The sequence below is a fragment of the Myotis daubentonii genome, chromosome 3 (genome assembly GCF_963259705.1).
Source record: "Myotis daubentonii chromosome 3, mMyoDau2.1, whole genome shotgun sequence".
Classification (NCBI taxonomy): Eukaryota; Metazoa; Chordata; class Mammalia; order Chiroptera; family Vespertilionidae; genus Myotis; species Myotis daubentonii.
In genome coordinates, this window is record NC_081842.1 from 218,166,132 (window position 1) to 218,300,078 (window position 133,947).

The window sequence follows — 133,947 nt, forward strand, 5'->3', positions numbered from 1 at the left end:
TCCGGCAAACACTTTCTCAGAGCAAAAGAGAAACAATGAGAGGGGCAAGAGTCAAGGACTTGCAGGTTTTCTTAAGAGCCTTGGGGTGTAATACAGTTACTATAGTCCGCAAAGAAATCATTCCTTCTTTCCACCCATCCACCCATGCATCCTTCCACCCATCCATCCATCCATTCATCCTTCCCTTTCAATCCATCATCATCCATCCATTCACCTTCAATCCATCATCATCCATCCATTCATGCATCCTTCACCTTCAATCCATCATCCATCCATCCATCCACCCATCCTTCCACTCATTCATTGTCTTTCCATTTCTTTGGTTCACAAAGAATATTTCCTCAAGGTTTTTGCATGCAGACTGGAGCGTCCCACAGCACCCTGGTCCTTGTAGGAGATTCACCAAATGTAGACACATCAACCTGCTATCTGTACTTTAGAATTCAAGCTTCAAATGGTTGTAGAGAGCAGTTTTAAACAGTGGTTTAAAAAAAATGCAAGACTAGACCCTGGAGTTTGAGAGAGAGAGAGAGAGAAAGAGAGAGAGAGAGAGAGAGGCTTTCTTTTTTTTTTTTTTCCATATCTCAACAATAAAAGAGTTGTTTGGAATAGTCCCCCATGTTCCTATTTGACCCAGTTCTTACAAGATTATCACTGTGTTTGGAACAGCCTGAGGGCAGGTCATGCAGCAAATGCTAAGATTTGCTCAGAAACCTCATCCTGTTTCCAGCAGCGGACCCTGAAGACCTCACTCTCACTGGGCTCTCTCCTGCCCCTCCACACACGACCTGCACCATAGCATTTCATTCCTTCAAATGAGACCATCCAACAGCGTCAACATGGCCTCCCACCTGACCTTGGCAAGGCAGCCACTGAGCAATTCTAGGTCACGGAGACATTGAGTAACACCCAGTCCCAGCTTTCCCCTAGGAATACAGCAATAACTTAAGCATATTAGGAAATGAGGTGTCAAATGTTGCTATGTGTCGATTTTTTAAATTCTGAGGCTAGACAACCAAGTTTTTATATATCTTTTAACAAAAAAAAATCAACATAGGCATATTTCAGGTTGCCTCTCTCTACATTCTGGCAGGTTTGATATCAAAATAAGCAGAGCGTGGTGACGCCCCATTCCATATGTCACCTCGGAGAAAGAGAGATCAATTTTAAGAGACCAGAATTATTAAAAGAAACCCCAGAACTACCCTTATTTTTGATGATGTACACCCTCTCCCAAAACTTGGCAAAATTAGCTGGCCTGAATATTTTTTTTTTTTACTACATTCATCTCTCTTCCTGCAATTTGGATCGACTTCAGGAACCTTTCAGAATTCATTTGATGAAATGCTGCTCTGTGTCATTATTGATTTTAGTTCCCGTGTAAAACAGGAAGTTTATGTCCACATTTCGGACATAAATACAGCCACGCTGTCTAAATGTTATACCTCCCTGTCACAGAGCGGCAGTGAAAACATAAACATACTTTTAATTGACCTTCAGGCACCTAAAGTAGATGGCACGCGTGGACTCGCCGGGATTGGAGTCTCCTCTCATCAGCAATGCAATATCCGCCGGCTAGGAACGCGCTCTCCGAGCCATTCCTCTTCATAAAAAAGCAGAGACATAAGAACCCTCCCTCGACAAGAGCCACCCCCGCCTCTTCACTCCGAGAAGCCTGGAGAGACGCTGAGCATAAGTAGCGTGTCCGCCCACACGAAGCGCATGCGGGCTGGTCTCCACCTGCCTAGAAATCCTCTCTTCTCTCCCGTTAACAATGCTTTTGACGAGTGAAGACCAAGCGAGTTCAGTCCGGCGGACAGCGCCAGGCTTTTTTTTCAAGGGCGGAGCGTTCAGGACCATGGACAGCGCGCCAGGTTGCAAGGGCCTTGGACAGAGCATTGGATTCCCCCAAGTTTCCTAGAAGAGAGTTTTAACTATTTCCCCCGCGCCCCCTCCCCCCAAAAAGAAGGGGAAGTTAAATCTAAATTACACACTTTTTCTTGCAATGCTTTAAACTAGAAGTCAACAACTGTCTTCTGAAAAGACCAGATGTAAACATGTTGGCTTTGCAGACCATACCGTCTTTGTCAAAACTACTCAACTCTGCCTTGGAGCCCAAAGCCGCTAAATTAATGGGTGTGGCTATGTCCCCCCCGCCTCCAAAAAAATGTAATTTACAAAAGGCAGATTTGGTCTGTGGGCTGTGGTTGCTAACACCTACTTTAAGTTAGAAGCAGTGCTGAGAAAGGGGTGAGGGGTGTCAAACAGTTGGAAATCTAGGGGTGTCTCTGGTTGTGTGGTCAGATCACAACTCCCCAGGAACTTCCCAGTAAGAAACCAGCTTTGTATGTCAATAAAGGGTGTGTTTTTTTAGTTCTCCTGCGATTTGAACTTCGTAAGCTTTGCTTTCCATCCTTGACAACTAGAAGAACTGAAAAGATAAAGAAGGTGCGAGATGCCAGTGAGCATCTCTCTCCCCCGTCTCCCCAGGCAGTCCTCCTGGGGCCACAGAGAGCTCCTGGAGGAATGGGAGCCAATCCCCAGGGACTGATCCCTCCCTGGCATCCTGGGGGGAAGCAGCTCTGACGCCCCCACTCTCCTCCCAATGGCCCAGGTCTCAACAGGGGGCTGGTAAGGGAAGCTGTTCTTTGGGAAATGCGACTGGGGGAAGACGGAAAGAGCGGGCAGGACTGAGCTGAAAGGCAGCGTTCGGAAGGCTCTGCTCAATTATAGATCTGAGTGCTTCTCTCCTCCTGAACACATTAGCTGCTAATTGGCTTCAGCAATTTAAAGAAAAAAGACTAGATTCAATTTCCACTCCCTTAAAATGCAATCTAGACAATTTATGAAAAGCAACCAAATATACTGCAGAGATGAATAGACCTTTTTTTTTTTTTTTTGGCCATAACCTTTCTTAAAAGCACTTGAAGAGGTAAAAATATTCTTAAATCAAAATGAATGCCACACTTAATAAAATGCAAGTTGGCATAATTAATCGAGCGGCTTCTTTATGAGAGAGGACAAATAAAGAGTTCTGTTTCCAGCGGTTAGGGCTCGTCCTAGATGAATCCATTTAGAACGGGCAATTATGAAATGAAGAGGATCTGGCTGCCAGAGACGTGCAGGCCCCACAGAAGCTCCTGCCACTCAGACAATGCACACGACCTTGGCAGGAAATGGCCCTGGGCGGGGAGCGAGGCCGAGAGCAAGGCCACGGAGGAGCAGGGAGAGGCGGGGAGCCAGTCACTGTGGTCCGGGAACTAAGTGCAGAGCTGAGGTGGAAGTTTCCAGAAGAGGGATAGAAGGCCTATAAACAGGAGAGACGGAGGCACTAAGGGAGGCGGTGAGGGGTGAGGAGCCACCCCCCCCCCAGGAATCCCCATGTAGATAGGATGTCACCTGTCAGGGACAATGAACATGCATGCACACAGCTCGATGGAGGCACACACAGAGCCAAGGAAACACAGGTAGACACACACCTCACACACACACACATACACACTCCCTGAAAAGCAATGGAAAAAAATATCCTCAGGTAACGAAAATAACAACAAAAAAACCAAATGCCCAACACCTCCCCCCGCAAGGCCTTCTTTCTCCATTTTCACAGCAGCTCTGTGAGGTAAGATGCTCAGACCCCCTTCCCTCCCCCCAACCTTAGGGGCTGGCCCAAGGCTCTGCGCAAGGAGCAGACCGTGTGTTCCACCATCTAAGCCACTCAAGAGAGATTGAGGGGCTATGAGCGCGCTTGGTAAACTCCCCAACATCATACAAAAGCCCTGCAGTTAGAAGCCCCTCATTCTGAATCTCAATGGTCAGCCTGAGAAGCAAGCAGTTTCTAGGGCAGCAAAATCTGAGGCCGGGATCCGAAATCGGTTGAAAGAACATGTGGGAACATTTAAATCATTCACGATGTGCTCCCCCACTCTCCCACGCCCCTGAGCCACGGGAAGCGCCGTCTGAATGTGCTATGAGCTCCGGGAAGAGAACCTCCAGCAGGAAACGGGCCCCCTGGTTGCTCTAAGCGCGGTTTGTATGGAAACCTGCTGCTCCACGAGGGAGAGAGCCCGAGATGCCCAGGGCACCTGGGGTCGGGGGCGCCGGGCCTCCTGCAGCGCAGGGTCGGGGTGAGGAGGGTGGCGAGGGGCTCACCACCAAGGCCCTGTTCCCTCGTGATGTCCCGAGGCCACATGTTAGGTCACGTGCTTCCTACTGGGGTCTCGTCCGCCTTAGTTTAAGCCAGCGGTTCTCAACCTTGGCTGCACATTAGAATCACCTGGGAATCTCGTTAAAATCCTGATTTCTGGGCCTCATCCTCCGGAAATTCTGTTTCTTTGTTACTAATGATGAGGCCCAGAAATCAGGATTTTAACGAGATTCCCAGGTGACTCTAATGTGCAGCCAAGGTTGAGAACCACTGGTTTAAGCCCTTGGTCCCTAGAGAGCTCAGCAGTTCTCCCTCATGAGGCCCCCTCCACTCACACGTGGCCTCTCTGAGCCTCCATGTATCCCTGGGCACTCGGGGCTGCGGGAGGATCTGACAGGACAGGTAGAGGGAACCCACCCCCGCCCCCACCATCATCCTTCAACTTTCCCACAGGCTGGCAGCGCCTCCCTTCACTTCTACACTCAGTCCCAGGCCTGCAGCTGCTTTTCTGTGATGGTGCCTCGATGGTCTTCCCTTGCTTCGCACACGCGCGCGCTCTCTCTCTCTCTCTCTCTCACCATAATGCCATGTAGCGCGCGCTCTCTCTCTCTCTCTCACCATAATGCCATGTACCCCATGCTCACATCTATACACACATTCTCGCACTCACTTATGCATGCTCTCACACACTTACACCCATACACACTCACAAACACACTCACATACATGCGCATGTACACTCTCACACAGTCACATACACAACTCACTCTTTCACATCCACATGCACACACTCACACACACTCACACACCCGTACACACTCCCACACTCTCATACCCATATGCACATTCTCTCACACTCACACACACATATATGCACACTCTCACACACACTCACACCCATACATATGCTCACATGCTCTCTCACACACACACCCATACACTCCCACACTCTCTAACCCATATGCACATTCTCTCACACTCACACACACATATATGCACACCCTCACACACACTCACACCATACACACGCTCTCACACACACATATGCACTCTCACACCCATGCGCACACTCTCTCACACTCACACGCCCACGTGCTCTCACGGCCATAACCACACTCACAGGTGCCGAGGCGCAAATGCCGTGTGGACGGGCCCCGCCCCCGGAACAAGCAGCACCGCAGGTCAGGGGCTCGCCCGCCCCTGCAACATGCCTGCAGGTGTTGCTGCCCGAAGAGGACTTGGAAAGGGGAGGCGTCCTTCCTCACTGCACAGCGTGTGCACGGAATTGCCTTCTCTGGAGAGAGGCGACCGCAGATCAACCAGGCGGCTCCGGCCCAGCGGGCACAGGGCCAGGTCTGAATCTGGAGCAGCACAGCCACAGCGTGTCCAGCCTGGGAAGGAAGCAAGGACCATCTTCCTGCCATGAACACCCACTGACTGCAGAAACCCTCACTGCGAGGGTCAGGGCCAGGCGCTCCGCCGCTGCCGCCGCCTCCCACGGGACCCCTGGACAACAGCCCACCGGCTGGGGGCTTGGGAACAGTGCCGCTGGCCACTTCCCAGCCATTAGCCACTTTCTGAAAAGCCAGACTCCCTTCTGGCGCTGCCGGTGCCTCTGGAATCTGCCAGGTAACCTCCCGGAGGCAGAGGGGGCAGGCATTGTCAGAGCCGACCCTCTAGACACCACCTACCTGCGTCTGTCTGCCCCGCCCAATGGCACTCGCTGTTCTTCCCTCCAGAATTCCTCCGAGACACGTCTGGATGGAAAGGATGGATATACCTGGCATGACGGCGAGGAGGCGGGCCGTCCATGGGACAGACGTGTGTCCACAGCCCAGCCCAGCTCTCTGTGCCTGTGTAGGCCTCGCGGGGTCCTCATGTCCTCACCTGCAGCGTGGAGGTGTGAGCACCGTCTCCTCAAGTCGCCCTGGAGATTAAATAAATTGATGTGAGTGTCTGATCTAGAAGGCGCCACAGAAGTAGAGAGACGTCGACGTGAGAACTAAGCATCCGTCAGCTGCCGCCCTGACCCGGAACCAAATGACGCCCCACCTACACCTGCCAGCATCCTAAAGGGAGAGGCGGCTCCGGGCCCCTCCCACTGGCACTTCTGGCGGAGCCTGGTCTGACCTCCCTGCGTAGGTCTGATGCCCGGGGGGTCCGCGGCCCGTGCTGTGCCTCCTCCCATTGAGATGGTCCCACAGACGCTCATTTCTCCCCATCACTGGAGAACAAGCACCGACCAGGCGGGTCCGGAGCCCGGCTGGGGCTCACTGCCACCATCACCCCGGGCCCAGCTGGGGCCCGGTGCATGGGGAGCTCAGCACACGTGCTGAGGGAGCGAGCGAGCCTGGGAGAACAGAGCCACCTGCTCCCATGTCCTAAAGGGAAAGTCCCGAATGGAAAGAAAGCGAGAAGGGGCAGATTTCATTGTGTGTGTGTGTGTGTGTGTGTGTGTGTGTGGTGGGGAGGGGAACTCTGGTAATGCCCCCAGGACACGAACTTAAAGCTGAGCTGAGGTCTGAAGAATAGATTCCCCAGCAAAATGGGGGAGGGAGCAGAGGGTCTCCAGGCAGAGGGAGCAGTGCATGCGGGGGGAAGGGGCTCTGTGGCCGCGCGGGGCAGAGGGCACAGCGTGCACAGAGGGAGGAGAGGGCAGTGGAGCCAGATGCGTCAGGAGGAGGGTCCGGGGGGCAACCTCACGGGCCTGGTCTACATTCCCTCAACACACACGCACCGCGCTGGGCCTTGCCGGTCATGCTGCAACCACTGGTCTTGACCCTGGAGAGTGGGGAGGCCCTGAGGAGCGTGAGCGGGGCTCAGGCCACCACCAGTAAGGGGTCACCCGCTGCCAGGGGCACTCGAGCGGGAGGAGAAAGCTGGGACGCTCTGCAGCCCAGAGTCAGCAGGAGAGGCTGCTGATTGGGTGCGTCCATTGACACGTCAGGACCGGGCAGCAGATGCCCTTTTCTCAGATTCACGCGTGCACTCATGCAACATGTTTGCTGAGCTTTCCTGTGTGCCCTGTACAAGCTGGGCAGCTGGGGCGGGGGGCGGGGGAGGGGGGGGAGAGAGAGAGAGAGAGAGAGAGAGAGAGAGAGAGAAGTATAAATTTGAGTGTCAGGCCTGAGCAGCTGGAAATACACAGGTACCTGGGATGGGAGGGGGGAGCGGGGAGCAGAGGGTCCCTGTGGGCAGTCAGGAGCCCCTCAGGAGGCTGAGTTCCGGGGGCCCTGCCATGCACACTGAGGCAGAGCCATAAACAACGGCGAGCACAGCTGCCTGCTGGCAGCCCGCGCTGGTTATGGGAGCTCTGAGCTCTGAAGGGCTCCACGGTAATGGAGCCACTGCACCAGCCGGTCCTGAAGGCAGGTCCAGTGCGAACAGGCTGGTGGCATTTAACATGGTTTTGCTTTGTTTGTTTCTTAACAGCCAGCAGCTTCTTGTCCAATGGGCTGCCTGCCAGGCCACAGCCGTCTTCTCCCTCCGTGAGAAACAGCACAGTTCTAGAAGCAAGGCCTGGGGAGGGAGAGGGTGCGACTGCCAGGGAGGTGGCTATATGTCCATGCTTACGTGTGTGCATGCATGTGTGTCCATGTGCATGTGTGTGCGTGCGGGGGGAGGTGTATACACGTCATGCCTCTGTGTGTGCGCACACGCGCACGTGTGCATGCATGTGTACACAGGACGACTGCATGTGCCCTCACTCACTGCCAAGAGCGACCCATGTGCCGTCTAATTGCAGGTTCTCTGCAGGGGGAAGAGCTGGCGGGTCCTCAGCTGCCCTCACTTGCTCTGCCCTGAAGAGGCCTCAGCGATATTCGCGGGCTCTGAGGGAGTCATGCCCCGCGAGCAGCGAACATTCAAGCTTCCCGGGGAGGATGTGAGTCGAGCCTCGCCTCGCCTGCCTCCCAGGGAAACGATGCAGAGGGGCCCTCCAGCAGCTTCACAGCTTTAACTGGAAAAGCTGATGCTTCTGACAAAACGCCTGATTTAAATGTTCTCACTGGAAGAGAAAACAGAAGGAAGGGCAGCCCAGGCTCTGTTGTTGGCAAAGCACGGCTGGTTCCAGGAGCAGCAGCCAGCCTTCTGCGCTCAGTCAGGGCTGGGGGTCCCGCAGCCTGGATGGGCCCTGGAGCCCGCTGTGCCCTTTTCGGAGGCACGTCCCAGAGCCCAGGAGCTGGAGCTGGGGCCGGGGGTGTTTGAGGGCAAGGCTGGACGGCGCCTTTGTAAAATGTCAAACGCTGACCCTGGGCTGACAGGAGCCAGCACCTCGCCAGGGGCTGTGGAAAGGGGGCCGCGTGGCTCGGCCTCCCTGACGGACAGGAGGGGCGACGGGAGGGATGGGGGTGAAGGGGTTAGGTCCCCTCCTCTAAAACACAATACAAACGGAGCCTCTTTAAAGATGGAAAAACTGCCTTGCACATCTTGTGCCTCAAGCCTTTGGGATGTTAAAATGGAGCAAAATAACCTCTGGACGGGGCTTAAGCTCGTGTCCCAGAGAACTGCGTGCAAAGAGGGCGACAACACAGACATTATGACCAAGGGGCTGATGGCTACAGGGCTGAGAGTTAAAACCTTGTCTACAACCAGCCTGGCTCAGTGGTTGTGCGCCGACCTGTGAACCAGGAGGTCAGGGTTGGATTCCCAGGGGCACAGGCCTGGGTCCTGGGCTCCATCCCCAGTGGGGGGCGTGCAGGAGGCGGCTGGTCCATGACTCTCATCATGGATGTTTCCCTCTCTCCCTCTCCCTTCCTCTGTGAAACCAACGAAATTGTATTGATTTTAAACACGCAGTTAGCATCGCTTGTCAGCTGACCTGCACGTGGAAACGCCTCCCCCGCCCCATAGATGCGATGGCCCCCCTCCCTCTCGCACAAGCGGAGCCGCACACCGAGTCCGCGTTCCCCAAATGCCATTCTTTGATCGCATATCAATGCTGGTTCTCCTTGGCTTTGAAAGGCCTTTTGTTTTTTAATATATTCTTATCGATTTCAGAGAGGAGGGGAGAGAGAAGCATCAGTGAGAACCGATTGGCTGCCTCCTGCACGCCCCCTGCTGAGGATGGAGCCCGCAGCCCCGGAACCTAAGCGAGACCTCCTGGCCCGCGGGCGGGGAGGCTGTTAGGTGGACACCGGGCGGGATGGGGGTCAGTGGCGGAGGGGCCGCTGCAGTCCTTCCCCCAAAGGCTAAGCAACGGGCGGCCGGCGGCTGCGTTCGCTCCGGCAACCACGCGGGTCCTGGGCCGGCCCCACCGACACCCCGCACGGCCCCCCAGCACCTCGCCCGCCTGCAGCGCGGGTGCAGCCCGGCCCAGGGCGCGGAGCCTCCGGCCACGTTCCACCCGCGGGAGGTGCGGGACCTCTGGGCCGCCGCCCCACCGACGGGAAGCGGCCTCGGCCGGACGGGCTGCGGCACAGCTCGCAGGAAGCGGCCCGAGGCCCCCGCGGCCACCCCCACGCCCCTCCCGACACGTGGCCCGGGGCCGCAGGGAGGCGCCCTCACCAGCAGGGCCGCGCCCCTCTTAGATGGCGGCGCACAGCAGCGACGGAAGTGCCGTCACAATCACGGCCGCCACCGCCAGCTCCGCGAGGCGCCAATTTTGTTGGGTCACGTGCCGGAGGGCCCCCGGCTGTGATTGGCCAGCCCTCTGGTGACGTCAGACGACGCCGCGCGGGCCGAGGGCTGGAGGGTGCCGCGGCGCTGGGAAGCGTTAGGCAGGAGCCAGGGACTTGGCGGTGCCGAGCGCCTCTCACACTCATGAGGAGCCGGAAGGTGAGGGGCCGCGGCCGGGCGGGAGCTGGGTCGGTGCGGCGGGGACCGAGGCGAGGGCGCCGGCCGCTGGTGGCCTGGAAGCTGAGGAGGGACGTCTCGGGCTCGGGGGGGCGGGGACCTCTACTTGGGCCTGGTCCTCCGTGAGCGCTCAGGCCACGTTCCCAGGTCAAGGAGGCTCCCAGGCCACGCCTCCTGGAGGGCTTCGCACGCCACGCCTCCTCGCAGACGTGAGGAAGGGAAGGGGCTCGCAGGCCACGCCTCCTGGAGGGCTTCGCACGCCACGCCTCCTCGCAGACGTGAGGAAGGGAAGGGGCTCGCAGGCCACGCCTCCTCTGGGAGGGGATTCTCAGGCCACGCCTCCGAAGGCCACGCCTCCCGGAAGGGGCCTTGCAGGCTACATCCCAGAATGGGGACCAGAGCTCCCTCTCCCAAACGGGTCTGAACCCCGGGCGTTTCCGGTGCTGCCACGCCAGGGGTTCGTGTTTTTCTGTTGCCACGACTCAAGCCTGGGTGACCTTCAGCTTGGCCCTAGTTATCCCCTGTGCAAAGTGGGGTGACGTGGAATCCACCCGGAGAGGGGTGAGGACTGAAGATGCCCGGTTCCTGGCACTTGGTGATGGGCGCAGTGTGTGAACTGAGGCAAGGGGCTGGGACACAAGTCACCTCTGACCCCGGGGGACCCGACTGGGGGGGCCTCCGGCGGAGGGGGCGCTGCACCTGGGCTCTCCGGGTTTGCCTCAACCGGGTTTGCTCAGGAGCGAATCCCAACTCCTTTTACCCCGAGCGCCTTCGAGCCTGAGGTCCCCCTGCAGGCGGCATGTGGTTGGGTCTTGCGGGCAGCGGTGGTGGGTCCCAGGCTGACCTGTCTGCTCCTGATTACGTTGTGCAGCAGCTCACATGTAACGTTACTGGTATAGTTGGGTGCACACACCTATGCCGTTTTCCTTTTGCTCCCGTTATGTGGTCTCTGTTTTGTTCTGTTCCTCATTTAAATGGGTTAAAGTGAATGCTTTTTATTAAAATTAAGAAAAATGTTTTTATTGATTTAAGAGAGAGGAAGGGAGAGAGAGAGAGAAACATCAATGATGAGAGAGAATCATGGATCAGCTGCCTCCTGCACGCCCGCCCCCACTGGGGATGGAGCCCGCAAACCCCCACGTGCCCTGACAGGAATGGAAGCGTGACTTCCTGGTTCGTAGGTTGATACTCAACCATGGAGCCGCACCGGCAGGGCAGAGTGGGTGTTTTTTAATATAACAGTAATGATTTTTCCCCCTGGTTTAAAAGTTTCTTTTCCAGTGGCCTCTGTAGGTTTAATGTGTCCTTCGTAACAGCAGAATCCACTTCAGATTTGTACCCGCTTCATTCCACACATGCAGAAATGCTAGGCCAGGATGGCTCTGTCTTCTCTACCCGCTTTCATGGTGTGCTGTTATGAATATTACATTTCTTGTTACAAGCGCAGTAGTGTGATGCCATGCCTGCTTTTCCATTGGTAGCCATTTTCTTAGCCCAGTACAGCCTTGCTCCCACTCACCTCCTTTATGCTGTTATTGCAAACTAGTGACCGGTGCACAAAATTCATGCACATTAATTAAAGGGAATTAATGTCCTGCCCGGTTTGGCTCAGTGGATAGAGCATTGGCCTGCGAACTGGGGGGTCCCAGGTTCGATTCCGGTCAAGGGCACATTGCCTGGCTTGTGGGCTCGATCCCCAATGGGGGACGTGCAGGAGGCAGCCAATCCATAATTCTCTCTCATCATGGATGTTTCTGTCTCCCTCTTCCTTCCTCTCTGAAATCAATAAAAATATAAAAATTAAAAAAGGAATTAGAGGAAATATTTTAATATTGCTATTTGCCCTTTCTCTAGAGTAGAAGTGTCAGAGATGAAAGAAAATTAGTAAAATGTATATGAAAACCTTCCTCCTGTCAGAGTCTGGGGCACACCATGGGAACCAGAGTCAAGTCCCCACCCACCCACGTGCTCCTTGAAATTGCTCGAGACCCAGCCAGCCCCACCCCCATTGGGCTAGATTCAGACCCGGCCAGCCCCACCCCGGTCAAGCCCTGCCTGGCAGGGGCCACGGCCTGAGGTCCCCCAGCCTGGTGCCGGGGCAGGGATGCGGCCGAGGTTCCCTGTCAAGCTCCACCAGGTCGGGGGGCACAGCCTCAGGTCCCTGCTGATTGCTCGTTAAGGCTCGTTACGGGATCCCTGCCTCTGCTGTGGGTGCAGCCATCTTGTTGTGGTGTAACGGTCAATTTGCATGCTCCCGCTTTATTAGCTAGAATGGCACGTTTCTGTATATGTTGTGTGCATGTTATTCTGTGTGACTGCTTTTTAAGTCGGGTAAGAGAAGGACTGCTGTTCACTTAGGACACAGGTGCACTCACGGGGGCTTTCTTTTCCCTTGATTTGGATTGCCATCCGGGATCGCTTCCTTTCCACCTGAAGCGAGTGTTTCCTGTACGGTGGGTGTGCTGGCGGCAAGTCCTCTCGGTGCTTGTTTATCTGACAGCGTCTATTTTGCCTTCATTTTTGAAGAAGAGCTTTGCTGGATTGTGGGATCTTGGCTGAGAACTGTGAGTACGTTTGAATGTACCCGCCGTGCTGTGGCCTCCAGGCCTCTGCTGGTGAGTCAGCAGCTGGTGCCCTCGTAAGCCCGGGTCATTTTCCTCTTGCTGCGTCAGATGTCTCCTTGTCTGTGGCTCTCGGCTTTCTCACGGTGATGTCTGTGGCTCTTTACCTCTGTCCTACTCGGAACTCGGTTCTTGGAGACGCCTGATGTGCAGGTGGCGATCTTCAGTCTTCTGGGGAGTTTCCAGCCATCCTTCCTCTGACTCGCCTCCTGCTCCTCTGTCCTGGTGGGACTCCCATGACACGTGTGCTGTGTGCCCAGCGTTCCTCTAAGATCCTGCATTCGTTTGTCTCTCAGGGCTGCACACCTATCAGGCAGTCGTCCCGTTTGCTTATTATTCTGCCAGTTCATCCCGCTGTTGAGCCCTCTAGTGAAGGTTTCATTTTAGTCATACTTTTCAACTACAGGACTTCCATGTGGTTCGTTTTTATAATTTCTGTCTTTTTATTGATATTTTGTATTTGATGAAACATTATCATCAGATCTTCCTTTACTTTTTAACTCACGGTCTCGTCTCTTTCTCACATGTTTATAACGGCTACTTTAAAGTCTTTTCTGGTAAATGCAAGACCTGGGCCCTCTCACAGGCAGTGCTGTCCGCTTTTATTCCAGGGCCCGGATCTGCTTTCTTGTTTCCCTACATGCCATACCTTTTGTTGAGACTGGATATGTTAGGTACCATCTTGTCGCTATTCGCGTGCTGATCGCCCAGCTTGCTGGTGCTGGTGTGCTGTTAGTTCAGTGACGTGGTGGGTTGTTCTGGGAGAGTCTGTTCCCTCCCACAGAGCAGCACTGGGTTACCCAGTCACCCCAGATGACTGCTTCTGGACTGCCTTCCTCTGACCACACCCAGCTGGTAAACCGGCTGATTGCTCAGTTGTTTTCAGCTGTGACCTGGGGCATAAATTGCTCCAAACACTAATCCAGTCACATTCTGGCTTCTCTGAGGGAATAGCTTCTAAGCAAGTGCCTGATTTTGTTCGGGTCCCAGGGGGCCCCCCTGCGAGGAGCTGCTCCAGGACCCCGGCTGCCACTGTGCGGCACTGAAGTCAGCTCCTCTGGGAAGAGATGAAGAGCTCTGCTTGGATGCTGCCTGTCCCCCAGGCCACATCTGAGCCAGGGCTCCATTTAGCCGGGACAGGGACAGGCCTCAGTGTGAGGCCCCTGCCCCAGGAGCTGAGGGCTCGGGGAGGGGCGTGGCAGCAGCCAGGGGAGCTGGGGCTCAGGGAGGGGCGTGGCAGCAGCCAGGGGAGCTGGGGCTCAGGGCGGGGCATGGCAGCAGCCAGGGGAGCTGGGGCTCGGGGCGGGGCGTGGCAGCAGCCAGGGGAGCTGGGGCTCAGGGAGGGGCGTGGCAGCAGCCAGGGGAGCTGGGGCTCGGGGAGGGGCGTGGCAGGAGCCTGGGCGGGATGGATGAGATGCTCCTGTGAGTTTCTAAGCCACCTTCTTCCTCTTTGATCTCTTTCCCTCTGTGTGGCCTTTCATCTGCCCTGTGGGTTCCCAGCCCCAGGGCGTGAGGTGAGGACAGCTTCAGGCCTGTCACCCGGTGTCCCTGGGGTGCTCCTTCTCTTTCTTACTCGCTCCCATCAGTTCCTGCGCGTCTGGGCCAGGAAAGGGGACTCACAGGAAGAGCTGCTGCACCTCCAGGGAAGCCAGCCGCCCGGTGAGCAGCGCTGTCCAAGGCGAGCTGCCTGCGGACCGGCGTGCGCGGTGGTGTGACGTCGGGGCAGCTGAGGCAGCACACACAGGACTCCCTGTGCCAAGGCCTACCCCCGCTCCTAATACCATTCTTCCAAGTTTTCATCTTAACTAACCGTCCTTGTCATTAGAAGGCGTCTTTAGCACCCAGAGTAAATAGGAGGCGACCCGTTTCTTACTGTTGGGGGGCTTGTTCGTGTTGCCTTTCACCCAGAACCGGCACACATGGAAGCTTCTGAGGAAGGCTGTGCTGCTTCAGGACAGTTACCTTACGAAGGGAGCTTCCTAGAGACAGGTGACAGGGCAAGTCGCCCCAAGCTCCCGAGACAGTGGGAGAGGAGGTCTGGCATCTTAAACCCAGAATTGTTTGGATTCCCATACTCAGGCCACCAGTGTCCTTCCACACGACGGAAAGTGGGGGGCCGTGTCCAGTGTCCTTCCACACGATGGGAAGTGGGGGGGGGGCTATGTCAAGTGTCCTTCCATAATCATGGAAAGTGGGGGACCATGTCCCGTGTCCTTCCATAACCATGGAAAGTGGGGGGCCGTGTCCGGTGTCCTCCCTGGTTAGGAAGCCCCTCCGCGCCCACATTTCAGGGCACGGCCTCTGACAGCCTTGCCTCCGTCCAGCTCACAGGGGCAGTGCGGTCTTCAGAGCGTCTGAGAGCCCGGAGTTGCTCAGCCAAGTTGACCTCTGCCCAGGAAGGCAGAACTGCCCCGTCCAGCAGGACAGCATGTCAGGTGAGCCTCCGCCAGGGAGACACAGGGGCCAGGGCTCGGGTGTCCGCTGTGTCTACACAGCGTGCGTTCTGCGGTGTGCTGACTGGGGACCGGAACAGGAGGTTGGGTGGTCCAGGGAGTGTCTGTCCGTTAGCAGGCCTGGCTCGGGTCCTGTCACCTTTGATGCGGCCTTTTTTTTTTTAATCCTCACCAAGGAGTGAGGATTTTTTCCCATTGATTTCAGAGAGAATGGAGGGGAGGGGAGAGAAACAGAAACAATGATGTGAGACACATTGGCCTGTTGCCTCCTGCACGCCCCCCCAGTGGGGTGGGAGCGGGGGTCGGACCTGCAACCCAGGTACTTGCTCTTGACCAGGAATCGAACTGGCGACTCCGGTGTGCAGGCCGAGGCTCTAACCACTGAGCACACCAGCCAGGGCTCAGTGCAGCCTTTGGAGTGATGGTGGCATAGCACCCTCCTGTCCACCCCTAAGGCTTCGAGAGAAAGGCAGCATGGGCTGGGGAGAGGACCCAGCGTGTCCGTGTTCCGTGCAGTGCGGCGGCACCGGCTGGGACTCGGTGCCCCGTGTGGCTCATGGAAGCCAGGCTGGAGCCACGTATGAGCTGCAGAGCACCTCCCCGTCCCTGCCCTCAGCTGCTCACACTCCAGCAGAAACGAACGGAAACTGGATTCTCTGGCTGCAAGTCTGTAGTCCGTCAGGGCGGGCGTCTGAACTTGCCTCGGCAGTGGGCAGCCTGGAGCACACGGCGTGCGGGAGCGGGTTGGGGTCTAGCTTCTTCCCGCTGTCCCTTAGGTGGCGGCAGTGACCTGGCCCCGGCCCGGCCGTAGCAGCGGGGCTTCAGCTCGTCCCGGTTGAGGTGTGAGGAAGGGGCCGCGGGGGTGGGACTGTTTTGTTTGCCGTCCGCTTCATAGTCCTAGACGGGCCTGCTTTCCCGGCATTTTTCTTCCTCAACAGACTTCCTCACACAAAGCCACGGACAGGCGAACTTCCAAGAAGTTCAAGTGTGACCGAGGTCAGCTTGTGAAGTCAGAATCACAGAAACCGGTCCCTAAGAGCGAGAGTGCGGCCCCGCCCCAAGCGCCGCCGGGGAGCCCTGGTGGACATGAGCCCCTGGCGCTGGAGGGAGACGGCCCGTCCCCCCCGGGAGAGGCAGCCAGCATCTCCGCGCCACGGGGGACCACAGGCCTTCCCTTCGGTCACGGCCGAGTGGTGAGTGACGCGTGCTCGGCCAGGACTGCGGACGGCCTGCCCCGCGCCCTCCCCGGCGGGGAGTCGGACAGCAGCTCCACCGCGGGGGGCAGCTCCGTGCTGCAGATGGACGGCAGCGCCTTCCTGGATGACGACAGCAACCAGCCCATGCCCGTGAGCCGGTTCTTCGGGAACGTGGAGCTCATGCAGGTGAGGGGTGCCGTCTCCCCTCCGGGGGGCTCCGGGGGCTGCGTGTGAGGACTGCTTCAGCGCAGTAGCAGGTGCACCGTCATCTTTCAGCCCAGATGATGGCAGCTCCTCACTGGGCACGCCCCCCCTGGCCCCCCCATGGGGAGCATGGCTGCTGGGCGGCGTCCCCGCAGGGCCTGCGCCGGGGGTGGGTCGGGCCATGTGCCCTGGGCTCGTTTCCTGCCTTTCCTCCCTGTGGGCCGAGTGGTCCCTCTGTCTGCAGGGGGGCTGCGCTGTGGCCCCCGCAGGCGCTGAGGCAGAGGGTGGGTGACTGACGAGGGCGTGTTCTCTCCCCCTAGGACCTCCCACCGGCATCTTCGTCTTGTCCTTCTGTGAGCAGACGGGAGTTCCGGAAGATGCATTTCAGAGCCAAAGATGACGACGACGAGGAGGACGCCGAAATGTAGGAATAAAGTACACGCGGTGACTGCCTTGCGTATCGATGCGGTTACAGCTGACAGGTTAAGGTTACGGGACTTAGGAAGCTGATCCTCGGGAGGATGTGTCCTTACGCCGACTTCCGGGGGCTCCGCTGGGAGCCGGCGTCCTGGCGGGAGGAAGCTGCTGCTGCTTGCACGAGGCGTCTGGTCTGCGTCCGTACCGACGTGAGGATGGTTTGAGGCGGCCGTGGGCCGGGGTGAGGAGAGGTTTGCAAAGGAAATGCTCCGTAAGTGTTAGCTGTGATGTGCCAGCCTCTCCCCTCACGGGCTGACCCTCCGCGGGCTGATTCGGGCGGTTCCGAGAACGCCTGTCTGTGTGTGAGGCTGAAGTTGACCATGGACTTTTTGCAGGAGTTATATGCAAAGAATAAAATATATTTTGAAAATATTTTAAAGAAGTCGGTGTCCCTGAAGCTGTGCACCTTTCTAAAGTGTTTGGGACAAAGCGGGTCCTGCCCTGCCTGGCCCTGAAGTCCAGGTCAGCGTCTTCACCCAGCCAACCCCCTAACCGGCCGCTGCGGCCTGAGGCTCCTGGGGCGGGGGGGCGGAGGGGGGGGTTAAGGCGGGTGAGCAGCACTTTCCTCACCTGTGGTGGGCACTCCTATCCTGTGGTTTATAAGAGCTTTATCCTGGGCTCTGCTCGCAGCTCTGCAGTTTCCTTACTGGTTGATGCCATGTTAACCAGCTGGCTTTGGGCCCCAAGGTTGGGGCCTCCGGGGAGAGGAGAGCCTGGAGGTTGATCTGTCTCCAGTGGCCAAGGACGTGGCCGGTCGGGACTGTGATGAAGCCACACTGAAACCGGAGGACCGCACAGCTCGCTGGTCTCTCGGAGACCTTCCTGCTGATGGGTGAATACGCGGAGAGCCTGGTGGGCCTGGGCCGGAAGCTCCGCCGGGTCCCGCCTACCTGGCCCTGTGCACCTCTTCCTGAGCTGTTGGCGTCTAACCTTTTACCTAAACCAGTAGTGTGTTCCTCTGCGCTCTCCGAGCTGGCCTCCGTGGTGGAGCAGTTACCAGGCACAGCTGCCCCCTGCCCCCCCCTCCTCAAAGACGACACCTCCTAGGCGCCTGGCCATGAGGAGCATCTTGTGATGCATTCTTGCCAGTGGAAGGAAAGGCTCTGAGACTGGTCTGCAGAGTGATACACAGTCACACACGGAGCCCGCTGCGGTAGGGACGCGGCCCTGTGTCCACAGCCAGGCGGGCGGCAGGGTCACCCATGCTGTGTCTCAGGAGAGCATCCGAACACCTCTTCTAAGACCGCCCGCCACCAAGAAGGCTCTCACACGGACATGCAGGAAACCCCCACTTCTGTGGCTGGAAATGGAACCGCCACCCCCAAAACCCGCCCTCACAGAGCAAGGACCTTGGCAGCCCCCCACCTTCCCTCCAGGCACAGGCCGGAGGGGACACAGGGCCCTGCCGCACTGCCTGACAGACAGGTGAGCTCCGTGAGATGAGATTGCTCGTCCCCCGCAGGCCTGGCTCAGGCCACGGCGCTCCCGCATTCCAGTAGGAGAACGGGACGATTTGGGTCAGGTTTTTGAAAGTCACTGACCCCATTTTTTATCCTCATTTCCATCATTGTCAGTGCAAACGTTTCTGACACATCTATTTGTGAAAAACCTTTACTGCTTTTCCTGGTTCTACAACGAATGTGAAAATTCAAATGTTACAAAAGGTAAAAAACTAAATTTTAAAAATTCTGAAATAAATGCTCATTTTAAAAACTTCAAGTACAAGCGTTCCTCGGTACCCGCGGGAGGCTGGTTCCAGAACCCCACCCCAACACCAAAAATCTGAGGATGCTCAGGCCCTGATATGGAACGAGGAAGAGCAGTGCATGCAGTCGGCTCTCTGCACCCGAGGATTCCAGCTGCGACACAAAGCCGGCGGACACGAGGGCCGACTCTCATAAAACACGGTTTAGAACACCAGTCCTTGTAACCGGCGCACCCACTGTCCCCAGGATCACTGCTGTCACAGACGAGCTGCCTCACACTAGCACGTGTGTGACACATACTCGTGGCCTTAGCATTAGGCCACTTGCCGGTGCATTTAACAGGCAGCTCCCGTGTCCAGTCACAAACACCCGTGCTGTGCACGGCGGGGCCTCACTACGTGTGTGAGGCTGAACCGTGAAATCAACACTGACCGCTTGGCCTAGCAGCCCGCAATCTCATGGCTGAGCGCGGGGCCACGATCGCCACGCCCCTCTGACGGCCGTGGGCGGCCTGCTTCCGGCCGGAACGGCACAGCAGCGAGCACCCTTGTGCTCCTTGTGGGGTGTGAGCAGTTCACCCCGAAAGGGTCACGATCCCAGCATTTGGAAGAGTCCAGAGGATGGAGCTTCGGTCTGGGGAGTGGAGACCCGGCAGAGCTGTCCCTCAGGCAAGGTTGGCGGCTTTGGCCATGACACTGTTCCCGTTGCAACTGTGCCACAAAGCAAGCAGAGTGGGTCAAGTCAGAGGACTCCGGTCCCTGACCCGCCGACCAGGCCCCAGGCCCCGGTGTCCGCAGCTCTCAGGCGCAGGAAACATGCCGAAATGCGCTGAGGCAGAAATCTAGGGAGATTCTGTAAGCGTGTTTTTCAGAAGCTATTGCAGTGGCAGAAAAATAGCACCAGTTAAAATCCCGCACGGCACCAGGACGCGGCCCGAGTCAGGGGCGCTTGCGCACAGCCCGCCTCCTCGTGGGCTTGGCCTGGCGCCTGTAGATCCTGTGCGGGTCACAGCTGAGCCTGTGGGTGGTCTTCTTGTGGCAGGCGATGTGCACCAACTTGAGGTTCTCGCAGGTGAAGAGCAGGCTGTAGAAGTACTCCCAGTCCACCTGCCTGCCGGCCTGCGCGCCGACCGCCTCCGCCAGCGCGGGGATCACCGTGCGCTTCTTCTCTATTCTGCAAGGGACGGGAGGGCGGTCACGCCCGCTGGCGCCCCCGAGGCACGGCCTGTCCACCACAGGCTCTGGCACCGCGGGCTCAGGCAGCTCAGGCGGAACAGCGCTTGGCCGCTTACAGGAGAAGGTGACTGGGAAATGACGATTTCAGAGGAAACCACACTCGGCCGCCTCCCAGGAGCAGCACCAGGGCGGGAGGCTCGGCGCTGTCGCGGGTTGAGCACTCAGGGATGTCCCTTCACTGACTGGACCCCGAGCCGCACTGAGCGTGGCCACAGCTGCGGGTCAGCTGCCTGGCAAGGCCTGATGATGGCAACTTTGCCTGTGTCCCTGGCTGGTGCCTATTTGTTTAAACACTGGGAAGCCCCCGACCCGTGGACTCACATGTGGTCCAGGTTCCAGGTGCTGAAGAGGACCCGGCTCTCCCGGCTGCCGTAGGGGTTGATGGAGTGTCTGGACGCACAGTCGGCCATGTCGAAAGGACCCTGCGCCGAGAGAGAGCAAGGTGAGCGCCACGGAGGGAACCGTTCCCTCTGGTCTCGGGTCAGGAGGCGCCAGCTCAGTCCCCGCCCAGCTCTGTCATCGGCACTTGAGGCCGGACCACACCTGACACCCCACAGACGTGAAGGCCAGGACGGTGGTGGGACGGAGTCCCCGCTGTCCTCCGAGGGGTGGCACCGGGGGAAGCTGTGCCCGGGGATCCCTCGGGTGGTGGGGAGGCTCCTGCAGGGTCTGCCTGTGCAGCTCAGAGTGCCGGCTCCGGCCGACGCCCCCGGCCGGGGACTCAGGCTTACCCAGCGCCCGAGACGTCACAGTGGCCACAGACCCTGACATCCCTGCGCTGTCACCGAGGAAGCTGCCCAGGGGGACACAACACTTGCTTCCCAGAGGCGCCTGATGTCCCTCCTCGGCCCAGCCCCCCCAAAGGAACGGTGTGCTCCCAGATGCTGGCGAGAGCTCTGCTCGGCAGCTGTGACAGCGGGGGGGCCCCGACCAGCAGGAGCGCCACCGGAACTTGTCAGATATGCAGGTTCTCAGGCCCGTGCGACTGGAGCAGGCGCTCTGGGTGGGCCCAGCAGCCTTTCAGCAGCTCGGGGTCCAAGGCCTGCTGGCCAGAGGCCCAGGGCGTTGTCCCGCCCACCTCCTTGGGAGGGCAGCTCAGCACTGGCCTGGTGGCCCTGGGGAAAGGACACCCACTCACCTGGCAGGAGAACCAGCCTTCGGGCGTGCAGAGCCGGCCGCCGGCCTTGGCGCCCCTGTCGAAGTAGCTGCCGTTGTACTGCGCGGCCCTGAGCTTCTGGGCCATGGCGGCCACGGCCCGCGCGTACTCCTCCCGAGCCTGTGCGCCCACCACGGACGTGTGCGAGCTCACCTGGAGGCGGCAAGGACGTGGCTGCTGGTGCGCGATGCCGAAGCCTGCAGTGGGAGCCCAGCCCAGCCCACAGCCCTCGGGGTTCAGACGGGCCCTCGCTGTCCAACCCGGGAAGTCTCCACAGACGGAGCTACATCTCAGGCAGCGGACACAAACTCGGGCTCCGGACACCCTGCCCCCCCCTGGGCTCCGCACTGGCCGCTGCTGCCCAGGAGGAGGCATAGGGGAAGAGGGCCGACGAGGAGCTACCATCAGGCTGCGTCCCCACCTGCCTGCCATACCGCCTGCTCAAGCGCAGGTGGAGACTGGCCCCAGGGGTGCTCCGGGCTGTGCCCAGCACCAGCGCCCCTTCCTGAGCTGCCCCAGGCAAAGGCAGCACCAGGCACTGCGGGGCTGGGGGTCCAGCGCTGACCCAGGAGCTCCAGGAAGCCCGAGCCGAGCGGCCTCACCTCCCACAGCGGAGCCCCGCGTCCCCCCGCCCTCTCCGTGCAGGGCCCACCTCTCTCAGGTAGGTCCGGATCCTGCTCGCACAGCTGAACCTCAGGTAGGCACACTTGTTCCTAAACCGGGACTCCAGACCTGCAGGGGGAGCCAGGCAAGGGCCTGCATTCATGCCGTCCTGGGCGGGGGTGGGGGTGTGGGGGGGAAGAGGAAAGTAGGGGACCCTGTAGTCCATGCCGTCCTGGGCGGGGGTGGGGGGATGGGGGGGAAGAGGAAGGTAGGGGACCCTGCATTCATGCCGTCCTGGGCGGGGGTGGGGGTGTGGGGGGGAAGAGGAAAGTAGGGGACCCTGCAGCCCATGCCGTCCTGGGCGGAGGGGGGCCGGGAGGTGGGGGTCAGGGCTTCGTCTGAGAAATGTCCTGCCGGGCGTGTGTGGGGGGTCTTTGTCCACGAAGGGATCTCAGCTGCCACCCCGGGCCAGGGCTCCTGCCTGGTGCCACCTTCTCAAGATGCTAGCATCTCAGGGTTGCTCAACAGGCTAGGCCAAGGGTGGGCAAACTTTTTGACTCGAGGGCCACAATGGGTTCTTAAACTGGACCGGAGGCCGGAACAAAAGCATGGATGGAGTGTTTGTGTGAACTAATACATGTTAACACGGCTGCTGGTGAAGGAGCGGAGGGGAGAGCAAGAGAACCTCCGCTCTTTCGGCTCCGCGGGCCGATAGAACAGCCGAACGGGCCGGGTCCGGCCGGCGGGCGTAGTTTGCCCACGGCGGGGCTAGTCCAAAGCCACCCAGGTGTCCGTCCATGGGCGGGTGAACGGATCAAGAACACGGGGTCCCCACACAGTGGGGTAGGTTTCACCCACTACGGCCAGGAGGGACCTCGTGGGCGGGGCTCAGGAAAGCAGCCAGTCGCAGAGGCAAGTAGTCTGACTGCACCTCAGTGAGGTCCCTGGAGGAGTCAGGGCCACAGAGACAGGAAGGAAGGGTGGGCGCCAGGGGCGGGGGAGCGGGTGGCGGTTAGTGGTTAGTGGGGACAGAGGTGCAGTGTGGGAAGATGGACAGTTCTGGAGCTGATGATGGGGAGGGCTGCACAGCAATGGGAATGTATGTAGTGGCCGAGCTGCGCCCTTACCATGGCTAGGATGGGGAGCTGCATGTCATATGTACTTCACCATCATCCCGGGCTGCCTGGGACCAGCCCACCATGATCAGGGAGGCTGCAAGCCCCTAGTTTGGGGAGCCCCTAGTTTGGGGAGCCCCTAGTTTGGGGAACTGAAGTAGAACCCGGCCCCTCCCAGGGTGTCCGGCTCTGGGGAACCCTCCCACGCCCAGCTCCCCAGGCCCCAACTCCCAGGCACCTTCGAACCAGGGCGGGTCCTCGGCCCTCGTCTCAGCCGCGATGTTCTCGCTGACCGTGTGCAGCAGGTCGGCCAGCAGCTTCTGCCGCAGCGGCGCCTGCTCGTCGGACAGCAGCTGCCGGGCGGCCTGGATGACCCCCACGTGCGGCCTGTGGAACACGCTGAGGAAGCGACTGATGTCACTCACGTCTGCCACCAGGAGGGGGACAAACAGAAGAGCCATCGGTCCTTGGGCACCGCCTTGGGCCGACACAGCGCTGACCGCCTCCCACGTGACGTTTGGAGTCGGGGCTTCACTCCTTTCCCGGCAGAATAACATCCCACCGTTGGAAGCAGTGAACACAGCTGTTTCCACCTTCGGGCCATCAGGCATAAAGCTGCTGTGCGCATCTGGGGATAACCCAGTGGCCCCCCGCCTTCCTTTGGCCACGCCCCATCTAAGCATCTCTAACATCCTGATGGCCACCCCTCCCCCCGTCCCCCCTCCCCCGCCCCCCGTGACATAGAATTCTTATTATACAAAAAGTGAACCCCTGCCCTGACCAGTTTGGCTCAGGGGATAGAGCGTCGGCCTGCAGACCGAAGGGTCCCAGGTTCGAGTCCGGTCAAGGGCATGTACCTCGGTTGTGGGCACATCCCCAGTGGGGAGTGTGCAGGAGGCAGCTGATGGATGTTTCTCATTGGTGTTTCTAACTCTCTGTCCCTCTCCCTTCCTCTCTGTAAAAAAAATCAATAAAGTATATATTTTTTTAAAAAGTGAACCCCTAGTCACGTGGAGGAAGCCTAAAAGGCCATGAACTTAGTCTAACCAAGCTTCCAAAGAACATGGCATCCATGAAAGAGAAAAATAAAAGAACAAAAGGACAGTTGAAGTCCTGAGAAAGAAATCACTCAGAATTTGTTTAAAAAATAATAATATGAAGCGATATGAAAAAGTAGCAAATAAAGTTTCAGAATATATACTAGAGAACTGAAATTTGTATGTCACAACATATATTTATATACTATATGAGGTGCCTAGAACCATAAGAAATGCAAAAAAATCACTGTTAATAACTCATTCTGGGACCCCCTGTGGGCGTATGACCCACGGTGGGAACCCCTGGCATAACCCTTTGTGTGGCCGATGCTTTCCGTTTTCTTGGATACGCACCTAGGGGAGCACTGCCAGGTCACCTGGGGGGCGTCTGTGGTTCCAGAAACCACCAGACTGGCCCACGCGGCTGCACCGTTTGACGTCCCACGGGCAGAGCGTGAGGGCCACTTCCTCCCCCTCCTCCCCAGTCCCTGTCCGCTAGCAGGCAAGGTGCAGTCTCATCCTGGGTTCAGTCTGCACGTCCCCGATGGCTAATGATCATGCATCTTGTCACCCGTGGACGGACTATTCGAACACCCTGCTTGGAGGAACACGCCCAGACTCTTCCCCTCAGCGCCCAGGGCCCGCCACGCTCCCCGCCACGATCCCTGCCACGATCCCCGCCACGATCCCCGCCACTCACAGCCCTGCCAGGCCTGGCCCTTGGTGAGCAGCACCAGCTCCGCGTTGTCGGGGACGCTCCAGAAGCCATCTGCAGTCAGCTCCGTGCCGTCCTCCCAGAGGCACAGGCGGGAGCCGGGCACGGGCACCTGGGAGGAGCGGAGCGGAGAGGAGAGGGGAGGGGAGGGCAGGACGCTCGCTTAGGGCCTCAGGCAGGCCCCCCTCCACACAGCAGCACGAGGGCTCCCCACAGCAGCCTCACGAGGAACAAGAACCACGCTCACCACGCTGCCTGCACGCCAGCGGGTGCACACCAGAGGCAGACACGTGTGTCTAGGGCAGGGGTGGACAAACTTTTTGACTCGAGGGCCACAATGGGTTCTTAAACTGGACCGGAGGGCCGGAACAAAAGCATGGATGGAGTGTTTGTGTGAACTAATATAAATTCAAAGTAAACATCATTACATAAAAGGGTACGGTCTTTGTGTTTTTTTTTTTAGTTTTATTCATTTCAAACAGGCCGTAGTTTGCCCAGGGCTGGTCTAGAGAATCAGCCTGTCGGAACCAGGGCACCTCCTGCAGGTGGTTCTAAGACAGAGTGGTCCCGGCTCTGCGGGAGGCACGACATGGACCTTTCCAGCTGCTGCTCAGAGCACTTACAAGCCAAACCCGTCCCCACACATGACACGTGACTGCTGCCCCAGAGCCAGCAAACGCACCCTCATCCGTGAGGGCACATGGCCCGACGGGCCAGGACCGCGGGCCTGGCGTGGGTCTGGTTTCCCGGGCGCCGATTGGTTAGGACAGGGGTCCTCAAACTTTTTAAACAGGGGCCAGTTCACTGTCCCTCAGACCGTTGGAGGGCCAGACTATAGTTTAAAAAAAAACTATGAACAAATTCCAATGCACACTGCACATATCTTATTTTGAAGTAAAAAAAAAAAACAAACAAAAAAAAAACGGGAACAAATACAGTATTTGTATTTGCATGTGGCCCGCGGGCCGTAGTTTGAGGACCCCCGGGTTCGGAGGACGTCTCGCTGAAAATGACGCCGGCCTCCGTCCAGAATGGCCGCCACCCTTGGGCCGTTCCCTGGCGGAGGTGGGCGCTCTGCTGCTCCACACTGGTCGGTTTTGTGAATTTTTAGGGCAACTCCTGTGTCACCCCCACCGCACGTGTACACACCCCAGCGCTGGTCCAGGCCCAGCCATGGAAACAACGTCAGCGAGAGCAAGAGCCACGGCCAATGAGCCACATTCATGCTGCAGGGCCGGAGGGCCTCCCAGCCCAAGCCCTTCATCCCACACGAGGGGAACCCGAGTCTCACGGAGGACAAATGGCTGCGTCCTAGCTCGTCGGGAGCTGGCAGGTGTGCCCTGGAAACGGTCCCCGAGTCTCAAGCCAGAGGTCAGGACCCTCACAGTCAGGGGAGGGAAGAGGCCCCCACCCCTCCACAGGCCTGCACTCTGCACCCTGAGGAGCTGGAGGAGGAAGTGCCTCTTCGGGTCTCAAGGGACCAATGGCAGGAAATGGCTTTTCCCTGGACCCTCCCCCTCTCCCCCTCACCCCGCCCCCCCCCCCACACACACACACACCCCTGACGCTGCACCTGATTCTCCCAAATCTCTCCCAAGCGGGTCAGTGCCTGAGCAGGGCAGAGGCTTCGCTAACGCTGGGTGCCAGATGGCACCTCTGGGCCGGGGGAAGTCTGAGGGCCCCCCAAAGTCCGAGAACCCCCAGAAATCTGCAGACTCCAATTCCACCCACTCTGCAGCACCCCGGCGCCCTTCCAGGCTCTGCCACCTGGCCCCTGCCCTGAAGTGGAGGCGTCAGCACAGAATCGCAGGGTTTTGTCGTGGCCCCCGAAGCAGTTCACGTGGGGAACCCAGACGGTGCCGCCCCCGGGGGTCCACCGAGGTCCTGTTTGGGGTCCCCGCCTCCCGGGGCATCTGTCACACGGGGTCCGCCGGGGTCACACGTGGCTCCGCCGGTGCTGATGGTGACAGATGACCGGCCAAACAGTCCCATCCCACCCAGAGCCTCCGGGCAAGCTCGCGGGGCCGTCCTCGCCCGCCCCGCGCCCCTGGAAGTGGAGGCTCCCGCCCCTTGCCCAGCGCACCTGGAAGTGGAGGCACCCCTTCTGCAGCACCTCCTGGCAGCTCCTCCCCGCTATCCCAAACTTCTGCGGGCTGTGCAAGGCCCGCAGCTTGAACGTCTTGAGCTTTCGGGGCACAGACATTTTCAGGGCCCCGGCCCCGCGGGCAGCACCTGCTTGGCCCGCTGCTCAGGGAGTCCTCACCCGGAGAGGAAGACAGCCGCGCGCCGCCCCTGGGAACTACACTTCCCAGAAGGCCCGGGAAAGGGGCGGTGCTATCCTTGTACGCATGCGCCATCCCCCGGAAACTCCGTTACCCAGAAGGCCTGGGAAGGCGTGCGCCAGTGCGGCGCCGCGGACTGGGTCGCGCAGGCGCGGAGGCCGGCCGGGCCGGGCCCGGTCTGGTTGTCATGAGAGCGGCGGCCCCGGCGCTGGTCGCCGCCTCTGCGACTCGGGGCGGTGGAGGCGGCGCTACCTGAGCCCCGCCGAAGGCGCGGAGGTCGTGTGGACGCCGAGGTCCGGCGGCCCTCCGTCCTGACAGGTGGGCGCTCGTTCCTGGCGGTTCGCGCTGGATGCCGCATCCCGGTGTCCCGACCTGTCTGTGCGGGGCGCCCGGCGACGGTGACTCGCTGCCCGCGCAGGTTCGGTTCGCGTCCTGGCCCCGACTTAGTTACTTGGGGTCCCCTCGCTTCCGAACCCCTTCGCTGTGCGACATGGAGGTTTCCTGGAGAATGGAAGCGAGCTCCCAGACATCTTGTAGCGAAGCGTCCGGAAGCCGCTAAAATGTTTTAATTTGCTGTGGAGACGCCAGTGCCCCTGGAAGGCGCGCCCTGAGCAGACTCCGGAAAGGGACCCGGCGTCACCTCTCCCCGCGGGACCGGCCTGTGTCGTGGGGGAGCCTGGGGGCGCCTGCAGGCGGCGCTGGCTGGGGGTGACCCCCGCCCTGCACGGGGCAGTCGGGGTCCCGGGGCCACTCTGAGCGCTCGGCGGTGCTCCCGGAATCATCGGTGGTTTTATGGAGCCTGTGCTCCCCGGATGAGCCCTCCTGCAGCCCAGCGCGGGTCGCGGCCTCCGGTTCTGACTCGGGAACCCCTCGGGGCCCTCCGTCCAAGTGGCCGGGCCAACCTCGTGTCCGCACCCAATGTGCCACCCCGGCCCTGCCCGGCCACACTTCCTGGGGATCAGAGTTGCATCCCTCAGCTCGGGACCCCCAGGTCCGGCCTCGTCTTTAGGAGCAGGACCTGCTGCTTCCTAGCCGGGTGTCTCCCTGTTCTCGGCTGAGTGCCATGGTGGATCTCGAATCCGTACAGATTTGAAGTCCTATTTGCCCGGTAGACCTCCCCCCCGCCCCCCCGCACTTGGCACTATGGTGGGCAAGGCCTTGAGGGCCCGTCCTTCAAACCTGCATGACAGCGGACACAGGGGCAGCTGTCCCCCCCAACTCCAGAGACAGGGAAACTGAGGCACGGCCAGGCCCAGGCCAGGGTCACCCAGCTGCGAGCCACGCAGGCAGGGTCGGTGCCCAGCTGTCGGTGGTCAGGTTCCAACACCCTCCGCTGCGGCGCTAAGACTGAGAAACGACCTGTGAAGCCCCCGGGGAGGATGTGGCCACGATACCATGTTGCCTGGATAAATCCTAACCGCAGGACTGGCGCTTAGGGACCAGGCAGGGGAAATGCCTGGGCACGGCAGGGGCACCCTCCCAGGGTGGCTGAGAAGGACTCCGTTTTGGCCACCCCCTTCCAGAGCCCTTCCACCTTGTACCCGGGGACCCCCTTTATAAACCGCCATGTGTTACGTGAGATATTGGGGTGTGGCTAAAGGAAGCGACTATTAAAGGTGCTTAAGGAGAAACAGGATTCTGTCCCAGCGGTGGAAACACTGTGAAGATGTTGAGAATTTCTTTGTGTGTGAGCGAGGCCTGAACTAGCAGCTCCAACGCGCTAACTTATCGCTGTTATAAATATGTTACTAAGTTCCCGTGTTTTAAAGGAGCTTTTCCTGCTCTTCCCAACAGCCCCAGCGCACAGGATGCCCCACAAGATCGGATTCGTCGTCGTCAGCTCATCTGGGCACGAGGACGGCTTCAGCGCCCGGGAACTAATGATCCACGCTCCCACCGTCCGCGGGTGGAGGTCGCCAAGGTGGGCTGGGCGAGGGGCCTCGGGTGGGGGCGGCGGGGGCTGGCAGGCAGGCAGGCGGGCTCCTTTCGTTCTCACGTGTCAGAACTCAGACGTCAGAGCCGCGGGCTGTCAGCTGCTGCTGCGCCCCCACCTGCCTGCTGTGGTGGTGCGTCTTCTTCCTGCGGCTTAGGTTTTTAAAGAGAACTTGTTGGGCCTTTTGCCTCGTAACATGACCCACGTCCACTTAAGAAATGTGCAAATACGAGAGAGGAGGAGGAAGACAGAGACCCCCGCCCAGATGTCGAAGCGCGAGCCCAGCCGTCCGCCCCGGCTCACGCGGCGTCTGTTCTGAGCTGCGGTTTGGGTTTGCAGGGCTCCTGGTTTCGCATCTGACCGCTCGGAGATCACACCGAGCTTTAGCCAGGAAGGCTCGGGGGGGTGTCCTTTACGCACGTGTTCGCTGCTGGAGTGATGATACTGGGTGCTCTGTTTCTGACACGGGGGGGCGGGGGGGTACTTGTTGAGAGCTGGGTCAGGCTGTCAGCATCGTCAGTGCCCTGGGGTGGCCTTCCCCCCAGCCCCGTCACCTCCTCAGTGCCCCTGCTCCTTGTCCCCGTCTGAGCAGAAGGTGCTGTTTGCTCCTGACTCACACACATGTAACACGGATCACAGTGCAAATCCCGTCACATGCCTGCGACTCCCTTGTGCTGCTGACAAGGTGAATATAGGTCCCACTTTAAATGAAAACATTTTTCCCCTTGGCGTTTTTTTGAGGGGACCCAATAAGTCAGTCTCCCGTCCCCGCCTGAGCTCTGGAGGAGCTGAGAAATGAACACGTCGTGCAGGGGGGACGAAATGGCTCCTTTATTGTGGGTAAGGCTGATACTGGGGAGCAGGGCTGTGTCTGCAGGCAAGTCAGCGGCGCAGGACCAGGCCCACCTCCCCGGTCAGCCGCGAGGGGAACAGGAGGGACGCCTCTGGCTGTGCCTTCCCCAGGCCCCAGTCACCCCAGTGCTGCTCTCCCTGGGCCCCCGTGTCCTGCAGAGGCACCCACCCCACCCTTCTCTCCCTTCCGCAGAGTCCTTGGTGCTCACGCACTTGCTCCCCTTTTGTGGGGACAAGTCTCCACATGGAAGTAGCTAACGCGGCCTTCTGGGCCCTGACGCGGGCGTGCGTTTGTCTCAGGCGTAGCCCAGGCTCGTCTTAGTGGTGAGGCTCAGCCTGCAGCACAGCGAGTAGACGTGGACCCTCCGCCGCCACACGGGCTCACACTGTGCTTGCTGGGGGCTCCTGCCTGCAGCACAGACTGGGGTGGGGCTCGGGTCCTACCCGGGCACGGGGAGCCCCTCTGACCGGCCACCGCCTCGGACCTTGAGTCTGAAAGCTTCAGGGCAGAGGCGGCTCTGAGGCGGGCAGCTCCCACCCGCGCTGAGCCTGGGGCCTGAAGGAACCTAAGCCGTCCGCCACCCGAGGCGGCTCCCTGTGCAGTGGGCTGGAGGCTCTGTTTGCCTCGTCGATGAACCCTGTAACCTGCGTTTGAACATCCTAGACTTTAAGGACTTTAACACTTGGTCAGTTGTCTGCATTCCCTCTAAGCCGCTGTGGAGGCTGCAGTGTGGGAGGTTCTCCCGCACGTTCTCACGTTCTCACCGCAGAGTGTGCGCTTCCTCCTGACTCGCACGGGGCGGGAGAGCGTCTGCGTCACAGCTGCTGGTTCCCGTGTTCCTGCCGCCGCCCTTCCCACGGCACCTCTCGACCTCTGCTTTGCAAAAACTCAGTGTCAGGAAATGCCAGGCGAGGTGCCCTGAACCAGAGCCCGTCTGATCCGGCCCCTGGTTGCCAACCACCCCCTTTCTCGTCTCACTACCCCGCTCGTCCCTTTATGTCCCTCAGAGTTCAACATACAGTCGTCCCCACTCGTCCAGGGTCTCAGTTCAACCACAGAATGAAAATATTTCATGGAAAATTCCAGAAATAAACAGGGCATACATTTGAAATTGCCTGCTGTTCTGAGACGCGTGATGCAATCCTGAGCTGTCCCAGGGACGTGAATCATGCCTTTGTCCAGCGTCCCGCACTGTGGACACTCCCCGCCCGCAGTCACGTATCTCAGAGCTTGTGTCCCAACCACCCTGGTTTCCCTTGGCAACGGACCCAGCGTGCAGGGGGGCTGCTGGCAGCTCAGAGGTGCCCAAGGGAAGCCGGAAGGTGCTTCCTGTGGGTGAGCGGGGCAAGGTCTCGCCTTCGTAGTAAGAAACCCTGTGCTGAGTCTTGGGGAGGTCCACGGTGAGGGCGACTCTCCCGCCCCCGGGACCTGAGGGGGGAAAGGGGTTCCTTCCTTTGCGTCTCGCCTCGGCCCGCGAGGGTTCCGGCCACGGAGCAGGACGAGTGCCTGTTAGGAGGGCAGCGGCGTGGGATTTGTGGGTGGAAGACAGAGCGGAAAGCGTGTTCCGACCCACAGGGAGGAGTTTCCCGGAAAGCGGAGCCTCTGTGGGGCCCTGGGCAGGAGCCCGAGACAGGACCACCCTCGTCACTGCATCACAGCGACCGTCAGAGCCGCTGAGCTAGTAGTGGTGGCCGTTCGCCTGGGCCTGGGCCCGCTGCCTGAGTGGCTGCCTCTCGCTGGGCAGGGGCGGGAGGACCGGCACCCGCAGGCGCAGCGCGTTCACACCCTTCACTGTCCTCCTCCTCTGTCCCCAGGGAGCCCGCCTCCAGCTGGCATCAGCCTGGTGTGGTGCCGGGCTTACCCAGCAGGGAGCCAGGCGGGGCCCCTGGAGGGGGGAGGCCTGCTCCCCGTGTCAGAAGCTCAGGATAGGCTGGGCCGCTGGGGGGTGCCGCTGCTGCCGCCGAGGTCATGGTCCCATGATGCCGCTCAGATGTCTGCTGGGAATGGCCGGTCACCAGCTGGATTATGGGGTGGGGCCCAGGGCGACGTTTAGTTGGGGGTCCTTGATCAGAGGTTTGTGAAGCCATGACTGACAGCTCACCCCCGTGGTGAGTGCGGAGAGGAGGCTGGGACCCAGCCCAGGGCACAGTCAAGGTCACGGGCCGGGAGGCCAATGGGCTGAGCAAGGTCTCACTCAGCACCATGGGGTCAGGGCCCTGCGTGTGGGGCACAGGGAGGGCCTCCTGCTCCTGCCTGACGCTGGCTCAGGGGCAGCTCAGAAATGCTGGCAACTGGAGGGGGCAGGGGCCACCGGAGGCTTTTCTTGACCTGGGGGTTTCGAGAGTCTGAGTCCTGATGGGAATGATGGAGGAGAGGCGGCAGGTCCGGCCGGGGCCCCTGGCTCGGGGCTGGGGGGGGGGGGGGGGGGCGGGTTCGGCGGGATTGCAGGGTTTGTGAAGAGCGGCTGCTGGGAGGAGAGGTGGGGGTGGCGGACAGGCCGGTGTGGCCAGTGGGCAGGGACGCCGAAGGCAGTGACTAGCAGCGTGTCCCCTGCTCCAGACGCCCTGTGTGCTGGCCCTGAGCCCAGTGTCGCCAGCTCAGCGCACATGGTTCCTCCGTCCGGGCCCTGCTGCGTGGCCGCATCACGGTCAGGGTCACGTCCCATGAGGCGGGGCTGGCGCTGCGGCTCTGGGGCTGAGTGTGAGTGTCACTTCCCAGAAAGACGCAGGTGGGCATGGGCGATGCAGGCGCCGCCTCCAGGCCGCTGCGCCTGCGCGGGGGCACACATTGAACAGGAAGGCTGCTGCCACGCATGGCAGGACGCCCTCTCGCCAGGGCTCCGACGTGTGTTGCCCACGGGGAGTCCGGAGGCTCCGGCCTGCCTGCCCGCACAGCCTCTTAGAGGCACGTGTTGATCTTGTGATAAACTTCCGTTTCACTTGGAGCCCTGTCCCCGCTGCTGTTCCCCAGGTGGCAGGCAGGTCAGAGCCAGCCCTCACTCCGAGCTGCAGTCCCACTGCGAGGAGCCGGGCGGGCAGGAGAGGTGTCCCCGTCCCCCGAGTCCCGTCACCGGGGACCTGGGAAGAGCGGCGCCGGGCGTCCTGCAGAACCAAAGCCCATCTGCTCTCAGGTGTTGCCAGTTCCCACAAGAGATCGTGGTGCAGATGGTGGAGCGATGCCGCATCCGGAAGCTGCAGCTGCTGGCCCACCAGTACATGATCCCCAGCAAGGTGGAGTTCTACGTCAGCCACTGCCTGCCCGAGTGCTTGCCCCCGTTCCAGGCGGAGCGCTTCCGCAGACTCGGGTGAGCAGGAGGGTGCAAGTGTGAGGGCCCCCTTCGGGACCCCTTCCTGAAAGCCCGAGGCTCTCCTGAGCGCCCCTCCTCTGGGTCCCGAGCCCCACACTCGGATCCGGGTCCCGGGCCCCACACTCGGATCCGGGTCCTGGGCCCCCCTGCCCCCGCCCCGGCTCTCTCCCTGGGTTTCCTACGAGGCCGCACTCGCCCAGCCGAGCCTGCTCTGTGCCCTCGCAGCTACGTCTCCCTCTGCGACAACGAGAAGACGGGCTGCAGAGCGCGGGAGCTGAAGTCGGTCTATGTGGACACCGAGGGGCAGTTTCTGAAACTCGTTTTTCACCAAAATCACGCCAACAAGTACAATGTCTACAATCAGGTGACACGCCTCCCCGTGCTGACCCCCAGCTCTGGCTGGGTCCTGTGTCCCATGCCTTTGCAAAGAGGCACTTTCAGTCTTCTGTGCGGTGGCATCTCTATGGGGAATGCTAAGCTCCCCTAGAGGGAGCCGCTGGCCCCACCACAGGCAGGAGCTGGACGGGGAGCTGGAGGGCTCCTCACCTTGTCCTTCCTCTACACGCCTCCCCACTTGTTTTCACCAGTGTCGTCCAGGTGGGCTCCTCCTCCAGCTGCAGTGATTCTCAGGAAGTGGGGGGGGGGGCGCCTCCCCTCCGGTGAGAGTCAGACGGAGGAGCCGTGGGGACCTTGGCGTTCGTTTTGTCTAATTTGCCAAGCACGTTGGGGTGACCCACATGAGCCTCGAGCAGAGGGTTCCCTGAGAGGCTGGGTTAAAACTGGGAGGCTTGCCCTGGCCAGTGTTGCTCAGTGGCTAGAGCGTCGGCCTGCGGACTGAAGGGTCCCGGGTTCGATTCTGGTCAGGGCACAGGCCCAGTTGTGGGCTCGATCCCAGTGGGGGGCGTGCAGGAGGCAGCCAATCCATGATTCTCTCTCATCATGGATGTTTCTGTCTGTCTCTCCCTCTCCCTTCCTCTCTGAAATCAATAAAGTCATATTTATTTTTTTAAAAAACTGGGAGGCTTTTAGCTATTATTGTTTTCATATCCTCTAAACATTAAAATAGCCACGTGGTTCAGCCTCAGAATATGAGCTTATGTGACTTACAGCAGTGCTCACTGGTAGCCTGCACATTAGCGCACCTTCCACATGTGGTTTCTGTTGCTCCCCCAGGTCGCCCTGGTTGCCATGAACGTCATCGGGGACCCCGTGGGCTGCAGCGATGAGAGCAACATTGTGAGTGTGGGAGCTTCATTTCTACAGAAGAGACTATTTCCAACAGGAGGGAAGGGTTATTGTCACAAAAGGCGTCATCGTAAAATCTGTGCAGAAGTGACGGGTGAATAACAGACTTTCTTTGTGGCGAGAACTGAGGCCGCCCCTCCGGGAGCCTGGCCCTGGCGCTTGCTGGCCTCTTTGCTGGCCTCCGGCCGCCCGTAGTTACGCTTCTGCGCTGCTCCTTTCTCCTCCGAGACGCTAACCAGCCTTCTCGCCCCCAGGCCTCGAGCGAGAAGCTGACTGACCACTACCTGGGGCAGCGCCCGGAGGACCCAGCCCTGGAAGGAACCTGCTCTGGGTAAGAGCCCCTCCCGCAGCCAGTGAGCGGGGCTCCAGGGCCGCCCCCCAGGTGAGCATCGCCTCCAGGGGGGCCGGCCCAGGCCTCCGGGTGCCCTGCGGCCACCCACGCCTCTGATGGGTGAAGGCCCGGTGTAGGCGTCTCCGGTGTTGCCCTTCAGAGGCGACCGTTTCTCGTTGGCTCAGAGATTTCTTACTAGAGGCTTCTAGTGCATTCGGGAAAAGGCCTGCCACCGCCTGGGGGTATTTATTGGCGCGGACACATGCACAGGCGAAACGGCCAGTTACCAGGCTTCCCGTCCGTCTGCGTTGAGACTGTTTTAAGGAAGTGAGAAGTAGGTGCCACGTCTGTGTCTATAAGTGCAGTGTTTCCAGGTCCTCTCCCCCTTCTTCGCAGTAACGGCTGGGCGTGCGCATTGTTTTGCTGCCTCTTGTTTGGAAGTAGGGCCTTGGTAGGTCAGAGTGGAGGGAGCTACGGACCCCGCTCCACACGTCCCTGCTCCCTCTGCTCCGGCCTCCGCACCCTCGGGCCTGCCTGCAGTTTACAGGCAGAGGGGCTGGTCCCAGACACGGAACCGAGGCCACCCGGCCCCTCCGGCATGCGGGTGTGGCAGGTTGGCGGCCGCGCAGCTGCAGGTGAGATTGGCCTTGGCCGCACGGAGTCAGGGCTGCGGCACAGCCACTGGGACCCGAGCCACCGCTGCGTTTGCACAGATAAGCGTCTGCGGCCGCTCAGGAGCCTGGGCCTCGCCCAGTGTGGGCGGTGAGCCTCGCTGTCTGCAGAGGCCGCCCTGCCCCACAGGCTGGCCTTTCTGACACCCCTCAGCCTGAGGCGAGCCAGGGCTGTGTGAGTGCTGAGGGCGCACGTCACTGACCACCGACGTGCGATCCGTGGCTGACCTCCAGGGGGTTTCTGGGAAAGTGGAGAGCACTCTGGGACAGGACGGCCCTGGAGCCCTGGGCGGATGTCACATGACCTCACTTTTTTCTTTGTTAGATTTTTATAATGAAACTAGAGGCCCGGTGCACAAAAATTTGTGCACTCGGGAGGGAGGGGGGGTCCCTCAGCCTGGCCTGTGCCCTCTAGCAGTCTGGGACCCCTCGGGAGATAACGACCTGCTGGCTTAGGCCTGCTCCCGGGTGGCAGAGGGCAGGCCCAATCCCTAGGTGCAGCCCCTGGTCGGGCTCAGAGCAGGGCCGATTGGGGAGTTGGGGCGCCATCCCCTGTCACACTCAAGGCAGGGTCGATGGGGAGGTTGTGGAGCAACCCCCTGTCATACACAGAGCAGGGCCAATGCGGGGGTTGGGGCGCTGCCCCCTGTCATACACAGAGCAGGGCCCATCAGGGGGGTTGGGGCTCTGTACCCTGTCACGCACAGAGCAGGGCCCATCAGGGGGTTGGGGTGCTGCCCTCTATCACCCACAGAGCAGGGCGGATCAGGGGGTTGGGGTGCCGCCACTCTCACACTCAGGGCAGGGCTGATGGGGAGGTTATGGCTCTACCCCGTCACACACAGAGCAGGGCCGGGGGCGGGGGGGTTGGGGCGCCGCACCCTGTCACACACAGAGCAGGGCCCGTGGGCCGGGGGGAGCTCCCCCCTATCAGGCACAGAGCAGGGTGGATAGGGAGGTTGTGGCCCCGCCCCCTGTCACACACAGAGCCGCAGGGCGATCAGGGGGTTTGGGTGCTGCCCCCTGTCACACTCAAGGCAGGGTCGATGGGGAGGTTGAGGCACCACCCCCTGTCACGCACAGAGCAGGGCCAATCAGGAGGTTGGGGCGCTGCCCTCTGTCACGCACAGAGCAGGGCCAATCAGGGGGTTGGGGTGCCTTCCCCTGTCAGGAACAGAGCAGGGCCGATAGGGAGGTTGTGGCCCCGCCCCCTGTCACACACAGAGCCGCAGGGTGATCAGGGGGTTTGGGTGCTGCCCCCTGTCACGCTGATCCCGGTGCCAGGAGGCCTCGTGGCTCCGCTGATCCCGGTGCTGGGAGGCATATTACCCTTTTACTATATAGGATAGAGGCCTGGTGCATGGGTGGGGCCGGCTGGTTTGCCCTGAAGGGTGTCCTGGATCAGGGTGGGGGTCCCCACTGGGGTGCCTGGCCAGTCTGGGTGAGGGGCTGAGGGCTGTTTTCAGGCTGGGGGTGACTGAAGCTCCCAACCGCTCCTTTTTTCCTTTTTTTTTTTTTTTTTTTTATTCTGGTCGGCTTTAGCTTGAGGCTTGGCTCCAGCTCTTCGGCCTCCGGCTGAAAGTAGGTTTCTGGCCTTTGCTTACAATGTTGCCAATCTGCTGGCTGAAGTTGGGCGTATTTGTTACAATGTTTCTTAAACTGCCAGCTCAGAGGCAGCCGCAGGCGGGGAACGTTGGTTTCCTCTGTCACTGAGGCAACCAAGCCTCATGTTAGTTTCAAGCTGCCTGGCTTCCGGCCGCCATCTTGGCTGTCAGTTAATTTGCATAACTCGCTGATTAGCCAATGAAAAGGGTATCGGTCGTACGCCAATTACCATGTTTCTCTTTTATTAGATAGGATGAGGTCTTTGTTTCATCTCTGGGACTTCAAGGCCGAGTGACTTAGACTTAGCGTGGAACCTGCCTTTTGGTGAAAGTAGTTACGTGGCTTTGTGGACACAGTAGAAGGTGGCCCAGTGGATCATCACTGGGCACACTGACCGTGTTCAGGGCTGCCAGGGCCTAGAATGGGGGGCTTGGTCCTTCGGAAGTTGACGTCTCCTGTGTCCTCTTTGAACTCATTACTATACAATTTTCCAACCGGTTTATTTGAGGACAAATACCACTTTAATTAAAACGTGCCTATATGTGAAGTCAAAGCTGACAGTGGCGTTTCCTGTCGCTGGTGTCCTCCGTTATGGTTCTGCTGCGATCCTAGACGGGCATTGTCAGTGTCAGCGTCGGTGTTGACGTCAGCGTTAGACCTGCCTGCGGGGAAACAGAGAGTAGAGCGGATGCCGGGTCAGGCGCGGGCTGTGCGGCTGAGATGCGTGTCCCCCGAAGGGTTTCTCATCTGCAGGCGGGAGGGCTGATGGCAGCATTGGACCCTGTGAGGTGAAAGCGCCGTAGAAGCAGCTGCCCGGCCGTCATGTTCACCAGTCACGGCGCTGGGCGCTGGTGTGAAGCGGGCACCTGGCTGCCTGGCCTATCAGGTCGGCTCAGTGAAGGGCCTGGTCAGCATTGGTCTGGGGTTGGGTTCTGCCCCACATCGCTGTCCGCGTGCCTAGAGAGAGCCTGGATGGCCAGCACGAGGGGGTGGGGCGCGGGGACGAGGACGCCGAGTGCGTGTACTTGGACACGGGCCGGAGTGTGAGCTGCGCAGCCGGCCCACTGCAGCTGTGCTCCCGAAGCCGCACTGAGTCCTCGGGCAGCGCCTCCAGGAACTGGGCTGGGACGTTCTCCCGGCTGCCTCCGCGCTGAGCCGGGCCCTCCGCGCGCCTCCCACAGAGGAACCTGACGCTGAAGTGTCCTCTTCTCTCCTTCAGGAAGTCTGACCACATCTCCCCACTGGACGACTTAGCCTTCGATATGTACCAGGACCCGGAAGTCGCGCAGATTATCCGCAAGTTAGACGAGAGGAAGCGCGAAGCCGTGCAGCAGGAGCGCTACGACTACGCCAAGAAGCTGAAGCAGGCGATCGCGGACTTGCAGAAGGTACTGCTCCAGAGGGACGTCCCCTGTGCGCCTGGGGCTCGCACTAAATATGCCGTCCAGCTGTGGGCGGTGCCTGGCCTGCAGGAGTGGGTGTGGGCTCAACGATCCGGGCAGAATAGAAGCGTGGCCGACGAGCGCCTGGACAAACCTGTCATGAGCCCCTGCATCCCTCTCCAGACGTCACCCCAGACGCCGGGTAGGGACACATCGCAGACGTGTTAGACATCCCAAAACTCTCGGGGATTCTCAGGCGCTGCTGTGGCCACAGGCAGCACTCGCTTTTCAGGGTGTGGCCGTACGGCCGTGCCTCCCGCTGGTCCAGGGACCCCTGGAACCCTGGTCAGCGCCTCCGTCGAGTGGGCATGACTAACTGCTGTCTGCCGGGCGGGCGGAGCGCGGAGACAGCGGGTGTTGTGTGCAGGTCGGGGAGCGGCTGGGGCGCTACGAGGTGGAGAAGCGCTGCGCCGTGGAGAAGGAGGACTACGACCTGGCCAAGCACAAGAAGCGGCAGATGGACCAGTACCGTGCCCAGGTGTACGCGCAGCTGGAGCTGCACAGCCTGGTGGACATGGAGCCGGTAGGTGCGGCTTGGCCTAGGGCAGTGATGGCGAACCTGTGACACGGTGTCAGAGGTGACACGCGAACTCATTTTTTTCGTTTATTTTTCTTTGTTAAATGGCATTTAAATATATAAAATAAATATCAAAAATAAAAGTCTTTGTTTTACTATGGTTGCAAATATCAAAAAATTTCTCTATGTGACACGGCACCAGAGTTAAGTTAGGGTTTTTCAAAATGCTGACACGCCGAGCTCAAAAGGTTCGCCATCACTGACTTAGGGCGAGGGCTGGGTGCCCGTGAGGGTCTGCGTGCTGTCTGCATCGCCAGCGTCTGTTCTGTGAAGCCTGGCAGACCGGCCGCGCTCAGGAGCATCAGCACCCGTGTGCCCACCACTTGGCTGCTGCCTCGCCCGGCTCTGGCAGGCCTCACAGGAGAGCAGGAAGGGGCGGAGCTGGGGGGGCACTTGCTCCCCAGTGTTCCTCGGTGGTGAGAAGAAGTTGCCCGCTCCCGGGAGCCGTGGGAAAGAAACCCCAGGGGCCTCCGCTGCTGAGAACACCTCCATGGAGGCGCTGCCCCATCCTCAGACCCACTCGGGCAGGAGTGCGCCCGCCGCAGATGAGGAGACGGAGGCTGAGTGCAGACAGGAGACCCCGCCTGGGTCCAGATCCCGCTGTGCCGCTCTAGTTGTGTGATCAGACTAACCCTGCTCCACCTGTGCCTCGGTTTCCCCGTCACATTTGCCAGGGGGCAGTGGAGGGCACTGAATGAGCTCATCTGTCTGAAGCACTGACCACCCCACCCAGTGCCTCACACTTGTTAGGATGACGGGGGGTAGTGAGCGGTGCCCGGCTGGCGGTGTCCTCGGGGCCACCGGGTGCCCGTGTGCCTCTCCGCTGGCACAACCATGAGGTGTGCCCCCACGCTAGCGACTCACCCACGCGCTCGTGATGACACGGATCCCCTGTGTGGCCCACACAGTGACCTGCGGGCAGTGAGGGCGGCGATGGCTCTGCCTCCTGGGCTGGTGCTCTGGGGAAGGTGCGGGCCTGGGGTGGTGGCCTGGGGATCACGCGTCCCTTCTCCTAGGTGCCGAGGCCGTTGGATTTACCGCTCCAGCCCCTCGTTCACTCCAGCAGTTCTTGCCACCTGCCGCCAGCACTGCCACCACCTCAGGACGACAGTGTGACGGAAAACCAGCGTGCAGAGCCCGTCCCTCTGGAGCAGCCCTCGTCCCACTCCCTGGACGTTTCTCTTCAGCGCTCTCCCTCGGACCAGCCGCTGTCCCCCTCGCACCCTTCCCACAAGGCCCACGTAGGTGCCTCAGTTCCGTGGCGTGATGTGCACTCAGCAGGCGGGCCAGGCGTCGGCATGGGTGCGGGTGGGGGGGGGCCTGTCCCGGTGCAGGGCCTCATCACTCACCTGGAAGTCAGTGTCACGTGGACTTGTCTGCATGTCTGTCTCCCGGGAGGTGTCAGCTGGGGGGCGGGCCTCCTGCCCACTGCTCCACGGGGGCAGCAGCCCAGGGCCCAGGCCGGCTCAGGAGAGCCCACGCCTGCGAGGAGGCGGGTGGCGACGTGGAGGCTGCTGGACAGTGAGCCCATGAGCTCAGGCAGGACACTTCTAAGCCGTGACTAGGGAGACTGGCCTGCTTGCCCGGTGAGCCGACCCGCTGGAGGTAAAGGGTAGGAGGCAGCTCGGCATCGCTTATTAGGCTGCGATGGGGTCGGGGAGTAGGAACCCTGAGTGCATTTGGTCAGTTGCTCCTGCTGTCGGATAACCTGTTCTGATGACACTGGGATTTAGCACGTACCCTCATCCAGACTGGGAAGGCCACGGCACTGAGCCTGCCGTGTAGACGGGTGGCGGGCGGGTCCGCACGGGAGCTCTGCAGCCCCCTCCTCCCCTGCAGCCCGAGGACCTGCCCTATGACGAGCGCCCCCTGCCCGCTGTCCACAAGCAGCCCGGCGCGGCCGTGGAGCCGGAGAAGCGGGACCTGGACGCCAGCGAGGCTCCCCGAGCGGGTGCTGTGGGCGAGCCCGAGCCCCTAACAGAGAAGGCCCTGCGGGAAGCCAGCTCTGCCATCGAAGTGCTGGGGGAAGCCCTGGTAAGAGGATGCCGCAATGTGTGCGTGTGCACGTGCACCACTGTATGTGTGTGTGTACCCATGTGTGTGTATGTGTGCGTGCACCCCTGTGTGTGCGTGCACCCCTGTGTGTGCATGTGCCCCTGTGCATGTGTGTGCGCGCGCGCATGCACGCCTGTGTGTGTGTGTTTGTGTGTGTGTGTGTGTGTTTATATGCGCGCGCCCACGTGTGCCCACGTGGCAACCCCGTGAGTGACATCCACAGTGTCCTGTCCTCTCGGCCCTGCTCAGCAGCGCAGCCTGCTGCCTGTGGCTTGTTATGGCCTCAGTCCATGCAGACTTGGTCTCGCTCCTCCTGCTGCCTTCCCTTCCCCAGCATGACAATCTTTCTCCAAGAACCCGACCTTCTCATGCCGCGTACCCGGAGGGCGGCTTGGCTTTGTCGTTGCCTCCGGCGATGCTTCAGGCTCATTGGCTGGGGGAGCCCCTTGCTGGTCTTTGGTCCAGGGTCTCCGTAGAGCCTCCTCCAACACCATGTTTCAGAGGAACCATTGTTTTCCCAGCAGTCCCCTCGCTGTCCAGCTCCCGCACCCGCGCCGAGTCCCTGGGGTCCGAGGCTGTGGACGGGCTCAGCTCGTCTCTGATGGCACGTCTGTGCCCTCGGGGATCTGCCTGAATTCGTCCCCTGTGGGAAGGAAGGAGGGAGGGAGAGAAGAGGGGGACGGGGAGGGGGAGGGGCGAGTCTTGTGCTGATTACTCAGCGTACAAAACAGGGAAACGGAAGCGAGGGTTTCAGATCTCCCGAGTGAGGACTCGCTTAACGCTGTGTCCTGGAGCTCAGAGCTGGCCGGAAAACCAGCTCCCCTGTGCCACCAGCCAATCCCGGGAGCGACAGCAGCGGGACAGGCAGCGCGTGTCCTCGCACAGGGAGCCCAGCACTCATGTCCCCAGTTCCCAGCCCGCAGCACTCGCCGCGGTTCAGTGCAGTCAGTTTTTCCTACAGAAAAGCGGGTCTCTGAACGCACAGTGCGTGCTCACTCTATAGGGGCCTGGTTGTAGCAAAGGTGTCGTTCTCATTTGAAACAAAGGCGCGGGTGGCACAGTGCTGGCGGTGGTGTCGCCAACACCCAGGGAGTGAGCAGGGCTCCCGCCCGCAGGTGGCTCAGGCCTATTCCAAGACATGGTCGTTCCGGGAAGACGCACTGCTCACCCTGTACCAGCAGCTGGTGGACACGCCGGTCGGAACCCCGAAGGAGGACCTGAAGGGCTTGCTGCGCGCGGCCGTCTTTCTCATCCGCAGGTCCATCCGGGACATCGTGACCCCGGTGAGTCCCCCGGCCCTCAGGGCCAGTGTCTGCCACGATGCCTGCCGGCCGCGCCCAGGAGGGAGAGCAGACAGGAAGTCCCTGTCGTGGCCAGCTCCCTCTGCAGGGCCAGCACCGAGGCGCTAGGAGTGTCCATGCGCCAGGCACCTGTCCCTCGGTCATTCGCGCGGGTCTGATCAGCCTCCCCTGTGCTCTTCAGAGCCGGTCATAGAGGCCTGGGCTCCGGACTCAGGGGCATCCAGGCCCGGTTCACCATTCAGGAACCTGGGCTGGGCGTTGCTGTTGAGCTGACGGACTGTGCAAGGCCTCCGGTGAGCGCCCTGGTGCGCCGCCGTCTGCGGGAGCTTCCCCAGCTCAGCGGGGCTCTGTGACCCGGGCACGGGGGCACCAGGAAGTGAGAGCGAGGGTCTCCGCCCGCGATGACCTATTTAGACAGTTGTTCTCAGGTGCCTGTCCCAGCCCTGCAGACGGCGTGGCATGGCATGGGCTCCTGTTTATCCCTGAGAGGAAGGCTCGTGTTCCCTCGCAGCGGAATTCCATCAGCACAGCTAGTCCGTCTCCTCCCCTCCCCCAGGTCTTCCAGGCTTCGCTGAAGGTGCTGAAGGTGCTCCTCACCCAGTACATCCCCAAGCACAAGCTGAGCAAGCTCGAGGCGACCCACTGTGTGGAGAGGACCGTCCCCGTGCTGCTCGCCAGGACCGGAGACTCCTCTGCTCGCCTGCGGGCCATGGCCTCCAACTTCATCCAGGTACGCGTGCGCAGGTGCGCTGGGGGGCACAGCCCTGCGGGCCATGGCCTCCAACTTCATCCAGGTACACGTGCGCAGGTGCGCTGCGGGGGCACAGCCCTGCGGGCCATGGCCTCCAGCTTCATCCAGGTACGCGTGCGCAGCCCTGTGGGGCCGGACGTGGTTCAGACGTGGCAGGTCCCCTCTGCTCGGAGCACCTGCCTCATTTTAGGGCCCCGCCTGGACTTCCCTGGGCTCTGAAAGGGCCGTTTTGTCTTTGACGTGAACGTTGAGGGAAAGGGACACTGCTTTCTAGTGTTTCTCTAAGTCAACACACACTGTTGACTTTTAAAATAAAAACATGTGACAAACTGAATCAGAATAGGAAACACGGGAAAAACGATAGCCTGTCCCTGTCTTGATGTAAACATTTCCCTCTGGACGAGCGTGCGGCCTCCAGGCCAGGCGAGGGGAGCGCTGAGCTGGCGGGAGCTGTGCCGGTTTGGGAGTGCGGCCGCCCTGGGAGGCAGCTGTGTCTTTAACTCAGCGGCACCTCAGCTCGCCTGGGTTCTGGAGCGAAGGCCTGCGTGTGCCTTCAGAAACCCTGGGCGTCTCTTAAACGTGTATCCGCACGTGTGAGCCGCACGCCTTTCTCGGGTCGGGATCCAAAGCTTCCAGATCTCTCCCCGGGACCACTCTCCCCTCTGAGGAGTCAGCTTCGTGACTCAGTAAACCTACAGTTTCAGTAAATGAGGAAGCAGTCCTGCCGCACAGGTGAGAGCAGTCACCCCCGGTCGTGTAGTCCAGTCGTGCGGTGCCTCCTGCGGACACAGCGGAGCTGGGGAGGGGCCCCTGGGGAGACGTGTTGAGGGCGGACACGTCCACTCTGGAAGGTTGAGCCCTTTGACTCCAAGTGTCGGGGTGCAGACACCTCTGCTGAGGCCGCTGGGGCCCGGGCACGGGGCTGGCTCTGCTCCGCACGCGGCCAGGGCGGCCCTGAGCTCCCAGCCCGAGGCGTCTGCTTGTCGCTGAGGCTGCTGGGGGCCGGGCACGGGGCTGGCTTGTCGCTGAGTCGCTGGCGGGCTCAGCATGAGGGAGCTGTGTGGAGAGAGGGTGTTTGGGGCTGGGCCCTGCAGGCGCCTAAACGCAGACTGCTCTCCGTGTGGCCTCTTACAAGCTCAGTATTTCCCCTTTTCTCCTCTGATCTGGGTAACTCAGTGACAGGCGTGTCTCCTCCTCTAATCTTGGTAAATGTGTGGCGGAGCTTGCATTTCCCATCTTAGCCATCAACAGCCCCTCGGCTACAGGCCGTGGTTACACGCGGGTCGACCTTTAATAAATGCTGAAATGACCCACGAAGCAGAGCTGATTGCTTTCAGGATGTGAGAGACTAGAAACCCCTTTCCTTCCTTGGGAAATTCTGGGGAGAAGCCCTGGGTCTTGGATCCGTTTTCCCTGATGCTCTCACTAAGCTCCAGGCGACCGTGGCTTCATTTCTTCCCCTTTGGGTTTTGCTCTAGTTTCTGGGTTATTGTGTCTTACACAGAAGGGTGAGCTTAGGGACCGGCGATCTCACACCCATGTGTCACTGCCCGGTTACTGTGAGGTCCTATCAGATGGGGCTAAGTTGCTGCCAGCGTTTTCAGGACCGATGGAGGGATGGGTAACTGTGGCTCTTCCAGGAGATGGCCCTGTGTAAGGAAGTGAAGTCCCTACAGATGGTCCCGTCCTACTTGGTGCAGCCCCTGAAGGCCAACGCGTCGGCGCACCTGGCCCTGAGCCAGGTGGCCCTCCTGTCCCGGCTGCTGAGAGACCTGGGCACTGACAGCACGGGCTTCACCGTGGAGAACGTGATGACGGTAAGCGTGGGAGCGTCCGTCGGAGAGGGGATCCATGCCTGGCGACACGTCTGGGACAGATCGCCGTAACGCAGCTAAATGGGTTGTGACAAATGACAGGCACGAGTGTTCAAAGCATGGCTTCAGAATGACACACTCGGGGATGTGCACGGCGAGGTGAAGGCGCAGGCAGGCCCTCCCAGAGAGCCCGCCTCCGGGGAGGCCGCCGAGCCGGTCGCCAGGAAGGCCAGCGCTTTATTGCTAAGAGCAGAAACTGTAACCCTGGCTAACCCAGGTGGCGAGGCCTGGAGCTAATCCTACCTCCTCTCCTCTGCCTAACGGTGTGTGATGCGCAAGGTCACACGTAGGGGAGGATGCACCGAAAAGCGATTATGGACACAGGGCGTGGATGAGAGCAAAACCAGCTCTGCGTCCCTCCCAGAGGGCGCTGTCCTCACCGCGGGGCCCTAAGGGCCCTTCGTTCCCTCTGCTCTCGGGGTGACGCCGGCCCTGCCTCTCCGTTCAGTTCGCAGTGCGCGCCCTGCAGCACCGGGTGTTGCAGGTACGGGAGATGGCGGTCTGCGTGATCCTGGACCTGTACCGGCAGCGCCGCTCCGCCGTGCTCGAGTACCTGCCCCCCGACGACAGCACCTCGCGCAAGAACATCCTCTTCAAGACCATCTTCGAGGGGTTTGCCGAAATCGACGGCAGGCCCACGGATGCCGAGATCAGGGTAGGGGACTGGGAGTGCGGCCGGGTCCTGCGGAGGAGGTCAGGCAGGGCAGCGCGCCGAGGGGTGCAGGAGCCCGCCCCAGGCCTCGTGCTCCCTGTGCCTGCCAGGCCTTCCCGCCGGGAGAGGCGGTGGCGCGAGCACCTGCGTCTGGGCCACCAGAGAAGCTCTTACGTCACCGGGAGCTGACCTTTGTCGCTCCCCATGTGACCAGTCGTAGCGACTGTTACAGCGCATGAGAAACACCGACACCTGTGACTTGTCTCCCAATTCAAAGACGACTCTAAAAAGCTGTTCTGACGGGAAAATCATTTCCTACCAGGCACAGAAAAGAGCAGCCACAGAAGAAGCAGAGAAACAGAAGAAAGAAGAAATTAAAGCTCTACAGGGGCAGCTGGCAGCCCTGAAGGAAATGCAGGCCGGGGCCCAGGTGGGCGGGTGCTGGCGACGGGTGAGCGACGAGGGGGGGGGGGGGCGGGGGAGGGGGGCCGGTGGCCTTGACAAAGGTGGGTTTCCCTGGAGTCCTGGGCAGGCCCTGGAGGGAGGCCCGGGGAGGAGACCGCAGGGCTTGAGCCGTGGAGCCTTTTTCCCAGAGCAGTGCCCTGTGCGCCGGACGGACGTGGCTGCCGTGACGGGGGGGGGGGGGGGGTGTCAGTGCGGTGTTGGCAGGAACGAGAGCAAAACTTAGGAACAGTTTCAGGATCGAGACGCATCTGCATAGACTCGCTCTGAGCACTGGCCTGTCCTCTGCTTCTGTTTTAGGAAAAAGGAAGCGAGGCTGCCAAGGCGAAGAGTCCAGGTAGGTGAGTGCGCGGCCTGAAGCCGTGGGGAACCTCTGCTCACCGCAGGCGGCGCTCAGACACGGCGGGTTGTGAAGATCCCCTATTAACTGGTGTTTTTAAATACATTTCACATCAAACATCACCAACTTTAAAAAACCGGCTGCTAAAACTTTGAAAATAGTTTCCACAAAAAGTGAGTTAAATTTCTTCCTCTTTAAATTCTCAGACCCTGACAGACAGAGCGCGGCCCCTCGCAGTCCCCCCGAAGCCGCCGAGAATCCGGGCCTGGACAAGTGCGTACAGCTGCCCTCGCCCCGTGGGGAGTGATGGGGGACTCACCATGTACACGCTGCCCAGGGTTCTGTAGACCAGCCGCTCCTCTCAGTCCCTTAAAGCTGGGACCTGCCCCCCACAGTCAGCCTGGACCCTGAGCCAGGCAGGCGGCTGCCCCTGCGCCCAGCAGACGGCCCGTTGGTCACGAGTGCTGGTGCTGGCGCCGGCTCAGTGTCAGAGCCGCAGAGGCTCCCGGCGGTGCAGCGGGTCTGCAGAGCCAGGCACGTCTCTGCCTCTGCTGTGACTCAGGATCCTTCCTGCTGGAAGGGGTCCTGGGGAAGCTGACACTCCGACTCCGTGGAGCCCCTTCAGGGCAGTTTCATAGAGAAGCCCCCAGTGCCCCACCCCTCGCTGGAGGCCCGCTGCCGCCGGAGGCGCAGACAGCCCCCGAGGCCGACGGCCAGCAAGGCGCAGACAGCCCCCGAGGCCGACGGCCAGCGAGGCGCAGACAGCCCCGAGGCGGACGGCCAGCGAGGCCGACCGAGCCTCACGCCCGCCTCCCGTTGCAGCCTGTGCATCTTCTGCGGGGAGCGGAGCGCGGCCTTCACGGAGGAGGGCCTGGACCTGCACTACTGGAAGCACTGCCTCATGCTGACCCGCTGCGGCTACTGTAGACAGGTCAGGCCGGCGGCCGCGCTCCCTCCACCCTGAGCGGCCGCCTGGGTGCCAAGGCGCGTGGCCGTGCCCTTAAGACTGGGACTGAGCAGGATGTGGGTCTTTAGCCAAGGAGCTAAGTGACGAGCTCGGGGGGTGGGTCCCAGAGGTAACAGTACGTGCCAGCCCTCACCTCGGGCGCGGGGGAACTCTGAGGACCAGGCACGGGCGTGAGTGCGGGGGTGCCGGCGGCCGGGGCAGGACCTGCATTTCGGCTGCAGGTGGTGGAGATCGCCAGCCTGACGGACCACCTGCTGACGGAGTGCGACAAGAGGGACGGGTTCGGGAGGTGCTGCCGCTGCAGCGAGGCTGTCCCCAAGGAGGAGCTGCCCAGGCACGTCGCATCCAAGGACTGCCACCGTGAGTGCCCTCGGGCCCCGGTCCCAGCCGCCGGGCTGGCCCAGCCACAGGTCCACGGGCAACCCCTGGCTCCCCGCCTCACCCGCCACCCACAGGACAACTGAGTCTTGTCTCACTGACACCATTTCAGCTGCCAAACCAGAGAAGCTGGCCAACCGGTGCCCTCTGTGCCACGAGAACTTCGCCCCTGGAGAGGAGGTGAGGCTCGCCGGGGCCAGCGCAGGGGGCTGAGCAGTTTAGTGCCTGTTTAGTGCTGTCCGTGTCCCTCACTGTGAGGAGGCTCAGCCCCGGGGACAGGCGCACCGAGGGAGCCCGTTCCCGTCTGCGCCCTACATGTGGGCCCTACCTGGAGGCGTGGCCACCCTCGCTCACATTCTGGTCCCTTTGATTCATGAAAGTGGGCCAGCTGGTCGGGTTTGGAGAGTCTGCTTCCTGTCCAACGCCAGGCGCTCATCCCTCCCCGCGTGAGCCACGCTGCACAGGTGGCGTGGGCTCAGGCCTTCCCTCCTCGCCCCGAGCCCTGCAGACATGGCTGCAGCCTCCGTGGTCCTAGCCCAGCCGTGGGCAAACTACGGCCCGCGGGCTGGATCCAGCCCGTTTGAAATGAATAAAACTAAAAAAAAAAAAAAACCAAAACCATACCCTTTTATGTAATGACTAGGGGCCCGGTGCACGAAATTCGTGCACTGGGTGTGTGTGTGGGGGGGGGGGAGTGTCCCTCAGCCCAGCCTGCCCCCTCTCACATACTGGGAGCCCTCAGGCGTTGACCCCCATCACCCTCCAATCGCAGGATCGGCCCCTTGCCCAGGCCTGACGCCTCTGGCCTAGGCGTCCGGCCCGGGCAGCGGGGACCTGCAGCTGCAGCGGCCCCGCGATCGTGGGCTTCGCTTTAGGCCCAGGCAAGGGACCCCTAGCTCCCGGGACTGCCAGCTTCGACCGTGCCCAGCTCCCATCGCTGGCTCCACCCCTACTTCCTGCTATCACTGGCCAGGGCGGCAAAGGCACCTGATTCTCCGATCATGGCTGGGGGGCAGGGCAAAGGCGGCCCCAGGGCCGCCTTTGCCCTGCCCCCCAGCTCTTAGCTCCCCCCTGGGTTTCTGATCACTGTCAGTGGCAGGGGGCTTCTTCCTGCTTTCCCTTTCGCCTCCCTGCATTGTGCCTACATATGCAAATTAACCGCCATCTTGTTGGCAGTTAACTGCCAATCTTAGTTGGCAGTTAATTTGCATATAGCCCTGATTAGCCAATGAAAAGGGTAGCTCGTATGCCAATTACCATTTTTCTCTTTTATTAGTGTTGATGTTTACTTTGAATTTATATTAGTTCACACAAACACTCCATCCATGCTTTTGTTCCGGCCCTCCGGTCCAATTTAAGAACCCATTGTGGCCCTCGAGTCAAAAAGTTTGCCCACCCCTGTCCTAGACTCTCGTCCCACGGCTGTGAGCTGACGGCCTCTCACGGCACACGCTCCGAGGCCATGGCTTTCTCCACGCCCGTCCGTGCTGCACCCGTGACCTCACTGCACAGCTTCCAGGCCCTTAGCACCTCATAGTCGCTGTGGCTCAGGAGCTGATATGGGGCCCGCCGGCCCTCTCTTGGGGCCCCACAGGTGGTGGCGGGTATTGGGGGCCATGTTCCCACCAGAGGGCTCCACAGGGAAGATCCTCTTCGAGCTCCCTCCAGGGCGGGCAGGGCTGCTTGCTGGTCATCAGAGGATGGATCCCCTTTCCTGCCAGCTCTCAGCCAGGGGCTGCGCTGCGCTCATGCTCTCAGCTCCCAGCCCCTGGCCCCACCGTGCCCTCCCTGAACTGTGACCCTTCCGCACACCCTCCCGTGACGGTCTCACTGTGCGCTGCCCGGGGAGGGCCGTGGGAGGTGGGCTGCGTCTTATGATCGGCTGAGCCCTGAGGGACCGGCCACAGAGCACCCTGAGGCCACAGACACCAACTCCGCGCGCCGCCTCTGGCTGCGTCTTTCATGACAGGCGCGTGGGCTGGGACAGCAGCGGAGGCCCCGCCCCCTGGTTACACCCGCAGCCTCTCGTTTCAGGCGTGGAAAGTCCACCTGATGGGCCCCGTGGGCTGCACGATGAACCTGCGCAGGACGTGCCTGCTGCTCAAGGCTCCAGCTCCACTGCAGGGTGAGGATGGGCCGGGTCGCGTCCTCCACGGCCACTCAGCCCGACGGCTTCCCGCCAGGCGCCAGTTCCTTAAGCAGTGGCTTGGTCAGACCCGCATGCTTTTCATTAGGAAACTGTTCTGGCCGGGAGGCGCAGGTGCACCCCTACGTCAGGGTGAGGAGAGGCGAGGCCCTGAGCGAGAGGATGGGCGTAGCGGCATGTGCGCGTCTGTGCCAGGCGCTGTGCTGGGCGGCACACCCTGGTCCCATACCGTCACAGGACGCGGGGGGCGGGGACCAAGGTCACTCCAGGGAGGAAGCACCAGTCACGTGACTGCTCATTCTGTTCTGGAGCTGAACTGGTGAGGCCAAAAGCAGGCAGATGGCTCGGTCTCTCCTCTGAGCTCAGGGTCCTTCCTCTCCTGCCGTCCCGGTGCGTCTGCAGCGGCCACCTGAGGTCACCGCCAGGTGACTGCTGTCCTCTGCTGACCCCCCACGGTCAGGCCAGCTCCTGTGGACAGGTGCCCAGGTCCCAGCCCTCCTGCTGTGCTCCCCGTGTCTGCTGACGCCGCCTCCATACCGTCAGGTGCTGTGCGCTCCCCTCGTGTGTCAGTTTCTTCCTGACACGGTGCCTGTGCTTTATGTTCCGTGTTCACCGCAGGCAAAGGCCCAGACACGGCCAAGCCAGGGACCTCGGGGCTGAAGGCTGGAAGCAAGATCCCCACCCCAAAGGGGGGCCTGAGCAGGTGCTCTGGCAGGACCTACAGGAAGCGATGACCCGACGGGACCAAGCCCCTTGGTGTGAGCGGACCGAGCCAGTTCCTGATCGTGCACACGTCTCCTAACAGCCATCTGCGGCCGGCGGCCATGCTCCGCCCGCTGTCCTCACGCATGTGTGGGGTTGGCCGAGGCGGCGGCCCCGACGACCGGCACTCCCTCCCGTGTCCAGCTGGCAGGTCTGACTTTCTCAGGCCGGGAGCCATACACGTAGCCGTGCTATTGGAAGAGACCCCGAAACCAGTGCCGAGGAAGCGCCTGGAAGCAGGTGCCGGGTCGGGCCAGCGTGTCGAGGGCGTCCCGCAGGCACAGAACCCTCTTCCTTCGCAGTAACCTCGCTTGTGGTCTGTCTCGGCCACAGAGCTGTGGTCACTGCAGGTCACAGGAGAGCGGGGTGGCTCGAGCTCCCCCGTGCCTTCTCCCGCGCCTTCGCCATAGGCAGCAGCTGCAGAGCCTGTGTTTTCCTCTGTGACAGAATAAAGGTTAATTAAAGGCAATGGCGGTCACCAAGAACTGGTCCCTCCCCGTCCCCATCCCTCTCAAAGCCAGGCTGGAATTGGAGCTGAAGGCACTTTTCTCAAACACTCCAGATACTTAAACCCAAAACATCACTCACAGTGACACAACCAAACCTCCAAACCCAGTCTCCTCCCAGCTCCTGCCCAACCCCAAACCCACCAGTGGTTCTGCCTGCCTCATCTGCAGGGCACCCGGGAGAAGCCAGTGTCTGAGACCTGCTAGGCCACGCCCAGGTCTTCCCGTCCAGGTGGTGCCCCACAGCACCCCAGCGGCTGCCCCCTCCGTCCCCTCCTGTGGCCAGGGGCCCGACGCCCACTGCCGAGCGTACAGCAGGCTGTCAGAATGCCGCCGGAAGGGATGACATTTGTACCACACAGCTAGTGTATTGCTGTTTCTAGTTCCCAGCCTGGGGAACAAGAACACGTCAACTAATAGCTATTTGAGCGGTATACTCCCCGGCCACGTTAGCCACCACCGGTTCGCACTAATCTATCACCATTTTTGGTAAATTAACACCGTCTCGTATGGTTGACTGGAAATGCTGAGTGAGACTGACCAACGGAATTACCTTTAAAAAAATACTAAAATGTGGGGAGACGAGGTAAAATGCTCCTCGACCAAGCGGAGTACAGCTGCCGAGATGATCACTCAACAATCCTTTTCGGCTTCCAAAGATGTTGGCTGCTTTCTAATCCATTTTTGAAATACAGATAAAACATTTTTTTAAACAGAACAATAATGAGAAAAGTTAACTAAGCAATTATTTTCTCTCCAAAACTTTTAAGAAATAGGTATACTGTTTTCTATATATTATAACCTAAAAATATTTGTAAAAATGTTTAGTTTTTGATGATTGACAAAATTAGGTGCATTTAAAACAGGTTAGTCTTGCCGTGACCGGTGTGGCTCAGTTGGTTGGGCGTTGTCCCATTTACCAAAAAGTTTACTAGTTCAATTCCCCGTAAGGGCACATGCCCAGGCTGCTGGCTCCATCCCCAGTAGAGGGCGTGCAGAAGGCACCCGATAGATGTTCTGCTCTCACATAGATGTTTCTCTCTGTCCTTCTCTCTCTAAAAATCAATAAAAATGTTTTTAAAATAAAAATATTAAAAGGTGCCGAAACCGGTTTGGCTCAGTGGATAGAGCGTCGGCCTGCGGACTGAAAGGTCCCAGGTTCGATTCCGGTCAAGGGCATGTACCGGGCATATCCCCAGTAGGAGATGTGCAGGAAGCAGCTGATCGATGTTTCTCTCTCATCGATGTTTCTAACTATCTCTCTCTCTTCCTCTCTGTAAAAAATCAATAAAATATATTTTTAAAAAAATATATTAAAAGGTTGGTCTTGCTGGTTACAGAAGCTTCATGCATTTGTGGTGAAATGATCCGTGGCAGTGGTTCGTGGCCATGAAAGCTTTACCGCGTTATGTACTATTGAACCAAGAATCAGGGTAAAAATGTAAAAGTAACTGTGTGCTCTGTCAGCCTCACGTAAGCATCTGAATTTGGAACAGTAATAGTTGAATTTATGAGTATGTTGTGGGTATTTAACAGTATTTGTTATTTTCATATCTCAGAATAGCATATCTAATTTAAAAGAATTATATGTATAAATTGGCATTAGAATACAAATGTAAATGCTTTTAATGAAAATTTACAATTTTTTAATGTTTAGCATAGTTTTCTATTTATCTTTATTTCAGGTATCATAATTATAAAATATCTGAGTAATATATTTTTGTTGCTATTCAGGACTTAGTTAATTCACCCCAATAATATTCATATAATAAAAAGGTCACTGAACATTTCACTTTTATTTCGATAGTTTAAAAGCAATTTGTAGGTTCTATTTCCATCTGTAAACACGGGATAAGGCCGGGCAGGCACCTCAGAGGGCAGCCGGGGGCTGACCAGGGCTCTGAATGATAAGTTGCCAGGAGAGAGTTTGGCCCTAAAATAAGTTATCTGTCAAAATGGATTTACTGCTGAAGAAGCGAAGATGTTAAACTGCAGATGAATTAGGAGTTACTGGCCACGTCTACCCTGTGGAGTAGAACCAGGGTGTCCAGGGATGCGCGGCCGGCCGGTTTCCCTCTAGTCACCTGTTTCCCTCCAGCCAGTGAGCCCTTAGCTTTTCAAATAGGAAACATGGCAGCGCTTCTCCGTCAGTGTGTGGAGCGGGTTTAAGCTTCCATCAGCGTCGCTAAGTTTATAATTGTCTCTATTTTAACTTATGTACAGCTTTTTCCTTTACACAAATGGGTACCAACTTGAAATTTGGGGCATCGCAGCTGAAAACGGCAAAGATGACTTCCAATGTCTTATCCTACTTCGGGGGGAGGTGTGCTGCAATGGCCTCCCGGGAGGACTGGGGACGGTGGACCCAGGAGGGAGGGCGTGATGGAAGGAAACACGCCTGTCTCCAATGACGTTATGGCCTTGGTGCCCTCAGAGCAGTGACGTCATAGCCTTGGTGCCCTCCGAGCAGTGACGCCATAGCCTTGGTGCCCGCAGAGCACCGCGCACCCCTCGCGGCTCGTGGGGACGCGGGTGCCACCCACCGCATGGTGCCCACGGCGACTGCTGCTGGTGTTTGCTGTACTTCCGTCGCCTTTTTGGAGTGTGCGCCTGGCACCCGCTTTTAAAGCTTCTGTAAACAGCAGCCGTTCTACCCTGGCAGTGGCCTCATCCATGTCCTGTGGACCGCGCTGGAGGGAAGCGCGACAGGACCCCCCAAATTTGCCGGGTTGTGTACGGGTTCTTCTGACCCGTGGGCTCTGGGAAACCCGCCGATGCTGGGGGGCGCCTTCTCGGCACCCCGCTGCCCCCACATTCCCCCCAAAGGAGCCACTGCCACCAGCCCCTCCCAGTGTCGGGGCCAGGAGGGGGCGCTCTGGTCGGGAGGGGACTCGGGGTGACAGCACACCCGACAGACTGTCGCCCCTTCGCTCAAGGACAGGGGCGCCACCCGGCCGTCCTCCCGCCCGCCCCCGACCGCGGCGAAGCCCGGATTCTAAGTCTCCTCGGGCCACTCCTTCTCCGCGGGCATCGCCGATGGGCTGGTCACTCCGCCTCTGTCACAGGGTCCCAGGCGGCGGGGCGGTCCCTGCTGCTCCCCAGTCTCTGCGAGGGCGACTCCGCGGTGCGGACCCCGCCAGGCGGGCGAGGGGGGCCAGGCGGGCGAGGGGGGCCAGGCGGCCCTCGGCCCGGAGCCGGACTCTCCGAGCAGAGGCGCGGCCGGAACCTCGGGCGCCCAGGTGGTCCAGGCGCCGGAGGGCTGACCGCGTGGCTCTTTCCGGTCCGCGCCGGAAGTGACGCCGCGCGCCCCGGAAGCGCCCCGCGGGCTGCGGGAGCGGCAGCGCGATGGCGGCGGCGGCGGTGTCCGAGGCTTGGCCCGAGCTGGAGCTGGCGGAGCGGCAGCGGCGGCGGGAGCTGCTGCTGACGGGGCCGGCGCTGGAGGAGCGGGTGCGGGCGGCGGGCGGGCGGCTGCCGCCGCGGCTCTTCTCGCTCTCGCTGCTGCACTACCTGGAGGTGAGCGGCTGCGGCAGCCTGCGCGAGCCGGGCCCGGGCCTGGCGCGGGGCCTCCCGCAGCTGCAGAGCCTCGTGCTCCGGCGCAACGCGCTGGGCCCCGGCCTCAGCCCCGAGCTCGGCCCGCTGCCCGCGCTGCGCGTGCTTGATCTGTCGGGCAACGCGCTGGAGGCGCTGCCGCCGGGCCAGGGCCTGGGCCCCGCCGAGCCGCCAGGCCTCCCGCAGCTGCAGACCCTCAACCTCAGCGGCAACCGGCTGCGCGAGCTGCCCGCCGACCTGGCGCGCTGCGCCCCGCGCCTGCAGACCCTCAACCTCACCGGCAACTGCCTGCACTCCTTCCCCGCCGAGCTCTTCCGCCCCGGCGCGCTGCCCCTGCTCAGCGAGCTGGCGGCCGCCGACAACTGCCTGCGGGAGCTCAGCCCCGACATCGCCCACCTGGCCTCGCTCAAGGTCAGCAGGGCGACCCGGCGGGCGGGCGGGCGGGCTGGGCCCGGGCCTGGGAAGCAATCCGTCCCCCGCACCCCCAAGTAACCCCAGCCTCGGCTTCTTCCACTCCCCTCCCCAGAGCGGGGAGAGCCCAGGAGGTGGCCCAGACCCTGCCCCGCACTCCAGGCCTGGGGCGGGACGCTGAGAGGCGGCGCCGTTGACCGCTTTCCCTCTGGGGCGCCGGGCTCTGCCATCCCCGAGCCTCTGACCCACCAGCTTGGCTGCCCCCGGAGAGACCTGAGATTGTGGCGCGGGCTTCTCTGCCCTGGCACGGGCCCCACTGCCAGGGCCGCAGCAGGCCAAGGAGGGGTGGCACCCTCATGGCTCTGCCTGCCTGCGCTCCTGTGACTCCTACCCGGACTCGAGGTGCTGCCCACCTGGGACTGATGGAGGGAGGGGCGGGCAGAGGACCAGCCGCACGTTCCGTAGCCAGGACCACTCATCCAGGGTCCGCCTTCCTGCCGGGAGCCCTGTCGCTCTGTCACCCAGTGCGACTCACGTGTGGGGCTCCCCACCGCAGGTTTCAGAGAGAAGTCAAGCTCCGAAGTGAAACCCTTTGTCCGGTGATAAGAGAAATGGACGTTAAAAGAAAAACCTGCCTCCGTTTTTTGTTTTTTTCCTGAGCTGCTGCCGGAGGTGGGGCTCACTTGGTGGGGCCCAGGTGCCCTCAGTCGTCTGTTGCAACCAAGACCGGTCCTTGCACCCCTCCAGGGGGGGCTCTCGGTCGCACCCCAGGAGCTCAGGGTTCTTTCGGAACAGCAGGTCCCGAGCGGGAACAGGGCGCCGCCTGGGCTCAGAGACTGGCCCCAGCTCTGCCCGTGGGGGTTGTTACCAGCGAGCGGGGAGCAGCTTGAGTCCCCTCCCCGCCTCCCGCCCGTCCCCTACCCTCCCCTCCGTGTGTCAGGTCCAGGCTGTTGCTGGGGCCACTCCCACATGGTCATCCCCCTTTGAGGGAATATGGGTTTCACATCCTCTGGTTCGGGCGCAGCTTCCCCTGGGAGAACTTTGCTCAGCCTCCTGCCCCAGCGCGTTTGCGGGTCCTGAGGGTGCCTCCATTCTGCCCTGCTCTACAGGGCCCCTCCCTCACCCCCCTCCCCTGCCGGCTCTTCATGCTGGAGGCAGACACGTCCCAGCCACCCAGCCAGCGTGTTTTGGTGCCGGGATGAGGGTGACGCAGGTGCAGCTGGCCAGCTACTGCCCTTTGTACAGCACAGGGACTCAGAGCCACCCTGACCTGACTCATCAGCCCTGCCCTGCTCTCCAGGCTTCCGGGATGCTGGTCTAGGTGGCCGGGCTGGCTCCGGACAGCCACTGTCACCATCGCTGGGAGTCGGGGTTCCTGGCTCGGTGCAGGCCCTGCCTCTCGATGGGAGGAGCTGCCGGGTCACCTGGGGCCAGAGACTGCCTTGCCCCTCCCAGTCCAGTCCAGCCTGAGGGGAGAAAGGCCTGGCGTCTAGGTGGGGACAGCCTGTGGCGGGGTGACCAGCAGAGGCCCCTCCGCTGCTCGGACCGTGGGAACTGAAGACCCGTCTGGCTTCCTGAGCCCCTTTTCTTTGTTTGATTCCTGTTTTGAGGGCAGGATCGGCCCCTGCTCTACGGGCACACAGCGGCCCTGCAGTGTCGGCCCTGCTCCCCGTGGGCCCGCAGATGTGAGTGCGTCCTGCACTGCGTGTCAGTGTGGGGAGAGATCTGTTAGCGCCATTGTGCGGGCACCTGTTGTCCCCTGAGGCACCACGGGTCACAGCTAGATTGCGCCTTCCCCTGCCCCTTGCTGCCTTGTCCCCTGACCTAACCGTCCCCCTGAAACGTTGCTGTAGCTGTGACCCGAGGAGCCCGAGGGTCAGGGCAGGTGTTTCATGGAGACCCCTGGCCGCGTCGCCGGCGCGTGGGGTGCTCCGTGCCTGATGCGCGCTCTGCCCTGCAGACGCTGGACCTCGCCAACAACCAGCTGAGTGAGGTCCCCGCGGAGCTGGCCGACTGCCCCAAGCTCAGGGAGCTCAACCTCCACGGGAACCAGCTGAAGGACAGGCGCCTGGAGAAGATGCTGGGCAGCTGCCAGACCAAGTCCATCCTGGAGTACCTGCGGGCGGGGGGCCGCGGCAGGGCCAAGGGCAGGGCCGACCCCGAGAAGGAAGAGAGCCGGCGCCAGAGGAGGGAGCGGAGGAAGAGGGAGGGCGAGGAGGAGGAGGTGGCCGAGGCCAGCCGGCTGCTGCTCCGCGTGCTGCACGTCTCAGAGAACCCGGCCCCGCTGACCATCACGGCCGGCCCCGAGGTCAAGGGCGTGCGGCCGTTCCTCGTGGGGGCTGTCGTGAGGGGCATGGACCTGCAGACGGGCAACGCACTCAAGCGCTTCCTCACCTCTCAGGTGGGTGCCGGCGGCCAGCGGGTGGGTGGGGTGAGGAGACACCACCTCTGAGTGCCTCCGTTTCCTCTCCTGGGAAACGGGAACGCAGCGGCCCTGCTCTGGATATTGGTGAGCAGCATGTGGGCCGTGGGCAGCGGAGTGTGCTGGGCACGTCGAGGGCGCCTCTCGCACACAGAACCAGTGTGCCTGGCGGAGCCGGTGGGGGCTCCTGCTCCTCGCCCACAGCTCACAGTGAGCCGCCGCCGGCGGCCTTGTCGCCCTGGGCCTGAGTGTTCCTCCAGTTCCCGAGTTGCTGGAGTTTCTGGTTCCGCAATGAATCACACTCAGTGCCACATAAGATGGTGTCGGAGTCAGCAGCTCTCACCAGCACATTCCCACGTGAGTCGTGCTGTTTGTTTAGGTTTTAGCGAGACAGACGTCCCGATGGGTTGTCTCCGTGCCCGCGCCCCTCTTTTAAAATAGCAGGCGCGTCTCTGACGTGAGGAGGCCCTGCGGTGGCCCGGGGACAGGCGGCTTCCGGAGGCTCCCGCGGGTCAGGAGTCCTGCCCTGGGAGGGGCAGAGGCAGGGCCAGGCGGCCCGCGCGGAGCTCGCGTTCGGGGGAACGCCGTGGGGCCATGTTTGAGTCGTGCTGCTGTGAGCGCAGCCAGGAGTGTGGTTCCCGTGGCCTCTCGGACGGACGCCTCCCACGTTGTGCCCTGGCGTCAGGGACGAGGAAAGCCCTGGTGACTGGTGACGGGCAGAAGCTGTTTGCCGGGGGCGGTTTCACCGGATGCTACTGGCCGGAGGGGGCAGTGCCGAGCGGGTGGGCGGCTCCCGCCCGCGCACGCCTGGCTCTGAGCGCTGGCGATCTCGCGTTGCAGACGAAGCTGCACGAGGACCTCTGCGAGAAGCGGACGGCGGCCACCGTCGCGACCCACGACCTCCGTGCCGTCCGCGGGCCGCTGCTGTACACCGCCCGCCCGCCGCAGGACCTCAAGGTGACCGCCCCTCCGGGCTGCGCGGGGTGGCTCTGGTGCCGGAGCGTCTGCAGGTAGCCGGCAGCTCCTCGCCCTCCGGCTCCCGGGGCAGCAGGGGCCTGTTCACGCCGCGGCGCAGGCTCAGGAGTGGGACCGGTAAAGGGGTTCCTTCACTTGCTCACTCGCTTTAAACCGGAAACTCCTGCTTTGCATCCCAACGGCAAAGCCCCAGTGGGGCCTGACCTTGGCCGGCTGTCCCGGCAGGTCCGGCCATGCTGTTGGCCTCTGCACGGGCGTGAGGCCCCGGGTGGGGCGGGTCCCGTGCCTGCCCAACGGGCGCTGCTGGCCGGCCCTTGGCCTTACAGGATCTGTAGTCTTGGAGACGCGGCTGTGTGTTGGGTTTGAGGTTTAGCTCAGTTTAAGCACTGGGGTGTTGGGGTGTTGGGGTGTTGGGGCTCCTAGGTGACCTCTGAAGCACATGTGAGCACGCGTGATGCAGGGGCAGAATGGCAGCCGTGGGGCAGCCATGGGGCAGCCGAGGAGGGGGCGGGGGCGGGGCTGCTGGAGTGAGTGGCCGAGAGTGTCTCCACATGAGCTGACCTGAGGTTTCACCCCAAAGATCGTCCCCCTGGGGCGCAAGGAGATCAAGGCCAAGGACCTGGTGCGGCAGCTGCAGGCGGAGGCGGAGGAGCACCGGAAGCAGAGGAAGAGGCAGACCGTCTCGGGCCTGCACAGGTGGCCCCTGGTCCCGGCCCGTCCTCGATCTTGTCCACCGCCAGTTAGGAAGCGCCTGACCTTGCCAGGGACTGAGGCCTCTCCCGGAAGTCCATCCCTCTCCTGCCAGGGCCTCGCTGCGGGTGGGGTGAAAGGCGGTGCCTGAGACCGTGTGGCGTGGACGCCACTTCCCAGGGAGCCTGTGTTGCCTCAGGAGGGCGGCTCTTGGCACCAAGGACGCAGGTGGTGGGGGAACCGAGTCACCCACAGCCCGAGGGAGACAAACCCCCACACGCCCAGCATTTTCCCGGGTCTCACAGCTGGGAGTGACCGCGGGCCTTGGCCCTGCCTCCTCAGCCCAGACGCCGTCCCCGCAAACACGGTTTCGGGACACTCTGTGCCTTGAGCTGTGGGACGTGCCTAGGTCTTTCTTGGGGTCAAGGGCTTTGATTTGCCCGGTTTAACCTCCGGGCGCTGTGGCAGCTTCACTGTTAACGGCTTCTCTGCACAGGTACCTCCACCTGCTGGACGGGAAGGAGCAGTACCCCTGCCTCCTGGACGCCGACGGCGACGTCATTTCCTTCCCGCCGATAACCAACAGCGAGAAGACCAAGGTGGGCTGAGAGTAGGCGTCCCTGCGTCTTCCATGCGACGTCAGGCGCGCACGGCCCGGCCTGGGCCACACCACGTCAGGGTGCGCGCAGCCCGCGGTCCGTGTCCGTTGGCTTGAGTGGCACGTGTGTGAGGTTTCCCCAGATTCGGTGTTGCAGTTGCTGGTGTCGCTGTTGGTAACTTGACTCTTTTCTGACATGTTCCTGGTTTCTCTTTAAGATTAAGAAAACAACTTGCGATTTGTTTTTGGAAGTGACAAGTGCGACAAGTCTGCAGGTCTGCAAAGACATCATGGACGCCCTCGTTCTGGTGAGTAGCCCCGCCTCCAGGCGACGGGCAGAGGACCGCGTGGGTCTCCGGGCACCTCCCAGGGCTGCCTCTGATCTCTGGGTCATTTGCAGAAAATGGCAGAAATCAACAAATACACCGTAGAAAACAAGGAGGAGGGCTCTGTCTCAGACACTGAAGCGGACGCCACTTCCGGACGCCTCTCGGAGCCTGGAAGGCACCCCAGCCCTGACCGAGATGGGAGCGCCCCCCTGGTGGTGGAGCAGGTGCGGGTGGTGGACGAGGAGGGGCACCTGAAGGTGGTGTACCCATCCAAGACGGACCTGGACATCGCCGCTGCCCACGTGACGGTCATCCGCTGAGACGCCGCCAGCGCCTCTAGCCACCTGGACAGCTCTGCCCCCGTGGGGCTCACGCGTGGGGGCACTGAGTTACTGGCTGCCCTGCCCCCTGGGCGGTTTTGAAGCTGTCTGCAGTCTTTGTCCAGTTTGCAGACGTGCCACGCTGTCACGTGCTTACACTCTCCTGCCTCCAGCTTTCACTAAGGCTTTGGATGACGTTGCTCAGCGCACTGCACTGTGAGAACGCGCTGGGGTCATGTGGGCACAGCCAGCTGCTCCCGGGAGACTCCGTGGACATGGCGTTCCGTCCCAGCCGGAGCCTGCGCCGCGAGCATCGCCTCTTCCACCGCTGCTGGTGCACTGAGCACGCGCAGCCTCGTCCTCAGCCTGCGGGGGACGCGTTGCTGGTGGACGCTTAGGGGTGGCGATTCAGAGGGGCACCTGCCGGGGGGAGGAGTCAGCGGGACTTAGAGCCGCTGGTGAGTGAGCCTGTGGTGACGAGCAGATGGCAGACCCCAGTCCCAGGGGGACGTGCAGGTGGGTGGGGCTGTAGGTGTTTCTGGTGTTAAACGTCTCGGCAGGAAGCCTGTGTCTGCGTGTGTTGTGTGAGCACACGCATGTGCCCTCCCAGGGCCACGTGCTTGGGTCCGGGAGCGGCCGCAGGGCCGCGGGGCCGACTGCGCCGTCAGGCTCTGGCTGGAGCGGGGAGGGCCTCCTCCGCTTCCGTGTTTCGTGGCCGTTGATTCCACGGCCCCAAGCTGCAGAGGCCCATGTCCGTCTGGGGGAGGGCGCTTAGCCATCGGAACCCGACGCACGGGGCCTGGGAGCTCAGCTAGCCTGCTCTGCGGGACGTGGTGGGTGGCTGAGACCCCGACCTGGCTCTGACCATCAGGCCTTCCCACCGTTGTCCCTGGGCTGACGTGGGTGAGCCGCCAAAGGCACTCCTTGCTGCCCTGCTCCCCCCACCCCACCCTCGAGCCTCCTGTGCAGTGTCTGCTGGTGCCTGGCTCACACATGGCCTCGGGCAGTCAGCGCTGACACTGGCAGGCGTGGGGTCTGCGGGTCACAGTGGAGCAGGGAGAGGGGCCACAGCCCAGCTGTCCTCCAGGCCCCTGGCTCGGTGCACCTGGTGCCACTCTCCCCATCCTGCATCTACAGCGACCTTAGTGGGAGCGCCTGCTCTTCCCGGCCGCTCTCAGTGGGGTTGGCAGGTCTGCAAAACAGACCCCAGACCCCAGGCCGCTCGGCCCACCTGCAGCCCTGCCTCCCGGGCCACTCGGCCCACTCTCCTGTGCCTGTTGTCGGGAGGCTGGGCACCAACTCGGCAGGGGCCCTAAGGACTGTGCCCTGTATGTTGGCCCTGGGGGATCAGTCTCAGAGGCCTCATGCCCCCGGGGCAGGGACACTGGCTCCTGAGACCCGTGGGGTGCGTGCACGTGCGCAGCTCGAGCAGGCATCGTGTTGGCCTGACATCTGGTCAGCCCAGGAGGAGGCTGGAGGAGGTCCTCCGTGTCCAGGCAGTGCTGGCTCCCAGCAGTGCCCTCAGCGTGGGTCACCTGCCACCTGCTCGCCCCTCCCTGCCCTGGATACCTGCCCAGGACTGTCGGCCTTGCCCCAGGCCACTCATACCTGTCCATCAGCAAGGCCGGAGCCTGCAGTGCACCTGGGAAGTCGGGGAGGAGTGGGCAAGGGCTACCAGGACCCCTTCTGTCCTCACCCTCTGCCACTCCCGGTTCCCCCAGGGCAGACTGGCCCCACGGAGGCCCATGCCCCTGCCCACCTCCCCGCAGCCCCCACCCCACGGCCTTTCCTGGATCGGCGCCAGAGGGTGAGGCTGGGAGAGGTGCGCCAGCTGCACCCCCTCCCTCCCCTGATGGGGCCAGAAGGGTGCGGAGGCCGAGACCAGAGCTGACAGGACCCTCCCTGAGGTCCCTCCAGCAGGCCCACAGGACCCGGTCCCTGCCCACCTTGGGGTCAGAGCCGGACACCACCTGGATACAGACTCCTGACGTCCCCCCAACCAGCCACCGGTGCCCCTGTAGGCAGCTTGGCCTGACAAGGGGGACTTAACACGGGGCCGCGAGGACAGTGGCTCCTCATCTCCCACCCTCGTCCTGAGATGCCGGCCCTGGGACAGGAGCAGGTCTGGCCGCACCCCGGCCCTCAGGCCCAGCCAGGAGGGCACGTCCCAAGGCCCCCTCACAGCTGTCCAGGCACCAGTCACATCTGGCCCGGGGAACATGGCCACCGGCATCTTTCATTCAACAGACATTTAATTTAATGACTAATACACTCTTTCCCAGCGGAAGGAAAGAAGCGGGCAGACCAGGGGTGAGAGTGGAGGCCGCTCCCTGCTCTGCCTGGGGAGTGTCTTCCAGGAACAGGTCTCGGCCCCTGGGAGGGCGGGCAGAGGCGCGCTTGGGGGCCTCTGTATGGGCGGGGGGGGGGGGGGTCTGTATAGGGATGCGTGTATCTGGGGGGAGTCTATACAGATGCGTGTATGTGGGGGGTCTGTATAGGGATGCGTGTATCTGGGGGGAGTCTATACAGATGCGTGTATGTGGGGGTCTGTATAGGGGTGCATGTATGTAGGGGCCAGTATATAGATGCATGTCTGTGGGGAGAGTCTATAGGATGTGTGTTGGGGGAATCTATATAGGGATGCGTGTATATGGGGGAATCTGTACAGATGCATGTGTGTGGGTCCGTATACAGACGCATGTGTATAGGAGGGTCTATAGGGGGATGCGTGTTTATGGGGGGAGTCCATACAGATGCATGTTTGTGGGAGGGTCTGTATACAGATGGCATGTACATGGGAGGGCCTATGGGGGGGTGTATAAGGGGGGAGCCTGTACAGATGCCTGTATGGGGGAGTCTGTATAGGATATGTGTTGGGGGGTCTGCATGAAGGCCCCCGGCCTGTGCCCGTGGCCATGGCCGTGGCCCCGGCGGCACTATTTGCACTTGTGGACTAGGTAGCCGGCCACGTAGCCCAAGATGAAGATGACCCAGAAGAGGGCCACTCCTCCCAGCATCCTCATGGTGACCCCCAGCCGGCCCGAGCACAGCTTCCGGGAGAGCCTAGGGTGAGAGGGCAGCAGTGAGCCCTGGGGCGGGGAGTAGGGGGGAGCCCCAGGGCAGGTGGGCCCCAAAGGAAGTGGGGGTGCTGGGGCGCTCTGCTGATGTGGGCAACAGGAGGGAGCCCGCGGGGAAGGAGCAGAGGCGGAGGGCCCAGGTTTGCTCAGAGGCCAGGGGAGGGGGGCACCCGGGGTGTGGAGCAGAGGCTGCCCCCACTCACCTCTCGCAGCAGGGGGCCTCTTCCGGGCTGGACGCAGCCCCCACACTGACCTCATCCCACCTGCTGTACTGCACACAGGGGTCCTGGGGCTCCATGCTGGGTGGGGAGCTGACGTGGCTGGGGGCGTGGCAGCCTCGCCGGGCTCACTGTAGGGCAGGACCCTGCGGACAGTGAGGGGAGGGGTGCTTTCAGGGGGAGTCTCCCTGGGCGCGGGAGGAGGGGGAGAGATACTAAGGTGGGTGGCGGCTACCCACACCTCCCATCCGCCTTACGAGGTGACCAGGGCCAGAGTGCTACGCCACTGGCCCAGTCACGTGGGAGGGGCAAAGTGGACATTCCTGCCCCGGAGGCTGCAAGTCCAGAACGCTGTGCTCAGGAATGCGCGCATCCACCCAGCACTGGGCCTCCCGCGCCCGGGCCAGGGCCGATGACCACTTCCTGCTGCCCTTCCCTGACAGATAAGGCCTGGCCAGCCGTCTCTGGAGGTCGGGAAGGGAAGGGAGGGGGCTGTGGCTGGCGAGCTCAGCCTGTGGGGGGTGGGGGCGCCCGGGCGGGCCCCACAGCAGCTACGCCCTGGCCTGTAGCTCCCTAGTCCCTCCCCCAGCACTGCCTGCGGGAGAAGCCAGGGCTTGGGGGCGCCTGGGCCTGCTGGGGAGGCTGCAGCAGCTGGCCCCTCACTTCTAGGGCCTGAGACTTGGCTCAGCCCCCACCAGCCTGGGAGACGCTGACTGGGTCCCAGCTAGTCTTGGACACAGAGGGCGCCCTGGCCCGTGTGCTCAGTGGTTTGAGCACAGGCCCCAGGACTGAAGGGTCATGGTTTCGAATGGGACCTGGTCAGGGTACGTGTGGGAGGCAACCAGTCAACGTGTCTCATCCATTTTTCCCTCTCTCCCTCCCCCTCCCTCCCTTCCACTCTTTCTGAAAAAACAAGGAAAAACCTATCCTCAGGTGAGGATTAAAAAAAGCACACAAAAAAAAAAAAGCACAGAGGGCCCTTTGCTGGGAGAAGCCAGCCCCAGGCGGTTAACCCCTGGCTCGCTGGTGTTCACCCTCTCTAGGGCCCAGGCCGTGGGAGGAAGGGAGGCCTGAGGGAGGGCTTCACACCGCACTCCCTCCTGTGGGCAGAACCCTCATCTTCCCTCAGCACTGTGCCCGCTGCCGCCCAGTGACACCGGGCTGAGGCCAGCTTGATCCCATCCCCATCCCCTGCCGTCCTCGGTCACCAGGGGTGGGCCGGGCGCTCTCCTGGGCCAGGGGAGGGGGGAGCAGGGGGGAGCTTCTGCTTTCCTGAAAGGCAGCCACCTCCTTCCTGCTGCCCTGATGTGAGGGCCGGAGCGCTGGCAGCCGCCTTGTGACCTGGATGCCACACCAACCCAGGCGGCACTGCCCCGAAGCCACACCCACTGCCCACTGGGGGCTTCTGATGCCAGGAGAGTCGCCCCAACCTCGCGCGGCCGGGCCAGGGGGTTCTTGTCACTCAGCAGGACGCGTCCCAAACAGGCGCCGTGGCTCAGCCATCCGGCTGGACAAAGCTCCAGGAGCGGGTGAGGGGCTCAGAGCCGGACCGCGCCTGCTCGGAATCGGCTGTCCAGCCCACACACCGGGCACACCGCGTCCCAGAGGCCTGGGGCCGTGCCACCTGGCGGCGACATGCCAAGCCCTGGGAGCCCGGGTACCAACCACCAGCTCCTGGGAGCCTGAGGCAGCTCCACGCACCTTAGCCCCCTTCACCCCGAAGCACCTCTGGGCAGCCCACAACTTACAAGGGGTGTCCTGGCCAGGGGGACCGACTGCAGCCCGCGGTCCAGGGAGATGGGCGGAACCTGCGGCGGAGCTCAACCTTAAATAGGAAAGAGAAGGTGACGGGCGGCCCTGGGCCTCCCCGCGGCTCCCCATGGGTCAGGCCAGAACCCGTGGACCGGGACAGCGCATGGCCCCGACCCCCACCGCGCAGACCCGGTCTCAGGCCACCCGTTCGCAGGCCGGGGAGGCCGCGGCCTCAGAGGGCCGGGGGCTGCCGCCGCCGAGGCCCCCAACACCCGCCCCCCCCACACACACACACACATACACACACACATACACACAGCCCCGGACGCACGAGGAGGCGGCACACGACCTCGCATCACCTGGCGCGGACTGTCCAAGCGGCCAGAGGGCGCGGAGCTGGGGGGCGGGGCTGGGGCGCGGGGCCGGGGCCGGGGCCGGGGCGGGAGTGGGGAGCGGACCGGGGAGGTCCGAGCCCGGAGGGACCTGGAGGCGGGACCGAGCCCGAGGGCGGGGCAGGGGCGGGGCCGGCGGGGGGCGGCCCCCAGGCCGGGGCTGCTGGGGTGACGGGCCTCCGGGACTGGGGCGGCTGGGCGCGTCTCCCCAGGACCCCGACCCCGCGGGAGCGGGGAGACTCGGGGAGCCGAACTCAGAGCGGGGCCCCCGGGGCGCCTGGGTTTGAACCCAAAGGCGCGGCGCTGGGCTGGGTCTCCCCGCGGCCGGCGCGGTTGCGGTCGGTCGTCCGGGCTGCGGGCTGCAGGGACCAGAGGCCGGGGAGCCGGACCTCAGCGCGGGTGCAGGGCCGGGCGGGCGGGCGCGGAGCAGAGCGGCGCCCCAGCGCCTCCCGCGTCCGCACGTGCTCAGGCGCCTGGACTTGGGAGCCTCTGGGAGGAGCCTGCCGCCTCCTGGAGCTCCCGCCCCGTCAAACCCGGGGACCGTGTGCGCGTTCATCTGAGCCCCACTGACCGAGCAGCAGCGTCTCACCGGGTGGCAGTTCTCTCGGGAGAGCGCAGTCGTGCCCCTTATTTCCCTCATTACAATCAAGGGGGGCTGCATGGAACCCCCGGGGGTGGGTCAGGGGGCGGGGCCTCTGGGATCGGATGAAAGGAAGATGACTGACACATGCACCTTCCGCACGAGTGGGTCTGGGTGAGGCCGGCAATTAACGCAGCAGCGAGAGGGTTCCGGGTCTGGCCCGGTGCGTGGGTTGGCCCTGGGGTCTGGAAAATGAGGAGTTACCTTGACATTTCGAAGGCACGTTATCTGAGATGCAAAAGGCAATGAACTGGCCGGTGAAGGTCAAGATTGACCTTTGCAGGGGGATTCTAGCCTGGGACTGGACGACCGGCCATGAACAGCTTTCAGTTACCAAGTTTCCATTCCACACCCTCCCATGGGGTGTCTTTCCGTGCGTTTGTAAGGCCGCCACGCAGGCCTCCCCCGAGCTTGTGGGGTTTCGTTGTGGCCCCTTTTCGCCCACGGTGGCAACAGAGTACCCACGCCCGGCCACCTTCCTCCAAGGAGTCGCCCTTGCAAGACAATGGCCCCAGGCAGGGAGCCCCTGGGGCTGGGGCAGGGGAGGGAAGTGTGGTGGGCAGAGCAAGGGCGAAGGTCAGAAGGTCACCAGTCCAGAAGGTCACCAGATGGAAAGCTCCCTGTGGTAGCCCGTAGGGCGGGACCTCACCCCCAGGGGACCTCTCCTCCCCTAGCATCTCCCTGGGCCTGAGGGTGGGACCCCCTGACCTGTCTCCCTACAGATGACATGGTGGACGGAAGGGGCCACGTGCTGACCTGACAGCTCAGGGAAGGCCTGCGTGGCGGCCCTGCAAACTCAGACCTACGTGACCACAGAGGATGGTCTGACATTAAACTTAAACTAAAGCAGTGATGGTGGGTGTTAGGTCGAAAGGGGGTCCAGGAGCTGATGCACGCCTCCGCCAGGCAGATGGTGACGCAGATACGGGGCCCTTCCTAGGATCCGTAACAGGCCAGGGCACCAGGTAGATGGTGACGCAAATACCGGTCCCGCCCTGGAATTCCTAACAGGTCAGCTACCAGACAGATGAGGACACCTGGAAAAGCCGTGACGACCCCCGTGGCGGGAACTCCCACAGCTCATGCTCCCCGCCCTCACTGAACAGCTGTATAAAAAAAGCGCCCCCCTCCCTGTTGGCGTGGATCCACGTGCCCTGTCTTTGGGGTTCGTGGGTCGCAGAATAAAACCTCTCCTTCCTTCCTTTTCTGATCAACTCTCTTTATTTCCTACGCCGCCTCCTGAGCCACCTAACCTAACAGTGGGCAGTTATGTCCTAGGCCAGTATCTTCACTGACAAGGTCAAGCTTGGCCTTCACTGAGCCTGTCTGTCCTTTTGCATCTGTGATAACACACCCTTGAAATGTCTGGGTCACTTGTAACTTCCCTTTTTCTGGAGCCCCTGGGGCACAACCAGATGTGCAGGGTGCCAGGACAGAGACCACAAATCCCTTCACTATCATGTTAATTGTTCCTGCACCCACCTAAGCATGTGTCCATCATTTTACTTTGTATCCGATCCCAGGGGTTTCCCCACTTGGCTTTCTCCCGCCCCTCTAGTCTATCACCAATGGATTTCATGTAACCCACCTGTGTCCCTCCTTTGACTGCAATGTATAAATACAGATGTAACCCGCCATTCTCCGGAGCATTATCTCAATCCCTTGAGGTTCTGCCTCCCGGCTTGTCGACAGTTTGGCTCAAATAAACTCACAACAATTCTTTACAGGTTTCCATGGTTTTATGTTAACAACATCTAGGCCGCAGTTGTATTTCAGCTCCAGGCCCAGAAAAGCAGTAAAACCAGACCAGCGACCGGACTGGCGACCCGGCAGGTACGGCACCAGGTGTCTGACCTACCTGAGTTCTGGCTGAGAAAAGAATTCAGAGCCGAGACTCAAGCTGGAAGGGTTCCTGGGTGAGCAGAGAGAAAGGACCCTGAAGAGAGATTTTGGGGTGTGGGCAGGGCTCCCTAACCCCTCCGAGGGGTGACTGCTTTCTCCTGCAGACTGACCCATGGGTCTGCCGGGCCCTCCCCTCCAGCCCCGGTTCTGGAAGGGTGGGGTGTGCACAGGACACCCCGAGGCGGGGAGGAGAGGTCAGAAGCACCCCACCTGCGTGCCCGGGTGGAGGGTCTCAGGGGCCCGGTCCTGATGAGCAGTGTCTCCAGGACTTGCTCTCCCCGCTCCCTTTCTTGGCCAGTGGTCCGCCCGTCCGCCCTGGCGACCTTCCAACTGGCCCCTTGTCCTGGCTCTGCTCCCGTCGGCCTCACTGCGACCCCAAGTGGAGCCCGAGACCCTGGGAGGCTGCGAATGTCCCCCAGGACCTCCCCCAGGACCCCCCCTAACGCTAAACCCTCAGGAGGACCCCCTCCCCCCAGCCGTTCCCTCTCCCTCAGCTTCCGCTTCCCAAGCCCAGACCCCTTCCTTCGCCTCCATAACCTGTTTCCTGAGCCCGTTTCTCCTGTGGTTTCCCAAGGGGATGTTCCCCTACGGTTTGCGTCTGGGCTAATTCTGCCCCAGCCAGAACCCGAGAACCGGGGTTGCCGAACCCAGGTCCGGGCAGACCCCTCGGGTCAGACACCCGGTGCCGTTCCCACGCCCACACCAGAAGGGGCCCTGCGGGGTCCGAGCTGCATGGGCCGGTGGCTCCGAAAGCTGGGCCACGGGGGCCCTGCTCGGTGCGGGTGTCTCCGGGGCGGTGCCGGCGGCGGTGCGGACTCCCGGAGAGTGGGCTTTGGACTGGGGGGTGTCGCCGTAGCCCAAGCCCCGGTGTGAGTGCCCAGGAGAGGAAGGGGAGCCCGTGGCCAACAACAGAGTTTAATTCTGAATCGGAGCCGAAGCGGGGGGCCCAGGCGGCTCTGGGGGGGCCGCCCGGCTACTTGGAGACCACCTTCTTGGACTTGCTGGACGACGAGAACACCTCCGCCATCAGCAGCGGCGGCACCTTGACGCCTTTGTGCTTCAGCTGGTTGTAGTAGTCCATCCGCTCCGAGATGATCCGCTGGGGAAGGGACGCACCGCTGCCCGGGCTGCTCCCCGCCCCCCCCCCCCACCCCGCGGCCTCCGAGGGGGGCAGCTCTGGGGGCAGCATCAGTCTATTCGGGGGAAACCCTCCTGGCTGACCGGGAGGAGAAGCCACCACGGGCTCCGCGGCCCTGGAGCTGGTGACGCAGGGACCGCCCTGGGGCCTCGGGTCCGTCCCCCACGGAGGCGGCCCCACCCCCTCCCAAGGCCTCCTCTGGCCCAGGGACCAAGGAAAGGCTTCCCGGCTCCTGGGTGGTGCTGATGACCCTTCCCATCGCCCCCCCTTTCCCCTCCCACCCGCTCCCTCGCCCTTTCTTCTCCTCCCTCCCTCCTCCCTCCCTCCCATCCATCCCCCTCTCATTCTCTTCCATTTTTCCGCCCTCCCCCTTTCTTTTTCTCCCTCCCCCCCTCCTCTATTCATCCTCTCCCCTCCCCACCCCCCTTCCCTTAGTCCAAACAGTACCCAGGCCCCAGAGGCCTCTGCCCAGGCCCCACACAGGGTCTCCCTCTCCCCTGAGGCCTGTTGCCACCTGACAGGAGCACCATTGACCAGCGTCCCCTCACCCCCCCCAATCGGACGGGAGGAGCCAGGTCTCCGGGAACTGGGGGTGCTAGAAGGCCAAGGCCGACGGCACCTGCTCAGCCCACCCTGCACCTGAGGTAGGCGCTCCCTCCCGGGGCCGGTGACCAGCCCTCAGCTCCTCCGCACAGGCAGGCAGGGGTGACTCCCTGAGGCCCAGCCCGCCTCCGAGTCCTGGGGTGGGGGTAGATGAGGGGTAGCCTGGCCCAAGCCATGGAAGGGGGTCCCGGTCAGGGCCTTGGCTCGGCAGATGGAGACCCCACTGAGATGCTAAGAAGCGTCCGGAGGAGGCTGAGCTGGGCATGGCCTGGCGGCTCCTGCTTCCAGAACCCTCCAGGCCCCGCGCCTGCCCTGCCCGATGCCCGGAGGGCTTGCTGCCCATTCAATGCTGAGAGCAGCCCAGCCTCAGGCTCAGGACACCAGCAACCCCTGGAGACCTGGTCCCTTCTGCCTGGACAGTCCCCGTCCCAGAACAGAGACCCTGCGGGACCAGCAGGGCCACCAGCGCCCGTCCCGGCCTCTCCCTCCGCCCGGCTGCAGCGGAGCTGTCCTACCTGCAAGGCCTCCAGGATGTCGTTGTCAGAGATCTCGGAGGCGAAGGACCTGATCCCGGGGGTGCTGAAGGCGGCCTGGATGACCTTGTTCCTCAGTCTTTCCAGCTGCGAGCGAGCGAGCGAGCGAAGGGACAGTCGCCGCTGGCCTGGGGGGCGGAGGGGCCCACCCACCGCCGGGACCCCTCCTTCCCAGCTTAGGAGCCGGAAACTGAGGCTGGAGGGACAGCGTCTACCTGCGAGCTAGACAGGCCGGGGTGGCCTCACGCAAGGACCCTCTACCTCACCAGCTTTTGGTTTGTTTGTTTGATTGTTTGTTTGTTTGTTTGTTAATCCTCACCTGAGGATGTTTTCCCCGTTGATTTATAGAGAGAGTGGAAGTGATTTTCAGAGAGGGTGGACGAGAGAGACAGTGATGTGAGATACTGACTGGTGGCCTCCTGCACGTGCCCAGACCAGGCAGGGCTGAGGACTGAACCTGCAATCCAGGTACGTGCCCTTGACTGGGAATCAAACTCCCAACCCTTTGGATGTGCAGACTGACGCTCTAACCACTGAGCAACCAGCCAGGGCCTCGCCAACTTTTTTCTTTTAAAGGGACCCCTTTTTTTAAAAAAAATATTTTTTTATTGACTTCAGAGAGGAAGGGAGAGAGAGAAACATCAATGATGAGAGAGAATCATGGATTGCTGCCTCCTGCACGCCCCCCACTAGGGTTCGAGCCTGCAACTCGGGCCTGTGACCTGAACAGGATCGAACCGAGGACCTTTCAGTTTGCAGGCCGACTGAGCCAAACTGGCCAGGACCTCATCAACTTTTTTAATTAAACAAGGAAAACTTGCACATGATTAAAAATTAAAATCAGCCCGGCCAGCGTGGCTCAGTGGTGAGTGTCGACCTATGAACCAGGAGGTCATGGTTCGATTCCTGGTCAGGGCACATGCCTGGTTGCAGGCTCAATCCCCAGTGGGGGGCATGCAGGAGGCAGCTGATCAATAATTCTCTCTCATTGTTGATGTTTCTGTCTCTCTCTCCCTCTCCCTTCCTCTCTGAAATCAGTAAAACTATATATTTATAAATAATAAAATGCTAATATGCAAATTGACCGAATGGCAGAACTACTGGTCCCATGATGCGCACTGACCACCGGGGGCAGGCGCTCAATGCAGGAGCTGCCCCGTGGCGGTCAGTGTGCTCCCACAGGGGGAGCGTGGCTCAGCCAGAAGCCCCAGCATCACTAAGGATGTCTGACTGATGGCAGGGGGTGGGCCTAAGCCGTCAGTCAGACACCCCCCGAGGGCTCCCCGACTGCGAGAGGGCTCAGGCCGAGCTGAGGGACACCCCCCCCCCAGTGCACAAATTTCGTGCACCAGACCTCTAGTATATTTATAAATAAATAAAAAATCATAAAACTGAGAAGGACCCCAAGCCACCTCCTTCCCCAGAGGAGCTCCCTTCTGACCCAGGAGACTCCCTGACCCCTGACCCTCCTGCGAACTCCACCCTCTCACTGTGGACATCACAAACCCCTGGGGTCCCCACCGTGGATGAGGTGGGCGGGGGCCCTGGAGCTCGGGGCCCTGCTGCTGGCGGGGGCGAGAGCGGGGCGTACCCTGGACTGCGCGCTCTCCAGCGCCACCCGGACCTGCTGCTCCGCCTGCTGCGCCGCCTCGATCTTGCTCTGCGCCTGCTCCTGCAGCTGCTTCCGCCGCTCCAGGTGGTCCTGGCACTGGCCCACCTGGGCCTGCAGCTGGCCCGCCTTGGCCTCGGCCTCCGCGATGGCATGCTCCCGCGTGGCGAGCTCCTGCTCCAGCTCCCACACTTGCTGGGGGCGGGGCCGGGGGCGGAGGAGTAGCCCACACGTCCCCACCCCGCCTCCCCCAAAGACAAATGGGGACCCAGGGATGGCGCGGGGCCTCTGTGTGCCCCTGCGCCCTGAGTGTGTGGAGTGGGGTGCTGCCTCCCCCGGGGGGGTCCCCCCGGCGGTCACCTGTCGCAGGAGGAGGTTGTCCTTCTCGATGAGCCCCATCACCTCTTTCTGCTTCTTCTCTTCCCGGAGGTTGGAGAACTGCAAGGCAGAGCGGGTGGCTCAGGGGGCTCCGGGAGGAGGTGGTGGATGGAACCCCACTTCTGGCTTCTCCCTCCCTGAGCCTCAGGAAGGTGAGAGCAGGAGGGTTTCTGATGAGGAAGGAGAGGAGGAGGAGGAGGAGGGGGGGGGGAGGAGGAGGAGGAGGAGGAGGAGGAAGAAGAGGAGAGGACTACAACACGAGGGTGTTGGAAAGCGAACCCCAAAACACGGAACCCTAAGACCACGGCAGGGAGAGCCGAGCACAAGCCCGTTCGCCCTCCCAAGCCCCTAAAAGTCTCAGGAAGTGGGGGAGCCGGTTCCTTTGGAGCTTGGAGGGAGGAAGTTCAGAAACACCCCCAGCTGTGAGCTGCCCGGTGCCTGCCCCTTCCCCACCCAGCGGGAGCCCAGATGTGTGGGTCCAGCGGGGGTCTGGCCTGGGAGATGCGGGGCTCGGTTAGGGGCAGAGACCCCAGACTCCAGATGGGGGTGGGGGTGCTGACAGTGGAGCCACACCCTCCTCCTCACTGGGCTCCCGCGAGGCCTTCCCGTCCCAGGCAAGAAGCCCCCAATATCCTGTGTCCAGGGACATCTGACCCGCCCCAGGGAAGGCCCTTCCCAAACCGGCCCCGGAGCCAACGGAACTGCTGATGGGAGAATAAGAGATTCCAGACAGGCCCCTCCCCGATCCCCCGCACCCCCATCTTTTCTCAAAGGACTGCAGGGCCCTGGCGGGTGTGGCTCAGCGGATAGAGCATCGGCCTGCGGACTGAAGGGCCCTGGGTTTGATTCCGGTCAAGGGCACAAGCCTGGGGCTGGGGGCTCGATCCCAGCGTGGGGCGTGCGGGAGGCAGCCGATCCATGATTCTCTCTCATCATGGATGTTTCTCTCTCTCCCTCCCTCTGCCTTCCTCTCTGAAATTGGTAAAATGTATATTTTTTAAAATGACAGCAGGATGTGCCCCAGAGGAAAGAGGGGGAAGTGAGGATGCAGCCGCAGTAACACGTTTTATGAGTCATGATGATACCGGTTCGCCAACGCGGTTCCATTTCGTTGTGCCACCAGTAACTGCCCACAGGTGTCAGCGCCGAGTCAACTCTGACTGACGGCGAGGCACCGGGAGGGCGGGGAGGCCGGGGGGAGGCCGGGGTGCTGCTGAGAGGTGGGCCCTGGGCCCTGGGTGTGCAGCCACCTCACCTGGGACGCGGGGAGGGTCCCTAAGAAACCGGCGGTGACGGTGGTCGCCTCGGGGGAGAGCAGTGGCGGGGGGGGCCGGGACACTCCTGCTTCCGTCAGGAGACTGGGGACTCGGGTGCTCTAAGCGACGCGGGTGAAAAACTACAAAACTCAACTCAAAGCGCTGAGCAAGGAGGCGACCTCGCTGAGCGCGGCGGGGCTCCCCCGGGACTCGGCCTGCAGGTGCTTGCGGAACGGCTGGGGGCCAAGAGGCCAGGAGAAGGGTGGCTGCTGGGGCCGGAGGGCGGCAGGGCAGGCAGGGGCCTGCTGGGCGCTCCCCACCGCCTCTACCCGCCCTGGGGCCCGGGAGAGTCCCATGGGCCCCCTAAGTTCCGTGTCTCCCCGGGAGCGGCTGCCCCCGGGCTGTGCGGCGGCCGGCGGGAGGACAGGACGCACCTTGTCGGTCATGGCCTGCAGCTGACGCTTCCGCTCCCGCAGCTCCTTCTGCAGCAGCTCGTGCTCCATGCTGACCTTCTGCAGCTGCGACTCCAGCCGGTCCACTTGCCGTTGCAGAGAGATGCAGGCTCCTGTGGGGGGGGGGGGGCGGGCGGGCGCCGGGGTCACGGGGCCAGTGGGGGGCCTGACCCTGATCCGGCGTCCAACTCCCCACCCCACCCGCCCCTCCCCGCGGGGCTCCCGGCTCAGGGTCTGCCTGCGGGCGGGGGGTGGGGGCAGGACACCCCGCCTCGGCCCACCTGTGGCCAGGTTGTATCTGGTCCTGGCGACCCCGAGCTCCAGCTGGAACTCCTGGATCACCTGCTCGTACTCCTCCAGCTGCGCTATCAGCTCCTCCTCGAAGGCGTCGTCCGCGCAGCTGAACCTCTTCAGGCCGCCGCCCTCCTGGGCCCGCTGCGCCTCCCGCTCCTCGTCCAGCTCCAGCACCTGCGGCTCCTCCTCCTCGCCCTCCTCACCCTCAGCCTCCTTCCTGCCCACAGCGCCCTGGTCCGCCCTCTGGGCTTCCCCCTCCAGGCCCGCCTCTTCCTCCTCGCCTCCAGACTCCAGGCCCCCGGCCCTGTCCGCCAGGACGAACTCCTCCTGCATCTGGGGACAGAGGGGCCACTAGGCAGGGCCGTGGGGGAGGCCCTGGCCTCACCGCCTGGGGGGACGGCAAGGGACCCGCACCCCGGGCGGGGGCTGGAGTTGCTCTTCCAGGTGGGAGCCGCCCGCCACCCTCACCTGCTCCCTTACAGGGTGACTGAGGGCTGCACGGGGGTGGGGGGGGTGGGGGGGGCAGGGGGGGCTGCAGGTGGGACCCCGCCACTCTGGAGGTGAGGCCGGGGTCACGCCCGCACCTGCCGCCAGCTCTGCAGCTCGTCCTCCCTGCAGAACTCCTGCAGGATGCTGAGCCTGCCCAGGGGCCGCGAGCCGGACTCCGGGAGCCACTCCTGCAGGACACGCCACGGGCCTCAGGGCCGCGCACGCCCCTCCGCTCCCAGGTGATGCACCCACAACCCGCCCTCCCGGAGGCGGCCGCAGCCCCTGCGTGTCGGAGGAGGGGCCGCGCCAGCAGGTGGCTTCGGGGAGCAGCTGGAGGATGGAGGTGCAGCCTTGGACATCTCCCCTGCAGCTCTCCACTGGCACCCCCTACCAGCCCCGGGAGGCGGGGCCACGCTGCCAGGCCTCCCCGGACTCCTGCGGCCCCTCCCGGCCGCCCCACCATTGGCATCTGGGCAGTTTTCTCTGGGGACATTCGTGGGATTTGGCGATGGTCTGAACACCCCCTTCCCCACTCTTGTGTGCCCCGGCGTCCAGTGGGGCTGCAGCCTCGGGCATGAGATAAATGAGGTCTTAGAAAGGGGGGGCTGCTTACCCGGCCCCCCCCGGACCTGCCCTGGTCAGTCCTCCGCCCGACCTGGGAGGCAGCACCCCCAAGCCCACTGGACAGGCAGGACACTGGTGTTCCCTGTCCCACAGTCAGGACAGGTCAGGGCAACCCCAGTCACGCGGCCTCAGGGCACGGCCAGGCCAGTCTGGGGGCCCCGCCTGCAGGGCGCCCTCCCTCCTGATGAGAGGAGCCGGCCCTCACCCCACGGGGACGGCCCTGCGTCCAGCGAGCACCGCGGCCTGTCCCTGGAGAGACGGGCGGCCGAGCGCAGGGCCCTGTGCAGCGCGTGGCTCTTCCTCCGCATGGTGTTCCCATCGCCTCTCCTCAGATTCTGGCTCAAACCCTGAGCCCCAGCCTGAGTGCCCCCAGGACCGGGCCACCGTCCAGGACAAGCAGGATGGGCAGGGCGAGGGTCCTGAGGGTCCCGGGAGGTTTGGACGCTGTGGCAGCCCCGGCCCCGCTCACCTGGCACACGGACGGCCCCGGCCCCCGGCCCCGCTCACCTGGCACACGGACGGCCCCGGCCCCGCTCACCTGGCACACGGACAGCCCCGGCCCCCGGCCCCGCTCACCTGGCACACGGACAGCTCCCGGCCTCTGCTCTTGAGGAGGTACTTCAGCTGCTTCTTCAGCGCCTCCCGCTCCCCCTGCAGCGCCAGGATCTCCTCGTCCCTCCGCTGCACCTCCCCCTTCAGCTTGGCGAGGCGCTGCACCTCCTCCACCAGCGTGGACAGGCAGTGGTCCTGGGCAGAGAACGGCAGCCCTGAGTGCCCACCAATCACACGCTTTTTAAAAAATTAAATATATTTTTATTGATTTCAGAGAGGAAGGGAGAGGGGGAGAGAGAGAGAGAAACATCAATGATGAGAGAGAATCATTGATCGACTGCCTCCTGCACGTCGCCTACTGGGGATTGAGCCTGCAATCTGGGCTGGTGCCCTGACCAGGCTCGAATCCAGGACCCTTCAGTCCACAGGCCGATGCTCTATCCACTGAGCCACACCAGCCAGGGCCACAACCACACTCTTCCTCACCCCTTCCAGCCATCAGCAGGACAGCAGCTCCGGGCCCAGGTAGAGCCGGCCTGCTGTTCTGGGACCCCAAGACCCTGAGCCCAGGACGTGTGCCTTTTACTGCAGCCCGGTCCTGCCCACAGGCTTTCCCGGGGAGTCATCCTGGCTCCTGGCCAGCTGCCCACTGTGACTGCGGACACGTCCTCCGTGCAGCCCACACTCGACCAGAAACTCTCTCCACAGGCCACCCCTAGGGCTCCTCCGCCCCTCAACTTCCCGTCTCTACACCCCAATGCCCTAGATTCTTCAGCATTGGAGACGCAATACAGATGGGGTGTTTGGGACACACAGGAACAGAAAGAACTGGTCCCCAGCAGATATGAGTGTGGGGCCACCACAGCAGCGTTAGCATAAAAGCAGGGCCGACACCGGCATAGGTCACTCCGACTGCTCTGGCGACAGCAATGGCGATGGCTCGGGGCGATTTCCTGACCTGATTGTCTTTACGTTGTTTCCTAAACTTCACTGAGCTTTACTGACCTTCCATTCTCTCTGTTCTGCCTGCATGCGTTGCTAAAGAGCAAGTGTGTAACCAAACTGAATAAAAGCAGGCAGGACCCGGACTTGTGGGCTCCTCTTCTTGCAAGAGGCTCCACCTGGCCTCCCGTGCCTTAAAAATTCATATTTCTTGTGTAGTCTCTTCATTGTGCGTCGGCCCTCCTGCAGGTCATCCTGAAACCCGCCACGCAGGTCGCAGCGTATGAATTTAGAGACACTAGAGAGAACTCTTCCAGACAGAATTCTGGAAGGAAAGGGAACTAGAAAATCCTCCAATGTTTGGAAACAAGGTGGCAGGCTTCCACACAACCCACGAGTCAAAGAGAAAGTCACAGAGGAAGCTAGAAAATATCTTAAACTGAACAATAATGAACACTTGGACATATTGAGACTTGTGGGGTGCAGCTAAAGCTGTAATTAAGGACAAATGTATAGCCTTAAAATACATCTATTAGAGAAAATAGTGGAAGACAATTAGGTACTAAGTATCCATCTCTAGAATTTGAAAAAGAACTGCAAATTAAAGAATGAAGAGGGAAAGGAAGAGTGTAGATCAAGTACAAGAAGGAATGATATAACGAGGGAGAGGGAGGAGAGGATGAAGCAAACATGGCAGCAGTTTAACACTTGGAGAATCTGAAGGGCATGTGGGAATTATTGGTCCTATTAGGTTAGAGGGGCAAGAAGTCATACAGAAATCATGTCTTCATCCTGGCCCTGGTTGAGAAGTCTAAAAGGCTAATTCCAATGTAACCCTGATATTTGAGGTGGGGGGGGGGCAAGCCATCTGAATCTGTGCCAGCAAGTCCAGTGTACACTCTTGATAACCTATAATTAAGTCACTGCCTCTTTCCCAGAAACTGGTCTTGCAAGACCTGTTACCTAAATACAGAGGCCATAAACTATGAACCGGGCACAGCCCCAGAGGGGGTGTTATTAGCGCTGGTGCCAGGCCAGACCATTAGATATGGTCTCAAGACCCCCAACACCTAGGCCCTTCTTTGCAAAGCCCGCGAAAGGACCGGAGGCATAATCCATATGTGGGGGACAAAGACACCAGAAAGATATAAAGGAGAAGCTCCCTGCATGTTTCTTTGCTCAGACTCGGGAAACGATTCCTCTGAGTCTGCTGGCATAGTAAACTGTGTAACTCCATTTCTCTAAAGCGTGGCTTGGGTTTTCTCCGGTCTTCTACAACAGGGTGACTTAGACACACACGTGTGTCCCACATCAGACACGGATACAGGAAGGAGGTGCTCCTTCCACTGGGGCCGCTGAGTTTGCACACACGCGTGGATTGCTGCACGTGGCTCTCTTGCCTCCAGAAGAGGCAGACTCACCTGTGACAGCTCAGAGGAAGGCAGAGATGAGAGGAGGAGACCCCAAGAAGTCCGATGGAGCTCCTAGAGATAGCCAAGCCTGCAGCCCTTCCAGGGCCAGCTCACATGCATGTGCTGGTCATTTCCTTCCCCAGTTGGAATGAATAGCCACACTGACAAGAACATCCTTTCACTGCATCTGTGCGACTCTATCTAATTATATCCTCGGGCTACTTCCCCGGAGTGGGATGGCTTGGTCAAGGGGTAGCAACACTTCCTAAGTGGTGAAAGCTCTCCTGAAATGTAGAGGCAGAATTTAGGGAATCCATGTAAAGTGAGTCCTCCTGGGCCCTCGCTAACAGACCCGGTCAGGCCCCCCCGTGGACCCGCCCACTACCCAACACTTCCTGTTGCTCGCGGCCATGACCATCATCAACGCGTCACCACCTTAAAGAACCAAACAGAAGCGGATTCTAAGAAAAGACGGTCACACTTCTAACAGGACCGACGGAGAGGCGGAGAGAGCGGGCCTGGGTCCGCGGTGTCAGTACCGACAGAGGCCGCTCCCCCGCAATCTCCCGCCTGCGTGGGGAGGAAAGCGAGAGACTATGACGCAGGAGTCAGGTGAATAAATTTGAAAATTGCCAGGAAAGGGGCACATTCCTAGAAAACCATAGCTCACCCAACCTGAAGCCAGGGGAAAAGGAAATCTGAACATCCTAAGAGGAATTGAATTCGTTGTTTTAACACACGCTTTATTTATTGATTTTAGAGAGAGAAGGAGGGAGAGGGAGGGAGAGAAACATCGATGATGAGAGAGAATCGTGTATCAGCTGCCGCGTGCATGCCCCCTACTGGGGATCAAACCTGTGGCCTCTTGGTTCATGGGTCGACACTCAACCACTGAGCCACACTGGCCGGACTGACACCCACCCTGTCAGATCTCCACACAGACGTTCTCAGTGACGAACTCCAGAATTTCTCAGAGAAAGGACTCCAGTCTTACGCAAGCTCTTTCAGAGAACGGGAAAAGGAAAGAGGAGAGCGCACCCCGCCTCTGATTATGAGATCGGATGAACTCTGCCACCAAATTCAAGCAAAGGAATTACGAGACCAACAAGGCCCGGGGCTTGGGAAATAACGGAAATAACAACTCCGCCAGGAGCTGGGCTCAGGCCGACGCTGCGCCCCCAGCGGTTTCTGAGCGCATCTTCTCCCGAGAGGAAGGACTGGGCCAAGGTTGTGCCGCCCGGTGAGGGGCACGCTGTGTGTTGGCACGCTGCCTGCACGTTGGTGAGGGCGAGGCTCTGAGCCACCCTCTGGGCTGCGGATGCAGGGAGCCTCTGAATCCCAGATGCCAAAGAAGGGGCCTGGGGGTAGGCGGGACCACGTCTGGGGACCTGCGCGCACGCAGCTGACAGATTCTAGAAGGGAGCCTGGGGCGCGGGCGGAGCAGCCTCCAGCAGGAGCTGAGCTGTCCTGCGGAGCCACAGGTGACAGGGGCACGGAGCTGGGCGGCACCCAGGCCCGCTGCTCGCGGGCGGTACCTTCTCGTGGATGACTGAGATGTACCAGGGCACCCGCTTCCTCAGGTGGCTCTGGTCCAGCACCGGGCTGCTGCCGGCCGGGCTCAGCTGCTGGGACTCGCTCTTCCGAAGGTACTCCAGCTCCCCCGCGCTCTGGCTAACGGGCAGCAGGGGCCCTGCGGGGAGGCGGGCGTTGGGCTCTTCCCGGGCGGTGCGACCTTTCACGACCCCTGAGAAACCCTTCCTGGCCCAGATGGGCTCCCCAGGCCTCCAGGGCCCGGGCTGCTGTCCCCGCCCCAACCCCACACCCCGCCCCAGCCGTGTGTCACTGAGGAAGTGGGGGGAGGCACAGAGCAGCCTGCAGACTCCTGGGCCCCTACACAGGGGATGGCCGGCAGGTGGTGGCGGGGGAACGGGAAGGGTGTTCCCTGGCACGAGAGCAGGTGGCGCTGGGGAGCAGGGGCCCAGCAGGTGCAGGCAGAGGCCCTGGGGCTGGGGGCCCAAGGGGAGGACCCCTGTGACCAGGAGGCGCTGCCCTCACCGTCCGCCTCCTTGTCCAAGTCCTGCTGGCTGGAGACTGAGTCCTTGGTCGGCTTCCAGGCCTTGGAGCCCAGGCAGCTCTCCACGGGCAAGGTCATGGTGGAGGTCATCCCTGCAGGGTGAGAGCGCGCTGACGGCTTCCCCAGGCCCTGGGGGGGGGGGGGGCCTTTTATGCCCTTTCTTTTCTTGTTAATCCTCACCCGAGGGTATTTTTCCATTTATTTTACAGAGAGTGGAAGAGAGAGGGAAAGACAGAGAGAAACATCGATGTGAGAGAAACACGTCGATGGGTTGCCTCCTGCACGCGCCCCTGACCAGGGTCTGGGCCATGGAGGAGCCTGCAACCAAGGTACGTGCCCTTGACGGGAATCAAACCCAGGACCCTTCGGTCCGCAGACCGATGCTCTATCCACTGAGCCACACTGGCCAGGGCCTTATGCCACTTCTCTCTCTCTCTCTCTCTTTTCATGCTTTTAAAATTAATTACAGAGAGAAAGGGAGAGGGAGAGAGAGAGAAACATCAATGATGAGAGGAATCGTGGATTGGCTGCCTCCTGCACACCCCACACTGAGGATGGAGCCCACAACCCGGGCCTGTGCCCTGACCGGGAATGGAACCGTGACCTCCTGGTTCATAGGTCGATGCTCGGCCCCTGAGCCCCGCCGGCCGGGCTCTATGCCATTTCTCTATAAACCTCAGCTGCGAAGAAAGACGACTTATCTCTGTGGCCGCAGGGGCTGAACCCCGGGGATCAATTCAAACGCGATGGCGGCTGCTCCCACCACAGCGCGTCCCCCACAGCGCGCTGGGCACAAGGGAATGTCCGCAAACCGGCGCCCCCCTCCCGGGAGGACAGACAGGTCCGAGTGCCCTTCTGCAGAAACGGCTCCCCGCAAGGTCCCGCCGAAACCTGCCCCCCTCCCGCCTGAGCCTGCTTCATCTGAGCCTTTGGGGCCCTAATTGACAGGCCCTGTGAGCACACACCCCCCTCCACTCCCCACCCGCCCCCAGGACCCGGCCCCTCATGCTCTCCGAGGCCCTGGCCCTGAGGCGGCACCTAGAGCCGGGACGGCGGGTGGGGTCCTGGCTGAGACCCACCATCGCCACGGGGCATGGGGAAGGGGAGCCACCGGGCCCCGCAGGTCGGGGTGGAGCCTGCTGCACCGAGGCCTGCAGTGCCCACCGCGCACTCAGCAGCCTCTGAGCCTCAGTCACAGGGTGGAAGCGGCGGGGCCCCGGCGCCTCACCCGCCATCGGCAGCCGCGGTCTCGGCCCACAGGCTTGGTCCTCAGCACGTCTTCAGCCTCATGGGCTCTTTCCAGAAGCGTCCCTCCCGAATCTCCCACTCCCTCCCCCTGAATGCCCCGCACTCTGGCCTGTGCCCCTGGCTGCCAGGAAGGCCGGCCAGGCAGGGAGGGCGGCGTTTCCGGGCCCGGCGGGCTCTCACCGGAGCGGGACGTGGAGGTGGCCCGCGTGCAGAACTGCGGGCAGCCGGGCCGCTGGAGGAACATGCTGCGTAGCTCCTGCATTTCCAACAGGAAGGTGCTGTCCCTGGGGCTGGCGTCCGGCAGGCACTCGCTCTGGGGGAGCGGGGACAGGGAGACAGTCACGGAGAGAAAGGCCGGGTGGCCGGGGCCTGGTCCCGCCCGGCCCCCGGCAGCGGTCTGTCCCCTCCCCGCCAGCCACTCGCTTGCCGACAGCCACGCGGGCCACCTGCTCCAGTGACTGCGGGGCCGAGCCCAGGTGCCGGCCGTCTGTGTAGTGAGCCCCGGGGTGGGGGCCGCTCCAGTCGCTCTCGGCACATGGCGGCCGCCTGAACCCCGCGTGGCCCTTCCCAAGTTCTCTTCTCCCCTTTTGCTCCTTCCCAAGACCCACCCCCCTGCTCCTAGCAAAGGCTGGGGCCCACGCCGCCTCCATCAAAACCTACTTAGAGCCCAGCCGGCGGGGCTCAGTGGCTGAGCGTCCACCTAGAAACCAGGAGGTCATGGTTCAATTTCCGGTCAGGGCACATGCTCCGGTTGTGGGCTCGGTCCCCAGTGTGGGGCGTGCGGGAGGCAGTCAATCCATGATTCTCTCTCATCATTGATGTTTCTCTCTCTCTCTTTCTCCCTCTCCCTTCCTCTCTGACATCGATAAACATCCTATATAATAAAAGCCTAGGTGGCATCGCGTGACGCACTCACGTGATGTCATCACAAGATGACCGCAGCGACGTTGTCACAAGATGGCCAGCAGGGGAGGGCAGTTGGGGGCCATCAGGCCGGTAGGGGAGGGAAGTTGGGGGCCATCAGGCTGGCAGGGGAGCAGTTAGGGGGCAATCAGGCAGGCAGGCAGGTGAGCGGTTAGGAGCCAGCAGTCCCAGATTGTGAGAGGGATATCCGACCGCCGGTTTAGGCCCGATGGGATTGGACCTAAACCAGCAGTCGGACATTCCCCAAGGGGTCCCTGATTGGAGAGGGTGCAGGCTGGGCTGAGGGACACCCCCCCCCCCGTGCACGAATTTTGTGCACTGGGCCTCTAGTATATTTATAGAAACACACAGCTCTTTGGAGAGCTGGGGTGGCCGCACGGCCTGTGGGCGGAGTGGCGGCCCCGGGCGCCTACCTTCCTCCTGCAGTAGAGGTTGATGCCCTGAGCCGACTTGCTGAGGGACTGCTGCTTGGCGTGCAGCTTCCACGCTGGGGGCTGGCAGGCGTGGCCGGCCAGGCTGCGGAGCACCGTCAGGCCCTTCTCTATCGGGCTGAGCAGCAGGTTCTGTCTCTGAGGCCTCCTGGGTCCCATGGGCCACATCTGGGGGAGGGCCGAGGGCCGAGCCGCATCGTCTGCTGTCTGACAGAGCAGCGCGGGGGTGCCCCTCGTCCGAGACAGGGCGGCGAGGCGGGCGCGGACCCGGAGACCTAACTAACGCGAGGCCACTTCCAAAGCTCCACGTCCTGTGGGATCCTGGGAGCAGAGTGTGGCATCACAGATGTCTCCATGGAAACAGCAGTCATTGTCTTGATGTCCCGAGCCCCTTGGGAGCTTTCTGTCGGGCGGGGACGTGAAGTCGCTCCGCTGGGCCTCAGGGTGCTCAGAGCGGCGAGAAGGGCCCCAGGCATCGGCGGCCATTCTCCTGCTTTTGTTTGTTTTTTTTAAAAAAATGTGTTTTTATTGATTTCAGAGAGGAAGGGAGAGGGAGAGAGAGAAACATCAATGATGAGAGAGAACCATCCATCGGCCGCCTCCTGCACACCCCCTGCTGGGGATGGAGCCCACAACCCGGGCCTGTGCCCTGACCGGGAATCGAACTGTGACCTCCTGGTTCCTAGGTCGATGCTCAACCCCTGAGCCACGTCGGCCGGCCGGGCTCCTGGGGTTTTTATTTTTGTCTGTTTGTTTTCCCATCGTCAATAATTCACCTTATTTGCCAAGGCCGGTTTGGCTCAGTGGATAGAGCGTCGGCCTGCGGACTGAAAGGTCCCAGGTTCGATTCCGGTCAAGGGCATGTACCTGGGTTGTGGGCACATCCCCAGTAGGGGGTGTGCAGGAGGCAGCTGATCGATGTTTCTCTCTCATCGATGTTTCTAACTCTCTATCTCTCTCCCTTCCTCTCTGTAAAAAATCAATAAAATATATTAAAAAAAAAAATTCACCTTATTTAAACCTGACACTGGCTCAGGGGCTCTGACATGGAGACGGACGCCCTGGGTTCAAATCCACAGTTTGGAGCATTTCTTAACCCGAATGTCGTTCTTTTTAAAAAATGGACGCGGACCCCCGGTTGGCGGCTGCGGCCTAGGGAAACGCTCGCTGCGGTTTTCTTAAAGCCTCGCTATCCGGCTGCTTTTTGGTTGTTGATAAGCCTCACGCAGGGGTATGTTTCCATTGATTTTTAGGGAGAGTGGGAGGGAGAGGGAGAGAGAGACACACCGATTCATCGCCTCCTGCACGCACCCCAACCAGGGCCGGGGATGAGCCTGTGACCGAGGTCCGTGCCCTTGACCGGAATCACACCCAGGACCCTTCAGTCCCGGGGCCGACGCGCTATTCACTGCGTCACCCTGGCTTGGGCCACTGTCCCGGACACGTGGACGCACAGGCCTTGGGCTCACAGAGGACTTTAGGAAGTGGCCTTGGCCCGGCTGGTGTGGCTCGGTGGATAGAGCATCGGCCCATGGACTGAAGGGTCCTGGGTTCAGTTGTGGTCAAGGGCACATGCCTAGGTTGCGAGCTCCACCCCCAGTGGGGGGCGTGCGGCTGATCAGGGATTCTTGTCATGGATGTTTCTATTCCTCTCCCTCTCCCTTCCTCTCTGAAATCAATAAAAACATTAAGAAAAAAGAAGAAGTGGCCTTGTTGAGTCTCTGCATCAGGCTGAAGTTTCTTTATGGCCATTTCATGGTTTTAAAGCTGCAGTTTTAAAAAAACAAAAACAAAAGGAGCAACAGGCATAAACGGCCCCATGGCGTGTGATTATATTTACGGAAAATGTCCAGAACAGGCAAATCTGCAGTGGCAGGTGCTCATGGGGGTGAGGGGGGGCTGGGAGATGGAGGGTGGAGGGTGCTCATGGGGGTGAGGGGGCTGGGAGATGGAGGGTGGAGGGTGCTCATGGGGGTGAGGGGGCTGGGAGATGGAGGGTGGAGGGTGCTCATGGGGGTGAGGGGGCTGGGAGATGGAGGGTGGAGGGTGCTCATGGGGGTGAGGGGGCTGGGAGATGGAGGGTGGAGGGTGCTCATGGGGGTGAGGGGGCTGGGAGATGGAGGGTGGAGGGTGCTCATGGGGGTGAGGGGGCTGGAAGATGGAGGGTGGAGGGTGCTCATGGGGGTGAGGGGGCTGGGAGATGGAGGGTGGAGGGTGCTCATGGGGGTGAGGGGGCTGGGAGATGGAGGGTGGGAGGGTGCTCATGGGGGTGAGGGGGCTGGGAGATGGAGGGTGGAGGGTGCTCATGGGGGTGGGGGGGCTGGGAGATGGAGGGTGGAGGGTGCTCATGGGGGTGAGGGGGCTGGGAGATGGAGGGTGGAGGGTGCTCATGGGGGTGAGGGGGCTGGGAGATGGAGGGTGGCGGGTGCTCATGGGGGTGAGGGGGCTGGGAGATGGAGGGTGGAGGGTGCTCATGGGGGTGAGGGGGCTGGGAGATGGAGGGTGGAGGGTGCTCATGGGGGTGAGGGGGCTGGGAGATGGAGGGTGGGGGGTGCTCATGGGGGTGAGGGGGCTGGGAGATGGAGGGTGGAGGGTGCTCATGGGGGTGAGGGGGCTGGGAGATGGAGGGTGGGGGGTGCTCATGGGGGTGAGGGGGCTGGGAGATGGAGGGTGGGAGGGTGCTCATGGGGGTGAGGGGGCTGGGAGATGGAGGGTGGAGGGTGCTCATGGGGGTGAGGGGGCTGGGAGATGGAGGGTGGAGGGTGCTCATGGGGGTGAGGGGGCTGGGAGATGGAGGGTGGGAGGGTGCTCATGGGGGTGAGGGGGCTGGGAGATGGAGGGTGGAGGGTGCTCATGGGGGTGGGGGGGCTGGGAGATGGAGGGTGGAGGGTGCTCATGGGGGTGAGGGGGCTGGGAGATGGAGGGTGGAGGGTGCTCATGGGGGTGAGGGGGCTGGGAGATGGAGTGTGGCGGGTGCTCATGGGGGTGAGGGGGCTGGGAGATGGAGGGTGGAGGGTGCTCATGGGGGTGAGGGGGCTGTGAGATGGAGGGTGGAGGGTGCTCATGGGGGTGAGGGGGCTGGGAGATGGAGGGTGGGGGGTGCTCATGGGGGTGAGGGGGCTGGGAGATGGAGGGTGGAGGGTGCTCATGGGGGTGAGGGGGCTGGGAGATGGAGGGTGGGGGGTGCTCATGGGGGTGAGGGGGCTGGGAGATGGAGGGTGGAGGGTGCTCATGGGGGTGAGGGGGCTGGGAGATGGAGGGTGGGGGGTGCTCATGGGGGTGGGGGGGCTGGGAGATGGAGGGTGGAGGGTGCTCATGGGGGCGGGGGGGGCTGGGAGATGGAGGGTGGAGGGTGCTCATGGGGGTGAGGGGGCTGGGAGATGGAGGGTGGAGGGTGCTCATGGGGGCGGGGTAGGGGCTGGGAGATGGAGGGTGGAGGGTGCTCATGGGGGTGAGGGGGCTGGGAGATGGAGGGTGGAGGGTGCTCATGGGGGTGAGGGGGCTGGGAGATGGAGGGTGGGGGGTGCTCATGGGGGTGGGGGGGCTGGGAGATGGAGGGTGGAGGGTGCTCATGGGGGCGGGGGGGGCTGGGAGATGGAGGGTGGAGGGTGCTCATGGGGGTGAGGGGGCTGGGAGATGGAGGGTGGAGGGTGCTCATGGGGGCGGGGTAGGGGCTGGGAGATGGAGGGTGGAGGGTGCTCATGGGGGTGAGGGGGCTGGGAGATGGAGGGTGGAGGGTGCTCATGGGGGTGGGGTAGGGGCTGGAAGATGGAGGGTGGGAGGGGTGCTCATGGGGGTGAGGGGGCTGGGAGATGGAGGGTGGAGGGTGCTCATGGGGGTGAGGGGGCTGGGAGATGGAGGGTGGAGGGTGCTCATGGGGGTGAGGGGGCTGGGAGATGGAGGGTGGGAGGGGTGCTCATGGGGGCGGGGTAGGGGCTGGGAGATGGAGGGTGGAGGGTGCTCATGGGGGTGAGGGGGCTGGGAGATGGAGGGTGGGAGGGGTGCTCATGGGGGTGAGGGGGCTGGAAGATGGAGGGTGGAGGGTGCTCATGGGGGTGAGGGGGCTGGGAGATGGAGGGTGGGAGGGGTGCTCATGGGGGCGGGGTAGGGGCTGGGAGATGGAGGGTGGAGGGTGCTCATGGGGGTGAGGGGGCTGGGAGATGGAGGGTGGGAGGGGTGCTCATGGGGGTGAGGGGGCTGGAAGATGGAGGGTGGAGGGTGCTCATGGGGGTGAGGGGGCTGGGAGATGGAGGGTGGAGGGGTGCTCATGGGGGTGAGGGGGCTGGGAGATGGAGGGTGGAGGGTGCTCATGGGGGTGAGGGGGCTGGGAGATGGAGGGTGGGAGGGGTGCTCATGGGGGTGAGGGGGCTGGGAGATGGAGGGTGGGAGGGGTGCTCATGGGGGTGAGGGGGCTGGGAGATGGAGGGTGGAGGGTGCTCATGGGGGTGAGGGGGCTGGGAGATGGAGGGTGGGAGGGGTGCTCATGGGGGTGAGGGGGCTGGGAGATGGAGGGTGGAGGGTGCTCATGGGGGCGGGGTAGGGGCTGGGAGATGGAGGGTGGAGGGTGCTCATGGGGGCGGGGTGGGGGCTGGGAGATGGAGGGTGGAGGGTGCTCATGGGGGCGGGGTGGGGGCTGGGAGATGGAGGGTGGAGGGTGCTCATGGGGGCGGGGTGGGGGCTGGGAGATGGAGGGTGGAGGGTGCTCATGGGGGTGAGGGGGCTGGGAGATGGAGGGTGGAGGGTGCTCATGGGGGCGGGGTAGGGGCTGGGAGATGGAGGGTGGAGGGTGCTCATGGGGGCGGGGTGGGGGCTGGGAGATGGAGGGTGGAGGGTGCTCATGGGGGTGAGGGGGCTGGGAGATGGAGGGTGGAGGGTGCTCATGGGGGCGGGGTAGGGGCTGGGAGATGGAGGGTGGAGGGTGCTCATGGGGGCGGGGTAGGGGCTGGGAGATGGAGGGTGGAGGGTGCTCATGGGGGTGGGGGGGCTGGGAGATGGAGGGTGGGAGGGTGCTCATGGGGGCGGGGTTGGGGGGCTGGGAGATGGAGGGTGGAGGGGTGCTCATGGGGGTGGGGTAGGGGCTGGGAGATGGAGGGTGGAGGGTGCTCATGGGGGCGGGGGGGGACTGGGAGATGGAGGGTGGAGGGTGCTCATGGGGGTGAGGGGGCTGGGAGATGGAGGGTGGAGGGTGCTCATGGGGGCGGGGTAGGGGCTGGGAGATGGAGGGTGGAGGGTGCTCATGGGGGCGGGGTAGGGGCTGGGAGATGGAGGGTGGAGGGGTGCTCATGGGGGTGGGGTAGGGGCTGGGAGATAGAGGGTGGGAGGGGTGCTCATGGGGGTGAGGGGGCTGGGAGATGGAGGGTGGAGGGGTGCTCATGGGCGGGTCCCTTTGGGGGGACCAGATAGTGGTGACTGCTGCCTGTGGGTCCATTGCTACCTGCCACTGATGCCACACTCTAAAATGGTGACTTTTATCTTAATAAAGAAGCTATAGTTGTCAAAAGTATTCCATCCACCTACCATGTTATACATTTTGCTTTTAACAGAATTTCAAAGAAGAGAAGAGAAGCGGCCCTTTGTGCGTTCCCCTTCGTTGAGCTTCTACTGGAGGCCTGGTGCACGAAGCTGTGCACGGGTGGGGCGGATCAGCGATCAGAGGCTGGCCAGGGGGAGGGGACACGGGAGGTTGGCGAGCAGGCCCCGCTCCTGATCAGGGTGTGGGGGGCCAATCAGGGTGGGGCGGGTTCGGAGGAGTGGCCCTGGGTGGTTGGTGTGCTGGCCCCGCCCTGTGGTCAAACTCAGGTGGAACTCCCAGTCGAGGGGACAATTTGCATATTACCCTTCTATTATATAGGAGGATATGTATATGTTTAAATTGATTTCAAAGAGGAAGAGAGAGGGAGAGATAGAAGCATCCATGATGAGAGAGAATCATGGACCGGCTGCCTCCTGCACACCCCACACTGGGGATCGAGCCTGCAACCCTCGCACGTGACCGGGGATCGAACCGTGACCTCCTGGTTCCTACTGGGCCACACCGGCCGGCCCACTGAGCACTTCCGTGGGCAGGTGGTGGCTCCTGCTCTGGGGTGTCCTCCCGGACACGTGCTGAGTTGCCTGCACTCGTGAAGGATGTTTGAGTGAAACTGACCAGAAAACATGCAAATTCACACACCGTGTTCTTCCTGATCTATGCGAGCCCGCATCAAGCTCCCTTTCCCCTGACGGACGGACGGACAGACAGACACGTGTGTCCCCAGGCCGCTCAGCACTCCCGCTGGGATGCGGGGAGAATTCGTGGCCGCCTTCCCGAGATCGTGCGACACACCGGACTCGGGCACCGGCTGCTTGGCGAGGCAGCGCTCCAGGTGGAAGTGCGAGCGTGTTGGGGGGACCGGAAAGGCGGGCGGGGACCTCTCAGCCACGTGCACCGCAGCAGGACTCGCCCCGGTGGGAGCGGCCGTGCAGGTGGACAGACGGCGGAGGACCAACACGCGGAGCATGTACACAGGGAGGGCGGCTCAGCCTTGAAGGAAGAAAATTCAGGCCGCCGCAGGGCTCAGGGGCTGAGCGTCCACCTACGAACCAGGAGGTCACCATGCCGTTCCCGGTCGGGGCACAGGCCCGGGTTGCGGGCTCCATCCTGGTGTGGGGCATGCAGGAGGCGGGTGGTCCATGATTCTCTCCCATCATGGATGTTTCTCTCTCCCTCCCTCCCCCCTCCTCTCTGACATCAATAAAATGAAATTTAAAAATAAATAGAAGGAAGGACCCTGCGACGCCCGCCACAGCGGGGACGAACCTTGAGGCCTCCGCTCAGCGACGGAGGTCAGACCCGAAAGAGCAAACGCTGTGACTCCAGAGCCGGGAGGCCCCGAGCAGCCAGCCTCGGGGACAGGCACAGCCTGGGGGGAGCACCCCGAGTCCCGTGAACGCGGCTCCCACCGCACGGAGGGGGTGTGCTCCCCACGGCGCCACAAGGGACGTCCCTAAGGCCGAGACCCGGCCTCACGGGCTGGGGAGAGCGTGGCCGGGAGGCCGGACGCGGGCGGAGCCCCGGTCAGCCCGGGAGGTGGGCTGGCTTCGCGGGGCCCCGGCCCCCGGGCCTTCTTGTCTGGGGTCCGCAGAGCAGTGGGGCGGGCACCAGGGTCAGTTGCATGACGGGGACACGGGAGAAGCCCGCCTGGTGCCGGCCCGCGTGGGGCTGCGGTCTCCCTTGCCCGGCAGGAGCCCGCGTGGCTCCGGTCAGATTGACTGGGAAGAGGCAGTCACCGGGACACGTGCTTTATTGTCACAGAAACACAATCCGCACCAACACGCGCTACACACACCGCGTCTCCCGCAGGACGCACCGGGCGCACCCCCCGGGCGGGGCCTTCGCCTGTCCCCGCAGCCCGTTCACCAGCGACGGCGTTTTCTCCAACGTGAGCAGGAAGGCGCCGGACCGACCACAGAGAGGCGCGTGTTTGTGTGGCGACAAGTGACACCACGTCCCAGCTTGTCCCTGGTCCGTGCTGGGGACCTGGCCGCCGGGCAGGTGAAAGGCCGGCTTCCGGGCAGCGCAGCCCTGGGGGCCGACATGGGGACGCAGCCAGGGTCCGTCCTGGAGCCGCTGGAGCTGGGGGACGGGGTGGGCACGGGGTGGGGACGGGGACGAGGGTGGGTAGCTGACTGGGGCCTCCCGGTGTGGGCCCTGACGGGTGTCTGGCTGTCGGCAGGCAGGCGTCCTCGAGTTCTGGTGAGCAGTGTCCCTCCCACCTCTTTGCTGGGCCTCAGTTTCCCCACCTGGAAATGGCAGCAACATGTGCCGAGGGCCTTGTGTTAGTGAGAAGGGGCGGCGCCACGCCCAGCCCCAGTGGCCCAGAGCCCAGCGGCTTCCACCGTGACTGCGACCTTGGACCTTCGATGGGGGGGGGGTGTTTTGGGGAGACTGCAGACCCCCAGCTGAGCACCTCCAGCTATTGGCAAAGGCTGGTGCCTGCTGGAGTGAGCTGTGCTGTTACCTGGGGCTCACACCCTGGCCACCAGTCAGAGCCTCCAGGGGCCCTGACAACCCTGACATGTGGTCCGGGGGCCACGTGCAGGGAGGGGGTGGTGTGTGGGTCTGGGCCACGTGCAGGGAGGGGGTGGTGTGTGGATCTGGGCCACGTGCAGGGAGGGGGTGGTGTGTGGGTCTGGGGCCGCGTGCAGGGAGGGGGTGGTGTGCGGGTCTGGGGCCACGTGCAGGGAGGGGGTGGTGTGTGGGTCTGGGGCCACGTGCAGGAGGGGGTGGTGTGTGGGTCTGGGGCCACGTGCAGGGAGGGGGGTGGTGTGTGGGTCTGGGGCCACGTGCAGGGAGGGGGTGGTGTGTGGGTCTGGGGCCACGTGCAGGGAGGTGGTGTGTGGGTCTGGGGCCATGTGTAGGGATGGGGGGTGGTGTGTGGGTCTGGGCCACGTGCAGGGAGGGGGTGGTGTGTGGTCCTGGTGCCACATGCAGGGAGGGGGTGGTGTGCGGGTCTGGGCCACATGCAGGGAGGGGGTGGTGTGTGGGTCTGGGGCCACGTGCAGGGAGGTGGTGTGTGGGTCTGGGGCCATGTGTAGGGATGGGGGGTGGTGTGTGGTCCTGGTGCCACATGCAGGGAGGGGGTGGTGTGTGGGTCTGGGGCCACGTGCAGGGAGGGGGTGGTGTGTGGGTCTGGGCCATGTGCAGGGAGGGGGTGGTGTGCGGGTCTGGGCCAGGTGCAGGGAGGGGTGGGGGAGAGAGGAGTGTGGCCCAGGGGGCACCTGCAGGGAGGGGAGGGGGCCCCACTGCCTCACACCCAGGCTCCAGGCGGAGGAGAAAGCTGATTCTAACGCGGTGGAGGCTGGGATGCTTACGCCCCGTGGTGAGGGTGCCCGGCCTGGAGAGGACCCTGAGGTCGGGTTTGGGGCGGAGGCCTGTGGCCTTGTTCACTGGTCAGGAGAGCTCTGAGCCACTGGAGGTCTTCCTGCCCCCCCCCCGCACCCCCCCCCACACACACCCCTCCCCACCCAGACTTCCCCAGGCGCCTGGAAACCTACAAGGAAATTGGCAGGTGACACCCACCTCCCTTCCTTGGAGCGGACCCTGCGCCTGAGGGAGCCTCCCTGGCTCCAGACCCAAGGGCGTCAGCTAGGAGTCCCCAGCCACGAGCAAACCCAGGGCCACCAGGACTGTGTCCACCTCCCCCACCTGGGGGCCTCACCTGCTTCTGTGGAGCCATCAGTGACAGGGGCACTGAGCCCAGAGTGACCCGCAGGGACCCGGCAAGGGACAGGGACCTGCTGACTGGGAAGCGCCGGACGCCTGCCCCCAGCGGGGTCCCAGCTCAGCGTGCCCGCTGGTCAGGACCCCCCACCCCTGCCTGGAACGAGGGGCTGGCTTCATCCCTGCCCTGCAGCCCAGCTCCCAGCAGCCCCCTCCCAGCCCAGGAGGGACCTTCCTGTCAGGCTCCCACGCGGGGGGGGGGGGGGGGGGGGGTCTCCCTGCCCAGCCTCCAACCTGCATGGTCGCCCAGGGGAGGGGGTGCTGTTGGATAGGAGGGCTCCCCCCGCCCCGCCCCAGCGCCTCCGGGCGGCCTCTCCACCCGGCTTCAGCCCCTCAAGCCAGACCAGGGCCCCCGGGGGGAGCCCCTCAGCCTCCAGCCCGGCTTGTTGTGAGGACCTGGGCCCCCTGGGCTGACTCCCACAGGGAATGTTAAAAGCGAGTTTCTTTAAGAAAGAAGGCCGATCCACCATGTAGACGGTATCGTTTTATCAAGCAGCGATGGCGCCCTGCCCTGAGGAGCCCGCCTTCCTCGTCTACTGATGGTCCCCGAGAGAGGAGGCTGTGGGCAGGGGGGAGGGGGGGGCAGCAGGGCCTGGGGGAGGCAGCAGGGCCTTGGGGGTGCCCCCCGCCCCGGCCAGGAGCTCCCTGGGCCCCCAGGAGGGACGGTGCGCTTGGCAATGCCCCCTCCCAGCTTCGCCAAGTCCAGCGAGAGTCTGGCCTTCGGGGGGCAGGAGGTGGCGGGCAGCTGAGTGGGGGTGGGACGAGCAGTCAAGTGTGCGAGGGGCGGGGGCTGACCCTCGAGTCCAGCGAGGGCCCCAGCCTGGGACACAGTCTGGAGAACCTCCTGGAAAGAAATGCTTTAGACACAACCCTGCCGTGGTGGCTCCCGGCCAGGGACCCGGAGGCTGTGTGGCCGTCCATTCGTCCATCCGCGGGGCTCCTTTGATCTCTAAGGACCACTCTCTGCGGAGCCAGAACCGGGAGGAGGCTGCCGGCCGTTCTGGCATCGCTGGCTCCGCACACCCTCCGCGCAGCAGCTCCGCGAGCCCCTCCGGGCCAGGCGCACGGCCCACGGCCCACGGCCCACGGGCGGCCTCTCCCGGGCTCTGGAGGCTGGGCCTGGCTTTGTCCCGGGCCCGGCCCCAGGTCCGGCCTCCCGGGGCAAATTTTGAGCAGAAGGAGGAGACGAAGCCAGGCTCCTCTGCCTCGGTCCGCAGAGGCCCCAGCGCGCTCTCCGCGGGCCCCGGCCGCGCGCCCTCGCCGGTCAGTTGGCCTCCGCCTCCGCGAGCTCCTCCTTGATGGACTGTCTCCGCGCCTTGCAGTCCGGGAGGTCGAAGCCGAAGTCCGCCCACTCGTCGGGCGCCGCGCCCGCGCCGGGGCCGCGGTTGGGGATGGTGATGGTGTGGCGCACGCGGAAGTGCACCGCCTCCATGACGCGCTGGCGCGGCAGCTCCCCGGCGCCGCCGAGGGCGAAGGCGGCCGCGTTGCTGCTGGAGCGGATCAGCGGCTGCGCCCCGCAGTCGTGGCTCTGCTTCAGGTCCTGCAGGCCCCTCCAGATGGTCAGCCGGAACTGCTCCGGGATCTCCAGGGCGCCCAGTTCCTGCGAGAGCGGCGGGGGCGCGGCCTGGTCGGAGGCGGAGCCGCAGGCCCTGCCCATCCCCTCCCAGCGCGCCCTCTGCCTGGGGACCCCCTGCTCCTGCAGGGCCCCCAGGACCAGGAGGGTAGCCAGGGACCCCCTGACCTGCAGGGCCCCCAGGACCAGGAGGGACGAGGGACCCCCTGACCTGTAGGTTCCCCAAGACCAGGAGGGAGGCCAGGGACCCCCTGTCCTAAAGGGCCCCAGACACCCTGGAACTGGACAGTGGGGCGCAATAGAGCAGCTCTGCGAGGCCCACAGGGACCGGAGTCTGGGCCACCCCTCCCCTGCGGGGGGCCTGGACACACCCTGTTTTGGGGGCCCTGACAGAGGTGCCAGGAGAGCTAAGGGATGAGGCATGTGCTAGGACGGAGCGTGTGGTCACTGCTGAGCTGTGCACGGCCTGGGGCCCATCTACAATCCGCGTGACCAACGCGCGGGGCCCTGGAGGACCTCCTGGCTCCCGGACCCTGAGACCACCGCTGAGCACCGGGTCCCCCACCCCTGCCCGCTCATCACGCCGTGAGGGCTAACACGGCGGGGCACCAGGGACGTGAGTGGACACACAGGCTGCTGACAGGGCCGCCCTCCGAGCGAATGGCCCGGTCCCTCTGACAAACCCTGTGCTGGCCTGTGGCTCTGGGCTGGGCTCCCGCGGCCACAGCCAAGCCTCCTGGGCCTCAGCCTGCCCTTCCCTTGGCCAAAGCACCTTCCGGCCCGGCGCCCAGAGCAGGGGCAGTCCTTTGTGGTTTAGGAGAAACTCGAGGCCGGCTCTGGGGTTAGCCCGTCTGTGCTGAGCTCAGCATGCCGGCAGCCCTGAGAGCCTGCGTTCCCGTGTGCGAGGCGCTGACGCTGACCAGCGCCCAGGCGCCCGGCCTTTGCCTTCTGAAACTCCAAGCCCTAGAGACAGCCCCTCCTCCCCGAACCAAGGACAGCCTGGCAGCGGGGCCAGTGATCTCCAGTTGCACCACCCCCAGCCCACCCTGTGCCACCCCCAGCCCACCCCTGTGCCACCCCAGCCCACCCTGTGCCACCCAGCCCACCCCTGTGCCACCCCCAGCCCACCCCTGTGCCACCCCCAGCCCACCCCTGTGCCACCCCAGCCCACCCCTGTGCCACCCCCAGCCCACCCCTGTGCCACCCCAGCCCACCCCGTTCCACCCAGCACACCCCTGTGCCACCGCCAGCCCACCCCGTTCCACCCAGCCCACCCCTGTGCCACCCCCAGCCCACCCCTGTGCCACCCCAGCCCACCCTGTGCCACCCCCAGCCCACCCCTGTGCCACCCCAGCCCACCCCGTTCCACCCAGCACACCCCTGTGCCACCCCAGCCCACCCCTGTGCCACCCCAGCCCACCCTGTGCCACCCCCAGCCCATCCCGTTCCACCCAGCCCACCCCTGTGCCACCCCAGCACACCCTGTTCCACCCAGCCCACCCCTGTGCTACCCCCAGCCCACCCTGTGCCACCCCCAGCCCACCCTGTTCCACCCAGCCCACCCCTGTGCCACCCCAGCCCACCCCTGTGCCACCCCAGCCCATCCCTGTGCCACCCTCAGCCCACCCCTGTGCCACCCCAGCCCACCCCTGTGCCACCCCAGCCCACCACCCGTGCCACCCTCAGCCACCGCCTGCACAGCCAGACTTGCCTACGCTCCTGAGTGGACTTCAGCCAAAGGCAGAGGTGGGGATATGGACCGACTTGGGGAAAAGGTTTCCCGTATTTCACAGCCCCCTCCCCACACTTAAAGAACAGGAACTGGCCCGAGCCCACCCCAGAGGGAGGTGAGAGCCCTCGGCCGGCGGCCCGGCGGGCGGGCAGGCGGGCGGTACCTCCAGCGTCAGGTTCTGCAGCTGGTAGATGCTGTGCACGCCGTGGGAGGTGAAACGCTCGATGCAGTTGGGACAGCCCAGGCCTGTGAGAAAACTGCAGAGAACCCGCCTGGCTGGGTGGGCACTGCCCCCTCCAGGCGACTCCTGGGCACCCCACCGGCCACCCTGCCACGCGGCCACCGCGTCATGGCCGTGCTCCCCTGAGGCACAGCCTCCAAGGGAACCCCAGCTTTTGTGGGGGACCCACTCCCCACAGTTCTCTGCCTCTGCCTGCTCTCCACACGGCAGAGGGACTGACACACGGACGGCGGGCAGCACGCAGAGGCCGGCCCAGGTCCAGGCCCGTGGACCAGGAGCCACGAAGGGGCAGGGCCAGTGGGTTAGTGTCAGGGCCCAGCAGCGGCCCACATACCTGACCAGGCTGGGGTCGGCGTGGTAGGAGGGAGGCGGGGTGCAGTGGGACCCGGAGACCATGGGCTGGGAGCCGTGGCTGCCGTTCATCTCGCCGTTGGCCGGCAGGGCGTGGCCGTGGCTGTTGAGGATCCCGGGGCCTGGCGGGAGGCGGGGGCCTGTCTGAGGCGAGGCACAGCCTCCCCGGAGCAGGGCTGGGCCGAGGGGGCCCCCGTGGCCAGAGCTGCTGCGGGAGGCCCCCGTGTGGGCCCTGAGCTGGGCGGAAGCGTCCTGTCCGGAGCCAGGCCAACCCTTGGGCCTCCCCAACCCGCCCCGGGGCCCCACTGCCCAGCGACTCACCCATGGGCCCCAGGTTGGGCCCGGCCGCAGAGCTGTGCGGGGGCGGCTGGCCCACCAGCTGGTTGACGGAGGGCAGCTTGCTGACGCCCCCGTGGGGTTTGTTCACGGGCGAGAGGACCGGCCCGTAGGAGGGAGGCTGCAGGTGGCTCCTGCTCGGAAAGTGACAACCGTGTGGGCCAGGGCTCAGTCACCTCCGCCTGGTGCCCCTGCCAAGGGGGGGTGGGGACCCTGACCCCTGACCCCGAGCGGAGGGTCAGAGACACCTCCCTCCTCACCCAGCCTGCCCAGGACGAGGTGCCTGCTCACGGGCCCAGGCCGCGGGGAGGGCGGTGGGGCGGCTTCTGCCACTGGAGTCGCCCTCGGTGTTGGTGGGTTGGTGCTGCTCTGACCACCTCTCCTCACCCTCCAGGCAGCAGGCATTTAGGGTGCCCCTTGGTGGGAGAGAAAGCAGTGCCGGCCGTGGCCACTGCAGTTAGGGAAGGCTTCCTGGAGGAGGGGACGCCAAGTGGGGCCTCACTGCCTGTGCAGAGGCGCAGTTCGGGAGGGATGTCTGGCCACGGGCAGTGGCCCCCCCCCCCCCCGGGGAGGTGGCACTCACGGCCGCTGCAGGAGCTGCTGCTGCTGCCGGTAGGAGTCCACCACCTGCTGGGGCACCAGCTCCATCAGCTCCAGGCTCTCCTTCACCTTCATCAGGATCTCGAAGTTCTCCCGGCCCCGCACCTGCGACGGGAGGCAGCCTCTGCCCAGGAGCCCGGGTGCCTCGGACCCTCAGGCCCTCCTTCCCTCCTTCCCAGGAGGGTGGGCAGGTGTCCTCTGTCCACACAGCCACGCCCCTCCCCTGCCCCTGAGCCTTCACCCCGCCTCTCTCCACCCCTCCCCAGCGCTCAGCACACTCGGGGTTCAGGGGCAAAGAACTCAGCGAATAGGGGGTTTTAGAAGAAGGGACACCTTCTTGACTCAAAAGTGAAAAGCTCGCCTAACGGAAGGCCGGTCCTAGCCCAGCACGTGGTGACCTATTCCGCCAACTGGATGGTTCAGATCGCGTGATACTTGTGTTGCCGTGGGTGACAGTGAGCAGCCTGCCAGACCTAGACTGGGGGGGGGGTCCTAATGCCTGCCCCCTCCCCCAGGAGCTGCGTCATCCACAGGCTGAATCCAAGCTCGGAGCTGCAGGCGCAGACCCTCACTTGGCGGAGTCCGCTCTCCCTGCGTCCGCCCCGTCTGCTCTCCCCTCATGCCCCTGCCACCTGCAGAGCCCGGTCTCAGCTCTCAGGGTGACAGGCCGCTCCGGGCTGCCCGGTGGCCCCAGCGTCTCCCCCGCCGCCAGCCTGGGCCCCGCAGGCCGGGACACTCACGTGCATGTAGTACATGTCCTCATCCCCGTGCCGCCTCTTCTTCGCGCCCGTGCCCAGGGCGGGGACGGCAGAGGGGCTCTGCTTGAAGGCTGGAGGGCGGGCGGGCGGGAAAGGCTCTTGAGCGGCGGGGAGGAGGCGGGACAGTGCAGACCCAGCCAATGGGACCCCCGCCCCCGCCCCCGCTGGATGGAGCTGGACCCGGCGGCCACGAGGGGGGCTGGCTCTCTGCCCTGGACACAGGCTCACGACGCCCCCTGCCTGCATTTCACCCGGGGGTGGCCGCACTAACACGGGGTGGCCCCCGCCGCCCGCCCCTGGCCCCCTGGCCGGAGCCCTGCTCACCGCGCTTGCTGGCGGCCCCGCTCTTGGCCGCGCTCTCGTTCAGGGCCTGCTGCTCCCGGTAGTGGTCCTCGTCGGCCTTGCGGTCTCGGCCGGGACACGCACAGATGCGGCCCTCGAAGGACCGGCGGCCCAGCACCTGGCCACTGGCGGGGAGCGGCCGGGACCGTGAGCTCCAGGCCCCAGCCCTGCCCGCCCTCCCCGCCCAGCTCGGACTGTGAGGGGCCAAGGGGTCGGGACTGAGCAACCCGCTGCCCTCCCCAGGCCCAGCTCTGCTCCAGCAGCCCCTGCAGCCCCGGAGGCCCTCCCTCCCCACGCACCCTCTGCCGGCGCCTGTCCACCCCCTCGGGCCCACCTCCTCTGCCTCCCTGTCTCCCCCTCCCCCCTCGGGCCCACCTCCTCTGCCTCCCTGTCTCCCCCTCCCCCCTCGGGCCCACCTCCTCTGCCTCCCTGTCTCCCCCTCCCCCCTCGGGCCCACCTCTTCTGCTGCGTCCCCTAGCCCCCCCGCCCCCGTGTGCTCACTCGCGGTTCTCCAGGGTGATGATGACGAGGATCGGCCTGCGGTTCATGCCCCCCACGCAGCTGCTGTTGCACATGAAGTTGTACAGGATGGTGGTGAACTCCGTCCCCACCTACAGGGCGGGGCAAGGGCTCAGTGTCAGCACGTGGGCCCCACCCACTGAGATGGGGACTCCTGGCCTTCAAAGCACCATCCCTCACAGCTGGTCCTGGCCCTGGGGAGGCTTGGGGGAGGGGGGCATGCTCTGTGGTCCTTTGTCATCGACCCCCCCATCCATCCACCCACCCATTCATCCACCCATCCACCCATCCATCATCATCTATCCATTCATCATCCATCCACCCATCCATCCATCAATCCATCCATCCATTCACCCATCCATCCGTCCATCCATCCATCATCCATCCATCCATTCATCCATTAATGCATCCATCCGTCCATCCATCCATCATCCATCCATCCACCCATCCATTCACCCATCCATCCATCCATCCATCCACCCACCCTCTATCTATCCATCTGTCCATCCATCCACTCATCTATCCATCCATCGACTCATCCATCCATCTATCCATCCATCATCCATTTATGCATCCTTCCTTCCTCCCATCCATTCACCCTCTATCCACCCATCCACTCATCCATCCATCCATCCATGCATCCTTCCATCCATCCACTAATCTGTCCATCCATCCACTCATCTGTCCATTTATCCATCCATCATCCATTTATGCATCCTTCCTTCCTTCCATCCATTCACCCTCTATCCATCCATCTACCCATCCACTCATCCATCCATCCATCCACCCATCTACTCATCCATCCTTGCATCCATCCTTCCATCCATCCATCCATCCCTCCCTCCCTCCCCCATCTATGCAACTATTCACTCATGTGAATGCCAAGCACTGTGCTGGCTCTGGGTACCAAATGAGCTCAGACCTGGCCAAGAGGCACAGAGTGCTATGGTCTGGTTGCCTGACCATCGCTCCTGGCACAGGTTGGAGGTCAAGTCCTGGAGGCTGGGCGCGAGTGGGCACAGGTGTGTATGTGCACGGTGTGGGCTCTCCTGGGCACAAGCGTGCCCTGCACTGCCGGGCAGACCCCCGGCCCCAGCACACACTGCCTAATGGAAGTGGACACACAGGCGGCTGACAGGGAGGGTGTGGAGGACTGAGACTTGAACCCAGAGCTCCTGACAATGCGGCAACACAAAATGGGAGGTTGTCATGGTTTCCCGGCTCAGAATCTAACCGCCAGTCACTGGCTTAGGAAAACTGAGCCTTTCACAGAACAGCCAGCAGGGGGCAGGAGAGCCCTGCTTTCCAAACCAGGCCAGCCCTGGCTGGTGAAGGTGGGGCCAGGATGAAGGGGGAGAGAGGGCAGAGCAATCACACCCAACCTGGGCCCTGGGCCCACTAAGCTAAGTGCTGCTCTTAGGCCTGGAAGGCGTGCAGGGGGTGGGGTGGGGCGGCAGGGACAGCTTTGAGGGTCTCGGCTGGTTTCAGAAGCAGATAGAGGAAAGGAGGGCTCGCTGTCCACCCTGTCCTGGCCCCCATCCTACCATCACCCTCGGCCCCTCCACCCCCACTTCTCTCCACCCCCAGCTTTTCATCCCAGACAGGCCCCACATCGGCTCCAAAATGGCACCCCCAGAACCGCTGCCTCCAGGTCAAGGTCCGACCCCCCAGGGTCTCTGCATCCTGCCCATCTCTTGCAGACGCTCCCCCCCAACACCCCACCTTCCAGCGGTCACCCCTCATCTCCAGGCCCCACAGGTGCTGTGCCCTGACTGGGGTCTCTCCTATCCCCCTGCCCTCCCACTGTACCCAACGAACCCCTGTCCTCCGGCCTCGGCCCTTCCACCCTTGAGTCCTGTGTGTGGGAACAGACAGGTGGGAAGAGGAGAGAGGTGTGGCTCAGTGGTGGGGCGTCGACCTCTGAACCAGGAGGTCACGGTTCGACTCCCAGTCAGGGCACATGCCCGGGAGTGGATTCCATCCCTAGTGGAGGGCGGGCAGGAGGCAGCTGATCAATGATTCTCTCTCCTCATTGGTGTTTCTATCTCTCTCTCCCTCTCCCTTCCTCTCTGAAATCAATAAAAATATATTTTTTTAAAAAAGGGGGACAGAGGAGGACTGAGCTCAGAGATCGTTAGCCACCCCCCTCCCCTGTAGATGGGGACCCAGTGCCCAGAGCGGCCCGAGGGCAAGGGGGCCGCAGGAGCAGGACCTTGGGGTGAGGGGGGCGCTCGGTGCCATGGACTTCATGTGGGTACACAGGACAAATGAGTCTGCCGGCTGAGGTGACTGCGAGTGTCTGCCCCACCCCCCACAGGTGCCCGTGGCCCTGCCCACCTGCCCGGCCTACCTGGGGGGGCTCGTAGGGCACCACGACGCTCTGCCTGCCCGTGACAGGGTCTTCCACGTACTGCGAGAGGTTGTTGCCCTCCACGCGGATGAGGTGGCTGGCGGGGGCAGACTGTCCTGCCGGGAGGGGACGCGGCCTCAGAGGTGCCCAGCGGGTCTGGCCGCCCCGGGCCAGGTGTGTCCCGCACTCAGCACCTCAGGGCATGGCCCCTGGGCCTAGGGGGTGGGACACAGGCCAGCAGCCCTGGTGCCCTGGGGGTGCCAGGCCCAGCAGCCCTGCCCCTGCGGCTCCAGCCGGCCGAGCTGGGAGGAAATGGGGGGACGCTGAGCCCGCCGTCAGCTCATCCCCGACCCCCCCCCCCTTCACCGCCACGGCCCTGCTGCTCCCGGGCACCGGGCTGGGCTGGGGCCTCACCCTCGTTAAAATCCCGCCCGAGCTCATGGTTGGGGCAGCGCTTCACGACCTCGGTCACGTGCTCCGCCTTCTTGTAGACGGGCATGGCGCGCACGGTGGTGCCCGGCGGCGGCGGCGAGGACACCTGGATCTGGATGGGGCACGTCTTGGCGATCTGGCAGTACAGCTTCTTCAGCAGCGGCGAGTACTGGACCGGGCGGGGCGGAGGGGGGGATGAGGCCACAGTCCCAGCTCCACACCCTCCCCAGGCTCTCCGAGGACGGGCTTTCTACGTGGACCCCACCCTGGGGAGACAGGTCCCACTGGGTCCCTTTCTTGGATGAGGACAGTCGAGGCCAGGAAGGGAGCCGGAGCAGGGGAGAGTGGGGCTGGGAGGGGGCTGGGAGCCGATCCGCCCAGTCCGCCCGCCTGGCTTTTCCTGCCGTGAACCTCTGTGTGCCGGGCCAGGAGTGTCAGGGGTCTATGGGGCCGCGGGCCTGGGCAGCCCCAGCACAGGGGGCAGGAGAGGCCAGGGAGGGAGGCCACCGGGGCTCACCAGCCAGCGCCTACGGGGGTGCAGCCGGGCTCCAAGCGCTGCTGAGTGACGTGCCCGTGGTCCCCCAACCGGCGCAGCCCCCAGACAGACCTGGTCTGAGCCGCAGGGGCTCCCGCCTTAGGAGCCTGGTCCGGCCAGGCGGGCCGTGAGGATGGGACCCGGGCCGCTCCCAGCCGAGCCCAGCTCCGTACACAAGCCCCCTGGAAGCTCGTGGGGCCGGGGCCCCAGTGGTGCTCATGGGGTCTGGACTCCCTGTCAGAGTCCCGGAAACGGGGACCTGCAGCAGCTGGCCATGGCGCAGTCAGGGGGGCAGGGGGCGCTCGTCGTCACCCCGCCCCAGGGAGGAGCGGGGAGCTGTCCCTGGTGCTGCAGGGCCCACAGGCGCCCGCCCCTCCCGGGGCTGGGCCGGCAAAAGCAGGGGCTGCCAGGGGTGGCAGGGCCTCACCTGGGCAAGCAGCAGGTGGGCCAGGCGCAGGTGGAACGCGGGGAGCACCTCTCCCTCCCTCCCGCTGCGTCCTGGTGAGATCACCGCCAACCCGAGGCCGGCCCGCTCCCCACTGGGCTCCCTGCCGCCTGCTCACCGGGCTCTGGGGCACACAGCTGCCCGCCCACCCAACAAGGGCCACGCGGCCCTGGTCCTCACACGTGGCAGCATCAGGGTGACATCGCGGCCGGGGGTGGGTAGCAGGGGAGCCTGGAGGGCCAAGCCTGGGGTCAAGCCGGTGTGACCAGCAAGAGCCCCCACCCGGGCACCGGGTGCCCCTCCTCCCAGAGCTCCGGGCCTTGGGTGGGCGCTGAGGACACGGGGCAGAAAGGACAGGTCCCCGCCGGCCTGTGGGAAAGGTCCCGTGGAGACACGCCCTCCCCGCCCGCCCTCCCGCCGCTCCTTCCCCGGAACCGCTAGATGGATGTGTTTCAACAGATTCGGAGCCGATAAAATCTTATTTATCTTCGGCTGTTGACACGGAGCCGCCCAGACTTGCCTGCTGTGGGGCGCGCATCCCCCACGCTGGCAGGAAATGCTGTGCCCACACGCTGGGGTATGCCCACCCTGCCCTCTCCGCGGCCCCCTTTCCCTCCTCCGACCCCACCCCTCTCCCCGACGCCCAGTCCTCCAGGGGCTGGCCTGGCTAGGAGCTGAGGTCGGTCCGGCAGAGCTGACGGGGCCTGGGCAGAAGGCGGCGGTGGTGGGTGGCGGGCGAGGCACGGAGCTGTTAATTCCTGGCGCCCACTCCTCAGTAGCGGGGTGCCCAGCGCCCGCCGTGGGCAGGCTCGGGCAGGAGGCGAGTGGGGAGGTGATAATAACTTGTCTGTCATTTCCCAGGGACATGCAGCATCTTGCAAACCGCAAATACCGTTAACCAGCTCGGGCGAATCTGTTACAACAGATTCTGGAAGACCGGGCTGCGGGGGGGGGGGGGGGGCTGTTTTTTAATGTTTTTTTAGGGCCCGCTTTTATCTGCACTCTGTGCGCGTGTGCGCCCGTGTTCAGAGCCACGCTTCTCTCCTCTCTGGAGCTGAGGACCCCCCTCCCCAAGGCCCAGACCCTCTCACCCTGGGACGCCCACGGCTGCAGCACGCGGCCCACAGGGAGCCCAGGCCACCAGCCCCCAAACCCACACCGGGGTCAGGGTCCCGTCTCCCCTTCCTGGTGAGGAGGGGCCTCCAAGGTGACAGACGCCAAGGACACTCACTCCAGCCCCTCATGGGGCCTGTTACCCGGCTCCCAGCCTCACTGCCCAGCCTCACTGCCCAGCCTCACTCCCAGCCTCACTGCTAGCCTCACTGCCCAGCTCACTGCCAGCCTCACTGCCCAGCTCTGTCTCGCTCAGTGGGAGCTGCAGGGTGGGCTCTGACAGGTGCCAGGAGGCTGGGACAGGGTCACAGGGAACCACCAGCCTTGAGAGGAGGCGGGGCCACCTGCGACAACCACCCAGCCTGCTTCAGAGCATGCACAAGGCAGCCCCCGCCCAAAGTGACTGGGGCCGGTGGCTGGGGCCTGGAGGGACCCCCATCACCTGTAGAGCCAGGCCTGGCCCCGGACATGCCGGCTCACACAGGCTGCTGTGATCCCCAGGATGGGGCTGGGAGGGGACATGCTGACACTCCCCACACAGGCTGACGGCCGGGTCCCCTCACCAGAGCCCAGAGGAGGGTCAGTGGGACACAGAAACACACAGGCGCTGAGTGAGCAGGGCCCTGTCCAGGGGAGTCCACAGAGGCAGGGGCAGGAGCTGCCCAATGGGGAGAGGGAGCCTGGCAGCCTGACCCCAAATCCCACCCCCCAGACCCCCCGCCTCAGGGACCCTCAGGCCTGCTCATCCCGCTGGGCTCAGCTGGCAGCGACGCCTGGGATGCTCAGTGCTGGGCTAAGGTCTGGGGGGCGGGCAGCAGGTGGACGCTGAGCTGACCCAGGAGAGAGGCCACGGCACCAGCGGGTCAGAGGCCACGTCAGAAGCCGGGGCAGCAGGAGATGGCCTGGCCCAGGGCGGGGGAGGGGCTGTGGTGGCCGCGGGTCTGGGCCTCCCTCTGTCCTTAGCCCAGTGGTTGGCAAACTGCGGCTCGCAAGCCACATGCGGCTCTTTGGCCCCTTGAGTGTGGCTCTCCCACAAAATACCGACTTCTGCGCACGGGCCACGAAGTTTCAATCGTACTGTACGTACGCGCCCGCATGTGGTATTTTGTGGAAGAGCCACACTCAAGGGACCAAAGAGCCGCATGTGGCTCGCGAGCCGCAGTTTGCCGACCACGGCCTTAGCCTGTAGACCAGGCACCTCCTCTGGCTTCCTCTAGGCCCCGAGGGGGACCGAGGGTGAGCAGGGTGTGTCCTGAGGCCTCAGGGACAGGGCTGGGCTTGCAGGAAGCCCAGAGCTCCCACTGCATGGGCACACACGGTGGCCGCGTCCCGCAGGCTCAGCCAGGTCCAAAGAGGGGTCACCCTGCCCACCGACTGCCTTCTGACCGCCAGCTGTGCGCCCACAGAGCTGCCCTGGCAGGCAGGCAGGAGCCCGCCCTCCCCGCCGTGGGCCTCTTGGGCAAACACCCTGGCAGGGACCCGGAGGGGGCTGTGGGCCAGGCCCCAGAGCTGCCCTGGTTGCGGAGGGGCCGGAGGCTGGTGGCCAGTGGCTCTGCCCGCCGCAGACCGGGCCCTCCCCTGCCGCCCGACCCTCATTCCCACCTCGCGCATGCTCCCTGGCTGGCCTGGCCTCGTCTGCCCTGGGAATTGGGAGGGTCGGCCCACCTGGGCAGGTGCTGGGGTCGGCGGGCACCTCTGCCTGCAGGACAGGCTCGGAGCCTCTGGCTGTGGCGCGCCATTCTGATCGCTGCTGGGCCCAGTGCCCGCGGGCACCACAGGGCCAGCTCCCTCCCGTGTCCTGCAGCTCCGGGGCTGGTGCTGGCCCAGGGCAGGTGCCTGTGGGAGAGGAGGGAGGGGGCCCGGCCATGGCGATGCCATGGCCGATGCTCAGGGCCCTCCCACCGCCGCCCCTCCTGCCCCAGAAGCTGCAGGGCAATCCTTAGTTCAGGGCCCCCCTCTGTGCGGAAGCAGTAGATGAGCCCCACTCCCGGCCAGCGGGGGAGGCCCGGGGTCTCTGTGAGCCTGGGGACCCGCACGCCCCGGACCTGCGCAGTCCTTTCAGCTTTTCATTCCAGGTGGAGGCAGCCGAGGTTTTCGCTGAACCTCATCAGGGTCCCGGGGGCCCTGGGGCCAGCAGAGTTCCGGGTTCTAAATAGGGGGCCCCTGGCAGAGGGCCTGGCTGCTGAGCCAGGTGCTGATGGGCCGGGTGTGGCCCCGCCTTCGCTGACAGGTGACCGTGAGCAAGGACCTGCCCTTTGAGCATCGGTGTCCTCATCCCTGTGGCACGGACCTGTGACGTGGGGGCTCTTGGGAAACAAGACCCTGCAGCCCTAGCCGGTGTGTGTCAGTGGATAGAGTGTCGGCCTGCAGACCAAAGGGTCCCGGGTTCGATTCCCGTCAAGACCATGGACCTTGGTTGCAGGCTCCTCCCCGGCCACTGCCCTGGTCAGGGCTCGTGCAGGAGGCAACCCATCGATGTGTCTCTCACATCGATGTTTCTCTGTCCTTCCCTCTCTCCCTGAAAATCAAATATCTTTGGGTTCAACAGCAACAACAAAAAGACCCAGAAAATAGATGTTTTCCATCAGACCTCCGTTGTGCCGTGTCCCACCCACAGCCCCAAAGTATGGGGCTGACGCCTGCCTCCCAGGGCTGTCCCGCGTGTCCCCTGCCAAAACCAGGGGGTGCGGGAGGCTGTAAGTTCTGTGACCCCCAGGCCCAGGGGCTCCCCAGCTGCCCGAGAGGCGGGGTGACCCCAACACAGGCCCCAAGCCGGGTCCTAACCCCGCCAGGGCCGCCGGCAGGGAGCCCGCGCCCACAGCGAGAGCTCTCGTTCCCCTAATGACCCACGTTCGTCTCCACATGAACGGACGCTTCCCTTGGCTTCAAGTGCGCATAACTGCCGCCGGTGCCAGGAGGGATTAATTCCACGGGCGCATTCCATACGCCAGGGTAACGCACTGGGGCGCGTCGTGTCCGGACACCTCCGCGCTCGCTTCCCGCCTGCAAACCTCCCAGCGGCTGGAACGTGTTCTCCCGAATCCAGCAGCGTTGACTCAGCCGCCTTCCGCCCCGGAGTCCCGCAGCCTCGGTTTCCCACCGCCTTCCACACGCTCCTCCTGGGCTGGGAGTGCGGTGCTGCCCCCAGGATGGACATGCGCACACGCACACACACACTCACACACGCACACGTGCGCACACACGCACTGCACACTCACAAGCATGCACGCACACACACTCACACACACGTGCGCACACACGCACTGCACACTCACGCGCGCGCACACACGCACACTCACATGCATGCACACTCACACATGCACACACACACACACACACACTAGTGCGCCAGGTCTGGGGTAGCTGGAGGTCACGTGAGGGCTGCTCCAGGCTGCCCCCCCCCAAGGGGCCACACTGTGCAAAATCTCACCGCTGTGCCCCCGGCTGCCTGCCCTGCAGACTGTAGGCAGGACCCCTCGCCGCCCGGAGGTGGCCCAAGGCTGGGAGGGGCCTCCACCCTCACCCAGGCTTCCGCCTGCCCTCAGAGCCCCCGCCCCGCATCTCAGCATCAGCACAGCGGGGAGCAGGCAGAGGTGAGCAGGGCTGGGCGGCGTCCAGACACCTTCCCGCACGGCTGCTCCTCCCTCTGCTCCTGTGACTCCCGTCGCCTCTGTCCCCATCACGGCCAACCCGTGGGGAGTCCGGCGGAGGGTGTGGAACGGGGCAGACACCTGGTTCCACCCTCCCCCGGTCCAAGACCCATCAGTGCCCGAGGGCTCCGTCGGTTCCGCAAACTTCCACAGTGTCTGTCTCCCCTCAGCCCAGATGGGCCCGAAACACACAAGCCTCAGCCAGAACGGCTCAGGGCAGGTGCTCCCCCCGCACTGAGCAGCCCCCTCCACGGCCGAACTCCCACCTGGCCCTGCCCTGGCCCTGGCCCTGGCCCCTGTTAGCACAAGTCCCTTCTCCAGCTGCTGTTGCCTGAAACCACCTCCTTCCGGCCTTTGGCGGAGGGTGGGCTTGTCAGAACCCTGGGCAGCGACCGGGAGAGGCCTGCGCACATGTGCATGTGTCCATCTGCATGTATGCACGGTGCTTGCATGTGCATGCACCTGAGCGGTGTTTGCGTGTGCGCACACGTGTGCATTGTTTGTATTTGTGCACACACGCACATGCCTGTGAGCCTCGGGCTCCAGACCCCTGGTGCCTAAGGAACAGGCGTGAGACATAAAGTCTCAGAGTAGATGCCCCGCCCGGCGGGTGGGGTGACCCGCGGCCCCCGGGCCAGGCAGAGGCCAAAGGCCCGGTTCACAGCTGTGGCCCGCTGGGGTGGCGAGGGTGTTTCCTGGCGGGAAGAGGAGTGAAGGCAGCAGTCAATCGGAATGGCACTTGAGAAAAATATGAGTTATCTATCAGTTACCAGCCGGCCGGCGTGGCGCGGGGCCCAGGCAGCAAGTCCGGGCAGCGCCCGCTCAGCGAGCCCCCAGAGCTGTGAGCAGGCGGCCAGCCTGGCGGCCCTGAACGGTGCGTGGGCCTGCCCACCCCTCCCCGGGCCAGCGAGGGAGCCGTGGGGGGTCTGCTCCCTGAGGGCCGAGGTGCCAAAAATCTCATTACCAATGTTTGTCCCCCCACAGCCCCTGCACCCCTGAGGCCGGGGGGTGGGGGGCGGAGCGCCTGGGCCCGGCAGCAGCAGCAGCTCAGCTGGGAGAGCGGAGCCTCGAGCCCAGCAGGAGGGATGGGGTGACATCCTTGTGTGGGAGTCGGGGGACAGGGGGCGGGGATGGGGGACAGGGGCTGTCGCACGGAGGTAGAACAGTGGGCACAGGTTGCCTTGCCTGCCCCTGGTGTAGCTGGCGGGGCTGCCTCCATTCTGGGCGGACCACCCCTGAGGACACTTGCTGCCGAGAGAACTATGACCAAGCCATGCCCTCCGGGGGCCACTCCGCTGGCAGCGGCGGTGGCGGCACCCAGGAGGGTGGCAGAGGCCCAGGTGGGGAAGCAGCCAGCAGACGGGCAGCGCCTGTCCCCCCGGGGCCAGCACAGACCTCGCGGCCCTCCAAGCCGCACACACAGGAGACACCCTCCCGCATCCTCAGACAGCGGACAGGCAGGGAGCCAGGGCCCCTGCGCCCCTGCCCCCCCGCCGCCCCATTCCTGCCGGGACCCCAGGGACCAGTTGCTCAGGCCCTGATGGCAGAATGAGTGCGGGCGGGACCGGGACGCTGCCCCTCCCAGGGGAGAGAAGGGCTCAGGGAGCAAGGGGACCTCGGAACCGGAGGGGAGTGAACCTCTTGTTGCCAGAGGCGTGCAGGCATGAGGATGCACCCAGCCAGACCTCAGAGTTGGGGTGTGAGGACCAGGACCCCAGGTAAGAGAGAGCCGAGACAGCCCTCCAGGAGGACCGCCTCCTAGCGCCCCATCGCCACCCCTGCCCGCCAAGGAGGTAAAAAGGAAGCCAGCTCCCCGCTGCGCCTGCCCCAAGCCCCGCGCTGGGCGGCCCGGGCTCCCGCTCCTTCGAGCCTCGTCGCCCTCTCTGCAAGGAGCGTGGGAGAGACAATCTACAGGCGAGGAGCCCGGGCACTGACGGCGCAGCGGGCACTGACGGCCCAGTGGGCCCTGCCCTCCCAGCCCACAGCGGCCCTGGCGTCGGCCTGAGCCTGAGCTCAGTGAGGGGCTGGCCCCCGAGGGAGGCCACGGCCCGAGCAGGGGCCAGAAACAGCGGCAGGGGGACCAGACCCGGGACCGGCCCCGCAGAGCCTGACCCAGGGTCCCTGTGGCCCCACCCCACCGGCATCGTCTCCCCACCCCCGGGAGCGTGGGAAAACCACAGCCTCACCCTCAGGGCAGTGGGTTCTTACAGTGGCAGAGCATGGGGTCACCTGCTCACTGCTCCTGGGGGGCAGGACAGACACCCCGCATAGACCTCCTGATCGGGTCCCGTTTCCAGGTGGTGTAAGCACGGCCTACTCCCTGGAGGAGGTGGCGCTGCCAGGTGTCCCCAGAATGGGTGCCAGGGCCGGACTCACTCTCCCCCTTTTGGGGGGTGGACAGGAGACCCAGAGGGCCTTGCGGCTGCCTTTCCCCCCGATGCCCTGTGTGCCCTGCCCTCGGAGGGGGGCCTGAGGTCTGCCTGGGGGCTTGGCATCCCTGTTGGCAGGCAGCCCCTCCTGTCTCGGCCGCAATGTAGTGAGGAACTCAGGGCTGAGCCCAGTCCCTGGCTCCCCAGGCCGGCACCCCACCTACCATCTGCACACTCCAGGGAAGGCGCCTTCCCTCCCCGTGACTCAGTTTCCCTGGCTGTAAAATGGGACAATGGCAGATTCTGCCTTGTGGGCTGCTGAGTGGTTTCGAGAGTTCATGCAAACTCAGGCGCTCAGCCAGGGCCCAGCTGGCGGGGTCAGGTACGCGGGACGGTATCCACGCTGGCTCACTCCCCCCGGGGCAGACCTGGAGTCCGCGGCAGCGGGTTCTCCTGACGTCCCTGCCTCACGGCCGTGCGTGGAGATGACAGCCCGGAGGCCACGCGCCGGGCAAAGCCCACATCCGCCAACGACCAGCTCCCCGGTGCCGATCTCCCACTGCCCGGAGGAGGAGCCTCCATGCACCGGCCCAGGTGGCTCCGGCAGCAGAACCGCATGCCCCCTGCCCACCCCGGATAGGTTCAAACCACAGCCCCCACCTCAGCACAGGAATGCCGGCCCGACAGCCTCCGCGAGGGCGGTCAGCCTCCGCCCCATAGACCTCCCCAGGAGCCACATCCATGCCCCCTCCCCCCGCCCTCCACCCCGGGCCCTGCGGAGGCTGGCCGGCTCTGGCCGCACGTCCGAGGGGTGGGCACACCCACACTGCCCAGCCCCGAGACACGCCTCCCGCCGACGCTCCTCCCGTGGGGCGGCCCGGGCCAGGTGGGAACCTGTGTGGACAGCCGGACCGCCAGCACCCTGCTCGACCTCCCTCACGCCCAGGACGTGTCTCCCACCGCCCCGCGCCCCCCCGATGCCCACTGGGGGCGGGGCACTCACGGTCCAGGTGGCGGACTTGGCGGTGCTGGACTGCTGGAAGGTGACGTCGAAGTGGTGGGGGCCGGGGTAGTCGGCGTTGGAGGGGATGACGGGCGCGGGCGACATGGTGTCGAAGGTGGAGCTGGGCTGCGCGTACGGGGAGTGGGTGGGCACGCTGGCCGCGTGCTCCGCGGGGTAGGGGCTGGCCGGGGCTGCGCGGCCGCTCATCTGGTCCATGGTGCTGCTCATCAGATTGAACTGGGCCTGGCGGGAAGCGGAGGAGGGAGGGGGCCCACCGTCAGGCTGGAGAGCGCGCCCGTCCCGTCTGGGAGGTGTCCTGTTACAGCAGCCTTAAAGGGCCAGCCGCTCCGTCATCACAAATATTTCCCCGGTCCCCCCCCCCCCCCCCCGACAGGTCACTACTTGTGTGGGGATAAACTGACATATTCACCTCACCCTCCCCTCCATCCGCTCCGGTGCCAGGCCCCTGGGCTCCCCGCGCACCTGGAGGCAGCTGCCTGGGGGGTGGCCCAGCCCCGGCACCAGCCCTGCTGTCCTCCCTTCTGTCCCCCTGTCACAGCTCACGTGGGAGACCCCAGCGCCCCGGAACCAGGCCGTCGGGGCCCCCATCCTACAGGGTAGACACACCCCGGGCTCTGGGGCGGGGGGTGCCTGGGAGGCGCTGGGGAACAGGTTTGCCCCCTGGGTCCGCCATGCAGGAGGTGGGGCTGGGGTGGGGACTGAAGGCCAGAGGCTGAGCCAAAACCTCTCCCAGGGCCCTGAGAGCTGGGCTGCCTCCTGCGGGGGCACCCGCCGCCCCCCCCCGCCCCCCTCCTGCCCCCCCAGCCGTGTCTCCTGCTGGCAGTTCCCCATGGGCGCACCCTCTGCCCACCCGCACCCGGCCGGCTCCTCCCCAGGCTACACAGCGGGGAACAGGCTCCGAGCTCCTGTGGGTGTGGCCCTGGGCCACCCTCTGTGGGGTCCAGGGACCAGGGACGGGGCAGCCCCCACCAGGAGCTTAAGGGCGAGGGAGGGGGCACTGCCCACGCCACGGTGCCTCAAGTCCAGGGCCGATCCGATCCCCCCTGGTGGCCGGCAGGGAAGGCCCTCCCCGACCAGGAGGCTCTGAGCAGGCGGTGCGGGACCAGCGGGCTGGCCAGGTGGCCTCCAATGCTGCCACAGCCCCGCCTGCGCCTGGACGGCTCCCAGGTCCACGTGGGCCCTCCCACAGGCCCGAGGCGGGCGCTGTTAGTGTCTGCGTTTTACAAATGAGGAAACTGAGGCACCAGTGGCGGTGACGTGTGGGCGATAGAGTGGCCCTGGTGGGTGGCACGGGAGACCAGCCAGACGTCCATGGGGGGTGGAGCCAGACCTCGGGGGTCAGTGGGGACGGGGAATTGTGGGGGCTTTTGTCAGGGTCTCCCTGCCTGCTCCAAGTGCAAAAACACACGCATGCCCAGGCTCAGCCCTCGCTGCACCCCGGCTCTCTCTGCCCCCAGCGGGATGGGGGACCCCTGCAGGACCCGCCTCCCACCTTGGCTAACAGCCCCCCCCCCCTTCACTGGTAAACCACGGAGCCCACACCCGCCAGCAGGCAAATGGCGAACAAGCCACGGACAGGCGTTCAGAGGAACCTTCTTTCTCCACCAGGAAAACAAACGACTGAGCGCCACGTGCTGCGACCAGGAGGCAGCGCCAAGCCGCCAGGCAAAGGCAGCTCCTTCACTCAGGTGCCGCGGTCCCAGGGGCGGGGGCGGGGGCGCCTCTGGCTGGGGGGGGGCTGATGGCTGAGGGGCGTGGTCTCCCTTGGGGGGCCTGGAACACCCTGAAACTCGCTGCGGGCTGGGTACCCAGACCCGTGGACACACTAAAAGCACGAGTTGAAATAGGCCAACTGCATGTCGCGTGAACCATGGCTCAACGCAGCCATCGCCCCCGAGTGGGAGGGCGCGGCTCTGTGAGCCCGAGGTTTCTGTCCGCCCTGGGCTGCGGGCCCCGCAGGAACAGACACTCACCAAGCCACCCAGGCTGGGACGGCCCACCGCAGCCACGGCCACATGGGCACGCTCAGCGCGGCCGGGGTGACGCGAGCCGTGCCGTGGGCGTGAGGGCACCCGGGGCCCAGGCCTCGGGGCCACGAAAGGACGTGAGCAACTCCCCTCCCCCGTGTCATGTTGAGGACACTCTGGGACCAGCACGGCAGGTAATGAAGTACACGGTTTTCCCTGCGCTTCCTCCCTTCTGATGTGGCTGCGGGGGACACAGGGACACGGGGACACGGGGACACGGGGACACAGGGACACGGGGACACGGGGACCGGAAGCTCTCATCCTGTTCCTGCTCCCAGCACCCTCTGCGCGGGGCGTAGTGTGTTTCTCATTGCAAAGCATTCACTCCAGAGGTGGGCTGGACAGGGGCTAGCAGGCGAGGGAAGGAGGGAAGGAAGGAAGGAGGAAGGAAGGAAGGAAGGGAGGGAGGGAGGGAAGGAGGGAGGGAGGGAGGGGAGGGAGGGAGGGAGGGAGGGAGGGAGGGAGGGAGGGAAGGGAGGGAAGGGAGGGAGGGAGGGAGGGAGGGAGGGAGGGAAGGGAGGGAGGGAGGGAGGGAAGGGAGGGAGGGAGGGAGGGAAGGGAGGGAGGGAGGGAGGGAGGGAGGGAGGGAGGGAAGGAGGGAGGGAAGGAGGAGGGAAGGAAGGAAGGGAGGGAGGGAAGGAGGAGGGAAGGAAGGAAGGGAGGGAGGGAAGGAGGAGGGAAGGAAGGAAGGAAAGAAGGAAGGAAGGGAGGGAAGGAGGAGGGAAGGAAGGAAGGAAGGAAAGAAGGAACGAAGGGAGGGAGGGAGGGAGGGAGGAAAGGAAGAAAGGAAGAAAGGAGGGAAGGAAGGAAGGAAGGAAAGAAGGAACGAAGGGAGGGAGGGAGGGAGGGAGGAAAGGAAGAAAGGAAGAAAGGAGGGAAGGAAGGAAGGAAGGAAGGAAGGAAGGAAGGGAGGCTGAAGATGGGACAGGCCCCCCACATAGGAATGACCAGGACTGGGGACCAGGTGTGAGCTGGCCCCTCCCACTGGCACGAGGCTGAGAGCCTGGTGGGTCCTGGGTGGGGAGGGCAGGGGCCCCCGCCTGCCCCCGGCCCCCCACGCCCCCATGCTCCCCTCTCTCCAGGTGACCGGGAGGCCCTGCGGGGGGTGCTCTGGGCGGCGTGAGAGCTGCAGCCTCAGACGCGTCCCCGTGTCCCCGTGTCCCCGAGTGGGACGCCCAGCGGGGGCTCCAGGCCTGGCGCCCGCCCCGGCCGCCTGTTCAGGAGACGGCGGCCGCCCCACAACAGCCCTGTTCAGATTTTAACTTGTCCACATTCTTCATCAGCCGCGGTGCCAGGGCCTTAGTCACTGAGCTTGAGGGCTGATAGGATCTCTGCGCCCGGCAGCCCTGCAGCGGGAGTCGCAGGCAGGCAGGCGAGCGACACCCTCGCACCGCAGCCCGGGTCCCCTCCGGCCTCCTCTGCAGCCCCCCCGGCCCCCGCCCCCGCACGCTGGCCCGTGGACGGGGCAGGCTCAGCAGCACCTTGGGCCCTGGTGCCGGGCAGTGGGCCCTCCTCCCCAGGGAACAGACCACGCGTCCGGCTGCGCTCCGTCCGAGGGCACTGCCCCCTGTGGCCCTGCTTCCCCAGGGTGGCCTCTGCCCACACGCTGAGGTGGCACAGGTTTCTGCCCTGTTTGCCGTGTGGCTGGGCTCTGCGTGGCCCCCCCATGGGGAGGTGTGGTTACGCATGGCTGCCCGCCCACAGGGGGCCCCTGCATCCCCTTCCTCGCGGCTGGGGGGCTGGGCGGGACCCCAGGCGGGGAGCCTCAGGCAGGGGCGGGGGCCTGCAGAGCCAGGAGCCCCACAGCCCGGTGAGACCCACTTGGCTGCAGGCAGGGACCTGGGCGAAACCAGGACTTTCTGGGTTTGTTGTGTTTGCAGCGAGAACTCCACTCCGGAGAGTGGGCTGATTGGGACAGGCCCGGCCCGCGGCGCCCACATGTGCCTGCATGTGCTGCCAGGCTGCTGGGCCCGGCCCAGGAGGGCCGCGAGGAGAGGAGCGGGCGAAGCCGGGGTGGCCTCCCCGCAGGGACCCGGAGGGGCCGGCACCAGGCCTGCCTGAGGCCCGACAGCCGTGGGCAGAGGCCCAGGAGAGGCCTGGCCGGCAGGTCTTCGCTGCCTCCTGTGGAGCAGCCGATGCCCCAGAGCCGCCTCCAGCAGGACCCGGGCCCCTCCAGGCCGTCCCATCCGCCCCGCAGCCTGGTGCTCACAGCCGCCTCCAGGGGCCACGGGCACCAGGTGCTCACCCAGGGCAGAGCCACACAGACGGGGCTGGGCTTAGATCCGGCTTCGGCCAACGGTCTGCGGAGGGTGAGCCGAGGCTGCTCCCTGCACCCATGTGTCTGGGCAGTGCCCCTCCCCCTCCCCTCTCCACCCCCCTCATACCCCTCCACCCCTCCACAGTCTCCTGGGAGGGGGCTGGCCTCTGCCAAGGACTCCAGCCCCAGGGACTGAGGGTGCTGCCCCAGGAGCGGGGGGGGGGGGGGGTGAGTCCCATCCCAGCTCCCACCCCACCCAGCCCTGCAGCTGTGTCCCCCGCCTGGGGTCTCCCCGACCCAGCAACCCAGAGAGCCCCTCTCACAAAAGCCCGATGGCTGAGGCTGCAGATGAGGGAACTGGGGCTGGGCCCGCACACCCAGGAGCAGGTGGGAGACCCCGCCCCCAGTCCCTCACTCAGGGGACAGTCCCCGAGCTCCAGACACGGGGAAGGGTGAGTGAGGTCACTTCCCACCTGTCCTGTTGCACCTAGCACCCCGCTGGATGCTCAGAAACTTGGGGGGAATGAAACAGACCCCAAACTCAGACCCCAAACTCAGGCCCTAAACTCAGACCCCCAAACCTCAGACACACCCCAAACTCAGACCCCAAACTGCGTGCAGACCCACCACGCCCACTCCTGCTCTGGGCGCCCGGGCCAGGCCACCTGCCTGTGCGGGTGAGGCGCCATCTGCACCCGCTGCTGCCCCGCCAGGTGCCCCCCCTTCCCGGCCGGTCCTCCCGGGAGCTGCATCTGTAACGACCCCACACACACTTCTCTATGGAGAGCTTGCAGATCGGCTCACATGACTCGGGGGATGGAACTGGAAAGTGATTTTTTAGCGCCTGTGCCCCGAGGCCCTCCTGAAGGCCCGCTTCCCAGCGTCCACGCCACCGCGGCAGCTCCCCCGGGGTGTCCTGACGGCGAGATGGATGAGGGTTTTGGTGCCACCGCGGTGCCTGGGAGTGGCACCATTCTTCTAGGGGCCCAAGCAGGCCATGCTGCCAGCAGTCAAGTCATTCTGGGGTCACACTCCCAGGGAGCCGCTCCGATGGGCCCTGGGGGTCTTCGGAGGGGCCATGTGTGACCACAGGCCCAGAAGCACCTGCCGGTGGCCCGGGCACGACTCAGCGCAGGTCCCAGAGGCAGTTCCCGCTGACTCCCAGGCCGGGCACTGGACTTGACAGAGAAAGCAGAGCAGCCAGGATGCTGGTGCCACTCCTGCCCCGGGACACACACATGGGAAGCGGAGTCCTGCACCTCTGGGCAGTGAGCACTGCCCCCCAGGGAGCCCCATTCCCAGCCGCCCTGGGCGCTCCGTCTGCACCCGGATCTTGGCTCATACTGTTCCCCTCCTCACCGCCTCCTGGAAGCCCCCAGGCTTTCTCCATCGCCCCGTGCTCCCGGGCTTGCTCTCCACTCCTCTGCGTGGGGCAGTGGCCCTTGTGACACAGTCCCTGGGGGCCATGCCCAGAATCACCCACAGCCGAGGCCGGGCCAGCTGGGGCGCAGAGCCTGTGTGCAGAGCAGGGGGTGCAGGCCCCATGGCCACAGCCTGGGGAGGGGGGGCAGCGGTCGAGGAAACACGGGTTCCGGTTGCCTTTCGATGCGCCGGGAAAGGCCTGCGCTCGTTTGCATCGCTTCACGCTTCACGCTCTTCGAGTTTCCGCTGTTCCCTGGAGGCCCAGCCAGGCCCAGGGGGGCCCTGAGCTCTGACCGCACAAGGACCTTGACCTCTGACCTCTGCTGGCAGCTTGGCCGCGGCAGGGCTGCGTGAGCGGGCACAGGGTGCTCTGGTGGGTCAGGGTGTGCCCGGCCCTGCACACTGGGAAGGACGGAAGGGACTCAGTGAGGAACAGAAGTGGCAAAGCCGCTCGAACAGCAGCGGGGACCTGTCCCGGGGACAGCAGGCAGCGGGCAGGCAGCGTGAGCAGGGACGGGGACAAGACAGAATTCTAGAATCCCACCCCCCAGAGGGGAGGGGAGCAGCGTCCATGGGGGGCGGGGGGCGGGGAGCTCCTCCCAGGCCCAGGGTCCCCTCTGGCTCAGGGCTCAGCCGTCACACTAACCCTGATGTTGGAGGCAGGAACAGGTCGTGACCCAGCAGGAGGCAGCCGCCTGGGCTCCTGCCAGGCTCCTGTCACTGTGACCTCAGCCAGGACCCGAAGACCAGGCAGGGATCCCCGAGCGCCCAGAAGGGCGGTGGCTGCCAGTCGCAGCGTCAGAGCCCGCCCTCCTTCCAGAGACCGGCCAAGAGGACTGGGGACGGTCAGAGCTCTGGGGGCGCCCCGTCTGGCGGATCGTCCTGTGGCCACCGCATGGCGCAGGGCGGGCGTCCGGCTCCAGTCCCGAGCGCTCTGCCTGGAGCATCGTGGGGAGGTCAGCCAGGGCGCCCCTCAGTGTCCGCTCTGACCCCCGCACCCCATGCTCCCGGGAGAGCACTGCGACCAGACCTTTAAGGGAGAAGGAAACTTCCCGCTCCCCAGCCGGTGCAGGCGTGCCCGGGCTTGGGCCGACCCCCCACCCCCAACCCCCGCCCCCCGCGAGTGCCTGGCTGCCGTCTGGCTGCGGCTCCGCTAACCCGGCCCTCGGAGCAGGACCTCCGTCCCAGTACTTCCCACGGCATCGCCGCGTCTGTGATTAAACGGATGGAAATGCCGACAAGACCCGGCCTGTGCCGCGCCGGCTCCCTCCCCCGAAAGCCGCGCACCCTCCGCTCTCACCCGGGCTGAGGCGAGCCGCCCGGCCCGTGCCAGCGCGTGTGGAACGTTCCACCCCTCACACCCCCGAACGTGCACCGGAGGCCCCGGCCCCCCAGGCGTGTGTCTGCAGGAGGAGGCTGAGCCGGGGCGCTCTGCCTGCCCCCACCTGCAGGCAGCGCCGCTGGGACAGTGAGGACGGGCATCCAGGCCGGTGGCGTCTCAGGGGTCCCCCCCAGGCGCCTCAGAGCTGCTCACGAGTAGGCAAGAGGCTCATGGGGTGCGTTTATGTTAATTGATTTCAGAGAGGAAGGGAGAGAGAGAGAGAGAGAGAGAGAGAGAGAGAGAGAGAGAGAGAGAGAGAGAGAGAGAAACATCCATGATGAGAGAGAATCATGGACCGGCTGCCTCCTGCACGCCCCACACTGGGGATCAAGCCCACAACCCAGGCATGTGCCCTGACTGGGAATCGAACCCTGACCTCCTGGTTCCTAGGTAGACACTCAGCCCCTGAGCCACGCCGGCCGGGCACCATGGATCTTATCTAACACCAGGAAATGGGCCTGGGCCTGCCCTGCCTCTTGGGGCGCCGGGGGCTGGGATGAAGGTGGGCGCTCTGTGATTGCATGGGCGAGGGCGGCTCGCGGGGGATGGCGGGTGTGGGAGCTGCTCCCCCTCCTCCGTGAGCATGGCTCAGGCGCCGCAGCCTTCCTACCCCTGCCTGCTGCCCCAGAGCTGCCCCAGGAGTCACCCTGACGTCCTCCACCCACCTGTCCCTCTGTCCATCCATCTGTCCATCTGGCAGAGGTGAGTCAGGACACGGGGGCCAGTGGCCTGGGCGGTGCCCTCTTCGCTGGGGGCAGAGAGAGTGGGCCCTGGAGGAGCCTTCGATGGTGACGAGGGTGCAGGGCGCGGGAGGGTGAGGTGGGGGTCGATTGCCTCTGCAGGGGGGAGTTCACAGCAGCTCAGAGATCTGGGGGCCGGGGGTCTGGAGGGGCGGACTGCAGATGGAGGAGGGAGGGCAGGGCTGGGAGAGCTCTGCAGGTGGTGAGAGCGAGGTCCCCACTTCGGTCATTTGCTCCCCAATTCAGGGCTCTGGGGTGACAGGCAGGTGAGGGCGCTCTGTCCTTCAGTAAGCCCCTCCCGGACCCTCCCAGGGGCTGGAGACGCAGCCCCCACGCCCCCCCCCCTTTATCTCCGTGGCCTCAACACAAAGGGGCCAGCAATGGAGGGGGCAGGCGGGGCGCTCGGCCAGTGGCTCCGAGGTGACCCTCGAGGGAAAAGATGCCGCCGCAGGACCGGGTGGGGCTGGGAGGGCTCCTGGTGAGCCGGATGCGGGGTTCAGGAAGGGGGTCAAGAACAGCGCCAAGGGAAGACAGAGGGGTCTCCCTCCCTCAGCCGGACGTGCCAGGGCAGGCGGGTGCTCGCCTGGGCGGGAGGTGGAGGTCCCAGCAGACATCCAGGCGGCCGGGTGGGGTCGGTGCTGGGACTTTGGGGCAGCAGCCAGCGGATGGGGTGACCCCTCGCCCTCAGAAGCCGGTGCTGGTGCTGCTTTCTGAAGAGGCAGCCCTCCCCGCCCCCCAGAGCCTGAGCTCCACGCACAAGGCTGGGGAGGGGAAGCCCAGGCTGTGCCCCCCTCCCACCCTCGGTCACTCCAGCTCGGCTCTGTCCCGTCCTGGCCACGGACCCGCCCCCGTTCTGCCCTCGCAGTGTCCTACCCCTCAGCAGTGGCACCCCCACTCCCGGCCCAGCCTGGCCTCCTCGTCTCCGGTGTGACGTCCCTCCCCACTTGTCTCCTTTCGGGGGCCCGGGGGCCCGGCCGGCACCTCTCCTCTCGGTCACTCTCCCTCCATGCTGCCCCCCAGCCCTGGCCATGTGTCCACTGGGGCTGGCACTCCTCACAGGCCATCCCACAGCCCTCCTGCCGGCAGACACCTGCTGCCCAGTGTCCAAGCGGCCGTTCCGGCCAACGTGGCCCAGACCCCCCGCCCCCCGCCCTCCACCTGGAGGCCCCTCCCCATGTCTGCTCTGCAGGTCATCAGCTTTGGACACCCCTCCCTCGCCCGCCCCCCTGCGACCCGTCTCCCTCCCTCCTCCTCCTGCCCCTGCCTGCTGCTCCTGGTCCCCGAGATGGCTGAGCCTGAAGGCTTGCCCCTCCCTCCTCATCCTCTGCTCGCTCCCCCGCTGATTAAATGTCGGCTCCCTTCACCCGGTCACCTCACCCTCACACCCACCCTCCGCTAATCCCGCCGGAGCCTCCGCTCTGGGCACCTGGGCTCCCACCTGGTCCCAGGGCCGCGTCCCTCCCGGTGGCTCCCAGCTCTGCGCTGCCCCCCTGTGGTCAGCTCTCAGACTGCAGCAGGGGTTCTTCCAGATCCTCCATGCTCTTGTATGCAGTAGGCGCTTAGTAAATACTTCCTGGCTTTTCCCGCCTGGGGCCCTCCTGCCGAGGCTGCACCCCTGAAGGTGGCTGTGCAGGAGCCCCCTTACCCCCCCGTCCCCCCGTCTCCCCCCCCCCCCCCCCCGTCCCCCGGGGAAACAGCCCGTGTGCTCTCAGTGACAACAGGGTGACCAACATTTTCCTGAATCCAACCTATTTCTTCAGTATCTTGGAGTTTAAGGTGTTTGGGCCCAGCACCACTTCCTCCCTGGGACAGGTGCACACAGCCTGTCTCCCTCTGGGAAGGAAACAGGAGAGGCCCCACCCCCACCCCAGCCCAGCCACCGCCCGGGCCCGCAGGCGTCAGAGCTGCCCGGGAAGGGGGTGGGGGGGGGGCGTCAGAGCCGCCGGGGCACCCGGGAGGACACGGTGGCCATTGCTGGTCCCCAAACACAGGGGTGGCGGCAGGATGGGCTCCGGCGGCTCCTTTGCCCGGGGCTCACTCGGGAGGCGACGCTCCGAGGGCCAGAGCCCAGTCCCCCCCGCCCCCTGCCCGGCCCCACCCGGCCCCACGCAGCCCCTGCTTGGCATTCGCCTGGCTCAGCTGTGACCCCGCTTCATTCCTGGGAAAAGGCTACGCCAGGGTCTCCGTGTGCCCGGGGCCTCGGGACCACGGCCCGCGCTGTCTGCCTCCGGCCGGCGTGAGTGGCTGGGCCCACCTGCTCAGGCGGAGGCGCTGCCTCCCTGGCTCCCAGAGCACCGGCCAGGCCTGCATGTGAGCTCCGTCCCGTGATCTCCCGCCGCCGCCCGTCTCTCCCTGAGGCCGGCAGCAGGCATCTGACCGACCCGCTGACCCTCACCGTGCCGGCCCCCAGCCCGCGAGAAGCGCCCTGCCTGGCATGAGGTGAGAGGGTCCGGAGAGGATGCTCGTGGCCGGGAGCCTCCAGCCCACGCCGGGGAGAGCGATGACCCCCGGGGACGCTGAGCTCCGGCAGCTGGGGACAGGGCAGGGCCGCTCCGGGACCCTTAACCTGGGATGGAGCCGCCACCCCCAGGCCGAGGAGCCAGAAACCCCTTCGCCAAGAGGCGGCCGCCCAGCGCTGACCAGACACCCACCCGCCTCCTCTCGTGGCTGCGGCCCCGCCCAGCCGGAGGGCCGGGTCCCCAGAGCACCCCCAGGATGGCAGACACCCGCCTCCACGCCCAGCACCTGCCAGCCTCTGCCCTGGATAGCGCCCCCGCCCAGCGCGCCCCTCTGAGCCCTCCACCCTGGCGAAACCCCCAGGTCCCTGAGAAGGATGGAGACGGGTCCCCGCGAGGTCTGGGGGTGCCCGCGGCACACCTACCGTGACGAGCTGCTGCACCGAGTCGCTGACGTACAGCATGGTGGGCGCGGGGCTCTGCACACGCGGGGGAGCTGGCGCGCTGCGGGGCGCGGCATGGGTCTGGGCGGCCGGAGGCGTGGGCACAGGGGCGGCCGGGGGAGCGGCTGGCGGCTAGGGGGGCAGCAGCCTGGGGTGCTGCGGGGCGTGTGGGCTGTGGGTTGGCATCTTCTCTCTCTCCATCTCCCTTAGTTCTGTCAACTGCCCGCATCCAACAACAAAACGGCGCCCACCCCTTACTCCTCATGACTATTCATCGGCCCAGGCAGGCCTCAGCTTGCCCACTGCTGAGCCGGACCGCACCACGGAGGCTGCGGGAGGGGCGGCGCCGGGCCAGCGCCGGGCTCATAATGAAGCCACACCTGCTCCCTCTGAGATGCCGCCCACCGGGGGCCCTGAGGGGCATGAGCTGCACCCCTGAGCACAAGGGTAGGCAGGACCGGGGCACCCCAGAGGGAAGAGATGGTGCCATGGCCCTGGCGCCCTGGGCGGAGCCATCTCCCTCCTACCCGGCAACGTGCTGGTCCCCCAGGGCCACCCCACAGGGGAGCCGGTGAAGGCATGAGCAGCCGCGTGGCACAGGCGGCGACTGAGTGAGAGGAGCCGGAGCTACGCACTCCGGGCTGCCGGCTGCCGCTGGCCTGGCGCCCTGACCCCGGGGGCCCTGCCCCTCACAGCGAGCCAGCTGTGGGGCCCTCAGCGCTGACAGCGCCCACACAGCGCTGCCCAGAGGTGGTCACCACCTGGAGTCTCAGTTGCCGCTGTAATTGACCACCTTTGGCACAAGGGGTGGCAGGCATAGGGGCGGGTCCTCACTGGGGTCAGGCAGGGCATCTGTGAGAGCCGCAGTCCCAGGGCAGTGGCCTGAGACCTCAGGCTTCCAAACCCAACAAGAGTTAAGAACCTGCGAGCTGTTGGAGAGACGGGGAGACCCTGACCTCAGCCTGGCCTCCTCCAGTCCGCGGCCGGAAGACTGAGCCAGGCAGGGGCTGAGCCCCGGGCGCGGCCCCCAGGCGCTCTGCGAGTCCCTTTGGCCATGGCTGCTAGCTCCCAACACACAGGTCTGCACCGCCCATAGGACAATCCAGGAAAACAGAGGTTGGTGGGGTAGACAGGCCCCAGGAAGGGGTCCCCCAGGGCCCAGGTGAGGAGCCCTGGCTGGAGGCGGCCGCCGAGAGCCATCCTAGCCCAGAGGCCCGCGGGCGGGAGGCTCAGGGCAGGGAGCCCCTCAAAGCCGCCTGAAGGGCCCGGCGCCCCTGCGGTTCCTGTGGGATGGGGCTGGGCAGACACGCTGCAGGGAGACCGAAGGCTGGAGAGGAGGCGAGGCCCTGGCTCGAACCAGCCTCCCAGAGGGCACGGTGCAGAGCTGGGCAAACCCCAGACCCCGCAGAGCCGGGGTCCTCGCTGGCCCAGGGAGCAGTAGTCGGCAAAGAGCGTCAGCCAGGACTCAGCACAGGGGGAGGCTGGGGGGGCCTGGGGGGCGTCAGCCAGGACTCAGCACAGGGGGAGGCTGGGGGGGCTGGGGGGCGTCAGCCAGGACTCAGCACAGGGGGAGGCTGGGGGGGCTGGGGGGCATCAGCCAGGACTCAGCACAGGGGGAGGCTGGGGGGGCTGGGGGGCGTCAGCCAGGACTCAGCACAGGGGGAGGCTGGGGGGGGCTGGGGGGCGTCAGCCAGGACTCAGCACAGGGGGAGGTTGGGGGGTTGGGGGGCTGCAGGGGGGATGGGGGGGCGGGAAGGATGGCCTCCTCTGAACGTGCAGAAAGGAGACGCAAAAGGAAGAAGGGTTTGAGGGGAAAGATGCGGAATGGGCCCAGGGTGGGAGGGTGCAGGAAAGCGGGAGCCACAGCTCTCAGCGAGGCCCCCACCGCCCAGGCAGTGCTCCCTCCTGGGCTCCGGGGCAGCTGGGGCCTCGGGGCCCTGGGCTGGCCCCCCGGCGGCCTTGGCCTCTCTGTGCTCGGGGCTCAGGCCTGCTCCCCCCGAGCGCCCTGGACGGGACGCTGCCCAGCGGGAGGGTCAGCAGGTCAGAAAGGCCACCTCTCTCCAGCCCTGGCGGCGGCGGGTCCAGAGCAGCAGGGCTGCACCCCCGGCGAGGGCCTGAGCACCTGCCTGTCCCCACGGCTCCACCAGCAGCGCCCACGGCTCCCCAGAGGGGCACCCACGGCTCTACCAGAGGGGCACCCATGGCTCCACCAGAGGGGCACCCACGGCTCCCCAGAGGGGCACCCACGGCTCTACCAGAGGGGCACCCATGGCTCCACCAGCGGCGCCCCCTCCTGCGCATTTCTCCCAAGTCCTGGCCACGGGACCGGGCGGGGAGCGGGGCCTCCATCCCCAGGAGCCGCCTCCTGACTCGGTCCCCAGCACCTGCTTCCTCGGAGGCCTCCCGCGGCCCCTGCAGTTTCCATTCTGACTCATGGGGCTCCCCCCACTGGCCGTGTCCTCAGGACTCCCGGTGAGGTCTGGCCACATGGCAGTGGCTCTGTGAGGAGGCCTGGCCAGGGCTCAGCCTGGTGGCCCAGGGGCCGGGCAGGGCTCACTGCTGGGGGCGGGGGCTGGAGAGGGTGGCAGAGAGCTGAGCCCACCTCCTGCCCCAGCCCCACCCCTGCCTCAGGCTGCAGACCCTCCCTGGGGAGGGGTCCCTTCCCTCCCACTGTCCCCTGTCCCTGCTGGGGACCAGCCGAGCAATGCCCCTCTCCCGCCAGGAACGCAGCCCCAGAGCTGGCAGCTTGCTGTTGGTACCTGAGGGGAGGTGGGCGGGCCCCTGCTGGCTGCAGCCCCCCCACCCCCACGGTGGGCCACCTGCCCACGGCAGCTGTCGCCAGAAAAAAGCGGCAGGAGAGGCGGGAAGGGGCGGGAGGGGCGCGCTGACTCTGGGGCTGCAGGGGAGGGGGGCCTGCTGAGCATGGTGGCTCCCCTTTGCCACACCTCCAGAGCTGGGAAGGAACCTGCCCAGTTCTCCAGTGTGGGGGGGAAGGGGAGGGGGAGGGAGGGGGGCGGTGTGGAGGCCCAAACTACAGAAGGCACCAACATCCTCTCTGCCCCCTAGGACTGGGCCTGCCTAAGCCCACCCCTCTTGCTAAGCGAGTCCCACAATTGGGGGACCCAGAGCACCCCATCCAGGCGCCTGGACACGGTGGGCAGAGGTCTGTGGGCAAAGCAGCCGGGCTGGGCGCTGCGGCCAGCTGCCCACAGTGCTGAGCCTCTGACGTGACACCTGGGCTGTGGGGCGGGGGAGGGCGAGGGGCGCCAAGCTCACCAAGTCCCACGAGGGGGCCGGGCAGGGGGCAGGGGCAGGCGCAGGGGGTGGCCAGCGGGTTCCAGGTGTTCCCTGTCCGACTTTTACTAAGTGGGGTGTTGCTCCCCCGCGGATTGGCCCAGCGGTTCCCTGAGGTGGGAAGCCCACCCCCTTCGCTCCAGGCTGGGACAGGCGTGTCCTCCCCGTGTCCTCCCCATGCCCTCCCCGCCCCAGGCCGGACACGCTCAGCAGCTCAGCAGTGGGGGCACTGCTGGAACCTAGAGTGGCCCCTCCGCCTCCCATCGCGGGCCCTCCTGGCTCCGGGCTGTGGGTCTCCCGGCCTCTGCCCTCATGGGTGAGCGGTGGCCGGCCGGTGGGGCGGCTCCCACAATTCCGGAGACGGACTTCCTAGGAGGCTGCCCTCAGGGCCCGCTCCCTGGGAGCCGGCGGCAGCTCCCGTCCCCCCACAGAGGGGCCACGCCGAGTGTGGTGAGCTTGACCGTTGGCCCTTTGATTGTAATGCAAGTGCCTGGCGTCAAGCCTGTGACCACGGAGCGCCCATTTAGACCCCGTCCCCGGTAGACACGGGCCAGCTGCACCGCAGCCGGGCCAGGCCGCCCCCCGGGGCCCCTCCCCACAGCCCTGGCCGCTGGGTGACCCTGCTTTTCCCTCCCCACCTTTCAAATAAACCAATAGAGTGAACCACTGAACCTGAGGCCATACCCCCTCCCCCCCGACACCCCTCCCCCCCTGACATCCCTCCCCCCCTGACTCCCCCTCCCCCAGGCGGCCGCGTGCCCTCCAGGACCCGTGAGAAATAAACCGAATTCTTCCCAGCTCCCTGCTGGCGGTCACCACGTCATCACAAGACCCGAGGGCCGGGCCGGCCCGCAGCAACACTGGCTCCTGAAGCGGCAATGTCTGCGGGTCTCGCTGCAGCCGCCGGCATCCCTACCAAGGAGCCCAGGTGGGTCCCCACACAGGGCCCTGTGTCCAGGAATGGGGGGACCCTCTGCCCTGGGGAGCAGCTGGCAGCACAGAGAGCGACCCCAAGAGCGGGGACACCACGTCCCCCTCTCATCCTGCTCTGGGCCACACCAGGCCGCCCATGCCAGCATCTGCCTCGGCCCCACCCCCTGGCCTGCCCGCCCCAGCAGCTGACATCTGTGAGTCCCTGAGGGCCAGCGGGTCCATGCCAGCCCCGCAGCGAGGCCCACAGAGGACGCGGGGACCCTGACCCCCGTCCCCCCCCCTCCCCCAGCTCCTTCACCCAACGCCCAGGTGCCACAGGCGGGTGTGTTGCCGGGAGGGGTCCCCGCCTTTGGAAGAGGCGGCTGTAGGGAGGGGGCCAGTCCCGGCCTCCGGACTTCCCAGCGCTGCCTCCCTCCTGGGCCCTGGCCCTGGGTCCGAGACAGACGCTCGATGGCCATGGGGAGGCCAGCCGCCAGGACAGCTGCGGCCCCGGGCGCAGGGGCTTCCCTCACGCACTGGGCATGACGGAGCTGACGTGGGTCCAGTGCTTTCCCAAGAAAGCAGCCTCGGGGGACACTCAGGACGGTACCGTGGGGCCTCCCCGGGCCAGGGGGCATCTGCCTGCCACCCACCTGGCAACGGGTGGCTGGAGACACGGCCACCACCTGCTGCTACAGCTCCGCCTTCCTGCCAACAGCAATGCCCAGCTGGCGGGACCTCAGTCCCTGCAGCCAGCGGGGTGTGGCCCAATGGCCCCTGCAGCCCCAGCCACGCCCCTCCCTCAACCTCCCCCACAACTCAGTCCTGTGGGACCCCCAGGGGGTTCCAGGGGCCCCAGGCAGAGCAGAGGCAGAGGGGTGGCTCGGGGGGTGGGCACATGACCACGTGCAGACCAATGAGAGGCAGGCCTATGGGACTCAGGGCCCAGAGGGGTCCTCCCCGTGGAGAGGGGGATGCTGGTAGAGCCTGTACTTCCCCCATGAGAGGAGGCCGCCTGAGAGCAAAGCCACCGTCGGGAAAGCAGGGCAAGAGAGGCACCTGTTTAAACACCTGGATTCAGCCATACCTGACTCACACCTGCCCCTGATCCAGCCATAGCTAAGTTCACACCTGCCCCTGATCCAGCCATACCTGACTCACACATGCCCCTGATCCAGCCATAGCTGAGTTCACACCTGTCCCTGGCATCTCTACCTGAGGGTTATGTGAGCTGATACATTTTCTGTTTTGCCCCTGAAATGCCCTGACAACCCCACAGAGCACGCAGAGAGCCTGTTTGCTGTGTCCGCAGGCTCCCATCCCAGGACAGGACAGTCCACACTCACTGCCCACCCTCTGCTGGCGGCCACCCCACTCACCATGACGGACGAGGCGGCCATGCCCGGCAGGTGGAAGTCCATGCCGGCCTCTGCGCCACATGCCCCCTCGCTGCTGCCCCTGGCTCGCCTGGGGCAGGTCAAAGTAGGTGCTGTCGGGTCTGACCCCCTCGCTGCTGCCCTGGCTCGCCTGGGGCAGGTCAAAGTAGGTGCTGTGGGGCCTGGGGACAGGAAGCAGCGCTGTCAGCCTGACTGCCCAGGCCCAGCTCAGGGCCAGCCCAGGCTTGGGGCGGTGGGGAGCCTAATTCTCCTGCTCCCCTCCGCACCCTGTGAGTCCCAGGGACTCATGCCAGCAGCCTCTCCTCCCCCTCCCGCCTCCTCCCCTCCCCCTCCCGCCTCCTCCCCTCCCCCTCCCGCCTCCTCCCCTCCCCCTCCTGCCTCCTCCCCTCCCGTGCTGCCCTTCCAGGGCCTGTGTGAACACGGAGGAGGGAGGGTCACAGTGGGCTCTGTCCCCGGGGCCTCCCCTGGCCCCGACCCCTCTGAAAGCTGGTCAGAAGGAAGTGCTCATACTTTAGAGCTGGGTCCCCAGGAGCAGGCCTGGCAGCACCCCAGCCCGCCAGCCGGGGGGGGGGGGGGGGGGGCGGGGGGGGCAGGAAATACTCACAGCGAGTTCCACAGGTTCTCAAAGGTGGTTCCCTCATCGGGGGCGGGGGCGGTGGGCCCGGACATCTTCCCTCTGCAGCAGGAAGGGTGGCAGTGAGCTGGGGGAGGCCCCTGCGTGCTCCCCTCCCCCATTCCCGCGAGTGGGCAGGAGCCCTGCCTGGCAGACCTGCAGGCCCCCCTTCACCCCGGCTGGGGGAGGTCCCGGGCCAAGAGGCCTTTTCAGAGCCGCCACCTGCGCGGGGGTGACGACAGCGAGCCCGGCTCCACGGCCCTTCGGGAGCGGGGTTCGGGCCTCACGCGCCTGTCTCCGCGGCCCCGGGGGACACCCTGCTGGGGATGATGATGAACTTGCCTCCAGGTTGAGCCCGGGGTCTGGAGCCGGGCTGGGGGCTCCGGGAGACCCGGGATGTGGGGCGGCCCCTCAAGGGACACGTGCAGGGCCCAGGGGAGCCGGGCCCGCGCTGCAGACGCCTTTCACCCAGAGGCGGCCCACCCTGAGGCCCGGGCAGGATCCCAGTGCGGGACCCACGGAAACCCCGCCGGGCCACGGCCACCAGAGCGGGACACACGGGGTTCCCCCGTCACGGGAGGTGCTCAGGGGCTGGGGTGGGGGCCTGGGTCCTGACCAGTGCCCCTCCCGAGAGCCTCCATGGCCAGGAGGGGGAGGCGGGGGCCAGGTGGGCTCTGCTGGCCTCTGGCCCTGCGGTGGGGGAGGGGCAGGAACCACTTGCGCAGCCTGAGGTGGCATCTCCAAGTCCCTGGCGCAGCAGCCCCAGCCTGGCAGTGCCCGAGCGGGCAGGCCCGGACCTGCCCGGAGCCACCAGGAGAGGAACAGGGCCCTGAACCCTGTCACTGTGTCCCCACGCAGGCTCGCCCCCAGGGCTGCCACGTGCTGGGCAGCGAGTCCCAGGAGCAGGGGCACAGCCCTGAGCTCACCCCGGGACCAGGCAGGGCACGGGGCAGGGAGGCCCGGGGACTAAGACGGGCTCGGTGAGGATGGCCGGCCTGGGACACGCAGCTCAGAAAGTGCCAGCCACAAGCTCACTCTGCTGCAGGCTCAGAGAGGGTGAGTGGCCTGCGGGGGTCACATAGCACAGCTGGAGCGCAGGAGCGGCCACGGGGTTTCTCGGGGTTGGAGATGAACTCAGCTGTGTCCACCCCCCAAGCCAACAACCCTTCAGCTCACCAACCACAGGGATTTGACAAGGAGCTGGCAGCACTGGCACACCTCCTGCTGGCAGGCGGTCCCTGTGCTGGACTGAGCTGACCTGGATCCAGGGGGGCTGAGCGGGGGGCAGGGAGCGGGCCACCAGGTGGTCCGGATTGTGGGGGCTTGGGAGGCTGGGCAGCAGCGCCCATTCCCCAGGACGGCCCTTTTGGGGTGCACAGGAATTAGTCAGCACAGCTTCCGGGTGTGGGCAGGGTGTGCCCACAGGAGACCCGACTGGCCCGGACCCTCTGGTTTAGCCCCTGCAACTTGCCAATGGACCCTCTAAGTCCAGAGACGGAAAACAACTTAGGGAACGTCACACAGCGCATGGACCCCGCATCCCACCTCCCATCCCGGCCCCACTGTTCAGAATAATCCGGAACAGCCCAAGCCTGCACCAGCCGACGGGTGGGTCACCAGGTTGCGGCGGGTCCACACTGCGGACGATTGCTCGGCCACGAAGGGGGACAAAGCGCCCACACCCGCCGCACGGTCAGTGCTGCTCAGTGAGAGGAGCCGGACACCCACGGCCGCCTGGCCTGGCCTCCGCCGACCGGAGTGTCCAGGGCGGGCACAGCCGCGGGCACGGGAGGGGCTGGGGGACAGAGAGATGGGGAGTGACTGCTCGTGGGCGTGGGGTCTCCTGTGGGCTGATGAGAATGTTCTGGAACTGGACCGAGGTGGTGGCCACACAGCACGGTGAAGGTGCTGCATGTCACTGACGGGGTCACCCGAAAAGGGTTCATGTCAGATGATGTGACCTCCAGCACAGGAAAAACACGCTTTTAATTTTAAACAGCGAGAGCCTGGGGCTGGGCCGGTGGGGCTCAGTGGGTGAGCTTCGACCTACGGACCAGGAGGTCAGGGTTCGATTCCCGGTCGGGGCACTGCGTGGGTTGCGAGCTTGATCCCCAGTGTGGGGCGTGCAGGTGGCAGCCGGTCCATGATTCCCTCTCATCACTGATGTTTCTCTCTCTCTCTCTCTCCCTCCCTCTCCCTTCCCCTCTGACATCAATAAAAATATACAAAACAACCCTAACCGGTTTGGCTCAGGGGATAGAGCGTCAGCCTGCGGACTGAAGAGTCCCAGGTTCGATTCCGGTCAAGGGCTTGTACCTTGCTTGCGGGCACATCCCCAGTAGGGAGTGTGCAAGAGGCAGCTGATTGATGTTTCTCTCTCATCGATGTTTCTAACTCTCTATCATTCTCCCTTCCTCTCTGTAGAAAATCAATAAAATATATTTAAAAAAATAAAATACTCATTTCTATAAAAAACATATATATATACACGAAACAAGAGCCGGGTGCCACAAGCAGGACCCCAGGGCCTGGGATCACCCCGCCAGGCCAGGCTGAGCAGCTGGGCCTCCCGGGCCCCCAGGCCCAGCCCTGCACCTGCCCCTGCACCTGCCCTGCCAGGACAGCCAGGAGGGAAAGTGAGAGCCCAGACCAGACAGGGACACCTGGCGCTTCTGCCTTTCACTCCCCGCTTCACCCCAAGCAATTCCCAGCATCTCTGGGACAGGGCTGTTCTGGGGCTCAGCCCGCAGCCCGCACACAGGGCCCCGAGCTCAGGAAGGGCTGCCCAGCACGGAGCCCCAGTTCCCAGTCACAGCTCAGTGCTTCCTCCTGATGCATGGGTTCTGAGGGCAGACCACACCCTCCCCACCCCCTCTTGCAGGCCTCCTGGAGGAAGCCACTCTCCCCCATGACTGAGTCAGGCCTGCTCCATCACCACCACCTTCCGCTGTGTGTCCCAGGGGGCGGGCAGGACCCCATGGCTTCCTGCTTCCCGGCCCTCTGCCTGTCCCTGCCCAGGGCCCCACGGAGACACCCAGCCAAGTGGACGGCCTCGCACCTGCTCTGCCCGATCGGCCTCTGCCCTCAGTGGCAGGGGCTCGGCTGCCCACACTCCCCTAGGACCCCAGCTTCCAGGGAGGGCAGCTCGGTTCAGTTCATCAGAGAAAAGACCCCAAAAATCTCCACCCCGGCCCCGAACCCCCAAACCGGCCGCTGGGGGTCCTTTGTTTTACTTTGAGCTCAGTAGCCCAGGCGGCCTGGAAGCTGAGGGGGAGGGAAGCCATCGCGGGGAGACCCGCGCCCTCCTGGGCCCCTTCCCACCCCCGTGGCCCTGCCTCGAGGGGCCTGCAGGACGTCCCAGCACCCAGAAGCTGCTAGTTGGGTGGCCAGGTGGGGTGGCCCCGGTGCAGCGGCCATCTCCCCCAATGGCATCGGGGCGCTCTGAGCCGCCGCCCGGGCCCTGGGCGCTGAGAGGCCTCGGCTGCCCCAGCCGCCCTAGAACCGGTGGCTCTAGCCCCGGGCAGGGCTGGGCCTGGGTCCCCGATTGAAAAGGCCAGGAGGCCCCCTCCTCGGGCAGGAAACCCGGGCAATGCCCCCCTTAGCCCGCCCCTCCTGCCTGCACCCGGCCACATGGGCACGGGAGCCAGTGCAGGCAGGCCTCTGTCCCACAGGCGGGGATGGGGGTGGGTGAGCGGGGCCCGGGGCCAGGGCTACCCAGGACCGGCCGGACCTCAGGCCCTGAGGGGCCGGGTTTGAAGACGTGGCTGCGGCCTCTGGCATCCCGAGAGGGCGCCCCGCTCCCCCGCGCCCGGCTCCAGGGGAGGCCAAGCCCATGTGAGGAGAGACCAGTGCAGCCTCCTGCCCGAGCAGGGCCCCCTGTTACCTCCGACCCCGCCCCAGGTGCCCAGCACAGCCGCCTCTCCCTCCTGGGCCAGGGCCCACCGGGGGGCAGATAGGAGTGGCCCCAGGGTCCCAGCCTCCTTGCAACTCCTGCCAGCCTCCCACCCCGACCCCGTCCTTCACCCCAAAACCCCGTCTCTTACCCCCAAACCCCCGACCGCCGTCTCTCAAGGGACTTGTCTCACAGAGGACTCGGCTGCAGGTGGGAATGGCTTCTGCACCGGAAGGCTGCGGTTTTCCGGGCGCGCCAACTCCCAAGTTGCCAAAAAACGGTCTTTATCTAACGTTTTCTAGCGACCACGTGACCTCCGTGTCCTTCTAGAAAAAAACTGCGGAGCAAACCCCTGGGATTCTGGGGGCGCCAAGGGCCCCGCTCCGGAGCTGCTTGGCTGAGCAGCGGCCGGGCCCCACGGAGGATCAATGAACCAGAACCCAGCACCCAGGTCCCCAGGCGCCGTCCCCGCAGGTGGGGTCCGGGCCGGGCAGGGGCTGGGACAGGGGGCACCTGGGGAGATCGCCCTCTAAGGAGGCGGTGGGGCTGGCAGGGGCATGATGCGGGGGGGGGGGGATGTGTCGGGGGGAGAGAAGCTGTGGTCAGAGTGGTGTTTGAGCTTCCGCCGGCACATTCCGGGTGAGGCCCAGGTGGCCTGGGGGGGCAGAGGAGTGGACGGCAGCTCGGCACACCCTAGGCTCCCCATCCCCCCGCCCTCCTCCCCCCGCCCCCCACAGAGCTCCCGAGCCCCGGCTCCCACCCACGGGCCACCCGTCCCAGCCCCTCTCTGCTCCCATGTCTGCCACAGCCTCTCAGCGGGTGTCCCTGGTCCTGCCTCCCCTGATGCCCCCATGGCACAGACTTGGCAGATCCGCCTCACTCTGGGGCCTGTGCCTCTGACCAAAGCCAGCATTGCGTGAGGGTGCGCTTTCCTGCCCATGATGCCCCCAGGATCCCCCATTGCCGACACCCGCAGCACCCACGCCGTCTCCACTCCTTTGCAGGGCGCTGCCCCAGCGCAGGCACCTGCGTGGGACCAGCACACGTGGCAGGACAAACCCTCGGGGAGCCCCTTCCGCCCCAGACAGACCCTGCTTCCTGCCATCTCCCTCCACGGGAGCCAGTCCCCTGCGGGCTCGGTCACCCGCATCCCCAGGGCCCGAGTGGCTGGCACAGCAGGAGGGCGGGCGGTGCTCGTGTGTGTGTGTGTGTGTGTGTGTGTGTGTGTGTGTGTGTGTGTGTGACGGGCACAGGCCACGTGGAACAAACTGTTGCCTTTGCTGGAGCAGCCACCCTGTCCAGACACCACCTGCCCGTGCCCACCTGGCTGCCGGGCACCCTGCCCTCCCCGTCAGCCTCCTCAATGCCCCACCCGGCCTCTGTCTACCTGCGGGCGTCCACCATGGCAGGGGCCGGCTCTGCTCTGGCCTTCTCTTGCCCAGTGAGCGTGCGTGCTTCCTCCCCCGTGTCCCGTGTGGCCGCCCCCAACCACGGCTCCCGCCTGGCCACGCTCCTTGGGACACCTCACATCCCTGGAGAGGAGCACCCCACTCACAGGTGTCCCCCCCTGCACAGGCCCCTCACCCCCACACTCTGGGCTCCTCGCCCTGGAGCCCGGGACTCACTGATCCCCTGAGCCCCCCACGGGTCCCCAGGCGGCTCCCCCCCAGGCCATGGAGGCCCAGACTGACCCCATGCTCAGGCCCGCTCCTGAGTCACCTTTCTTTCTCGCTCTGAAGTCAGCCAGCATCTGGCGTGACGTGCTCCCAGCTGCCGTGACCCTCACTCTAAGAGCATCCATCGGGGGTTCAGAGTGCGGCCCGCCCACACCTTCTCCCTGGGCCCTGCTGCCGAGGGGACCCGCCCCTGCCTCTGCCCCAGCCCTGGGATGGCCTTCCTGATAACGCCCCCAGAATCTCCTGCACCCCCTCTGTGTCAGCCTCAGCCCAGAGCCCTGCGTATTTATTTATTTTTAAAATATTTTTATTGGTTTCAGAGAGGAAGGGAGAGAGAGAGAGAAACATCAATGATGAGAGAGCATCACGGATCGGCTGCCTCCTGCATGCCCCACACTGGGGATCGAGCCCACAACCCAGGCCTGTGCCCTGACCGGGAATCGAACCGTGACCTCCAGGTTCATAGGTCGACGCTCAAACACTGAGCCACGCCGGCCAGGCTCATTTATTCATACCAACCCTCCACGTCACCCAGGGAGGAAGGCACAGGGGGCCCCATCGCCTGCTGTTCTCATAGAAGCACCGACAGCCAGCAGCTGAGGGGCGGCAGGAAGCGTGCGGGGGGCGGGGTGGGCGGGGGGAGGTTAGTGGGGCCCAGACCCACCAAGGTCTC

At 63.9% G+C, this 133,947-nt stretch overlaps 7 protein-coding genes across 18 annotated transcripts; 3 read left to right on the forward strand and 4 right to left on the reverse strand.

The window, feature by feature from the left end:
• The first annotated feature begins 9,769 nt into the window (after positions 1–9,769).
• Positions 9,770–17,263, forward strand: C3H1orf174 (chromosome 3 C1orf174 homolog). The gene is made up of 4 exons (XM_059691506.1): positions 9,770–9,922; positions 14,886–14,996; positions 15,953–16,396; positions 16,735–17,263. Exons 1-4 carry the CDS (start codon positions 9,908–9,910, stop codon positions 16,840–16,842), a joined length of 678 nt encoding a protein of 225 aa, XP_059547489.1. The 5' UTR covers positions 9,770–9,907; the 3' UTR covers positions 16,843–17,263.
• A 1,223-nt stretch (positions 17,264–18,486) lies between these two features.
• Positions 18,487–26,756, reverse strand: DFFB (DNA fragmentation factor subunit beta). Of its 2 annotated transcripts, XM_059691502.1 has the most exons (7): positions 26,542–26,756; positions 24,444–24,570; positions 22,945–23,133; positions 21,641–21,720; positions 20,971–21,141; positions 20,154–20,254; positions 18,487–19,770 (listed from the first exon to the last, which is right to left on the reverse strand). In XM_059691502.1, exons 1-7 carry the CDS (start codon positions 26,659–26,661, stop codon positions 19,536–19,538), a joined length of 1,023 nt encoding a protein of 340 aa, XP_059547485.1. In that variant the 5' UTR covers positions 26,662–26,756; the 3' UTR covers positions 18,487–19,535. The 2 variants fall into 2 exon arrangements, with proteins under 2 accessions (XP_059547485.1, XP_059547486.1); XM_059691503.1 differs by lacking the exon at positions 21,641–21,720.
• A 103-nt stretch (positions 26,757–26,859) lies between these two features.
• Positions 26,860–50,861, forward strand: CEP104 (centrosomal protein 104). 8 transcript variants are annotated; one of them, XM_059691471.1, is made up of 22 exons: positions 26,861–27,158; positions 28,535–28,661; positions 32,657–32,830; positions 33,059–33,197; positions 34,007–34,069; positions 34,333–34,409; positions 37,905–38,073; positions 38,495–38,650; positions 39,721–39,945; positions 40,544–40,738; positions 41,875–42,042; positions 42,617–42,790; positions 44,452–44,628; positions 45,134–45,340; positions 45,660–45,788; positions 46,100–46,136; positions 46,346–46,412; positions 46,962–47,070; positions 47,328–47,466; positions 47,597–47,664; positions 49,506–49,609; positions 50,249–50,861. In XM_059691471.1, the coding sequence occupies exons 2-22, from the start codon at positions 28,549–28,551 to the stop codon at positions 50,430–50,432; spliced, it is 2,874 nt and encodes a 957-aa protein (XP_059547454.1). In that variant the 5' UTR covers positions 26,861–27,158; positions 28,535–28,548; the 3' UTR covers positions 50,433–50,861. The 8 variants fall into 8 exon arrangements, with proteins under 8 accessions (XP_059547459.1, XP_059547454.1, XP_059547453.1 ...); XM_059691470.1 differs by having other exon boundaries at positions 26,861–27,058; XM_059691472.1 differs by having other exon boundaries at positions 26,861–27,058; positions 45,660–45,767.
• Positions 50,862–54,192: 3,331 nt separating this feature from the next.
• Positions 54,193–60,755, forward strand: LRRC47 (leucine rich repeat containing 47). Its single transcript, XM_059691485.1, has 7 exons — positions 54,193–54,858; positions 56,819–57,259; positions 58,121–58,237; positions 58,836–58,951; positions 59,442–59,544; positions 59,762–59,851; positions 59,944–60,755. Exons 1-7 carry the CDS (start codon positions 54,244–54,246, stop codon positions 60,190–60,192), a joined length of 1,731 nt encoding a protein of 576 aa, XP_059547468.1. The 5' UTR covers positions 54,193–54,243; the 3' UTR covers positions 60,193–60,755.
• A 1,964-nt stretch (positions 60,756–62,719) lies between these two features.
• On the reverse strand, positions 62,720–65,646 carry SMIM1 (small integral membrane protein 1 (Vel blood group)). 2 transcript variants are annotated; one of them, XM_059691507.1, is made up of 4 exons: positions 65,571–65,646; positions 65,236–65,312; positions 63,473–63,633; positions 62,720–63,255 (listed from the first exon to the last, which is right to left on the reverse strand). In XM_059691507.1, exons 3-4 carry the CDS (start codon positions 63,565–63,567, stop codon positions 63,129–63,131), a joined length of 222 nt encoding a protein of 73 aa, XP_059547490.1. In that variant the 5' UTR covers positions 63,568–63,633; positions 65,236–65,312; positions 65,571–65,646; the 3' UTR covers positions 62,720–63,128. The 2 variants fall into 2 exon arrangements, with proteins under 2 accessions (XP_059547490.1, XP_059547491.1); XM_059691508.1 differs by having other exon boundaries at positions 63,473–63,675.
• A 3,500-nt stretch (positions 65,647–69,146) lies between these two features.
• Positions 69,147–89,632, reverse strand: CCDC27 (coiled-coil domain containing 27). The gene is made up of 13 exons (XM_059686257.1): positions 89,402–89,632; positions 83,115–83,411; positions 81,958–82,090; positions 80,511–80,621; positions 79,991–80,145; positions 76,126–76,296; positions 75,021–75,113; positions 74,424–74,769; positions 74,125–74,255; positions 72,417–72,494; positions 72,039–72,251; positions 70,430–70,534; positions 69,147–69,272 (listed from the first exon to the last, which is right to left on the reverse strand). The coding sequence occupies exons 1-13, from the start codon at positions 89,630–89,632 to the stop codon at positions 69,147–69,149; spliced, it is 2,190 nt and encodes a 729-aa protein (XP_059542240.1).
• A 3,886-nt stretch (positions 89,633–93,518) lies between these two features.
• On the reverse strand, positions 93,519–111,042 carry TP73 (tumor protein p73). Of its 3 annotated transcripts, XM_059691486.1 has the most exons (11): positions 110,744–111,042; positions 101,611–101,797; positions 101,197–101,312; positions 98,829–98,938; positions 98,310–98,452; positions 97,968–98,056; positions 97,211–97,332; positions 96,613–96,761; positions 96,275–96,413; positions 95,863–95,956; positions 93,519–93,994 (listed from the first exon to the last, which is right to left on the reverse strand). In XM_059691486.1, the coding sequence occupies exons 1-11, from the start codon at positions 110,969–110,971 to the stop codon at positions 93,659–93,661; spliced, it is 1,713 nt and encodes a 570-aa protein (XP_059547469.1). In that variant the 5' UTR covers positions 110,972–111,042; the 3' UTR covers positions 93,519–93,658. The 3 variants fall into 3 exon arrangements, with proteins under 3 accessions (XP_059547469.1, XP_059547470.1, XP_059547471.1); XM_059691487.1 differs by lacking the exons at positions 101,197–101,312; positions 101,611–101,797; XM_059691488.1 differs by lacking the exons at positions 95,863–95,956; positions 96,613–96,761.
• Between the last annotated feature and the right edge of the window lie 22,905 nt (positions 111,043–133,947).

What these genes read in the sequence shown, in the direction of transcription:
- C3H1orf174 (XM_059691506.1), top strand. An exon ending in CCAGCAGGACAGCATGTCAG is followed by an intron (nt 14,997 to 15,952) that starts GTGAGCCTCCGC and finishes CTTCCTCAACAG; the next exon opens with ACTTCCTCACACAAAGCCAC. An exon ending in GGAACGTGGAGCTCATGCAG is followed by an intron (nt 16,397 to 16,734) that starts GTGAGGGGTGCC and finishes CTCTCCCCCTAG; the next exon opens with GACCTCCCACCGGCATCTTC.
- DFFB (XM_059691502.1), bottom strand. Translation starts at nt 26,661, where the DNA reads ATGTCTGTGCCCCGAAAGCTCAAGACGTTCAAGCTGCGGGCCTTGCAC. An exon ending in AGGGGTGCCTCCACTTCCAG is followed by an intron (nt 24,571 to 26,541) that starts GTGCGCTGGGCA and finishes CGCTCCTCCCAG; the next exon opens with GTGCCCGTGCCCGGCTCCCG. An exon ending in TCCGGACCTACCTGAGAGAG is followed by an intron (nt 21,142 to 21,640) that starts GTGGGCCCTGCA and finishes TGCCGCCTCCAG; the next exon opens with GTGAGCTCGCACACGTCCGT.
- CEP104 (XM_059691471.1), top strand. Translation starts at nt 28,549, where the DNA reads ATGCCCCACAAGATCGGATTCGTCGTCGTCAGCTCATCTGGGCACGAG. An exon ending in GCCTGGTGGACATGGAGCCG is followed by an intron (nt 38,651 to 39,720) that starts GTAGGTGCGGCT and finishes CCCTTCTCCTAG; the next exon opens with GTGCCGAGGCCGTTGGATTT. An exon ending in CCGTGGAGAACGTGATGACG is followed by an intron (nt 44,629 to 45,133) that starts GTAAGCGTGGGA and finishes CTCTCCGTTCAG; the next exon opens with TTCGCAGTGCGCGCCCTGCA.
- LRRC47 (XM_059691485.1), top strand. Translation starts at nt 54,244, where the DNA reads ATGGCGGCGGCGGCGGTGTCCGAGGCTTGGCCCGAGCTGGAGCTGGCG. An exon ending in CCCACCTGGCCTCGCTCAAG is followed by an intron (nt 54,859 to 56,818) that starts GTCAGCAGGGCG and finishes TCTGCCCTGCAG; the next exon opens with ACGCTGGACCTCGCCAACAA. An exon ending in ACCGTCTCGGGCCTGCACAG is followed by an intron (nt 58,952 to 59,441) that starts GTGGCCCCTGGT and finishes TTCTCTGCACAG; the next exon opens with GTACCTCCACCTGCTGGACG.
- SMIM1 (XM_059691507.1), bottom strand. Translation starts at nt 63,567, where the DNA reads ATGGAGCCCCAGGACCCCTGTGTGCAGTACAGCAGGTGGGATGAGGTC. An exon ending in GAGGCCCCCTGCTGCGAGAG is followed by an intron (nt 63,256 to 63,472) that starts GTGAGTGGGGGC and finishes CTCTCACCCTAG; the next exon opens with GCTCTCCCGGAAGCTGTGCT.
- CCDC27 (XM_059686257.1), bottom strand. Translation starts at nt 89,632, where the DNA reads ATGCTCCGCGTGTTGGTCCTCCGCCGTCTGTCCACCTGCACGGCCGCT. An exon ending in CACCTCCACGTCCCGCTCCG is followed by an intron (nt 80,622 to 81,957) that starts GTGAGAGCCCGC and finishes CTCACCCTGCAG; the next exon opens with GGATGACCTCCACCATGACC. An exon ending in CAGATACAACCTGGCCACAG is followed by an intron (nt 74,256 to 74,423) that starts GTGGGCCGAGGC and finishes CCCCCCCCACAG; the next exon opens with GAGCCTGCATCTCTCTGCAA.
- TP73 (XM_059691486.1), bottom strand. Translation starts at nt 110,971, where the DNA reads ATGAGCAGCACCATGGACCAGATGAGCGGCCGCGCAGCCCCGGCCAGC. An exon ending in CGGGGCCGCCAGCAAGCGCG is followed by an intron (nt 98,057 to 98,309) that starts GTGAGCAGGGCT and finishes CCCGCCCTCCAG; the next exon opens with CCTTCAAGCAGAGCCCCTCT. An exon ending in GCCCAACCTGGGGCCCATGG is followed by an intron (nt 96,414 to 96,612) that starts GTGAGTCGCTGG and finishes GCCTCCCGCCAG; the next exon opens with GCCCCGGGATCCTCAACAGC.